This window comes from Hibiscus syriacus, unplaced genomic scaffold (assembly GCF_006381635.1).
Source record: "Hibiscus syriacus cultivar Baekdansim isolate YM2019G1 unplaced genomic scaffold, ASM638163v2 tig00110392_pilon, whole genome shotgun sequence".
Classification (NCBI taxonomy): Eukaryota; Viridiplantae; Streptophyta; class Magnoliopsida; order Malvales; family Malvaceae; genus Hibiscus; species Hibiscus syriacus.
In genome coordinates, this window is record NW_024062720.1 from 806124 (window position 1) to 947016 (window position 140893).

The window sequence follows — 140893 nt, forward strand, 5'->3', positions numbered from 1 at the left end:
TGGCTTGGCATATCATTTCAGAGTCACAGTTGGGATGATCTTTGTTGACCCCTCCAGCACAATATGTGCGAGGACCGTTGTATACTGTTAGTTCTCATATGTTGTTTTTCCTCTTCATTTTTTATATACGAACCATCCATTGTATCCGTTTTCACTTCGGCCACAGTAGCGTACATATTTTTCGGTCGTGGATCGGTTGACTCTGGACTGAACAAAATTACATATATTGTAATTTTTTATAGCCATCACCGCTTCTTCTTTGCTTGAAAACTCCATGCCTAAAGATAACTCACCATTATTTATTGATGAGTAATATCCATAGTCACCGAGATGAGACATATCCGTAAATTCTGGCTCGTACATTGCACCATAATCAACTTCATACATGTGTGCATGAGGGTCAGTTTGTGCCACATTTCCTGGAACTTCATCATTATCGGAGTTGAATTGCGGTGATTCTGGGTGAATGAATAGTCCAGTCTCAGCACCATCTGCACCAGGCTCACGAAGTGGTTCTTCTGGTGGAGATGATGGTTCCTCCATGCGCTACACATTTAGGTAGAATAACCTACTACTTGCACGCCTTCCCCTTGAACTAGAAGACATATCGACATTGAGATCGAAAAAGCTCGCAGTCGAATGCCTCCCCCTGGAGCTTGAAGCCATCGTATCAAATGGAAACTGCACAGATGGTTGCGTCGATGACATCTCCATATGGTCAAAGAAATTTGCAGATGAATGTCTTCCCCTTGAACCGGACGCGGTGTTGCCATACTGATTGTTCGTGGACCCACCTCCGTACATATCGTAAGGAGTTGCGGATGAATGTCTCCCCGTTATGGCATTAAAATCATTACACATTACTGTAGTCGGGCTGTCAACTTGATCAACTTGTTTAGGCAGTCCATAGTGGGAGCTTAATGATTGACCCCGAACAACACGCAATTGAACAAAATATGCATACATCTCAATATAGGCGTCTGAATAATTACTTTGAGCTTCAACCATCATTGTTCGAAAGTTCGAACGTTGTATAAGTTAATGGCAACAATGACGTTGGAAATTTGTACTACAACGACGACATTCTTTTCCTCGAAATCTTCGTTATCAGCTCCTCAAGAGTTATGTTTCTCTTGAATGATATTTTAACACGCTCATTTGATACGAAAACAACGCCGATTTCATCTTCTCGAATTTCACCATCATAATAAACAATAGATGAAAGTCGCGTCATTCTTTGAGTTTAAAAGTGTGGCAATATTATATCTGCAAAAAAATAACTAAAACAAACCTGATTAAATAAATAATATATGAACGAAAATATAACACAATAAAATTTTTACACATCAACGTAAATAATTTAAATAATATAATTTTATATTATTACCTGCACCGCAAAACTATTTCGATGTATGTTCCCGCTTTCCAATTTTACAAACACAAAAAATACTTGAAAATAATTAGTATAATATTTTTTTCAAATAATCATAATAAACAATAAGTATAATAAAAAAATTTATAACAAAATTACCTTATAACGAAAAATCACACGAACTTCTAAATTAAACATGAGAAGATTGCCAGAATTATTGACTCGTTGACGGAATTTTTGTATTAATTTATAAGTTGAGAGGAGAGATGTGAGGAACTTAACAAGGGAGAAGGTTATTTATAGCCGAAGTCGTTATACAAGGCGCGGTACCAGCACCGCGCCTTATATAATTATATAAAGGTCTGGCGCGGCCCCTGCCTCGCGCTATACCTCTACGTGGCGTAAAACGCGCCTCAGGGACCGCGCTATACCCACGTGTATCTATGTCAGCATAAGGCGCGCTTCAGGGGGCACGCCTTACCCCACGTGGCGCCAAATCAGCATATAGCACGGTGCATGGGGCACACTTTACTACTAAGAGTGCTAAATCGAAAAATATAGTATGACCGGTGTTAGATCGGTAAACATACCAATCACCGGTGATTTTTTGAGAAAAATGCCTAAAAATTGATAATACATCATAAAATTTTTAATCATTTTCTCAGATACGAAAGCAAAACCCTACATCATAAAATTATTTTTAATGCTATGTTTAATAATACAATTATTTTTAATATATTTTATTAATTTAAAAATTATTCTTTATTAATTTATTTCAATTAATTTTAAATATCCGTCTTTCTCTGCCTTTTCAAAATAAAATTTTTATGATAGATTAATTCAAAAGAATAAAAAAATATTCATCCACATAATTAATTATTATGATTAGTATCAAATTATTCAGCATTGGAAGTATTTAATGTAATCGACGGTCCATTAAATCAAAATAGGAGATGTCATCAATTTCATAATTTGCATTAGAAGAATCCAACAATTTGAGTACTAAATAAATAAGAAATAGTGATTTTGCAGTATCAACTCCAAAATTAAATAATAAAAAATTCCTAATTTTGTTTTGTCTTTATATAAAAAACTTTCCATCCAAACAACCGAAAGAAACCAAAACATTCAAGATAATACGAAGAAAATGAAAACATAAACAAATTACAATTTAAAAAAAAAAAAAGAAAGAAAATCTCGTTCTTTTTCTGAGAGAAAGTTCTGATTGTGTTTCTATTCTCGTTACCAAAGTCTCTCTCTCTCTTTCTTTCTGTCGATCTAAGTTTCCAAATTCGCTTCAGCAATTACCTTCCAGGTTTCAAGGTCAGTTTTTCTTTTCCATCTCTCAAACTACCCATAATTTAATAAAGTTCTTTTCTTTTTCTGGTTTGTTTATTTGCATCGATTTTGTTTTGTTTCGAAAGCTTTGTCTTTTGGCTCCATTTTGTGTTAATCCTTGTGAAACTAATCCGTCTCTGCGACGATTTTTTACCTTTTCGTTTAGTGTTAATGTTTCCTTTCTTCGGTTTAATTATAGTTATGACCATGTTTCCGGAAGGATTGCACTGGCCAATTCAGCTGTGAAAGGTGGAGACTTGGTAAGTTAATTTCTTTTACTAATTCAGAAATTAGGGTTTTTCTCCTAATCAACTTTTGGTTCGTAAACTACATTTTTGATGCATTGTTTCACTGGTGACATATATTTAATTTTGATTTTTGTTGTTGTTGCATTTGCAGGAGCAGGACTCATGTGGCATGATTTTATGTAGTTAACTATTATCAATTTGGATGAGAATTGTGTTCTGCTATAGTGTGTGTGTTTGATTGTGTTGTAAAGCTACAAATTACGGTTTTAGATTCTACGTGATTGTTTGTTCATAATGCTTGGTGATTTTTAGTAAACCAGATAACCAAATCAAATGTGTAGTAATTTTGGTTGGTTCTGGTTCTTGAGAATTTGAAAAATAATCAAATATCGACTTGAAAAAAAGGAGCACGATTTGCTGGATAGCGGAATACAGTTTTGTATTTTTTAATGGGTAATAAATTGGGAAGGCGGAGACAAGCTGTCGATGAGAAGTATACGCGCCCACAAGGGCTGTATGTTCATAAAGATGTGGATATTAAGAAGCTAAGAAAGCTGATACTTGAATCAAAGCTTGCGCCTTGCTATCCTGGTGATGAAGAATGCTGTTCCAATCTTGAAGAATGCCCAATTTGCTTCTTGGTTTGTGCTTATTTCATTCGCTTTCTTGTTATGCTTACTGTCCGATTGCTAATTCCTTGCTTTTTAATCATTTTGCTTTATCAGTCGATGCTTGCTCTGTGCTCTTCTTTGCCGGTCTTTTATTGAATGAAATTCATTTTTAATTGTCTTTTAAAAGTGGTTGTGGTTGAATGTAATACCTTCTGATTACATGAATATGATTTTCTTTTTCTACTTTTGCATTTTAGTATTATCCAAGTCTCAACAGATCGAGGTGCTGCATGAAAAGCATTTGCACGGGTAAACTATATCTGATTTTTTTCGAATGATGATGAACTACTGATACTGCTAGTTATATGAAATATTGACACAACTTATTTGCACCAGAGTGTTTTTTGCAAATGAAGAATCCTAATTCAACCCGTCCTACACAGTATCCTTCCAATTAGTGAATAGAAATTTTCAAATTGATTAGTTGTGTGTATACTTGTATTCCAATGTTTGCATTCCTTGACAATTTGAGGTGTCCTTTTTGCAAAACCTCTAACTATGCTGTCGAGTATCGAGGTGTGAAAACAAAAGAGGAAAAAGGGATAGAGCAAATTGTAAGTTCCCACCTCCTTGTGAATGAGAATAAAAGAAGGGTGTAATTCCTGTGATTTTCACGAGATAAAAAATAAGTTTGATACTCCCTTTGCTATTTAAATTTTGCAGGAAGAACAACGTGTCATAGAAGCACAAATTAGAATGAGGCAACAGGAACTTCAGGACGACGAAGAGAGAATGAACAAGAGACAAGAATTGGGTTCTTCAAGCACCGCAGTTGCAGCAGGAGATGTTCAGTACAATTCAGTTGGAGGTCTGAATTTATTGTTATTCTATTTTTTCCTATATTTGGTACTTGCTTCGATATTGTTCTGTCTTGAGATTTTTTTCATTACTTTTTTCTTGTTATTTGCAGATGGATCCTCTGGTGAGGAGGAGATATTTTCATCTGCCTCTTTGATCAGACAACCTTCACATCCAAGGGCTAACAGGTAGGCAAAGTTATAGGTAGCTTTGCGTCCATTTGTAGGATAAAGTGATTAACTGTTCATATGTTAAGAGGAAATTGGAATATTGCATAGTACATGGTTTTCGGTTCGTATAAGTGTTGATTTTTCTGTTTGATTTTGAAATCTCTAAACTCATGTTGTATGATAGTTCTTTGTGTTTACTCAAGTTTTGTTGTGTGAGAGTAAAAGGTATGTTTTATGCTAGATTTGTTCAAATGAGTTTCACGCAAATGGTATTGGAGTTACAGCTGCGATTCTGTTATTTATTCTGGAGTTGAAATGGCATTGGTAAAAGTAGGCTGAAGGAGTAATCTGAAAATGGATTTGGAGATGACTTTTATAGTTGAAAGTTACACTGTGATGATTTGTCAGTATGCTAATTCAGCACCAAAGCTTTCTCTTGTTTAATTCATGTGCGAGGAAAAATGAAAAATATTTCACCATTCACAAGTATTTTTGAGAACAAATTATTTCGTTAGATTTGTTGCATACGAGTAAAGATGAGATAACGGATGAGTGCCTAAAGTAACAAGGGACACCTGTCATAGACAGGATGATGGAGATGGAAAGTGACTTTAATATGTAAATAGTTGACCTACAAATTCCTTCTTGAGAACATGTTATTTAATGGATAATGGTCCTGTGAATAGACAATGTTTGAAGAGGATATGGATGCAAACTATAAAAGCAGATCTTTATTTAATAATTAGGGTATTTGCGAGTAACCTTTATTCTGTTTACTTTTGAATGATAAAGAAAAAAAAGCATGTTTAGCTGATGCTCAAAAAGTTCCTATTGGTGTAAAGATGATGCCAACCATTCCAGGTGTTATGGCAAAAAAGAAAAGGAAAAAAGATCGGAAGGTCTCGGTCATTGCATTTCATTTTGGTTAACTTAAAGTGTTATTTGCTTTTGAATGAAAAAGATGATAGAATATTTAGTTTTCGACAGCACTAGTTACATACTACTCTGTCAGGCTTAAACCTGGCTAGCTAGACTTTGTTCTAGAATGAATCTTCTTTGACTATCAAATGCTTAAATTGCAGGAATGATGAGTTTGACATAGACCTTGAGGAGATAATGGTCATGGAAGCGGTTTGGCAGTCGATTCAGGTTCATTTTTTTAAAATTAGATGAGATTGTGTACGAAACTAATTGCAGAATTTAAGTATTTAGCTGCTGTAATGAACTCATGCTTGTCAGTTTAAACAAAGGGTTTTCCCTATAGCTCTTTTGGTTAGGAAACTGGTTTCGGTTTAAGTTGCTGAACGGTGAACTTTGTTATTTATTTAATCAGGTAAAAAAATAAATGAAGAAATCTTGTAACTTGTAATCTTAAAATGTTTCTAATGCTCTCTTGTTATTTGTGTAGGATCTCCATTTCTACTTGACTATATTACGCCCAACTTCGATTGATTCTTTAAATTTGAACTGGTACAGGAGAACAGCAGACACAGAAATTCCAACCATGTAGATGCTGCTGCTTCAGTGCATTATGTTTCCAGAGACCGCTATATCTCACCAGCCATGACCACAGTTGCAGGTTCATCATCATCTCCTTCCGGTGGACTTGCGTGTGCAATAGCTGCCCTTGCTGAGCGTCAGCAGACAGGTGGAGAGTCTTCTTCTCATAACCATGATGGAAATATGCTTCCCGGAAGCAGCAGCAGGTTTTATAACAGGTCGGAATTGGACCCAGTTGCCGGGAACTATCCTCCTGCAGATAGTGCAGTCGGTGATGGTGTGATGACACCAGCAAGAGATGAAGGGAAATGGGGTTTAGATCATGGATCAGAGGGGGCTGAAGCTGGGACTAGCTCTTCAAGCTCTGATGTGACACAAGATGCCGGTGGGATCCCGGAAATACCCCAAGAACACGAAGTTAGGGGCAGCTTTCAGAATGCTCCTGGGCCTGGGCCCATTATTCCCGAAAGTTACGAGGAGCAAATGATGCTGGCAATGGCTGTATCTCTGGCTGAAGCTAGAGCGGTGACAAGTGGCCCTGGAATTTCATGGCAATAGTTTTATGGACTGGCTTCCTGTTATCGCGTTTCTCGAATGGATGATGCTGGTCATTGCTGTTAACTTGCCGAGTCCCGACCCTCAGCTTGGATACAAGTAGTTGAAAAGTCAAGGTAGGTTGTTTGATCCTATTCATAATGTTCTGAATCCATAAATAGATAGATATTAGGAAAGTAAACAGATTATTGTAGCAGATGAAAAAGGTAGGTTGTTTGATCCTATTCATAATGTTCTGAATCCAGGTTGCCTGATTGATTTAATTTGTTGGCATGTTCATATCCTGCAAACAAAATCACATTATGATGCACTCTTTATTAATGCTATTTAGCTTGGCTCGTGTCAATGAAAAACAAAAGCCATTATTGGCGGCAATGGTCGAACCGTCTGTCAAACATGGTTTCAACGGTTTGATTTCTCAAAAACAAGAGAGCAATTTGTTTTTGGGTCGTAGCAATAGAATTATCATTTCTTGTAAATATAAAAATACAATGAAATAAGAAATGATTGGGACGTGGAGCTGCACGTGATATATATGTTTGTTGGAGCAAAGTAGAGCTTAAAACGGGCCGACTACATCGTGTCGTTGGATTACCCATTCAAAACTTGCTCTCTCTCTATATATAAATGAATGTTCAAAACATGCGTAAATGCGTAACGGTAGTTTTACACATCAAGTAAAAGCATCGCCAGGCTTTTAACACCAATCACTCTTGTTTCCCCTTTTCAGTTGGGCCTATGGAAAGTGCCTGCTTATTCCTTTACAAAATTCAGTGGTCCCAAAATAATAACAAAATTAAAATTCAAGGGCCCAAGTTTTCATTTTCCAACATTTATTCCATCAATCAATTCGTTTATAAATAAATGTTCAACGTGACAAATAAATAAATATGTATTAAGCAATCCAATGATAATGTGTTGAAGTAATTAGAACCAAATTGTTATTTCTTCAATTATATTTTGTTATTTTTAGGTTTAAACTTTGATATTTTATGCTAACATACAAGTTTATTCCCTCTAATTATAACTTTATTAATGACTCAATTTGTTATTTGATACTTGATTAGTTCAATGTGCTCCTAGTTTCAAGTAATTAGAACGAATGAATCACAAGTTTTCAACTAAATCTAAAGTTAAAATCATTTTAAATAAATTCTAATATGTTTCTGGGAATGATGTTATGAAGATGGGGACTTAACTCTAATCTTGATTCTTGGTAATACTAACATTAACATACAACAATTATAGGTGAAAGTACTTTTCAGGTCCTTCCATTATAAGGACTGTATCAATTAGTATCTCGGTTATTTTCTTTTGTATAGAAGCCGATAATCTTATTAAAAAGTGAACATGTCCAAAATTGAAACTAAAATGTTAAAAACTCAACCAAAAGACTTGAACGAAAAATAGATATGAATAAGTTTGATTGCATCGACAAACGAATCATAAAAGGGGATTAATTTATTGAAAGACGCACCGAGAATCGCAAATCAAAGTCGAGCGTCGTGAGAAATTATCCACAAATACAAAGTCACGTATCCAGATTCAATTCGAGAGTCTGTATTAAGGAAGATCAACATGATTATAAATAAACATCATCTTGAGCGTCATCAAATCCAACCTTAAGAAAACATAAAATAAAAAGAACGCCAAACGATCGAGAAAGAAGACGGAAAATATGTCACAAAAACAGAAAAAACATACCACAAATACATAATTATTCTTATTAAAATCAATGACTGGCAATCAATATCACAATATACTAAATAAAATTGAAAGAAAATTAACCTGATATATAGAAAGCAGGAGAGAGCAACTAGGGTTTCTAAACCATATATATTATTAGTATCTCTGTTATTAAATAAACCAATTTGATCATTTTATTATTGAAATAAGGTCAAACCAGTCCATATAATATAAAAAATGACGTATTTAATTACAATATTGTGGTAGATACTCTTACTAATACTAATTTTATCACTACCAACGTGATTACGTCACTTCCGAAAATTATTTTAATCTTGTATTTATTTACAACCCCTATTGTTTTCACTTAATAAATCCTTGACTTTCCCCATCTTAAGTTAGGGACTCGAGGAATAATTTGCACGTAAAGTTCGAATATTTTAATCCTCCAATGTCCGGTACGAAGAAAAAAATGAACAGACTCGACAAATGGACATGTTTGTATGTCATATCAGATAATTTATTGTTTATTATTGAAGTTGAAATTGACGGTGTATTAAAAAATTAGTTGGGTTGTATTATTTCTTGTTTATTACTTCATTTATGAAAGTGGTTGATGATAACGATGGAAATGAAAATTGTACTATATTAAGAAAGACAGTTACATTCAGTAAAAACAAACCCAGAAAGAAAGAAAAAAACAACTAAATTACACGGTTTCTTTTCCCTGCTACAGGAAAAGTTTGATACTAAAAGCTTTCTACTTGTATTTCTTTTTTCTTCTCTAAGTATACTGAAAAGCTACTTTATAAAATGAAGAAGATGAAATCATGAGGCGGCTATTTTCTCAAAGTGCATGAGCCTGTTATGGGCCAATCGAGAAGCGTAAGCTGATCTTTTGTACTCGAACCATGTAAATTCTTTGTACAAGCTCTGTTGATCACCCCTCATCAAGCATGGCAACGGCGCTATTTTCTCACTCAATGGTGGTCCACAGAAATATATCATCGACAGCCTTGATTTCACACTGTTGGCCATCACCCTATGCTTCACACTATTGAACCTTCCATTCGTCATTACCTGAAACATTTTGGATGAATTAGACTTGTTTTTCATGCGTTTGGGGGAAAAGAAAAGAAAAGGTCTTTTTTTTTTTACCTGTAACGAATCACCAACATTGATGAAGAATGAGTACTGGTCGGGTGGGACTGAAATCCAAGAGCCATCTCTAAGAGAGATTTGGAGGCCAGCAGTGTTGTTGGATCTTAGAACCGAAATGATTTGTGGGTCGGTGTGTTCGCCGAATCCAATCACATTTCCATTCAAAGATTGAAGGGCATCCGGGCATGGAGGGTAATGGTTAAGCCTGAAAACAGAGTCACTCTGCTCGTCCATCATCAGCTTACTCAACGAATTCCTCGGTTGAATCTTTAGCCCATCTGCCACCATTTCAAGTATCTCGCATGCCATTTTCTTCACCGCCGCCATATAATTATTCAAAGCAACCCTGAGAAATAACAACACAGATTCAAAAGCTGTTAAAAAAGAAAAACATGGCAGATATCCCGTCTCCCGTAAGAAAAAGAAAAAGTACCCGAAACTTTCTGGGTTTTCAGTAGCGAGGTTTGGGTCTTGGTTGGTCGTAAGGAGGAGATATTCGACCCAACCAACATCACCATTGGGACCGATCCTTTTATTTCCATATCCATAAGGTTTGGGCTGCCCTGTTTTCTCTTTCTCGCAAAGAGGTAAAGAGAAGAACTCGGTGGCCTCAGATTCCAGCCTGGAAATGAGTTCCATGGGAACCCCATGGTTGATCACCTTGAAGAATCCGAATTCTTCGCAGGCCTTGATTATCTGGTGTTTGGAGTCAGGTTTCGAGAGGTCCACCATGGGGATAAGAGGAGGGAACAATGCGGCAGATGGCTGCTTGTTTCTTATATACGAAAACTGTTCAATTACCGGTTTTGACAATATCACCATTGTTTTTTCTCCTTTACTGCTTTCTCTGTCCGTTATCTTAAAGACGAAAGAAAAAAAAAAGCAGATAAACAAGATTCAATCTTTTAAAAATTTCGGGGATGAAAATGGGTGGTTTTTGAGTTTGAAATATATTTGTATACACGGGGGGCAGATGAACAAATGGCTTTGGGTTTTGCTTGGCTATTTATAGGATGAGAACAGGAGAGAGAAACATTTTTAAATATATAAAAATAAAAAATAAAAAAACCTTAATTTATTTATTTCGCATAAGAGAATCAATAATAATAGAGGCGATATGTAATTTTTAATCCCAACAGGTTGAGGTCGGCCGTCAGAACATTTCAGAAGAACAACAATCCACCATCATTATTAATTTATTATTACTATTTTATTTAGGACAAACTAAGTTTAGCGCCTGGACTATTACCTTTATTTCATTTTGGTACTTAAACTTTATATTTTCAAAAATATACCTCATGTTTATTTAGGTTTCAATTTGATATATTGTCGTTAAAAAATCAGCATAATTGTTGATCTGACATTTTTTTTGATAACGTGACACCATCTTATGAAAATATTAGGTGTGGTTGACGAAAAATTAAATTTAAGTATCAAAATGAAACAAAAGTAATATTTTAAGTACTGAATATATGGTTTACCTTTATTTATTACCAGATTTTTATCCTAGTACATGAGACATGACGAAGTCATATCAAACAAAACCAAGTTTCGAAACTTATCCATTCATTTTTTTTCCTTCACAACTTTATTTTGTTATTAATTATAAAATATTTCATTTTTATTATCACTGGTTTAGTTCATCAAGGAGAAGAAGAAGAAGCTTCTTTCATTTTGAATTGTCTTCTTAGAATAAAATTAGAAAAATCTTATCTCCTTTCAATATCATATTCAACTACTAAAAATAATGAATTCACTGTAATTTTATGAGTTCACTTCTAAAAATAATTTGACGTATTTTTTATATTTTATTAATTATCTTTTATAATTATTACTAACATATTATCATTTTAAAAAATGGAATTGACAAATTTGGGTGAGTTACATAATTGAGAGAGTAGGGTTAGAGAGAGTGAAAGTTAATTAAAAAAACAAAGCTTGATAAAGAAACAAGGTATGACAGTTGAGAAGGCAAACCTATAACTTTCATAAAACATATTGAATACCCATAGATTTTGACTACCAACAAGCGTTTTACATTTTGACTTTTTTGTTTAGTTCAATGTCCAGAGCCTTCTCAGCTTTGGTGTTCTCAAGGAATTCTTTTTTCCATTTTATAATATTATATTAGTTACTAAAACCTTCAATTATATGCCATATTTTCTATTCCATCTATTGTAAGTAATAGACCATAATGGGACTTTGTAAAACTCAACCCATATTAGTTAATCAATAGATCAAATACCGATTGTTGAAAGACTGAGGAAATTATAAGGTAATACTTGATCGAGAGGCTCTCAATCATTTAACAATAAATGTTTAAACACCCTTACAAACGACATGCTTGAACCCAGTAACCTCTAAGAATAGATATAATCTATTTAACCATTAAAATCGCTTAATTGTGTTATTAAATATTATTTTAAGCCCACTTTGTCAATAAAATTATGGTCTAACAACAAAAAGAATGGGTAAATCAAGAATTGATTACTTTATTCATATCCACATTGCATAATTGGATCATGTACACATTATACGAGGCAAATTGAAGTGAATCAAAGTAATGGGTTTTATGAGGTGCCCATTGCCTAGCCACATGTACATGCAACAATTATGTTAAGAACTGTTGATCACACATGCTCTGAATTTTTTAAAGGTAAAATCTGTACTCCTTGAACCCTTTAGTTCATACATATCCTGACAAGCCATGACCAATTTGATCTTTTGATTAATTGCATGTCCAAAATATATATAATATAGTAAATATGTGCATCATTTATCATGTAGAAACAACAAAATGTTCGGAATAAAAATGTAAACAGAGAAAGATAGTCAACGACTACGGTTGACCACTGTATCACGCTCAATAGATTTTTTTTTGGTTAATTTATTATTAAAATGAAAATCCCAGGTGGTAGATAAGGAAAAGCCCACCTCAGTTCATTTCTAAAAGATGAAAGATTCCTTTTTATATTTTTGGCATTCCCGAGTCAGCCTTTTATTTTATTTTATTTATGGCAAAAGCCTTTTAACTTAATTAAAATTGTGAGTTCGAAATTCGAGACAAATTAACACGTGGAAGAAGGGCAGCCCCCACTTGAACAGAACAGCTCCAACGCGTAGGAAAGCTTCGTTCCTTATCAGATTACGTGGCTTTATGTCTTTCGTATAGGAATGACAACGGGTCGAATTCGGGGCGGGTTTTGCTCGTCCCGTCCCCGAACCCGAAATGAATTCACATCTCTGATCTCGACGTGATCCTCGACGGATTTTTTATTGGGGCGTCCCGTTGGAGATTTTTTTTGTCCCTTCTCCGAATCCGACCCGAAATATTATACTCGAACCCGAATCCGAAAATATTATATATATAATTAATATAAAAAATATAAAATATTATATATATATATATATATATAATCGGGGCAGGGATATCTTACCCGAACCCGAACCCTACCCGAAAAAATCCACGATACTCGACCCGACACGATATCAATCAACTCGACCCGATCTGAACTTGACCAGATTTCGAGTTATACTGCCATCCCTACTTTCGTAGCTCTCGCTCAAATTATTTGTTCACATCATTTTCTTCTAAATTCTCTAATTCATAATTTTAAGAATCATATTGTTTTTAATATGATTGATATTAAATTAATATATAAATATTTAACAAAAATTTAGTTATGTCATCAATCAATTTAGTTCAAAGGTGGGTCAAACGGAACATGGTTCCTCTTCAATTTTGATACCTCAATCCTCAACCAACACATGAACCGTATTAATTATACTAAAATGTTCGACCTTTTCTAAATATTTTATTCATGTATAAATTATCTATGGGAGTTAATTATTTAACGATTTAATAAGTGTATTAATTGATTTTGATATATATATTATAATTATTAAGTTATCTATGAGTTATTTTTAAAGCACAAATGTTGTGTGCATGCACCGCCATCAATTATTATTTTTCATTCTCTTTTAACCTGTTGAGATTTAAGATCAAATGAATAACATCTGATATTACTATTATGCTTCACGTGCAACTACATCACAACCAGCTTGTATAGCAGCTATGACTTCAAACTTACTCAATCTCTTAACTTCCTATAACAACATTCATAATAGAATCCAAAACGTCCCTATCCTTAACAACCATAACAACTCACACACACACACACACTCAATGCACACATTAACAGTGCATGCACACATTACACGTTAACAATGCATATTCTAGAATGCAAATGTATATTCCAGAATGTATATTCCAGAATGCATATTCCAATATTCTCCCTACTCTTTTCCTTCTCCTTGAGTAAATGAGAAAATCTGCACTTTGGGTCAAAATTGCTAAAACAAATATTTGGACAATGATTTAGTAAATCATCCGTTCTAGTTGAATCGAAAGTGCGATGCTTCCTTCCGTTCGAATTGAATCGAAAGTGCGATGCTTCCTTCCGTTCTTCTTGAATCGAAAGTGCGATGCCTCCCTTCGTTCTACTATAGACGAGAATCAAAAGTGTGATGCTTCCCTTCGTTCTACTTTATTCACCTTTATTTTCTTCCTTCATCCTTTTACCCAATGTGCCTTTAGATTTTCTGTGAAGCTTTCAAGTCCCATGATTTCTTTGGAGAAAAAGTAACAAATGATGAAAAGATACCACAACAATAAGTTGTTTTTAAACAGAACATGACTATTGAAGAGATCACCAAAACAATACCATTGTTCTCAACCAAATTAACTCGCTTATACCAATGAACAAGTATTCAGCCAACCATCAGCAGTAACCAATTCAGTAAAAGTCAATAGAACAAGACTCAGAAGGAGGAGTATGCACGTCTATGCAACAACTAAATCACTACATCAGAATTCTCACATGTGACATGTTGCTACTCTGCTCAAATTCACGCTAACTTTGATTTCTTACTTGAATAATGTCCCAAATGCAAGAATCCAATCACCAAACCAAATTTGATTAACCATTGTGAATCACCAACACAAAACTAATCTCAATAAACCATAAGCAGTGGACAGACAACAACTGATATTCCAAAATCAATTACCATCTAAAACTAAGAAATGATAGTGACTGAGACATGAATCAGTAATCAAACACGAATGATAGAGGAGGCAGCATGCATTTAGATAGAACCTGAAAAACAAACTCAACATATCTCATTGTAGAATTGCAACAGTCGCCAGAAAACATGAAGCGATGACGATGAAACTCTGACGTAGCAAACCATCAAATTTGTAACACTGCCAATGAACAACCAACTGGCGTCAAGAAACCAGATTCAGATATGAGATTCTGATATGAAATAGAGGAAGTTCGACTGGTGAATCGACGAAGATAACAAACAACTAGAGATCCGATGAACCCGAAAAACAGACAAGATATTTGAGAACAATTTTGCAGCAGTGATGACAAAGGCATCATCAACAAGAGCGGCAAGAGAATAGCAGGTGGATACGATCATTAACAATGCTGGAAACAGTCACGATAGCACCAACGAATTCCAAGCAGCGGGAGAAAACATTGTCACTACCGAACTCTCACAAACAAAACGTCGAACATGTAGTAGATGATTCCAAATAAGATCATAAATGATAAATGCACGACAGAGCCATCATTGTTTAACTCAAAATTCTTCAATACTGATGTTAAAGAAAAACTGGTGATAAAAGAGACAATCACCTCATGATGCGATACTTGCGGCAGAAAAAGAAGAAGAAACAGGTGGTGCTAGCGATGACAGCAACATCATTCAATGAAGAGCAGAAGATGAAGAAAAACACGGATGAAGAAAAACAACTTGAAAAAAAGGTAATGGAGATAACAGTGGAGAAAGAAAGGTGCGGCGGAAGAAAGGCTTCAGGATCTTTAGCAACTGATACCATGTTGAGAATTAAGATCAAATGAATAACATCTGATATTACTATTATGCTTCACGTGCAACTACATCACAACCAGCTTATATAGCAGCTATGACTTCAAGCTTACTCAATCTCTTAGTTTCCTATAACAACATTCATAACAGAATCCAAAACGTCCCTATCCTTAACAACCATAACAACTCTCTCACACACACTCAATGCACACATTAACAGTGCATGCACAGATTACACGTTAGCAATGCATATTCTAGAATGCAAATATATATTCCAGAATGCATATTCCAATATAACCTACACGATGCAAATCAGCTGAATGTGGCAAGATTGATTCCTCATGCAATACCATAAACGTGGAAAAATCCACCTAAAAGGAGACAAAAATCGAACCATAAGACAATCCTTTATTATCTATGAGATTTCATTTCATGGGGCATATCCAATTCATAATAACCCATAAAGTAGACCTGCTGTTTCTTATTTGCTCCACATTATATATCACATTGTGTATGGAATTGAGCATGTATTTCACCTAAGATACTTTGAAAAAAAAGAGAATACACTCAAAGTGGTTCAAAATCTATTGCTATTAATTATTTTGTATATACTTGGTTAGATACAACTTTATTTTATCTCGAATTAATAAAATTTTAATATAAAATGAATTTATAATATTTTAAAAATAAAAATAAATTTCAATAAAAACATAAAATATCTAAAACATATATGAAAATTTAAAAGTTTTAAAAAGACCACCACCTTCCACGGTAGATTCATCTTATGTAATATGATATGACCCCACAAAAGATAAAATGATTACAAAGTACAATTAATAACTTTGTTGATATCAAACCAATTTTTTTTTTGGTAAGTTACGTATTTAATATATAAATTATCAATTTTTATTTGTTTTAATATCTAAACTTTTAATTTTGTTTAAAATTATTTTTAACATTTAGTTTTTGTTTCATTTTAGTATCCCGCCATTAAAACTTTAATGTGTTTAATACTTAAACTATCAATTTTGATCCGTTTTAGAACCTAAACTTTCAAATTTTTTAAAAGTTTAACGTTAAATTTTGAATGGGATAATAAAATAAAACAAAAACTAAATTTTATGTATGATTTAAAAAAATTGAAAGTTTAGATATTAAAATAGACCAAAACTGATAGTTTAGGTACTAAACTCAAAATTAACCCATTTTTTACACAGATTAAAAAAATAACTTAATGGTTGTAGGAATGACAGAACGACTTGAACCCGACGGGGAAACCCAAAACCCGACTAAGTTCGGGTCAGGTCGAGTTTGAATAATATCAGGTCGGGTATCAAGGTAAAATTCAAGGATTTTTTCGGGTTTGGGTTCGGGGCAAGATATCCCCACCCCGCCCCGCCCCGATTATATATATATATATATATATATATATATATATATTTTATATTTTTTATATATACATATGATTTTTTCTATAATTTGGTTGATTTATTGATAAATTTCTCAATGTAGGAAGCTACCAAAGAAAGTGACAAAAGTGGCACGACGATTTTGGATGACTTTATTTAACTTAATATTACGTATGCATCTTCGTTGTATGATTTGAATATCGTAACAAATTTGTATTTAATTATGTATGTGTTTTATTTTGGAGTTTAGACAATTATTTAGAATTGAGTTTGAATTTGTGACTATAGTTTGAATTGTAAATCATGTAAACTAATTTTCTAATTTTTTGTAATCATTTTTTCTATTTTTTATGAAAACTACGACTGCTCGGTTTTTCTCGGGATCTGGTCAGGTTTGGGTTCAGGTATAACATTTCGGGTCAGATTCAGGGACGGGATAAAAAAAATCTCCGAACCCGCCTCGTTGCCATTCCTAAATGATTGTACGTAAAAGAAAATAGAGATGCATGGCACCCGCTCACAATAAATTGGGACACCCAAAACAGCTCATCAACAGGCATGCATGATTGCCTTTGAAATTTGACGCGACAAATGAAGCCAGGAAACTTATCTTAGATCCTATGTTACCCTATCTATTCCTTCCTTCAATTCAATTATTTCGAGATTTAATGTCTCTGGAATTCGAATATTACTATTTATAACATTCTTTTCTTCTAATCATGTTAATAATGGGTTCATAATTTGATGGGGGGAATTATGCAGGCCTATAAAGTTTTTACCCCCTCCACCCCCATGGTCACATCCTATAGGCCAAATCTTTCTTCTTTTATTGTTGCTTTACATAATCAAATAGCATCCAACCTTTTTTAGGAAGATAGGGATGAATGATTGTATATCATCATGTCCTAATCTAGAGCCTTGCCATTTTTCTCATGATTATATAACTAAACTATTCGATGCACAATAATTAGGAGTTGAGTTTAATGATTATATCTATGATATTTTTATAATATTTTAAACTTGATTCGAAATATGTAAAAAATTTAAGATGATGTATCCAATTAATCTAAATTAAAATTTATATTCTAAAAAGGACATACTTAAAATACTTCATTGATGGCGTCCTTCTGACTTGAATACAAATTTATTGGTCAATGCATGAAAACATTTTGCAAAGCGAGCTTTACAAACTTAATGGTACATATATGTTGAAGATGGCAGTTTGGAGTTCTAGCGCATCACGTTTCTTGCCAATAATAAACTTGGATTTGTTGATGGCGAGTGTTGTAAAGAATATTTTGATGCGGCGTTGCATCCTCAATAGGATTTGAGTGTTTTGTCTCTAAACATTTGCACTTTCAAAATTTAAATCAAGGTGTAATAAAAACTTAAGAGCTCGATTAAAACAAACTTGAATAGTGTTTTTGTATCATTCAACGCTTAATCATTCTGAAGTAAACAAACAACTTCTTAGTGAAATTCTTCTCTTCTGCCCGTGCTTTTTCCCTTTTAGGTTTTCCACGTAAATGTTAGTTTTCTTTATTTTCATTTTTCCAATAGTGTTTATTTGTTTTCCGATAATCGTTACGATATTATAATAATTATCTATATATTAAATGCATTTCAGCTCAATATTATCACCCGGATAAACTATTAGCACACTCAGAACACTTTATGAAGGATCCATTATGCTTTTGGGATCAGGTTCAGTATTACTAACTAGCCATAAAATCTGAAGCCTTTATCAAATTTTCTTGCCACTTATATTATTACATTATTCCAGGATCACTATAATAGAAGCAAAGAATTTTTAAGAACACTGCAAGAACAATTTATAAAGCTCAAACGTTTAGGCCTTTATCAAAATTTATAAAAATTTAAAGCTCAATAGTTCGAAAACTCGCGAGCTTAAAATTATCAAGCTCAACTCGAACTCGAAATATAATATTGAAACTCGAATCGAACTCGAAAAAGCTCGAACTCAAAAAAAATTTAAGAGCTCGATTAAAACTCGAGACTCGAGCTCGATTCTGAGCTTGATTCAAGCTCGACATTGCCCCAAGCGCAAAGATGCTTAAACCTATTCTTCCCCATCTTCTTTTATATAAGTTACCAACCCCGAGCTGCTTGTTTGTTACTGATGTGGGATTGCATAACGTTCCTCCACTTTCTTTCTTCCTCTCTCCTTCAACAACAGTCGAGATGAACATAGATTGTGTTTCATGTGATTGCCGACCTTAATCCTTGGGGATCAAACAAACATGTCCTTAGCTTCGTGCTATGTAGAAGTTGGAAATTGGGAGATGAGAGAAGTAGGTTGGTTTATTGTTCACACCAACTCATACATCAAAAACCATTCTTTCTCGGCTGGCTAATCTTCCAACAAAATTTGTTTGATGAAACGCGTTAAAGAACTTCTCAACCTATGGAATAAGGCCTCACCATTATTGGGTTCTTGAGTTCAAAGTAAGCTGGCTTGAGTTGTTGGTTGATCACTATTTACTTGTAAATTCGAATACTCCATTAAATATGAAAGAAAAGAAGATTATTTGAGTATAAGAAACGGTGCTTAATACTTAACATCCCTTCCGGAATCCATCACCTTTGGACTTGGTTTCGAAAGCAACCGGTTTCTGGGACTCCACTTTGCTCATCGGATAACCAGTTGGTGGCGCAGTCACATAGGGTTCCGGCGCAGTGGATGTTGACGGTGCTGGGTATGCAGCTTATGGATCGTTCAAAAAGAACTAAACCATGTTAATATTGTTAGGTTTTCCAAATAAAATTGGGTTAATTATGGAGTTGGTCATCAGAATATCAGATTAATTAATATTTTTTAAGATACTTACAAATTGGTCACCAAAATTGATTTAAGAAGATTATGTTAAACATAAATGAATAAACATAACCAAACGAACATAAACGAACGAACATAAATGAACGAACGAGACTTATGTTCATGTTCGTTCATTTGAACACAAAATCTTGTTCATGTTCGTTTATTTAATATATATAAACGCACATAAACGAACTTCCCGCCGCACGGTTCATGAACGGTTCGCTGAACGTTCAGTTCATTTACAGGCCTAATACAAGTCAGAAGCAGTGGAGTGTAAGTAAATCTAAAAAGCGAATGAGGCGTCTAAGCAAGAAAACCAGCAAGGAAGCTGATGAAGTTGCAGTTATGAGGGATATAGATTTAGTGATATATAAACAATGTGGTCTTGCAATATATCATTTGCGAATCTTTCCTGAGGAATCTAGCTAGCAGAACAGTCGTTTCCAATAGAGAAGACACCAGAAAATAATTGTTCCACCAATTTTCCTAGATGAAGCTGAATAAATGGCATTACATTAATTGTCTTCTCTTGATGCATAATGGTTAGCACTAGAGCAAAGGACCAATTTTGATTATGCATTATTTAATAAAACACCATTCCAAGAGACATGGTCATATTGGTTCGTTAGAACTTGCACAAGATTAGTATTTAGTACAGCAGCTCAGCACCTATGGAAACTGTTTTCAGAATAGCTAAGTATGATGATCTTAATACTGTAGTAATCAAAGCAAAACTAAACCTAGCTCATGTATGAATTGCATTAGGTCCAGAAAACCCATATCTCATAAAAAATGAGAGGGATTTTTTTTATAATTAATTTGGTTAAATATAAGGTAATATTTGTTCAAAGATAACTCTCAACCTCGGGACCTCAAGGAATAACAACGATTCCTTTACTACTGAGGTCGTTCGATTCGTGCCAAAAATGAGAGGGACGAAAGGCAAACACTCGAAGACCATAACAGAGGAAGTGAGAGAGGAGAACCTGTGTATTTGTGTGAGTGAGAAGAGATTCTCAATCTCTATCCTTATCCACTGTAATTAATCTAGACAGCATTATGATGGAAGGGTAATGGATTCTCCCATAGAATGCAAGCAATAGTAAAAAAAATTGTGCAGACCCCCCTCCCATGATACTTGCAGTTTTGGAAGCATTATAACATAGTTCAGTAAAAATAAAATAAGTGATTATACTCTGTTGTAATTTTAACCACGAAGTGATTTGTTTGTAATGATATTTATTTGAGTGACATGTTCACAACTTTTAGAAAAAAAACCGACTCGTTTATTATAAAATATATAACTAAACGATTTAAATTGTATTTTACCCGTATGATAATGGGTGGAAATGTCAGTTTCAAATCGGAAAACAGAATGTTAGTTTGAATCGAGAGTTGGAATACATTTGCTAAAGAATTCGAGGTTGTTTTTTATATTAAAGCGTAGGGTAAACTACATGGATAGTCAATCAGCTTCAGTACGTTTGTATTTTGGTCCAAAAAAAGTTTGTTAGTCATTGTTGCTCATTTTAGTCTCTCCATCACTAGAACTCCAACAATAGGATGGCGTGGAGCTTTTTAAAAGTAGAATAATGAAGTATTTAGTTTTTAACTTGTACATATTCTTACAATGTAGTCCTTAAATTATATAAAAAAAATGCTTGAAGACCAATGAGACAAGCATAAGATTTCCATGATAATCATCATCATCAACTCCTCAGCTCACCGTTTATCTAAGTATTGTTTTTGAACACCAATTTTCAAGCAGCAAATCACAGCATAAATGTCCTGACCGAGCACAAATAAATTGTACACAATCAATGACATAAACCAGAAAATTTTAATGTATATAGCAACCATCCGTGCATCCTATTAATTCCTCTTGTTTCAGCTGTTTGCTCTTCACAATGAAAAAAATAGGTTTAGGGTGGAGAGGCTTAGCTTCGAGGTAAAATCTCCATACAAGCTATATGCTTCTTCCACAGTTACTCCAGGAGAGGTTCAATCCCAATTAGTTTATCAAAATCTATGTTCATTCAGGCTTCTCGTAAGCACCGTATCAACACTTCAATGTTCTGATTTGCAACTGTGATGCTAGAAGCAGAGAGCTTTTGAGAGAGGTGCAATGGAGTTAGGGTAAATATACTTGCATGAGTAGTCGTTGTTTCAGCCTTCTATGATCCTCACATAGAAAAGTAAGCTGGCTTCTCCAGCTAAGACATCCTTCTCTGAAACACTACGTACTTGAGAATCTGAAATGCAGAACCACTTGTTTGCAGCAGGATCGGGGCATTCGGCAGAACATTCCTCATCAGATTTAGTTCTCATACTTCTGTAAACAGTATAATGACCACCTCCAGATTTCCCAAAGTGCTCCACAACAGAGACGAGCTGTAACACCTCAACCCGTACTCGACCCGGATACGAGTCCGAGATATCACATTGACCTTTTAAAACGATGTTCTTCCAAAATAACCAAATATTTGAACTCATTTTAAGAAAATAAGATGATATATTATTGAATTATGTTTCATTATAAAAATTTAAGGCAAAAACGTATCTATAAACGTATCGATGCACTGCCACTGCTACAGTGACTTTCGTAAAATGTACATAAAACTCGTAAAAATTTAACCGTTCATTACTATGCATCTATATTTACATAAATACATTTAAAACACTACAAAACTCGATCAGAACATAAATACTTAATTTACCGACTTTGTTTACACGCCAACCTATTTTCACATAATAAGATATACTATTTAATCTGCTTCTGATCTGACCTTCAAGTGGAGTTATGTTGTTCTGCTTTTCGGTACCTACGTGTAAAACACTTACACGCTAAGTCATAGACTTAGTGATGCATAATTATAATAACAATGAAATGTAATAATGATGACATAATAAGATGAAATGTAATGAAATCGGCTATGCAATCCATGTAATATGCATAACAATGTATCTTACCAATAATCCCGTCAAATTAACCATCATGAATTCATGTAATAAGTTAAATATGTTCAACAGCCCATGATACAATACTGAGAACCTGAGGTATATGAGTACTATGAGGTTGCGCACTATGCTGTCACCACAACTCGTATAAATTTGCACCGAAGTGCCACGTAGAATTGCACCGTAGTGCCATATAATATGTCCATAAGAACCACGTAGAAATTCCTTAAGAATCATATACATATATCAAGGATCAAATAGATGTCTCAAAAGACCTCATACATGTTCCAAAGAATACATATATGTCCCGAAGGACCACGTAGAATTTTGTCCCGAAGGACCGCATCTTGGCATGCCAACTATACCTATAGTTCTCATCTACATAACATGGGCTTTCACAGGTCACATAGTTCATATCGCGGAGACATATTATTTCCATACCTTTATCACATAGACATATCATTTCCATACCTTTATCACATAGCTCATATAACTTTTCCTTCATATTCATGTCACATAATACATATAATATAAATTCATGTCATGTATCATAATATGGAATGTGATCATGTGTCAAAATATTGAATCTAGACTTATCACAAGTCTAGAACTGAATATAATACTATATTCATGCTATGCATATGCACTCACCTATATTTCTTTGCCTTTTCCTCGATCGATCTTACTTGTCCCTTGCTCTGGAACTCGTTTTGGCTCGATATCTACATAATTATAATTTTCAAGACAATTATAAGAAGCCTAAACCTTATAATTCGATACTAATAACTTAAACGAATTTAATAAACTAATATTTATAATTTCCTTTAGAAGTGTACCGATGCACTATGGGTGCATCGATACCCAAATTAGGTTCGAAATTCCAATGCATCGATGCACCCCTTAATGCATCGATGCACATTCAAATTTGGTCTTAGTGCATCGGTGCCCATTCATAGTGCATCGATGCACATGTCAATAATAAACTGATTTTATCCGAAAATTCCATAACTTTTCATTAAATTTCCTCATATAAAACTCCTTTCATATCATTAAACTCAACTACAACCATTTTAACTAACTCTTATCATTCCAACACTTTAGAATTTCCCATATCTCCTTTAAATTCTTAAAACTAAGAATTATACCAAAATTTCCATGAAATCCAAACTTATTTCTTACACTTATAACTTATTATTCACACCTATGACAAGTCAAATTCAACTTCTAAATCCATTTATACATCCTTATTCAAAATTTTACTAATCACTTCCTATCTTTAATCATTCATAACTTACAAATCTTTGAGTTTCTATGATCTTTTTCATATCCATCATCTTTCCTAAAGCTTCATGAATCAAACTCATACTTTAATTTGAAGGATTAACCAAAAGAAATCAAACTTACCTTAGGCTTGGATGCTTCACGTTTGGGAGAAGAAGATGAAGAAGATAAGTCTGGAAACTTATCTCTTCAAAGCATATTCCACATGGGTATTATAATACCCACAATTATTATTTTATTTGCTCAAAGACTCTTTTACCCTTTTACTTCTCCTTCACTTATTAATTCATCATACACCATCTTTTAATTAATTCTTTCACTTTTCAATTTATCTAATTTGGTCATTGAATTTTAAAATTTTACACTTTTGTCACTAACCCAATATTGAGGATGTTACACAAGCCGATATAATTTAGTGTCTGAAGGAGGTAACTTGCCAGCCAAACTTACTTGCATCAAGAAATTAGATGCACATCCTATATAGACAGCTGTCAGCCCTCAATCCATTAAAAAACCATGCATGTCGTGCCCAAATTATGAATCCCAAATTTACAGTGTCGTATATATCAAGTTGGTAAAACAAAGTTCCAAAATTTAATCAAGTTTTTTTAACCAAGTTAAGAAACAGATGCATATATCCAAAGAATGAGTCATGATTTTTCAAAAAACAGGTTTAGAGTGCTAGAATGGGAATCTCGGTCCATGTAAATGTTAATAAATTTCCATTCATGATCACAAGCAGCAAAAGATCTCTGAGAAATTGTTCTCTTTGCACTTCATGCACCAATAATCAAATTTGATAACATTTTCACAGTTTTTCAATGATGAAAGGGCAAAACCTGCACAAAAATAGCACAGCTAGCAATGCCAAAAAGGAAAACACAAGAAAACAACTAGTTTAGTATTCATCGCACAAATGCCAAACTGCGAAAGGCACAAAAGAACCAAGGCAAGAAGCTTCTAAAGCTCTGCCACCTTAACACAATTCACAAGACGTGCTCTAAAAACGTTAAAACTAACCTCTTAGTGAACTAACAAAAATAGTTATTAATATATTTTGCTCAAAATTACGTTTACAGCCTACATATGTTCAGATTAGTAATATGGAACCAACCTTGTCATCATGTTGCTCAAGCGTGTTGGAGGCCTTTGAACTGCAATCAGTTGGGTACAACTTACTCTTCCATTGGCTTTCTAATGTTTCCGAAGAAACCTGTTCTCCCATTGGTTTTCTAATGTGATTGAAAATGGTTTCATATTGCACATTGATAAGGTCGAGACGAGGCCTTGGCTTTTTTGACTTTGCAGCTTCAGTTGCCCTTTACGGACCCCTTCCCAGTTTGTTATTTCCACCTCAGTAGTCATGAATGGTGACAGGTCTAAAATCAATGGAAAAGAAATACGACCCTGCATCCATTAACGCATAGTTTACTATTATGACAACCATTCACATATAACTTCCAGCAAAGAAGACGTACAAGCAAGAAATACTTTACTTAGGAAACAATGATGTGAGAGTAATTAACAAGCCGGGAAACTACCTGAAGCTTGACCAGTTTCCCAAATTCATTCATTGAAGCACGTTGTAGATGAAGGCATAGAATCAACAAGTGTACAATTGAAAAATAAGCATCACATGAAAAAAAATACCCGTGCAGACTGCCTACAAGAATAGTCTTCAGTATGACCCTAAACAACATATGTGTAAACACCCATTTTCTTAAAAGATAGAATTAGTAAAAGTTCATCTCCTAAGAGGACTCTTCCACCACCATATCTTTTAAAACAACAACCACACCAATAAACGTGCAACAATCGAAGAAGGAGTCTATTTGCATTAGGATTCTATTGTTAATAGGATCCTAAAAATAATTAGTTTTTTTTCACTATAAAATACATGTAATCCTCTTCATTTGTAACAGACAATTTACATACAAGATACAGAGGAAAGCACGAAAAAAATACAAAGGCAAAGCTATTGTAAACGATTCCAAAATGAAATAAAAGGTAGCATTTTTTTTACATTGAATCGTTCATTTCTAACATGTGCATATTATTTTTCTTGAGATTTGGTTCCAATAACCCAAAGCGTGGGTTGCGCCGATGACTAAAAAAGGATGGGGTTTCGAAGTTTCAAACCTAGATCTACTCCCGAGGCATGTTCATTTTTTTAAAAGTATTTAATATTCCCCCTAAGTCAATCTTAATCTTTAATTTACCTTGAAATTTACCCTTTAATTTTACTTTTATATTAATTTCGTTTCCTATATATATATTTTTAATTATATATTTTTTATTTATTTACTATATTCCTCTTTTTTTATTTTATTATTATATTATTTTTATTATATATATCTTATATCATTATATATATATATGTATAGATGTATTAATTTTTCTTCATTTGCTATGTATATATATTTTTTCTTAATATTATACTTTATACGTTTTTATATATATTTTTTCTTAATATTTTATTTTTGTTTTTATTTATTTATATATATTATATTTTTACTTTATTTTATTTTTTCTATTTTTTCTTAATATCATGTATATCTTTATTTTTTTACTTGTTTTACTTAATATTATATATTTATTATTTTTATTTGTTTTAGTAAATACTACTTTATAGTACACATTATTTTTATTCTTTTTTAATTTCTTTTACCTTTTTTTTACTCCATGAATTTTTTTTCCTTTATCTGTGTCCTTTTTTAACATTTTATTCATTTTGTTTTTTTTATTATTATTTTTACGTGTTTTGTTATTTTCTATTTTTTTTTTGTTTTATTTATTATTCTCACGTTTGCACACTTGCTATCCTAATTCGATTTTATACTTCGCTACGAATCTAACGTTTTTATCTTTTAAGGGTATTCAAATCAATCAATTGTAAGTAATTTGAATCGGGTCTGTTAAATTTAAATTTAAATTTCGAATTTTCGCAACTAAGACAACCGGCAAATTAATTAGTATCGAAAGGGCGGTTCAAGGGTGCTAATCCTTCCTTGACCGTAACCGACTCCCGAACCCGACACATTTCTGGTAAAAATGCAGATCAGGTAAGATGGTGTCCGACCCACCTAAATTCATTTTAAAATGGTCGGTGGCGACTGCAATCCACATTTTTTCAAGTAGAAGCCCAATTCCAAGGCCCAACCGAAAGACGGTTACGACAGCTTGTCGACTCCGCTGGGGACAGGTAAGTGAGTCAGGCCGAAATTAATTTTCAGTTGTCTTTTTTTTAGCGAAAATTAAAAGTTTAAATTTTAATTTATTTATTTGATTCCAATTATTTATCTTTGATTATTTTTTTCAAGTAAATAGTTGTATTGACGTTTTTTCAATGATTTCAGATTTTTGAAAAAGTTTTCATCTCTAGCTCTATACCCGAGCTCCGAACCCTTTTAAGTGGGGGTGAAAGCGATGCCTTCTTGTGAATTTATTCACTGTGCGGGCATAAGAGAATGTTTCCTCTCGAGTGTAACTTAGTCCACATAAGCTTGTAATGGGCTTAGGACTAAGGGTGTGGTAAGCCCAAGGGGGCACCGGCAAGGAGAACTCGGGTCCCGTTTTTTAGAACCTAAACAGGGAGGCTATGGAGAATTAGAGCCTACCCCAAAACCTCATTCCAAACCCTAAGTTGCTTTGTTTCATGCTTTACTTTCTGTTCAAAGCATGCGAACTAGACAAATATGCGGTTAGGATTTGTATGGAATTAGCATGCGGGATAGATATCATGTCCGGGTAGGAATTAAAGTATGTGGGGTAGATATCATGTGGGGTAGGACCTTTTATTTTCATTATTATTATCTTTACCTTACTAACTCTTTTCAATTTTTCTCTCTTTTATTTTATTTCCATCATCTGCATCATTCAAAAGAGGTATTGATCCACATAAAAAACGTGTTCGTTAACCATAAATAATTTGCATTAATGGACGAAGGGGTTGTAATACAAGAGATGAAAAACGCAGGGGTTTGGCTATGGTCAGAAAAGACTCAGAAAGAAAATGAGGACAATTTGCAAGACAACTATATGTCACGTTCGATCAAGAAGACATGGTGCCCACAATCAAGTACATCAAAAGTTAACTTTTCAAAAATGGGTTGACAAAGGTGGCAGGGGCAAGACGAGAAAAAGGTTACTGACCTCGAGAGTCCATTCAAATACAACAAGAACAAGATGGCAAGTCACTGTCGACAAATTCAAGAAACAAGCAAATGAACTTCGGATAATCCCTTTGATGGAGGATTTCAATGGAATTTCCGATTCAGCAAAGGATGAAAGCCAGAGATGAAGTCATTCGACACTTTTTGGGAACCAGTAAAAAAAATAACTCAACATTTTCACGGTTCATCCAGAGAGGCCGGAGTGGTTCAACAGGTTATTCAACCGGTGAAAGACGAAGGCAAATGACTAGTCAACCTGTTCCGGGTCTAGAGGATTTAGTCCGGATGTACCTTTAAATATGTTTATTGTCTCTTAAAAGATAAAACACTTTTGTCCCAATAAAGGTTATTTACAATAACAGACATGTTTTTGGATCAATGCCTCGAACATTTCATGCATTTTTGCATTTTGCATCTACATTTCATTTTTAAGCATTTTCATAAACATGAAATTTCTTCATGGAGAACATGACACCACATGGAAGCAAGATTGTAACATCAAAAGAAAAAAACTGAAATCATAATGAATGAGCTCGATCAGCTGGTTGTACGACTAAGCCTTCCAAGATGATCTGAGAAAATAGTCCACATATCCTAAGGGCTACGATGTTGAAGCTATTTTCAGTTTCCACATAGGATGCTCCAAACATTTCTTTGAGAACTATAAGGCGTTGAAGCGCGAGATCCAAAACCTGATGGGTTCAGGGGACGGACAGCCGAAGAAGGGACATTGCATATATTATTTGCACTTAGAGGATTGTTTTGTTTGAACACGTCTTTGATCTTTCATGTTCGCTTAATCTTTTAAACGATTGAATTTATGCTACTTTCTAAGGTGGAGCAATTGAACAAATCTTAATCTTTAGTTTTTCGAATATTAAATGAACTAAGGATTCTTTTAATTCTTCAAGAATTATGGATTTTTGAGACATGACAAGGTTAGACCTTTCTTATCCTGTCTCAAACCCCAAAATAAAAAACCTTAATTCTTTACCCAAAATAACTCATGGTCATTACCCAAAAGACCAAATTTTGACATTACATTCCTTTGAAATTTTTTAACAATGCATTTATCTTTTTGATACACCCATACCTTTCTTTGAGTCAATAAAGTCACATCATTGTCTTTTTAGACTCAAAATTAACATTTTTATACTATTAAAACCCAAGGCATTGAGTTGTTCATTTGAACATAAGCATTCTTCTAAGACACAACTTGGGGCATCCCGCAGGGAGCCTAAACATTGAGACATGTTGGGGGAAAGAAGCAGAAAGAAGAATTCACTCGAAATAATTATACCATGCATTAATTACACTGTTTTCATGTGAATAAAATTAATCCTGAAAATCTATCCCCCTAGGGATATCTCTTTTGTGAGGGCTTCCATGTATGAAATGATGAACGACTTTCTTTCTTCATCCCTTCACAACAGGAGAAAATATATATCCCTTGTGTCCCCTTTTGAGCCTATAGTATTTTTCTTCTGATTCAACCCTAACAAATGATCACCCTCCACACTAGAGGCAAGGTGGAGAAAATCTGCTCGCATGAGTGAAGACATTGATTCAGATGAGATACCGAAAGGTGAACCAAATGCCAAGTGCGAAGATTCAATCAGAACAAAAGGAGAAAAAAATAAAAATAAAAAATAAAAAGAAAAAAGAAAAAGAAAAAAACAAAGGAAAATTGAAAAAAAAGACAATATACATATGCAAAGATTCTCTCGATTCAAACGATGCATCGAGATTCAAACTATGAGATTGATCAAATCACTGAACCACTTCACTCGAAGATCATACAGCACCAAATGAGATTGATCAAGCACAATCGTTTCTGAATAACTGAATCACTCTACTCGAAGATCATAGAGCATCAAGAGAGACACACATACGAGTAGATTCAAATTGAGCAAGATATGATTGAAGACATCAGAATGAATTGATCCTTGGTTCAATGACCCTTAAAAACTTGTTTGATACTTTTATCCATTTCTTTCATAACCATGAACCATGACCTATGTTATATGCCTTAAAAGTCCCTTCTAATCATACATGGCTTTCTAAACAGAAGAGACTATCTTCAGATTTCATCCCGTCCATCAGGACTAATCGTTATTTGTAAGAAACAGTGTAATTAATGTATGATAGAGAAAAATAACACAGGGGTTCAAGACGTAAATTAAGAATGACGTCTTGAAACCAAAGGAGGATTCGAGTTGAAAACCTGAAAAGGCGACTCGAATACGAAAATTGGGCAGCTGAGGTGATCACACAAATTCCTTGATAAGGCATCGCACAATCCGAGCATGACCATGAAAGTTGGGAGTCGGAGAACACTTCCAGTAGAGGAGCATACAAGGTGCCCCATCAAACCTTTGAGCATCAAATAAACAAAAAAATGCCAAACCTTTGACCAAACACAATAACCTGAGACTTTTTATCCTTTCCTTACTTAACCATTTCCCAAAAATAGCTTTGATCTTGGCACGTGTCAAATATCTATAATTTATTGAAAGATTAACATTGTAATTAATTCTTTGATATCCAATGAACTCTAGTTTTATGATTCGTCTCAATTGTAAAACCGTGAAAGGGGCAATATTTTCAAAACTTCTGATTAAACATTTTTCGAAACTCTTTTAATTGATATTTTCAGAACTTTGAAAATAAAAAAGAAACATTTTTTCAAACAAGACAATCTCTCTAGAGTGGATCTTGGTAAATGACATGTGGCTCTCAGACAGTAATCTCATACTTAGAATTAATGTTGAAGCAAGAAATGAGGAACAATAGGGGCACTTTTAATGTTGGGGCATTTTTGGAGATTCAACATTGAATATTGGGGCATCTCCGGGGATTCAAAATCCTGATGCGAACGATCAGATCTTCCGAAGGCTTTTCCTCCACATATAGGAACCAGCAGGCAAAAAATGAGATTCTGTCCAAGGAAAAAAACAATAACTCATTCATTATGCATACATTTTAGAGCATCATATTTATCATTTTTTCACATACATAAGTTTTGCAGCTTTAGAGTCAAGTTTCAACTACAAGGTGAAAGATACTTGATTCAAAAGAGTTTGTAAAAATCGATGGTGGTTGCTTAACTCAGCAGCAAGAAGTCACACTTCAACCAACTCGACAGATTAAAAGATCGACATTCATCTTCAGATTCAACATTTCCAATATAAATTTTATCTCGCTTGAGACAGTCTCATTTAATGCAGATGATTATCTCACTTGAGATTGCTTTTCTTAAAACAAACTTTGTCTCACTTGAGGTTGTTTTACTAGAAAGAATGCAATTCATTTCACTCAAGACTGTTTTTAAAAAGAAGATTTTATCTCGCTTGAGATAGTTTCCCTTGAAACAAAATATTGTCTCCCTTGAGACAGTTTCTCTTGAAACATAAACATTGAAAACATTTCCCTTTAAACGAATTTTGTCTCTCTTGAGATTGTTTCCCTTGAAACAAAATTTTGTCTCCCTTGAGACAGTTTCTCTTGAAACATAAACATTGAAATCATTTCCCTTGAAATAAATTTTGTCTCTCTTGAGATAGTTTCCCTTGAAACAAATTTTGTCTCTCTTGAGACAGTTTCCCTTGAAACAAATTATTTGAATATGTTTTATTTGAAACAAATTTCATCTCCCTTGAGACAGTTTCTTTTGGAACTAAGTTTTGTCTCTCTTGAGACAGTTTCTCTTAAAACAAATTTCGTCTCTCTTGAGACAGTTTCCCTTGAAACCAAATCTTTGAATTTATTTCCCCTAAAACAAATTTTGTCTCCCTTGAGACAGTTTCTCTTGAAACAACAGATATCTTTGAGATCGTTTCCCTTGAAACAATTCTATCTCTTTCGAGACAACTTCTCTTGAATCATCATCTGAACCGTTAAACTCAGCTCAGACACATACTTGAGATGGTCGAGAAGCATTTCTCAAATCAAAAATAGAATGTGCACATCAGATTTGAACATTTGAAGAATTCAAGATCATGGATCAGAACTTGAAGATTCAAGAATCAAGATTCCAAACAGGCAACCGAAGATCGAGATTTCTCTCTAGAGCCCCAAGATAACATATGTTGCATATGCATTTTAGGCACACCTAAGAGCATTGCATCCATAGCATCACATATATGCATAACTTTTTCAGGTTTTAGCTATAGTCAATTTCAACTTCACGACGAAGGATATTAAACTCAAAGTGACACAATTTGCTCGAGAGTAAATTTCAACTTCACGACGGAGAATATCTAACTCGAAGCCAAACTTCACAATAAAGGGGTCATCCACGGTTTCAACTTCACGGCGAAGGGAATCGTGTTCACTCGCAACATACAATACTTGGATTTTAACTTCACGGCGACGAATGATATTCAAGTCAAGGCTCAACTTCACGACGAATGAGCCATCCGCGATTTCAACTCTACGACAGAGGATATCGTACCCGCACATCCACGATTTCAACTCCACGACGGAGGATATCGTGCTATTTGAGGCTCAACTTCACGACGAAGGGGCTTCCTAGTTTCAGAGCCAATTTCAACTTCACAGCAAGGGATATTGGACTCAAGACAACACAAGCTCAACTTCACAACGAATGGGAGACTGATTGTCAACAAACAACTTTTCAGTTTCATTCAGAGTCAATTTCAACTTCACAACGAAGGATATTGAACTCGAGACAACACGAGCTCAACTTCACAGTGAAGGGGCGGCTGGCTGTCAACAAACAATTTCCAATTCCAGAGCCAATTTCAACTTCACGACGGAGGATATTGGACTCGGAACAATACTACCCACTTGGATTTCAACTTCACGATGAAGGATATCCAATTACCAGGCTCAACTTCACGACGAAGGGGTCACCCGCGGTTTCAACTTCACGACGAAGGGGAATTGTGCACACAAGCAACATCCATCTCTAGATTGGATTTCAACTTCATGACGAAGGATATCCAACTCAAAGAAGGGTTATCTATCACCAAAGACCTTCAAGTTCGATTACATTCAACTCAGAGGTAAATCAAATTTACGGCATAACTTAGGCAAGAAGGGCTATCTGTCAACGAAAATTGTCGAGTTCGATTCCATTCAGCTCGATGACACCTCAATCACACTATTGTTCGGCTACAATCGAGGTTTTCAAGCCGATAAGAAGATCTGGGTTAGCCGTGCCTTAGTAGCAAGAAGCCTTTTTCCCGTCAGCATAGCTTAAGTCGAGAAAAGTTATCTGTCAACGAAGACTTTTCGAGTTCGGTTTCATTCAGCTCGAGAGCATATCAACCACATTGTGGAGTTAAGGGATTACTTTCCAGTCGAATTTTTAGTCAATGTCTTTAAACCGAGAAGAAGACCAAAGTGAACTACGACGAGAAGCCACATTCTGATTCAAATCATTTCAAGATGGACTCGACTTCGCGACGGAGGAGCCATCCGCAACTCAATTCGACAGGGAGTTATTCTTCAACTCCACTGAACGAAAATTTGTGTCTTTTTATCTTTGTCCTATTTTTCGTTCCACGAAAAAGGACAAAGAGGGGCAGTTATAGACACCCATTTTCTTAAAAGATAGAACTAGCAAAAGTTCATATCCTAAGAGGACTCTTCCATCACCATATCTTTTAAAGCAACAATCACACCAACAAACGTGCAACAACCGAACAAGGAGTCTAGTTGCATTAGGATTCTATTGTTAATAGGATTCTAAAAATAGTTAGTTTTTTTCACTATAAATACATGTAATCCTCCCCATTTGTAACAGACGATTTACATACAAGATACAGAGGAAAGCACGAAAAAATACAAAGGCAAAACTATTGTAAACGATTCGAAAAGAAAATAAAAGGTAGCATTTTTTTACATTTAATCGTTCATTTCTCGCATGTGCATATTATTTTTCTTGAGATTCGGTTCAAATAACCCAAAGCGTGGGTTGCGCTGATGACCAAAAAATGGTGGGGTTTCGAAGTTTCAAACCTATATCTACTCCCAAGGCATGTTCATTTTTTTAAAAGTATTTAATATTTCCCCCCTAAGTTAATCTAAATATTTAATTTACCTTGAAATTTACCCTTTAATTTTACTTTTATATTAATTTTGTCTCCTATATATATATTTAATTATATTTAATTTATTTATTTACTATATTCCTCTTTTATTTATTTATTTATATTATATTATTTTTATTATATATATCTTATATCATTATATATATATATAGATGTATTAATTTTTCTCTATTTGCTATGTATATATATTTTTTCTTAATATTATATTTTATATGTTTTTATATATATTTTTTCTTAATATTATATTTTTATTTTTATTTATTTATATATATATTATATTTTTATTTTATTTTTTTTTCTATTTTTTTAATATCATGTATATCTTTATTTTTTACTTGTTTTACTTAGTATTATATATTTATTATTTTTATTTGTTTTAGTAAGAACTACTTTATAGTACATATTATTTTTATTCCTTTTTAATTTCTTTTACTTTTTTTACTCTATTATTTTTTTCCTTTATCTGTGTATTTTTTTAACATTTTATTCATTTTGTTTATTTTTATTATTTTTTACGTGTTTTGTTATTTTTCATTTTTTCTTGTTTTATTTATTATTCTCACGTTTGCACACTTGCTGTCCTAATTCGATTTTATACTCCGCTACGAATCTAACGTTTTTATCCTTTAAGGGTATTTAAATCAATCAATTGTAAGTAATTTGAATTGGGTATGTTAAATTTTAATTTAAATTTCGAATTTTCGCAACTAAGATAACCGGCAAATTAATTGGTACCGAAAGGGCGGTTCAAGGGTGCTAATCCTTCCTTGACCGTAACCGACTCCCGAACCCGACACATTTCTGGTAAAAATGCAGATCAGGTAAGATGGTGTCCGACCCACCTAAATTCGTTTTAAAATGGTCGGTGGTGACTCCAATACACATTTTTTAAGTCGAAACCGAATTCCGGGACCCAACCGAAAGACAGTTACGACAATATGGATACTCTAAAAGCAAATCAGACTTTGCTACAAGTAATTGATACATCAAAATTAATACCATTGAACAACGAGCAATACGTAGCTGCTTTAGAGTATTGGAAAAGTTATTTGACCAGGGTAGACTTTCTAAACAATGTAAATTTCGACAATCACAGGAGTCTTCTGCACTGCATCTCCTCAACTTTTCAATCTCAATCTGAGACAAAGTTTATAACATTTTTGTCATCAAGTAAATAAAACAAGCTAATTTTTACATTATAGTACTAAAAAAGACACTACCTCGTTTGCTCCTTTACAAGATAAATATTTTATTGCAGCACTGTGCCAACAATGGCTGCAGTAGTAATTCTCGAGTTTTTCAGTAAGGACAAACTGCCATAAGCAATCCTCCAAGGTACATCCAGCCATCTAATATTGTATTGAACAAATTTGCACCAGAGTTAAAAGGAGGATCCACAATTTATAAAATAAAACTTCAAAGAAGTTACAAGCTTAAACACCCATAATAGGCAAAACCTTTAGTTAACATACAATGGTAGAAACACCATAAAGCACCGGGAAAAGGGGCAAGCTGTGAAAAAATTGAAAATCCAAAGAACTCTTGAGTGGGAAACACCAAAATGAAAATGAGAGGTTAGATAAAAATTTCATTAATGATTTTTAAACTCCAGATTATCAAATGAGGTTATGTCATAATGAATCATAATCATATATTTAAAGATGTTCAAACATAGCTGACCAATGGGTTTTCTTACATGAACAAAAGAAAAGGAAGATAAATTATTAAGATGCGTTATACAAGGGAATAAGAACCTGATATGAACAACTCTGACATGTTAAAATGCTACCAATAATGCCATCAAATGGTCCAAGATAGTGTTGCTGCCATCTTTTCTGCTCATTCCTATCCTCCTTCCTTTCTGGAGTCAGAATCCTACAAATTTGAGAAGCAAAAATATCCGCTAAAGTGCTTTGACTGGAAAGATAGACAATAGAAAATTCTTCTCTTAAAGAAGACAAAAGATGGAGAAATGCTTCAGCTGCATCCTGCATGTAGAAGCAACATAAGAGATAAATTACACTCTAGATGGTGTTAAGTTTATGGATAAAATATCAAAAACACAAATGCACCTGCTGATTTGTTAAATCAAAATTTTGAATATAAAGCGCCAATGCACACATGACTTTATGCGGGCTTAATGCAACTCTCCTTTCTCCAGCCATGCCTAATTCTGCAAAATTGGAATATATATAGCTCATGCTGCGATGACCACATCGAATACAGTCTCTAAGGAGGTTGACAAGGTCAAACATGTATTTCTGATCCTCAACCAAACTAATCATCGGAGACACAGCTGAGGTACCATATTATATGCCATGGTCATTGGGGAAATTTAAAAAAACTTACAGTCAACATTCGAGTGGATTAAAATACCCATGATATAGAAAATTTAGAGAAAGCAAAACACTTCACAAAGTGCTGATGTTACCTTCTAAGAGATCAGATAAAGTAACTGTAAGTGGCAAGCTTTCACACTGCCCCTCAACTAGTGTAGACTCACATTCTTCCAGTATCTTCTGAAGAAAAGGCTGAAAATATGAGCAGCTAGCCATAGCCTGAAATATTGCAGATTCAAGAACCCAAAATGAACAAAATTTCCCATAATTTTCCTTAATGAAAAATTAGCACCAACCGACTAACAAAAGCAAAAAGAAACAAGACTCGAGATGTAACTAATTTTCATTTCCTATTTCCTATTTCGTCTCTCTTTTTGTTAGCAGCCACAGAGCCTGAACAAAAACAAAACTACCTACTTGCTTAAAGGAACCAAACCAGCAAAATAACATTCAAGAAGCAGTTGTTGCCAAGATTTTGCAACCCAGGAACCAAGTGTTTCTTTCTCTTCTCCCTCAATTTATCGTCTCTTATTACAGCCAATATGATGTCAACAACTCCCACTAAACCAACCACTGATAAATGGAACCCGAAAGCAGCGGTCCATCTCATATGCAATAAAGCTCTATAACAATGTTTCCAATTGCGGATTGTTGCCCTTATACTTGTTTCTTGTTCCTTGTTCCATTTCCATTATGCTACTGACAATAAAGCCTACAAGAAAAGGATGAATAAATGGATGGAAAACAAATTTCAAATTTCAACAAGAATTGCTCCATAAACTCCAAGAATAAGATTCTAAGCTACGCATAATTGAGTAAACAATTTTAGAATAATCATTGGGATCTGAATTCATACACAAAATATATACATAAAAGAAACCTGCAAAACACGGATCGATTGCAACTTTGCTAGTTACATCAAGAACTAAAGAACCTGCAAACTTGGTTAAACAAATCTTGCACAGCTCAACTTAAATGCTCAAATTCAACAATAAAAAGAAACAAATTTGTTTAACCAAGTACAGCTAAATCCCTTACTTTACTCCACTTCCCTACAAGTATTCAGTATCACCTCAATCAATAAACTAATAGCAAAGAAACAAACCCTTTTGCAAAATAAAAGGAAAGAATGATAAAGAAGAAGAGCCAAAAGAATTCCATCAAATCAGTTTTAAGTCAAAACCACCAAAACTATAATAAAGTAGAAGATTTTTCTTGCATTTAATGAGGAAAAGTTCAATCAAACAGGAAAGAGACTGTACCAAGGGTTCATCAATCACCAAATTGGATGCTTTGGGATTTGAGTTCTTGTAACGAGTAAAAAACAGAGCTTTGAAATGAGTTTGGGGCAGCGATTACAAAACAAAAAATGAATCAAACAAGAAGAAAAAAGTAAAGCTAAATAAAGTAGTTATAGAAGCTTTGGTAATGGCGGCCGAAACGAAAACATCGGGTCTCGATTGCGTTGTTGAGGCTGGAAGTAAGACCGGCGGGAAGCAACGAGTTTTGGCTGTTGGGTAAACAGTAGGGTGAAAATAATTTACTTTTAGGTTAAAGTACCTATAGATCCCTATATTATAGTGACATGATCAAATTAGTTCCTTTGTTATTAAATGGGTCACATTACTCCTACTATTATATGGATCGATTCCATTTAGTCCTTCTATTATATGGGATATAGGGGTGTAAATGAACAGAGATTTCAACGAATTGGTTGTATATGGTCATTTATTAAGTTAAATAAATGAATATGAACAAATTTTTATGTTCATTTATGTTCACAAACAAACTCGTTTATTAAGCTCGTTTAATCGATTCTCCTTTTTCTTTTATACTTCTACATTTTAAATATGGCGAAGGTAATGACTAAATTGAAAATAAAGTGAATTTTGGAATTCAAACTATATGATATAAAGAAATTAAGAACTAATGATGTAGTTTCACCATGTTTCTTTGGTTTGCGAATAAAGATTAAAAGAGTTTTAATTATTCGGCATTGACGAATATATTCGTAAACGTTAAATGAATATGTCATGAATATTAGACCTACAAACGCCTAAAAATTTAAATAAATAGGAACGAATATGTAAATTTTTAAAAATAAACAAATGAACATAAACACAATTTCATTTATTTAAACTCGTTTCATTTATTTAAACTCGTTTCATTTACAACTCTAACAAAATAATTTAATTTTTTAATTAATTAAAAAATACTATATTTTAAAATAAATATCAATATTTGAAATTAGATAATGTGAACATCTTCACTACTCAACGAATTAATGAATATTCCATTTATTTCATATGAAGTAATCAACCGACTTAATTTTTAAATTTGACAAATAAAAGCTTATCCACTTTCGCACGTAAATATTTTAAAAGATAAAAAAGTCAATTTTTTATAATAAAAGATCAAAAAAGAAAAAAGTCTTAATGATTTTAGTTGTGAAGTGAAGATGACAAACTGGTAGCTAGGCCGAGGCAGCTTCCTCAATCTGATCCCACCACTCATAAAAACCAAAAATCTTAACATCAAGGTAATCATTCTCCCTTTTTCTAGCTGATCCATAAGCATATCCAAAAAGGAAAAAAAAATGAGCGGTGACGAGAAAAACACAGCTGTAGTTGTAGATCACCAGCATAATCAATATGGAACTTTCCAAGGAGTGGCCAACTACCCTCCTCCTCAACACCATGGCCCCCCTGCTATTGGGTTTCCCCAGCCTGTTCCGCCGCCTGGCCTCCATCAGCTCTCTGCTCCTCCTCCTCAGTATTATTCTCAAGGTTATCAAACCGTTCCAGGTAGTCTTTGTCTACAAATAACAGAAAAGACTTTGTTCTTTCGGTGATTAGTTAATCAAAGGATGGATTTTGAGATTTGGGTTTTTGTTGGTTTGAATGATTAACACGTTTTTGAAGATGTAAGATCCAATTTTGTTTTAATGTTTTAGAAGAAGATAGGTGTGTTTATAAAGCAGCAAGGGTTTTATGACTATAGCGGAGAAGATGTGGAAATGACTGCCTAGATATACAAGCTGCTTTGTTATGTTTTTTATGCAATAGAAAGACTTTCCGATTTTTGAGGATGAGCATGGGTTTTAATCCATGTTTTGCTATTGTGGTTGACATATTTTACTATAAATTTCATAATAGTTTCAAGAAGAAATTAGAATGTTTTGATTCATGGATATGTATCGCAAGATCAGTAATATTTTGGTATTCTTTTAATTCAAGTCGGTGCGTCCGAGTTTCTTTTCTCGTATATAATTCTGTTGAAAACAAAATTTTCAACAAATGAGATTTGTGTTCCTCACGTACGGCAAATCCTGCATTGTTTTAATGAAATATTTATGTTCTAGATATGCTTTGTCCTTGACACCTTTGATGTATAGGTTATGCTGTTGCTGAAGGAAGACCTGTAAGAGAGCGTCGCCTACCATGCTGTGGCTGTGGCCTTGGATGGTTCCTGTAAGTCACGCATTGTTTTGTTGTTCTAAGATTTTCTAAAACATAATGTCAAGCAAATAACAACTTAATGAATATGTTCTCTACTCCTATTGTTGTGGGTTAATAAAAAATCTCAAAATTTTTATAGCTTGTAAGAAAGCTATGACTTGTAGCATTGAGCTTTGGGGGACTATAAGGAAACATTTTAATAATGAGATTGGTACGGTGGATGCTTGTAATTTCAAGAAACTTACAGGATAAGAAATGCAATGCACAGCCTGCATCTATTGAGCCTTACTTGAGGATCACTTCTTGGATGATTTTTTTCATGTGCAGCTATATTCTGTTAAGACATTTTAACTATAAGATGTTCACATGAATGCTTGAATGGACCAAATTTGATAACGGTCCCTTTTATCAGCCTAGTGCTATCATGAGATGTATAGCTCTTTGTCTCCTTAAAGTCCCTGTTTCTGTGAAACAACATCGTTAAACTCATTTACTTGGATTCAGGGGATAGTATAGTTTCTAACACAGGCATGCTAGCATTTTCCCATTATTTTGATATATATGGTATTATGGTGCATCAGAACTCCATACCCATGTCATGGAAAATGAAGAACCAGAGCAATAAATGTCATGACATGGTCTGCTAAAATATATTCTAAAATGAATTTGACCGACACTTGAATGTGTACCCAAAACCCAAATCTGGAGCATAATCCACATAATATTTATTATTGTACTGGTTATTGTTTTTTTCAATCATAGCTACCAGTTAAGTAGTCTATGGTTCTTGATCTCTTCTTTGAAGGTTCATCATTGGTTTTTTCCTTGGGGCCATCCCCTGGTACATTGGATTGCTGATGCTACTCTGTGCGAGGGAGAGGATGGACCACCGAGAGAAACCGGGATATATTGCTTGCACAATTGCTGTGAGTATCCTTTATATCTGCTTTTCCAATTTTATGAAAGCCGTGGTGCATTGGAACCCTTTTGCCCCTCTCTTCCTCGAGACAGGTTCTTAGAGACCCGTTTAATGGGGCTGTTACTTGTGCAGGCTGTTCTTGCTACAATTGCAATTGTCCTCGGTGTAACAAAGGGAATCGACGACTGATAAGTTATTCCGAGCAGTGTATATGCCTTTTCTTGTAAGCTATCATTGTGAGAATGTGTTAGAAGAATCCGTGTGAACTACACATATAGTGATGTTTGTTTATCATCATTGCTCTTATCGCAATGCAGATTGTTAAACTATAACTTTCACATAGATTTATATTTAGCCAAATAGAAAGTGCACATTGTGTTGTGATTGTGTTACATGGTTTGCAACAACTACTCTTATATGCTGTTGGTGGGTCAGTCCGCCAGTCGGATTGATTGAACTTGATATAAAATTTGACCAACACACCTATCAGCAACATCATTTAAATTAGGGTAAATTATAAATTTACCAACTGAACTTTACTCTCTCTCCCCTATGTAATTCACTTATATTTTATTTACTGTACTTTAAAAGTTTTTAATTTACTTATTGAACTTTATACATAGGATTTTTTTGTCACTCTATGTTAAATAATTAGCGGCTATGAAATAAAAACTTATATTAAGACATATTAAGATGGTGTACTTTTGGATCTCTATAAAAATTAAATTTGGACCAAAACAACATCGTTTTGGTCTAAATAAAAAATTATATTAGTTTTTTTCCTTTATTTTTTTCTTTTCCCCTCTTTATTCTTCTTCCTCATACTCCCATTTCTCTACTGTAAAAGCTGAGGAGAAACATGTAATGGCCTTGACTTGTACCGGTGCCAACGAAGAAGAAGACAAGACAACATACGAGAAAAATCAAGCAAAGAGGGGAAATCAACATAAAAATCAAAGTATTGTTAACATCAAGCTCAAAGAGACCAAATCTCTCTTTCTTCACAACCCATTGCTCTTTCAACCTCAACAAGAACATCAAACTCCTTTCGTTTTCACCTTCTGCATATAGATCTTTACCAAGCATCTTTTGTCGTTTTTGTTGTTTTACATATTTCATAATCAAATCTCTCTTTATTTTGGTTCAAAAAATACAATAAAAAATAGATGCTTTATTATATATATAAAGGGAGAATAGATAGTGAAAGGATATATTCTTTTTCCATCTATGTACATATGAAAGACTGCTTTATTGTGATTTTTTGGAACAAGTTTATAAGATCTCCATTAGAGATTAGAACTGTTTGTGGACTTTCATGGTCGTCTAATTAATTTGCATTTACATAAATCTTTAGCCAAAGAATTTGGGGTTAGAATTTGATATAGGGTTTTGGGTGTAAATTTTAATTAGTAATTTTTAAAAAATTATTTCTATTTTATTAAGTATAAATCTTATGTGGCTGAGTTTTAATATTAAAATAAGTCATGTTATACCACCATTATAAAATTAACATTCGAGTTACTAAAAAACCCAATATATAAAATTCAGTGAGTAAATTGAAAACTTTTAAAGTACAATGAGTGAAATAGGAGAGAAAGAAAAATTCAATGAGTAAATATGTAATTTACCCTTTAAAATAAGCACCAGGTAATATCAGAATAAAGAATAAAAGGTTTATTTCTTCATTTGTCGGTCGAGCGTTGTCGCATGTCTGTATCTTAAAAGCATGAACAGCCAACTCTATACCTTGATTGCATGCTCTCATTGACCAAAAAAACCAAAGCTGCTAGGTGGCCATACCTAAAGAACACGACGTTAGAACCCAACTCTAAGTAATTTCCAAATTTTGACCAATAATAAGAAACATAAAATAAATAGAATTGGAAATCATAAACCATTGGAGCAACAATTTTAAATGGTGACGTGCCAAATATAGCAATACTAATGCCAGTGTTCAGAGATCGAGCATGTTGATCCAGCATAACCTTTCATTATTGCATGCATGCCCATTTTCTAAACCTCTTCACATGCACGACTATCGAGCCTTAAAAACCATATGCACCTTATTTTCATCTCTTTCGGCAATTCAGTGAAGTTTATAAGTGAAAGGTCTTAACATTTTGTAAATCGAAAAAATGTTTCTTTGGAGACAAGTTAGTGTCGCCAAGGGCACAAGGTGCAAAAAATGCGCTAGAATCCTTATAATGCCTTAGGCATAGTCAAGTAAAATGCAATATGTAGCGTGCGAGATTTTGCACGTGTGTGTATACATATATAAAAACTAAAGTGTGTTCTAGTTTATCTACAAAGCCTGTAATTCTTTTGCTGCTCAATATGCATGATTTCTTTACGGTCAATGTTTGATGTTCTCAAATAATAAGTAGAGTTCCGTATCATACTTTCTTACTATTAAAGGTATATGATATGTAAAATGAGAGAGTGAAAACAAAATGAAAACTAAGAGATTTCCAATCGGCAGTTATTTTATGCCTATTATTGACTTGCAAAAACGTTGCACATCAGGCGTGCACCTGATCAAATGGCCCTCACTTGACTGGGTCTGAGGTGCTTTTGTTGTACAATGCTAAGGTGCAAGGCACAGGCACACGTAGGTTTACACCTTTACAACACTAAGTTGTATCCCAATCTAATAAAGGTAGGCTTAAGAACTAGTATTCAAACCAAAGCTACCAAGAAGACCATGTTTACTATTTTAACCTGAATTTAATTTGCTTGTTTCAAGACATTAACAGCAAAAGGTTCCACCAAACTAGTTCAAGTCTCAACCAAAAAAATTCTAAATCATTTAAAACCGGCTAAGTCCACAAATAAGACAAGTAAAATCAACTGATTAGAGTCAGTCAAGCATGCTCTTTGCTTATTAAGCATTAAAAGTGACTCGGAATGGATTACTGGCAAAAGCATAAATGTAAGATGCCAAAGAGATCGTAAATCAAATGATGTTTATCACATGACCTATACTACTAATTCCGACAAATAAGTTCAACTCATTCTGGGGAACAAATCCAAAAACAATAGATTTAGCATTGCTTACCCTCATAAACACTTTTCCTTCAATAAGCCCATAAGGAAGAGGACCAAATTGTCGCGAATCCCGCGAAACATACAAGTTATCCCCTTGAATCCAAACATGCCCCTTTGGCACCTATCCATTTAAACCCAAAGAAAAATATCAGGAAAATGATCATTCAAGAATCTAAATTATATACTACATGTTTCTTCAAGGATCCAAGCTTTTACTTTTTTACCCAACCGATCCAAAGCTCCATTAAATTGTTACTTTCACTAATTTCTTTAGTTATGAACAATCATAAAATTCAAATAGAAAAAAAGCCAAAATTCTCATCATTCAGCTGAATCTAAGCCAACAACTTCAATTAAACTGAAATACTCAACAATATGAAAAAAATGTTTAAGGAAGACCCAATTAGAAAGAATGGTACCACAAGAGAACGAGAGCTGTGGCTCCGAGAGGGGTCTAACGAGAAGGTAACTTTATCTCCTTCCATAGCTACGATGCGCTTAGTCAAGGACTTTTTAGGATCGAGCGGCGACCGAACCAGGACCAAATCACCCGAACCCAGTTTCCCTAACCGATGAGAAATGTGTTCGACAAGTACGACGTCGCCGGTTACGCTTAACGTCGGGAGCATACTGGGACCCAGAACCTGCATAAATTCAATTAATTCCTCAAAAACAGTAAAAGGAGAAAGAAAGAAGAAGAGGGAGAGATGATAAAGTTACAGACATGGTTGGATGATAGTACGTAGGAGTTGGTGACGTGTAGTACGCAAAGGAATTTAGTGATAATGGAAGCTCGAGCCATGGCCTCCTTTGCTATGATTTTCCATTGTCTCATTTTTTTCTCTTCCCTTTCCTCTAGGGGTTTGCTGGGTTTAATTAAGTTCGTAAATTAATATAACATTCCTAATTTAGTAGTTATTTACCAATCTGACTCAGAAGTTTTGGTTTTCTCCAAATTGGTACCTTTAAATTAAGGGTATAAATGAACAAAGCGTTCAACTAACTATTCGTGAATGTTCATATAACATTTGTATATATTCATTTATTAAACTAAATAAATGAGTATGAATAGAACAAAAGTTTCATGTTCATTTAATAAACGAACAAACATAAATAAATGTGTTTGATTTGTTTATGTTCAGTAACAAACTCTTTTATAAGCTCACTTATCCACTTATTTATTCAATTCTCTTTTTCTTTTTTTATATTTTAAATATTCGTGAAGATAGAAATTAAATTAAAAATAAGGTAAGCTTTAGAGTTCAAATTGTGAAACCTAAAGAACTTAAGGACCAGTGATGTAATTTCACTATTTTTGTTAAACAAACATGTTCATGAACATTAAACAAACATGTTCACGATTGCTAAAAGAATTAGTGAAAATTTTAGTGAACACTAGTCTATCATGAACACCTTAAAAAACAAACAAACAAATAAGAACGCAACTTTATTTGCTCAAACTCGTTTTATTTACATCCCTACTTTAAATCCAAACGTCAAACACTTCAGAAATAAGTTACATAAACATATACTTGGAAATGAAAGTTTATTAGCTTACTATTGATGAGCGCAAATGCTTCATTGTTCAATAATTTGATTTAACAGAGAATCATTTTTTGGTTTCTCAGACAAATGTATAATTTGGAGAAACTGATACTTGGAGCTCAAGTCAAAGCTCGAAGCCTTGTATGAATATACAACCAGTTAGAGTCCTAAGAAAAGCTGTTCTATATGGGCACAGGCTTCAACTTCATGCCTTGTTTTCTGTCATGTCCGAGGCTGTTTGTTTTGGATTATATAAACTAATCAATCCTTTCAAGATTAAACACCACCATATCTTGAAGAGCGAACCGGAAATTGCTTTGAGGAAGACATTGGAGATTCTTGATTGCGAGGTCGGCTTTCTCTTTCGCTAACTCTTGTGCCCTTTCAATTCCCCCGCACTGCTTTACCAGTTCGATTGCTTCGTCCAGGGAACCGGTCTCGCAGAACTCGGATTCGATGATTTCTCTAAGTTTTGGCTCTTCTTCGAGAGCGAAGATTACGGGTGCTGTGAGGTTGCCTTTTGCTAGATCACTACCAGCTGGTTTCCCCAGCTGCTCTGCTGATTGTGTAAAATCCAATATGTCATCAACAACTTGGAATGATAGGCCAAGATTCTTTCCAAACTCGTACATTTGCTCGGTTACGCTACGATCCGCCCCACTGAAAATAGCGGCTCCTTTGGTACTAGCTGCAATCAGTGAAGCTGTTTTGTAGTAACTCTTTAGCAAATACTCCTCGAGTTCGACATCACAGTCGAACAAACTTGATGCCTGCTTAATCTCACCACTTGCAAAATCTTTAATAACCTGCAATATCATGCAAGGATAAGATTCAGACTAATTTAGCTGAAACTATCTCCATAGACAGAGCACATTTCCAATCCTACAGGTGGAAACTTTAAGTCAAATATCATGTTACTTGGGTTTAGATCCGAACAAGAAGGTACGTTAGGCATAGGTCATACATACCTGGCTGATAAGCTTGATGACTTCAAGGTTTTCAAGATTTGCAAGGTACCATGACGACTGAGCAAACATGAAGTCCCCGGCCAGAATGGCTACTCTCGTGCCGTACAGTTGGTGAACAGTCTCTTTTCCTGCAATTAGGTTAACATACAGTTTCAACTTTCAAATCAGCAGTCTCCTAAGAGATGAAAGACTAGGAGGAAAAGGATATCGAAGAAATTCAAGCTCCCCATGATTCCTTTTTTCTATTATTATTACTATCACAAGTACCACTGCAAGTTAGAACCGAGCAGTCCCGACCATTCTATGGAATGGTAGATGGCTAGATGCAGTAGTTCCTCTCCCCAACATTCCCAAACAAGAAAACTGGCCAGTGTTTGGCCTCTCAACCACCCCACAACTACCAAAATTTGTTATATGCATGTATACGTAGATGCACACAAGACGTATGTGATTGTTGTATATTCTGAAATAGAAACTTTTTCTCTGCCCTTAGACAAGGGTATTGAAGACTCGAATTGTAGCCTCTTTTCATGTGAAGAATATGTAGTTTTACCTGACTTTTTAATAGCTAAGAAATAATAAAGATTAAAGAATCTCAAACTCGTAAACCACAAAAAAGCATAGTATTTTTTTAAAAAAAAAACTCTGGCAATTTCATTCTTAAAACTTTTCTTTTCCCTTTTTCTGCTGCAGAATCTCGCCTTCAACAATGATACAGAGTTAACCTAGAGTAACTCGTGCACCAAGATGATCCATCGACTGGAATGATCAATGTCATGATAAGAACAAAACCAAGGCCACTCATTTCTTATTCACTTGAATAGAAGAACTAATACCTCTTCTGATTTTAGATTGTTGCTATTTAACTTGGGAGAGTTGAAAATAAGAACAACACATTGAACACATGAAGAAAATATTTTAATTTACAGGCTAACCTCTTCGCGTATCACTTTCATCTAATACATCATCATGTATCAAGCTTGCAGTATGAATCATCTCAATGATCACAGCCAAACATCGATGCTCTGTTGTAAGGTCACTGGAAAGGAAGCAATACAAAATGGAGGTTAGCCTAATATTATAACTAAAATGTTATGAATATGTTAGAGTCCCGAAATATTACTTCAATCCGGCTAACTCTGCCGTAGCTCTTGAAACTAAGAACACCAGGGCAGGTCTCATTCTCTTACCACCAGCACCAAAGATCTGCTCGGCTGTGGACATTAGAACAGGGTTCTCTGCACCAACAATCTAGCAGACCATCATCAAATACATACTAACATCAACAACTTAAAAAAAAACTAAACCAATCAGAATCAGATAAAAAATTCAATCCTAAGCAGACAAATTAAATGAGCTATACATAATTTATCAAGGAAACATTATATATACTGTAAGTCAATTCATCTGGACTCGAAAGGCGAACCAAAACGTGCAAAACCTTAGGAGCAACTATAGAATTTGAAACAAAATCATTTCAAACATGGGGAAATTTTTTATATATGACAACAGAACTATTAAGGATGGATAAGAATTAAACTCTCAATAAGCACTCACTGACTGGAGATTTTGATTTAGAGTCTGGAGGTCATCAGCAACCACTTCAAACAACTTCGCCAGTGAAATGGGAATTTTAGCCTCTTTCTTCAAATCCAACACTGGTGCAGTTCGTTCACCAACTCCTACATTTAATGTCAAAATGAGACCAAATTAATTTCAAATACTGAACTCAAATCTATAACAGCAAGTCCAAAAACCAAAACATAATATGAAATTTGAACTACTATTCTTTCCTATTAAACAAGGTACCAACAAGTAAAATCTCAAGAAACCGAAAGAATGGCTCCATGTATATGAATCCAATAGTAACAACAAAAGTATAAAACCAATTACTTAGATATAGCCAGATTAAAGATAATATGCCAAAGCAAATTTTTAAAACAACCAATTATAAAATTGAATTAAAAAAAAATGAATTTGAATAACTTACAACCAAAAGCAAGGTTAAAACTTGAATAGTATTTAGATAGCAAAAAATTACCATCAAACAGAGCCTGAGAAGTATTTCTGGAGAACACACGAGTTCTACTAATGTTCTGCCTGCTACAAACCATTCTTCTAGCTCCATAGACTTTACTAGTAAATGTTTTCCCGTGACTCTTCACCGAGTGCCTTTCAATTGAAGCATTTGAAGACGAGCCAACAGCAACCAAATCAAGCACTCTTGCTCCAAAATCAAGATTATGGCATGTCATTGACATCATTCTTAATACCAACACTCAACAGAAGGGGAAAAAAGAGCAAAAATGTCAAGTTTCACTCTTTATTACAAAAACCCAGAAATAAAGACTCCACCTTTCTTGTCAAATTCCCGTAAAACAATCACCAAAATGAAGAAAACAAGCTGAAACGAAAACTTGATATTCAACAAAAAGCTAGTAAAAACAAGTTCAAAAGAGCTCGAAAGGTGTGTTGAAATTAGCTAAGGCTTCCATTTCTCTTGCAAGAAAAATAAATGGACAATGATGCTCTTACTAAGTATTCAGAAATTTTGGGTGGATGAAAAAATCCCACACAGAACTTTCTTGCAGTTTTGTCCAAGCTGCTTATCAAGTTCTGTGAGTGTTGAAAGGCTCTTGATGTTTTCTGGACCCCGAAGAAAAAAAAAGGAGATTCGTTTCGAACACAAGTATAAAAGGTCAAATTTTTATAGAAAATAAAAAGAAATTTATGGAAATTAAAGAAAGGCCTTATCTTTGGGTCAAAAATCAAGAGGCCTTGTTGCAAAATCGGCTGTTGCTTGTCGAAACAAGGGCCACGTGCCGTCTTCTTTATATATCTTACAATTGAGTGATCGATACAAAATGGCCACGTGTTTGATTCTTCTTCGATATTGACATCCAAATCGACTATTTGATGATTTATTTTTGTAAAAAGAAATAAAATTGACAATTTGTTTGAGAGCTCAAGCAGGGGCGAATTCTACATGTAGTCACGTGTTTAACTTGAATCCAATCGATTTAAACATACAATTATTGATTTGTTAAAATATTAATTAATATGTTATATAAAAGTAAATTAATTTATTTTAATAATAAATAAATCATTTATAAAGAATAATATTTCATATATTATATAATTAAAACATATATTAGTATATCAAATACTGTTGGTCAAAAATAGTTTATTTTCTAAAAATTAATCCTGCCAAATCGAGAGGCCTTATCTTTGTTAAAATCTACCCCAATTACCGTACTCTTGCACCTATTCATGTTTTTTCAGTCTAATGCTCGGTGTTTGTTTCGTTTAAGTTTGGTATTTAATATTTCATTTCGTAATTTAAAATGAGTTCAATCGTGATATATCGTTAAATTTGGCCACTAACACATTAAAAATTTTAATGACACATTACATATTTTTAATATTATAAAATGATTTATAGAAATAAGAAATTAATTTCCCTATTTTCCCCTTCACTCTCTTCCCCTCTTTTCCATCAAACTAATTTCACTCCCAATAACCCATTTGCTGACACCAACCCCCTTTTAATTTTTTACCTGTTAACCTTAAATCAAGTTTCCTCTCTTCCCCTTCACTCTCTTTCCCTTTTGGGTAATCTGAAAAATAAAAGGAACCCTAATAATTCTCGTTTATCAATGCAATTGAGGAAGCGAAATTTATTACTGCCCTAAATCGATTATTTTTTTTTTGTTTTTCAATCAAACTCATTAGAGTTAAGGAAGATAGCATTGGTGCTGGAGGATGTGGGGGAAGTCGGCGTTGAGATTAGAGAAAGTTACAGTTCAAGATGGGAGTTGTTTGTGAGAGAATCCTGTTTATGAAACTATGAAAATGATAAGGGAGATGACAACAGGAAAATTGAGTGAAAAAATTTACCATTTCGTTGTTTCGAATGTATGCATTTTCAGAAATATGCTAAGCCTTTGTCCCTCCATTGCTTTAGGTTTCCCCTAGTCACTGGTTTTTGCTGAATTTTTGTTCTAGGTTTGTTGCAAGGATTTTCAAAAGCAGGGTTTCTTGGTGAAGTTTCTATCTATTTCGTTGATTTAGGGTTTTTCAATTAATATATTTTAATTAATTTCTTATTTTTATAAATCATTTTTAGTATTAAAAATGCCACTCGACATTTTTTAATGGGTTAACGACTAAACTTAACGGTTTGTTACAATTGGACTCATTTTGAATCACGGAATGAAACGTTAGACATAAAACTATAACGAAATAAACTTTAGACATTAAACTAAAAAAACGGACATAAATTTGACATTTGTTATATATTTAAACCTTTAGAATTCAATCTCCCATCTTTTAATTTGAAAATGCTAATCTTTTTTATTTATTTAAAGCTACAAATTTCTTTTCCCAAAGAAATCAAACAGGCTTGTCAATAAGAAAGGCAGCTTCCAACCTGCATACCATAGATTTTAGAGCATTTAACACATCACATCACATGACGGTCCAGTAGAGCATAAATACTTAACACTGAAAATCAAAGTACAGAGAAGTTAAACTGTGAAAGTTGACAAGGCCAACATTTTGTTTACTCCAATGAATCCATAACTAAAGTTGCTGAAAGTACTTTTTGACAACTCAAAGCTAAACGATGAGATGGTAGCAGTTTGATTGAGGAAAACAAAGAAAAGTTGAGACCTTTTGAACGAGTCAAAGTGTAAAGGGCCTACTAGTTGGTTCATTCTTAAATGTTGCAACTTTTTAATAATCTCCTTTCAATCTACTGTTTTTATACTGCTTTAACAACTTAATCATGATTATTATAGATAATTGATCTGATCAAGCTTGAATTTAAGACGATAATTATAAGCTGTCTTAGCTGCCTAATGCTTTCAGGGTTTAGGGAGAAAGTCTTTGCCATCATTGGTGTTAAGTTTTATGGTGCTGGACTATGTCGATCAAGCCCTCCTAAGTACATCAGGTGCCTGGAAGGGACGATCTCACGATCAGCTACTCAGCTTCGAGATGACATGTCCTCGTTTAACTCGATTTTCGAGGGTAATAATGAAAATCATGAATTTTGATCAATGTTACCTGTACATAGGAAGAGTATCGGTCCATCGGATGCGAATACGTGATCGATATGTGGCCTAATGTTTCGGCAACCGTAGACAGTGAACTGCCGTCACGGGGTTGCTCTTCATCCAAATCCATGTCCAATGAAATATCTCCTGAAGCTTTTTGTTTGTGCAAAAACTGGCCGATCAGCTTTGATGGTGGATCTTCCATGGCGGCTTGTTTGCTGTGCATGAATTCGAACTCCTCGCTTTCCCTATTACCAACACCTCCGGTACAACCGCTGGTACCATTGAAGTTGGCATTCTCTTTTTTCTCATTACTGTTGATTTTCTCTCTGTCATTCCAGAAATCATATTTTGATTCGCCCCAAATCTTCCCCCCGTTGCCGGCAGTTGCTCCAGAGGCCGGAGTAGAAAGAATACCGTTGTCGTTGCTTTTATCATCAATCTTCAAGATGAATTCTTTCCTGTCAGCCGGATCAACTGCCATGGCACTTTTGCTCAATCTTAAAACCAATATGCCCAGACAAAGAGACGTGCAATGTGAACCAAGAAAAGAAGGGTTGGAAGGAATTTGAATGATGAAGATGGTTAGAGTAAAAAAGATGTAAACTTTTCCTTGGGGTGGTGGAAAGATGAGAATAACGCAGAGTTTGGTTCCTAAGAAAGTGTGAGAAAAACAAATCTTCTGTTGACGCCTGTAATGAGGATGTGAATGAGTGGCAAAGATTGCAAAATTTTAAAACTCTGAACAGAGTGAAGAAGACTAATGAAGGAAATAGACTTGAAATAGAAAAGAAGATACAGACCAAGTGGCGCAGTCAAAAGCTTCAGTTGCAGCTTGCAGGGTTTAAAGTTTAGGATAAATTACGCGTTGAGTACTTAAATTATCAGTTTAATTTATATAGTATAAATTTTTATTTTTCTTCAAAATTATATCTAAAGTTTAATTTTTGTTTCATTTCAATACCTATGTTCAAAATTTAACATTAAATATTTATTAAAAAAAGTTTAAAACTTAGATATTAAAACGAATAAAATCTTATAGTTTAGATACTAAATGGATAATTTACCCTAAAGTTTAAAATATTCAATAATTTGCGCCTAATTTTATGGTATTTTTACCGAAATATCACCCTTAGACCCTTAGTTACCTGTCAGGCACCCTCTATCCTAATATTTCTAATCTAGCACCCTTTCTGACAAAACACATATCACCATCCGCGTCTTCGCGGGGTTTTGTTCGAGAAGGCGCAGATCGTCATTCACGCCTTTGTTGAACCTATGACATATACGAAAGCACGGTTCATGAAACGCACATTCCATGGGAAATGTTAACATGGCACCACATGAGAAGACTCGTTTTAAGGGGCACACCTTTCAAATCCACATCATCCCTCAAAGCATTTAAAAAAAATACACTTTAAAAAATTAAAAAAAATAAGGACTAATATAATAATTTAATACATATTAGTTTCATGAGTTGAAGAGCTTAGTAAGTTAGTTTATATAAGCATATTGAATATTTAAGTTATGTTTCTTGACAATGTGAGATAAAAGTTAAAAGGTGTATTCCTTAATTTTTTTATCTTTATATCTAATGAATCTACTTGTACACTATTGTTAAATTACATTAGGTTAATATTTATTATTAAAGTTTATATTATTTAAGATTAGATATTTTTTATATGTTAATATATTTAAATAATTACATTAGGTTAATATTTATTATTAATGTTTATATTAAATTAAACTTTGAAGCTGATATATATTAAAGGGGAAACGATATACTCATGTAAGATTGAATATAAGATTAATTATATTCAGGCGACTCAAACGCATTAAAATATTGTATATTCTTTTGTTTTAAATCTAGATTATGAGATAAGGAGTAATTTTCAAGTAATTTATATAATTATATGTTTTTGTTGTAGTAATTTGAGATTGAATAAACTACAAGTTGTTATTCATTATGAAATTGGTGACCTTAAGAGTCTAACAGATATGAAGAAGCACCTGAAAGTATTTGTTTTCACATTATGATAATCAAGATTGTTGCTTTCTACTAACCAAAAATTGATTAGGTATATGAGTTTCAACAATTTTAAAAGGGAGATCCCGAATGAGTTAATAATAGTATATAAGTAGATTCATTAAATATAGAGATAAAAAAGTTAAGAGTACACTTTTAACTTTTATCCCACATTGTTAAGAAACATAACCTAAACACTCTAATATGTCTATATAAGCTAACCCATTAAGCTCTTCAAACTATTATGTATTAAATTATGATGTTAGTATGTATAGTTTTATTTTTTAAAATTTTTAAAAATATTTTTTAAAATGCTTTAAGAGGTGATGTGATCTCGGAAGGCATACTCCTTCAAACGTGCCTTCTCACGTGGTGCCTCGCTTTATTGCTACTTTATTAGAAAGAGTACGAGATCGGTAATATTAAGAGAAAGAGAGTTCACAGATAATTAATGGGTATGAGGGTGATATTTCGATAAAATGCCTAATTCTCTTCTATACTTGCTATTTTTCCCAAACCTTCTTTTGTTTCTGTTCACAAGAACTATCTAGATTCTCCATTTGTGAGCCAGTGCTACATGATTCACTATTAGGAATCACTTTGTGTTAGTTGGATTTGGTTCACAATTTGGATTTTTATTTTTTTACCTTTTTAACTCTTCTATGGGTTACGACTTATAATTTAAAAAATAACACGAACACGATACGAAAACATGGATTGTAGCATCCTATGGAGTCAATGGCATGGCACACGAGACTGAACCATACATACATGATATGTATGATGAATATTTATATATACATATAAATGCATATGGTAGGGCAATAATGGAAAACAGCGAAAAACATCATTGGCCTAATATTGACAAAAAATGTGTGTTGGGTTGGGGGGGATGTGTCTTACAAAGAAATTACCGGTGATTGAGCCTTAAAGGCCACAAAACAAGCAGACAAGTTGCCTAGGTAACCATGTTTCAAATCCCCACAACAGTTACTGTAACCAGCAAAAGCCATTTTCCTCAATCTGATTTACTACAAAAAGCATCGAGATAATGCATCCTGTTCAACACTAAAACCATGTTGTGGAACCGATGTATTTGCCTAACAGGGTTACCTTGTCTTCATTTGAGAGATATAGACCTTGGCCTGTATAACAGTTTTACCAATCCTGAATCCCGGAACAACGGTGAAAGTCACCCGCGGTTCCGGTGAAAGGAACGCTTCCTCATCGACACTTTCCATGTATACTTCAGAGAATCTACACCCTTTGCTTATCTGAAAGATTGAGGCCCTGGCTGGAAAGCAAAGGCTAAGCAGTGCAGAAGCCAGATCTCTTTGCCATTTCGGCGAATAAGGCGAAAAATGTAGTGTCTGGAATCTGATAGGAGCTCACCATGTCCCTACTGCTCAAATTGTTGAAAAATGATGATTCCATCTTAGGATGAACGACTTGCAAGTACTTGGCACGACAGAATTTCGCGAATGTTGACTTTGGCTTCATGGCCAGATATTCCTTGCATTTCAAGGAATTCAGTTCCATGAATCTATCGAAGAAGACTTGTGGGTGTTTCTTCCCCTCCGGTATGGAGTTGCCGTAAAGAGAGAAGTAAGGGTGGTGGAAGGCCTTGAACATTTCCCTGCAAATGAAGGACTCAAATGCAAAACATTTGTCATCTTCTTTCCGATACACCACACCTTGTTCGATCGAACTAGCCGCCGCATCGATATCCCAGTCAGCGGACTTCATTTCATCTATCATCAGCCTGACAAAACTTCTAAAGGACTTAACAGTTTGTCCAAGAATGGTAATGAAATGGCTAGGATTCAAGCTTGATAAGTGAAGATTGTCGAGCACAAATAACGGACCACTTTGACTCAATCTCTTCTCCAGCAACCTGTTTTGCTTATTGGATTCGTCCAACTTTTCGCGAAGAAAAATGATCTCAGACTCTTGGAGTTTCAGCTGAGATTCCAATTTCTTTCCCATAATCTCGAATGTCTTGGAAAGACCTTTCTGCTCCTGAAGGTCAGATAAAACCATTGCATGTTCTGGGGAAGGATCATACTGCTTCTTCAGGAAAGACTGCTTCAATTCTGACAATTTCTTCAAGTCTGAAACTATGGATTGATCAGCAGCTTGAATCCTCTCGGCATCATAAGGTGACTGAGCATACTGCAGCTGAGCATATTCCGCCTTAATAGCAGAAAAGGTAGCAAATATTTTTGCAGTAAGAGCTTCCATGGCAACCCTTCTTTCAAGCTCTTCATCATGTTGTAAGCTGTCGTCCCATTCTTCGGTTTCTTTTGGCTTAACCTTATGAACCCCATCATCAGGGACAATCCCAGCCGTAGCAGCATGAAAGTGAATAACTTTCGATAACGTTCGAACCCATTTACCCTTTGATGGAGTAACAGCCGATGGCTTCACCGCTTCCATCTGCAAAATATCACAAATTACAACACCACTAATTAAAAGTGAACAAAAGAATAAATAAGGGAGAAATGCAGAGGTGATAATAAGCGTGTTGACTGAAAAGAATAAAAAGCAAAACGCTTTACCACAGACCAAGATCTTTAATGTAGAATGGAATTTGCTTCTTGTTAGTTGTTTTCACCTTTTTGAGCTTCTAATTAGCCTTCTTTCGACAGAGTACAAAAAAAAATGAAAACTTTTCTACAACTCGGGAAAAGAAGGTGAAGACAAATACGGTGGAGCATGAAGATTGAAGAACAAGTAAAGGAAAATGGAAAAGAAATATCATTCAATAACACGCTCTGAAGACATGTTTTTCAACATTCACAAAGTTCAAAAAGCTTGTCTTTCCAACACTATGAACCTTCATTCGGGGCAAAACATTCAATGCAAGGGACGAAATAAAGCGGTGGAGATAGACCAATAAGTATTTCCACTAGCTAGTTGTTGCGCACAGTTATGAATTTTGCCTACAACTTACATGTATCTTTCTTGGAAGTTTACATTGAAGAATCGAGAGCTGCATTTTTAATATAAAACATGTCAGAAAAGGCATTAATTAAAGTATTAAAAGCTTTTCCGGCATTAAGAAATTAGGGGATGTGATCTAAACATACCACAAAACTGTACTGATAAGATGGTAAAGAAGGCTTGAAATTTGAGCACAAATCTAAATCAATATATGCTGTATTTTTACAGGATACAAGAGACAACCCATACAAAATATTATAGTTACATATGAGCAAAGTTGACAACAGGACCCCCCCTTCTCCAAAAAAAAAATGTGGTCCATGAACCACTTGAAATTTCCACCAAAGTGGCACCTAATTTTTAACAATTGGCTATATTTTACCCCCATGGAATTCATAAGGGTATATGCATTCACAGTTCACAGCCTAAAAGAACTCTAAATAAAGTAAGCTGAGTTAATTGGGGGGTCCTTGGGGGACCACCAAAGTGAAAAATCTAATATGAAACAGTTGCAGCATATTCATATGACAATTATACTCATATGGTAATCTTACATAAGATGCACTTATACTCATATGATATAACTGAAGCATAAAACAAAGTCTGTAGAAAACAAACAATCATGCTAAAATTCATATGACAATCTTTCTAATTTATCATTATATACTGCTATGTATGAACATTCAGATTTTGAAACCATACAACAGTTGTATAATAATTAATAATAGTAAAAAAAACAATGCATTGCAAAGTTGCTTTCTTTCTGCAGTGCAACAGCCTTAAACATCCGTTGGATTTATGTAACATCTTTTTATATTACCGAGATTTGTGCCTATTTTGTCTTGTAAGCAGAAGCCTTTTGCAGAATTTGTCCTACACCAACTAGCCTAAATACAAATCTAGTTTTAAGTTTTCGGTGGGAATTACACGTGCATGTATTAGATTAAAGATTTACATGTTTAACAGATTAGGAGCTTAACCCTTTTCTATTCGGTCTAAAAAGTCGTGATATTTGAGAGACATCAATTAACAGGACAGGTTCTTGTTTCGTGTTTTAAACAGAGTTTGAATTTTCAATTTATGGTTTCTGTTTGCTTGAGATTTACGTGATCAAAACAAAAAAGAATCACACGGTTACCCAGAAACTGAATGCCGAGAAACAAACAGAGAGTAGAGCCACTAAAAGAAAAGCGAATTAAGGAGAAAAATCAACTGGAACCCAGAAAAAAAAAGCGAAGTTATTCTAATGAGAAACTGTTAGAAGAACACTTACCTTTACCTCCCCCAATGAAATTAAGATGAAAAACGCTGAAAAAAAGGGAAAATAAGATCACTACCGATACAGAGAACTATATATATATATGAACAGGCCAATCTCGAGCCCTCCTTTTCCTAAATTTATTTGGAAAAAAGAATCAAACAATAAATGGTAAAAGTAATGCTTCTTAAGATTTCTTACCTTAAAAAGAAGTATCGTTTATCATACGATTACCGAGCTGGGAAGAAAATCAATAAACTATTGTTTAGACTTTAGCTTCAAATATCAAAATCCCAACTACTATAACTTCTCCAATGCAAACGATTTTTTCTTTAAAAAATTGCAATAAATTTGTTTCCTTTTTGAGATGATGTCTGCAGGAGGAGGAGACAATGGTGTCAGGGTGTTTCAAAATTGATCATATAGTAATTACAAATGCTACAGAAACAAACGTAAATATGAGATTTCCAACGGTAAAACTTATATCTGAAAAAAAAATGAACCTTGGATTCAATATGCTAAAACAAACAATAGAAACCTTCACCTATGCGATATGCATACCTTAACCGAGGAGAGAATCCGAGGAGGTGACAGCTTTGAAGGATCTTTCGGTTTTTGTTGAGGTTTTCGTTAGGTATTTGTTTTCAAAAGGGTATTTTGACAAAGCTAATTTCTTGGAGGACAACAAGTTGGATTTTGGGCACTTTGATAATAATTATGCTAGAGGTTTTATCAAGTTTGCTGGTTACGAGTTTGCTAAAGATCATCAAGAGATTGCAAAGTAAGAACATGTTTTTCCCTTTGTCCTTTTTCATTTTGGATTTGATATTGTTACATGTATGTTGGCTGATTGATGTTCTTCATGTTACGTTCGGTTGTTATTAAGAGCAAAAACACTTGATTATTTCACATATTTGGGGGAATCTTTACTAAATGACATAAACGTTGTATTTTCAGATGGCTGTCGGGCACACGCTTGAAGAAAGTAGCGGCCTTTGGCTGCCCTTCTCTTGATAAAACTAATGTCTTTGCAGCTAAGAGATCGAGAAAAATCTTTAAAATTCGAGAAGACAACGTAAGGCATTGTTTCAGTACTTAAAACAAGAGAAACCTTCATTATATCTATTATATGTTAGAAATCAAACTCAACTTTGCAACCATAAGTCGGCAAGAAGAATGTAGAAGCATTGAATTACTTAGCAACAAAAGACTTTGAAAAGTCAAAGACGGTAGAATGGTGATAACTAGTAATATGGAAACATGACAGCAACAATACTTTGAAATACTTAATTATTAAACAAAGGTTAAGGTGGCAAAAGCTAGAAGATTATTGATTAATGAAGCATGATCTTGAATTACTTAAGAACTAAGCATGGCATGTGACAATTGATGATGGAAGGGAATTTCATTAAAAAATGAATTCCATGTGGCAATACAAGAAGAATTTGGAAATACCTAGATCTTTCATTAAGGAGGTTTAATTATCCTTATAAATATATGCAATGTATGAGAGGAATACAAGTGAGAAAAAAATAAAGGCTTAGAAAAGCCAGAATAAAAAAAGCTTAGCAAAGCTAGAATGAGAATAGCTTAGCAAACATATGAGAGAAAGGGTAGAACTTAACAAAGCTTAGAATAACGAGGTAGCCGCAGCCAGTGTTGTATTGTTGTAATATTGTAATATTGAGGTAATGTCGTTGTAACGTATTGTCTCGTATCAATAAAAGTTTGCGCGTTATAAAATATCGAGAGCCCACCTATGCTTCCAATAGTATAAATATTGTGATCTCTTTTCTTCAGGTTTGCAGTCAATGCGTGTTAAAGGATTCGTGCAGGTACGCTAATGAGGATGTGTGGGGAATTACAACAAAGGTTTGCTTCTGGTCGATGTTATGAAGGTTATTACTTTATATGCCTTAGACCAAGAGCATCCGAAGCTCAGAGTTCCGGAGGAAGTACGGGATTCAACCAACAAATTGCTGGAGGAGGTTATAAAGCTAAGTCAAACCACATGACAGAGGCTACAGGTACTTGGGGGTGAACTCAGCTGTAACTTATTCACTATCATTTTGGCCGTTTACCTCGATTTGTTTCGGATCACGTCTTACAGGTTATGGATATGATTGCAAGGAATGCGGATAAAGTTTTGCTGGTGGCATCGATGATCTCTCTGTCACAGCTGGTTTTGCATTCAGATATGCATCCCACCGATGATTTTCATTTCACCGGTACAGTAATCAAGCTCATTGCTGCCGCTGTTTTTAATCTCACCACCCACCGAACGAACCCTAAATCAAATTTGGATTGCTGATGCATACATATGATTCGATTCGATGTAGGTTATCTAGAGATAGAGAACTAGAAGTTGTAGAGTATGAAATGCAAATAGTGAAGCAACTGGGAACTAGAATTTTACCTGTAAACTGATTGCTACCTAGATCAAGCCGTGTGAAACTTCCAAGATTAGCTGCTTGAATGTTCTCAGAAACTGAGTTATAACTCGACTACAAAATATTCAGGTTTCTGAAGGTTGTGAATTGGATGGAACTTGGAGGAAGACTAGCAAGATAACTAATGAATGTGGTGAGGTGAATTTCCTGAATCCGAATGTCTCAGCAGAACTACCCAGAAGTTCCTTTCCTCAAATTTAATCCATAAGGCATAAACCAATCTAATTGATCAATCGACCAATTAGTTAATTGAGTCAACCAAAAACAAAAAAAAATTAGTTGATTAAATGGATTTAAATGTCTAATAAAAATTAGTTGATTAAATGGATTTAAATGTCTAATTGATAATCGAGTTTACCAAAAAAGTAAGGAACATTAATGGACTTCAATATTTTTATTAGTTATTAACGATCTGAGTTTGTAATTAAGGAAACATTAATGAATTTCACTTTTTTTAATGTAAATTACTATTTAAACTATAAGTTTTAATATCTAAACTTTTAATTTTTTTCAAAATATATCTAACGTTTAGTTTTTTTTCATTTTAGTACACGTAGTTAAAAATATTAGATTTTATTTCATTTTAGTACCTCGTTTAAAATTTAACGTTAAATTTTGAAAAATTTAAAAGTTTTTGCACTAAAATGGGTAAAAACTGATAGTTTAGATACTAAAAACTTTATTTTTAACGACGAGTACTAAAATGAAATGAAAATAAAATTAGATATGGTTTTAAAAGAATTAAAAGTTTAAGTACTAAAACAGATTACAATCATAGTTTAGGTACTAAATTCGTAATTTACCCTTTTTTATTGTCATTATTTTTCTTAAATATTTTTTAATTTTTAAGTTCAAAAAACATCATTAAGCGTATCACAAATTCTAGTTATAGTAGTTGACTAAAAGTTGGTTTGAATTTAATTAAAATATTTGATTAATATTCCCATTAGGGTATATATATATATATATATAAAGAGACGAAAAACTTTAACGCCGTATCAAATTGGAGCCGAAAATTCTCCATTAATCCAATGAAAAAAGAAAACAAGGGTTTTTCAAAGCAGCTTTCAGGGAAGAGTAATACGGGAGGGGTTCAAAGGATTTACTCTGCGAATCCTGCCGATTACAAGCTTCTGGAAGAGATCGGTAATGGCGCCAGCGCTACCGTTTACCGAGCGATCTACCTCCCTCTAAACGCCGTCCTGGCCATCAAGTGTTTGGATCTCGATCGCTGCAACAATGGCAATCTCGATTGCGTGCGTCGTGAAACTCAAACGATGGCGTTGGTCGATTATCCGAATCTCGTCAAAGCGTATTGTTCGTTCGTTGTTGATCGCAGCCTTTGGGTCGTCATGCCGTTCATGTCGGCGGGTTCCTGTTTTGAGTCGATGAAAAGGGCTCATCCCAACGGATTAGAAGAGATCGAGATTTGTTTTATATTGAAAGAAACACTCAAGGCGTTGGATTACCTTCACCGACAAGGACACATCCATCGTGATGTAAAGGCCGGGAATATATTGCTCGATTACAATGGCGATGTTAAGCTTTCTGATTTCGGGGTTTCGGCTTGTATGTTTGATTCCGGTTATAGACAACGGTGCAGAAATACCTTTACGGGGACGCCTTGTTGGATGGCGCCGGAAGTTATGCAAGCGGGGACTGGGTACGATTCCAAGGCTGATATATGGTCGTTTGGGATAACGGCGTTGGAACTTGCGCATGGTCATCCGCCATTGTCGCAATATCCGCCGTTGAAGGTTCTTCTGATGACGGTGCAGAATGCTCCTCCGAGACTCGGTGATAAGAAATTCTCCAAGTCGTTTAAAGACATGGTCGCTATGTGTTTGGTGAAAGATCCGAAGAAGAGACCTACTGCAGGGAAATTGTTGAAGCATTCGTTTTTCAAGCATGCCAAGCCTCCTGAGCTTTCTCTGAAGAAATTATTAGCTGAGCTCCGATCAGTACCATTGAATCATGTGAAAGCCCTTCAGAATGATGAATCTGAACAACAACTACCTTCAAAGACGGCATCATCATCTTCAACACCAGAAGAACCAGAAGCAACGTCAATGAGTGTGTACCAGAAGGGGATTAGTACCTGGAATTTTGATATTGAAGATTTGAAAGCGAAAGCGGGAGCGCTTACACTTGATGATGATGATAATGACGAAACCATGGAATCTAGACCTGTTGATAACTGCAAGGATGGATTTACATCAATGGAACAACGCAAGCGAGTGCTCCCATTGAAATGCTAAACTCCTTTAGCTTCACATTTAATGTAATATTATCAGGTTGGTAAAGTTTTAACCTTTACAATTTGCATTATCATATTCGTTTTACTATATGATATTCTTTATAATTTTTTTTGCATGTTCTTATATCTCTCATCGTTTTAGTTATTTTCTCAAATGCTATAACTATTAAAAGGGAACGTCCAGAAAAGTTCAAAAATCAGTTCAGTAAAATCAACTATGAAGTACCATAAGAATGCAAAGTTGGTAGTCTGCCAGACCAAGCAAAAAATAAAAATGGACTAAATACAATGTTACTTGGAGGGTCGAATATTCAATTCGAATTGTGTTTTGATATACAAGTTAATACTTTAAATATAAGTGTTGTCAATAGTCAATATCAGTTTTATTTCCAACACATTCGTGAACATTAGATTTTCCAGTAAACACTTGCACTTCTTAGTCAAGGTATCTCGCTTGGCAGCATCAGGGATGTCCACCAGCAGAGGTCAGATTTCTTGTTTGACGTCGGATATCGATGTTTGTGCATCGAGTCGGAATAAGGTTAAATATATTACATGCAATATGCGGATCATGTGTATTATTTGCACAGGTTCATGTGTCATAGCAGAGTATGTTTTGAACAAAAACGAAAATTCAATTATAAGTCAGGATCCGTAGTTTATTTTATTTTCCCCTTAAAACAATAATGTGGATGATTCAGCTTTGACGTGCAAAAAAATCGAATGTATACCCTGAAAATACAATACTTATTTTGCTCACAAAACAAGAACAGTTATCGACGACAGCAGTCTATATCCGGTACTTGATGTCAGAATGCAGGAGCATTCAGGATTGTTGATGGTTCAAGAGCATTCAACATCATATGGTTATTTTTCGGATAAGAAGTACCTTATTCAGACGCTGAGAGGTTATGAAAGTCGTGCATTTGATTTAAGAAACCTCTTTATAATCCCCATCATCTCTCCACCAGGGAACCGTCCAAGAGATCCCCTGGCCGCAGCAATCTCGTTAAACTCAAAAACCGAATCTCCGGAAAATGATTGAATTTGCTTGCATTTCCCCCCCTTTTCTGAAGCAATGTCTTCATCAGCCTTAACAGTCGGAAGAGGAAATGGATCCAGAGAAGTTTCCAAAACAACGGACGCCCCCCCAACGGCACCCACTAAATCTTTCAACTGGCATATTGTAAATGGAACTGGTTCAAAACTGTGATCTCCATATTCGACGGGTGTAGAGTGATCACCGGTGACACAAATGAAATATTGAAAATTTCCAGTCGATTCGGTTTGCCACAGGAGCTTGGCCAGCTGTCCTATAGCTTGATCCACAGCTTCCAATCCTTTTACTTTGAAAACAGTTGCTTTATCATGACCTGCATCATCTATTGCCTGCAATTTAGGAATATCAAGTAAATCACATTGCTTAAATGCATGGAGAATGATGCCATAGATTTCAGGCCTCCATAAACATCAGACCTTGTTAGCGTCCATAACAAGGACAGTAGACGCATATAAAGCCAAAATGGAATAAATAAATCAATCTCTGTGATATCAGAATGTCAAAAAAGAATTCACCATTGACCATACCCGGCTGCTGCCACTTATAAAGAAGATATTTTTCCAGGCAATATTGCAAAAAAGAATATTCTCGAACTTGGGATTGATAAATTGGGATAACGTTTGGCATAGATAATCGGCAAATTCCAAAACAAGATTATCTTATGTGGGATTGAACATCAGAGGTTGCAAACTCAGGGAAGCAGAAAAAGGGGACTTGAACAAAAAACAGTGATTTTGGCCCAAAAGGCAGTTATTTACAAGTATCTATTAAGCAAAAGAAAACACCAAAAAATAACAATAAATGATGCATTCATATGGTCATTACCTTAATATGGAGAAATCCAAAATCATAGCCATCTGATCTGCCAGGCTTGTGTTCATCCTCCCCTGGTACGAAAACACTAGGACAAGTTTGTGAAGGAGCAGAGAGTGCCTTAGCTATGGCAATTGCTTTTGAAGTCAAAAGTGTTCGATAGTCTCCGGTTGCTCCAGGAGCTTCTAGGATATCGAAATCAAGTGATTGACCCAATCCTGCAATAATTTTTGTGGGAGCCACCATGCAAGGCCACAAGCCGTGTTTCTTTTCAAATGGAGGAACCTACATACATAATTAGAAAAGATAGAGGATGTTTTTCTCCGCATAATGCATACACATTTTGGAAAATTCTAGGACATAATACCTCAATTCGAATACCACAGCCTCTTAGAAGGACAACATTGGCAACATTCTTCCCTTCTGCTAATCTCTTTGTGTTCAACGGGTGAGACACCAGTATCTTCGATATCTCCCTGGATAATTCGTTAACAACTGCAGCTGTGTGTCTTGCTTCATCTGTGTCATCTAAAGCTTTGGCTTCCAGAAGTAAGCGATTGTCCTTCAATGGGTCAGTTCCTGATATATTTCCACTGAGTCTTGGCCCTTTAACAACAACTCCGCATCGGTGTTCTGTAGCATACCTATATGAGGTTGATTATGATGACTTAGCATTAAATAGTTGTTAAACCAATCCTTAATGGAGTTCATATAGAAAAAAGCATTCTCATAACCATCTAGCTTAACCATCATAACCATTTACTAGACGTTTTCAAGGTTAAAAATTGTTAATCATAGGAAAGCCGATAACTAAAATGGCCATGTAAAAATGAAACCTTGTCGAGTAAGCTATATGTCCTTCAGAACTAAGAAAAAGAATATCACAGCATAAACTCAAATTTACAACAATGAATCACAATGTACCTGACTCTTACTTCATACTCAGGAAAAGATGGGAGCTTCATTCTTTCCAGGGCACTACAAAGGATAGGCCCCTCTTCTTCAAAATGCCTGTCAGCTCTCCTACTCGTAACTATGCCAGTTTTCTCATCCAGAGTTGCAAAATTTGACTGGAGATAGATAAGTGGAATGGGTAATCATGTATAAGAACACTATGGACATTCTCAAAAGAAAATATATAGAACTATTATATATTAACTTGCTGATAAAATGAATAAGGAAAATGTTAAAGGAGCTAAGTGAATTCAGAAGCTTGAACATATCTGGCAGGAGATTAAACATGTAAGATTTGCAAGTAAAAGATCATATACGGTCATCTCAGGAAACAATTAATGATCTATGTTTTAATATTGAATCTGAAACTAAGATGCAGCCTATGACAAAACAGTCCATTCAAATAAAGTATATTAAACTTGACTATGAAGTTGAAATTCTAGAATCAGAAATCAAATTAACAGTACTACAATAGTACCATAAATTCATAGTATTTATCACATTGACGGACGTTCCGTGAATGTTCCAAAACAAAAAAAGTATTATCAAATAATCTACAGAGACATGCAAGAAAAAAAGGGAAAGGTAGAGCAGGTTACACACCTTGAATGCAATATCTCCAGGTGACATTGCCAACCCAGCTCCCATGGACTCAAAAGCACCACGCCCTCGGTAATATACTCTGGGATCATAGCCCAACAGAGACAGGTGAGCAGTGTCACTCCCACAACCCAAACCTACTTCCACGGGATCCATGAGACCATTCACTCCAGCTGATGCTATAGCATCCAAGTTTGGAACATTGGCTGCCTGCAGGGGAGTCTTACACCCAAGCTTTGGTATTGATACGTCTCCAAGTCCGTCAATCAACACGAATGCCACCCTTCTCTTTGGCTCAGCAGGACTACCCATATTTCTCGGTATCTATTTATGCCTTGTTCTGTTTAAAAGCAGTCGCGGAGATGATCGGAAATGAACTGAAAATAGATCACTTCAGTATGGTGAGTCGTATACCAAAGTCAGCAAAGCAACCAGTTCCTACAGTAAGCAAAGCTGATACAAAATGTTTTTGAGCACACTAAAACCTCTGAGCCAAGCACAAGCTCAGTGTCTTTTGTGATGCTATAGATTTACAGATTGCAATCGATCCGTGATTGGATTCCAAAATCGTATGAGAGTTGAGAGGTTGGTAACCATAAAAGCAACCAACTTGATCAAAGCGATACTTATATCAGTCTGCCATTAAATTATCTAAAATGTAGTATAAATTTCAATCAGAATATCAACAAAATATGAAATGAAAAATATTTACCATAAACAACATACAAGCTTAATTCATAAAATTGAAGCCAAAATACAAGATGGGTACCGCCTACATTATAAGCTAAATCAAATAGATAATAAAAGCTAAAAAGAAAATATAAGAAAAAGAAAACCCCATTAAAAGGTGAATTGAATCAAAATCCAATAAGCAAAAATAAAATTAAAGAGATATAGAACTTATTACCTGAGCAAAATAGACTTCAAGGATGATTAATGGAAAACTTTTCTTGAGCTGAAAATTAGAATAAGAGAAAGAAGAAGATATGGGTTTACCTAGAAAGGAATCGTTTAAAGCAAATGCAACTTTGTTCTATTCATCCATGGAAAGCAAAATGGACCCAAAATTCCATACAAAAAGATGGTTTCTCCCCCTTTTTTTCCTATGAGAATCTGAAATCTTCTTTTGAAAGTGGCAGAGAAATCCGTGTTAGGTATTTGTATGCTTCTTTGTGTGGCTTAAGGTTTTCCGTATCCAATTTATCATAAATCTTTGTCCAAGCTCTAAATTAGTGAAATTTTCATTATTTTTTCCTTTAATTTTTGGATTTAATTGGTTTTTTCACTAATCATTAATGAAACTTCGTAAGTCGTGTATCTATAATATATATAATTAACAATAGTAGTATTATTAAAATAGTTAGTGTATATAATATATTTAATGTGTGAAGATTTCAAACTTCTATAATATTAATGTATTATGTTAATAAATTTATAAAAATATATTATACAATTATATTAATTTTCTTGTATAAACCATTTATGAATGTTATTAAATCGTGTATATAAAATATATTTAAAGTAAGTATTAAAGACAAATGCATTATTTTATATTTGAGGAATGTTTAAGGGGAGACAAATATATAAAATTTAAAATTTAAAATTTTTAAGGGATAATGCTTTTACTTGTCTAGGTCTATTTATGGTCAGTACTATATAAAAATAACCAGTGTATATGATATATTTAATGTATGATATCCTAAAATTAATATAATATCAACTTATTACGTGATTTTAATGGTTAAAAGAAAATGTTAGTAGGTTGTAAATTAAGCAATTACATTTGTGAGTGTGCGCGTGTTATCAATAATTAGGAAATATTATGATTGTCACCTTATGTATAATATGTACTAATATTTTTTATTAATTAATATGTTAAGATTTATACTAAATATAATTACAAAACAAACATTAAATTTATGAATAATAGATATTAAATATTTTAATATTTTAAAATGATTATAGAATAATATCTATTCGATCAATAATTTTTAAAGCAAATGATTAAAAGTTCTCGATTAATGTCTCTCCTCTCTTTTTGTGAGTTAAATGTTGTTAAGAGCAAAATTATCATTTCGTGTATCATGGATAAAAATTGTTTAAAAATAATATATATTTAATTTTGTAATATTAATAACATATTATACTTACAAATATAATTCTATGAATCTACTTTTTTTAATATTTTATTATTATAATAATTTGATGACGTCAAATAAATATCAACCTTCAATTGTTTGTGTGCTCATTAATATTTAAAAAAAAAGAAAATAAGGAAAAAAAACTATATCTCATGAGCCACACGTTTGTCTTCATCAACATGGAAGCATAGCAAATCTCAAAAGCTTTGAGTTTATTACATTCAAGAAAATAAGGCGTTTACTTTTTGAACAAGATTCATGAGAGGGAGGGGATGCATGCAATCTAGTCTACATCTGGTTGGCTGCCATAATTTTCTTTGACAATCCCTTCGAGTTGAAAACCAGACCTGCAGCTTTCTGCCATGGACCAACCTAATGGAAATGCCCTACAAATCGCTATCTCATACTTACATAATTGATATAAATAGCAGGAACCAAACATCTCAATGGATAAAACAACAAATGTTATCCCTCTTGAGGATTTGAGTACGAACATGTTATCATCTACAAGAGTGTTTGAACATTCATTGTCACCCAAACTAATAAAAAATATTAATTATCGAAAACTAATTACGATAATAAGATTGTATATTATGAGAACTCTTGTTTAGGACTCAAAAAGAGATTAAACTTATAATCTGCAAATAAACTATTTTCACCCTGAGTGAGGTGCTTTCCCTCCTAACCAGTGAGAACTCAAACAAAACATCAATATAAAAACAGTGAATGGATTTTATATTCATGAGGAGAAAACCAATGAAGCTATGAAACATAAAGATTTCGCATTTATAGCTACAAAGCCCATGACCTGATCTGCTCAACCAATCATAATATGGAATTTTCGCATTTATGAATAATAAACTATCTAATAAATACATTAAACTTTAAATATAAAATATCAAGAAATTTTATTAAACACTCAACTACTCACACAACAAGCATGAACATGTTAGATTTTAACATTCTTGGTCTTTTCAAAAAATAATAAAATAATAATTAAGTGAAAAGTGAAAGAAAAAAATAAAATTGCCACATCAACATTGCCGTTAATTTTTGAATGGTAGGTAACAAAAAAAAAAGAAACAAAATGTAACGTTAAGTATGATTTTGAAAAAGTTAATAATTAAATGACCAAAACATAAATAAAATAACATATGACCGACTAAATAGATAATTTATCTTTTTTAATTATATGTGAATTTATAATTTTGGATATTGGATAAGAGGGGGTCTGGATAGTACAGACCTGAATACGAGTATGATTTGGGCAGCAATGGTGATATTACGTATGAATATAAATTATAGTATTTGTTAAGAATTTTTTTAATTATTAACAACATTAATATATTTACAGATATAATTATTAAAATATATTTTTTTAAAAAATAATATTCTTTTTAATCGTCGAGATACATGTAAATTTTACATGATGCAAGACATTGATACCCCTTTAAGACACAAATGTTTACGTTATTCTACATCATCCTATTGTGATGTATGAGGATCATAAATTCTATGCTTAATCCTAACATTGAGGAGGATATCTGACAGGCTACAATACTATCTTTCTGACAGGTTGTGGAGGCACAAGTTCGTCCTTTTCAGTGCCCCTAGTATCACCGTGTATGATAGAATGATGGGTAAATTATGTGTTTAGTGCCTCAACTATTAGTTAAGTCCATTTTAGTACTTAAATTTTATTTTTTAAATCATACTTAAAGTTTAATTTTTGTTTCCTTTTAGTAACTATCCTTAAAAACTTTATTTTTTATTTTATTTTAGTACCCCATTCAAAATTTAATGTTAAAATTTTTTTAAAAAATGAGAGTTTAAGTATTAAAACAGATCAAAATTGATAGTTTAAGTACTAAAAGTATTAAAATTTTAACAGAGATACTAAAATAAAATAAAAATAAAAAAACTACGTGTGATTTTGAAAGAAAAATTTAAAAGTTTAAATATTAAAACGGACCCCGAACGTCAACGTGACATTTTCCTTAACCGGGTTCCCGCGGTTCGCGCCCCAAACCCAGCGGTACAGGGATTCGGATTTCATAAGCCCCATAGTCAATGCAAGGGTTTATGGATTTTTAGATTTTAGGTTAGGCAATTTCAGATAATAATGGTAAAAGTTATAGTTTTGTTATGACAAATATTTTAGATTGTTATATTATATATAATGGAATCCTGATGTATATATGAAGATTTTCTTAAAAAAAGAATTTAATTAAGAAAATATTGCTATAAAAGAATATTATAAATGAGAAGGAAACATCAAGGTATTGGATTGCCTATGATCTCAAAATCCTAAAATAATTAGCAAATTCAACCCATCTGGCTCTCCAAAATAAAGATAAATTATGGTTTAGGGTATAAACAAATTGAATCTTGTTTTATTCGATTTGAAAATTTTAAAATCAAGCTCGATTCGATTTTAAAATTTAAAGTCCATTTCACTGTTAAAAAAAAGTCTATCTTTATGGTGCTCCACTGCTTTACAATAGATATTCCTGAAGGTTGTGTATTCATAAAGATACAGAAACATATATCGATCACGAATCTATTTATCCGCCGGTGGTTCAATGGCATATCGATATGTTTTATTCGAGAGGACGTCAGTGTAAAATTTACCTTCGCGACAAGTGTGATGGAAGGTGAGAGACCAATTACGACTTCTCAAACACCAGATATCAACTTATGTAATTTATCTAAAATAAATTAAATATATTTTTTATTAAATTAAAGTAATAAATGAAATAAATGTAATTTATTCATAATGAATGCTCAATCAATTCGTTGATGCTGGAAACCATTATCTTGTACAACGAAATTTTCTTTAATAGGAAAAAATAAAAATAAAGGGAAGACTTTGTTAGGAAGAAAAGCATAATTTTGGAGCTCCGTTTTTTCTCTGTTTTCTCTTTGGCAATTCAACCTTTTTCTTTCCTTTCCCCAAAAAAGCAAAACTCACAGTCACTTCTCACTCTCAAATCCCTGAAAAGCAAAGGTAAATTCCCAAAAAAATGTCTCTCTCGACTAGACAGAGGCGAGCGACGGTGTCGGATCTTCCGTCATCGTCGTCGGAAGCACAGTCATCGAAACCAGAATCATACACGAAAGAAGACAAGCCGGGACGATCATCATCGGACGCAGCGGGCGAAGACCGCGGATTGGGGTGGTTCACGGTGTTGTTTGCTTTGGGAATGTTACGGTACATGAGCGCAACATCGAATATAATACACGACTGCGATGAAGTCTTCAATTACTGGGAGCCTCTTCATTATCTTCTCTATAAATCCGGCTTCCAAGCATGGGAGTATAGGTAAACGCCTCTTCAAACGAATCCACTCCTATTTTATGCGCACTTGTCCATAAAATTATATTTGGTTGTACATAAAAAAACAATGTAAGCGGATCTAAAAAAATGAATTCTGGATTAAAAAGAAAAATAATGAATACACATTTGAAGTATGAAAAATGAACTTTTTGCGAGTCAATTTTGGTTATTTATTGGAGTATTTGTTCCTTTTTCAACTAAAATGTGACTTTAGAGGTGAAAAACATATACTTATTTAGTACATATACTTATTTAGTAGTAAGAGTAACTATTAAAGGGAGCCTTGAGTTTTTATGTTGATTTAGAGGTTTTTAAAGATTTATTTAGTCAGTGCGAACTGGAAAGTTAGAAATTGGAATGGAATTCTTTGGAGATATTATGCTGTTATTATCTGTAAGCTTAATTGAAGTGAGAAATTGAGTCAGCTATTGCTAGGTGATGCATAAATTTCATGCTTATGGTCTATATATCAATGCATGTTTTTGAGTGTGTTAGACCATAGATGGTGCTTGGTTGGTATTGTTTGTGTGCCGGTATGCATGTATTTTGAAATGGATTTTGGTTGAAGTTTTCGGTTAGTGTCTAAATTTATGATGGGTTGGAAATAGGGTTGTAACTTGCAAGTAAACAGAAGAGGTTTATTTCTTATTTCAAAGTAGTTACATGTGGTTGTTATGTTGCATTTGATTTATTTCCTCTTATCTTTTGATGATTCTTGTATTTTCTGGGAGCATGAATCTATTTTAGTTATAAAAACTTCTTTGGCTAAAAATCCTGATCTTACATTCTTACTGCTACTTGGAAAATAATTTGTCACGGTGAGCAGATTTTTCTCATTTTTCAGTAACTGTTTTACTGAGGCAGTTATCTCATTTATATGTCCATTGCAGTTCCGAGTTTGCACTCCGGTCATATTTGTACATTATTTTTCATGAATTAGTTGGCCGACCTGCTTCCTGGCTGTTCGCTGAAGAAAAAGTAAGTTTTGAGCATAAAAATGTTAATTTTTTTTTGTTAACATGCCTTATAATTTATCTTTTTTATCTTACAGGTGAGAGTTTTCTATGCGGTGAGACTCTTTCTTGGTCTTCTATCTGTTATTTCAGATGCTACTCTGGTGGTAGCAGTTTCCAGAAAATATGGAAAACGTCTTGCTTCGTATGCACTTGCAATGCTTTGCTTGGCTAGTGGTTGTTTCTTTGCCAGCACAAGTGAGTGGATTTTCCCATCTATCTTTTTCAATTTCCGGAATACCGATAGAAGTTTTGTGCTCATGCTTTTCCATGTAGTTACCGACTTTCTGCTACTTCTAACAAAGTAATCATTAAATACAGATTTAAGCTGCATGAGAATGCCTAGAAAATTTGGTTTCCCTCTTGGATTGCTATTCTTTTATTACCGTGATTTTCCTCCCCAGGTTTCCTTCCTAGTTCATTCTCTATGTATACCTTGAGCCTCTCATCAGGGTTATTTCTACTTGAGAAACCTGCATGGGCTGTTGCGGTTGCAGCTGTGGGGGTAATCCTAGGTTGGCCATTTTCAATTTTGGCATTTCTTCCAGTCACATTGTACTCTTTGACTAAACAATTCAAACGAGTATTTCTTTCTGGTGCTGTCACCTCTATAGCTCTTCTTGTAAGTAAATTTAATCATTAAATATGTTTATTACCTGGTGCTGTCACCTCTATAGCTTTCTGGATATATGATTTTATTATCTTAACTTGGTGATTGACGTTAACATATTTGTGATTGTTTAGTATTTAGTTTTTCCTTTTGTTCAATTGTGAATACTTGAAGTTCTTTCTCCAGGCACTCTCTGTACTCGTCGATTACTGCTATTACCAGCGCTGGACATCATCTGTTTTTAATCTCTTAGTGTATAATGTATTAGGAGGTGGTGAGAGCCATTTGTATGGGACTGAGGGGCCACTTTTTTATTTAAGGAATGGTTTTAACAACTTCAACTTCTGTTTCATCCTTGCCTTGCTTTTCCTGGGAATTCTGCCAATTGCAAGGAAAAATTATGCTCCTGACCTTCTTATTATAATCTCTCCTCTTTATATATGGCTGGCATTTATGTCTCTGCAGCCACACAAAGAAGAAAGGTATGCTTATATTTTTCTTAAACGTCCATGCCTAATATTGTTTAGATCTTCATTTCTTGTTTCTTTTCCCTTACATAAAATAGATAAATGGGTGAAGAATATTCTGACATATAACTTTTAGAAGTTTCAAGGAGGGTTTGGAATTGCTTTGGTCTAAAGCTTTAGGCTAACCTTGCATGACATTTTCTGCTAGGAAACAAAACAGAGAAGACTTGTTATTGTCTCTTTACATGTCCTGAACAATCTTGAATATCCACTTTGCCTGCCTTGAGTTGTAACAGCCCATTATATTTAATTGTCATGCAGATTCCTTTATCCCATATACCCGCTTGTTTGTGTTGCTGCTTCAGCAGTCATTGAGAGCTTTCCTGATATTTTCCGGGACAAATATAATCCCTACGATAATTCTATTATAGTCATGGTGGGCATTTTCTACAACTCTTTAATTCTCCATATGCACAACACTATGCTCTCGTTTAAATGTTCTCAACATGTTTTTGCAGATGGCCAAATTTCTTAGACCTGTGGCCCTCAGCCTCATATTATGTGCCTCACATGCACGTACATTTTCATTGATCAATGGTTATGCTGCTCCGTTGGAGGTTTACAAGATCTTGGAGCACCATGATGATGCTGGAACTGGTAATGAATAATCTCTTATATGATGCACTGATATTGTACCTTGTTTCTTTTTTTATTATTGGATCTACCAAGAAGAATGAACTTTCCTTTTGACAGTTATGTTGCATTGACGTTTATTTTTATGGGAAATTTATCAAGAATGCATTACATAATTTTCCTTGTATGTAACCTTTTTTTTTTGTTTCTAATGGTTATAGCCTTCCTTTACAATTGCCTTGTAGTTTTGGTAAAAGTTTCGAAGATGCATTCTTTTGCTAGATTTTCTTAATTGTTTATGCTTGGCAATTTATGCTGAAGAATGCTGTTACCAACAAGAACGAATGCTTCATTGCAGGTTCTGTACTTTGTGTTGGAAGTGAGTGGCACCGTTACCCATCATCATTTTTTGTGCCTTCTTATATTGGTGAAGTGAGATGGATTGATGACGGATTCCGAGGTCTTCTTCCATTCCCTTTCAATGATACTCTGGGAGGGACTGCGGCGGCACCACCATACTTTAACAATAAAAATAAGGCATCGGATGAGCAATACGTAAATAACCCTTTCTATGACCTAGTTCATATTAGAATAACTTTGATCTTTATGCTTTTCTGTTATTATATATTATTTCAGTTTATATATTGACCCACTATAAATTGCAGCTCCAAGATATTCAAGCTTGTACATTCCTGATTGAGCTGCAGCTGAACCGACCTTACCGTTATCGTGGAAATGACCTATCAACATGGGAGGTAAAGCAGACATTTTATGTATATTTGCCCTTTATTCTAGCATATTGTTCTCGAATAATTTAATGAAATTGTGCCTGTTTCAGCCTATTGCAGCACTACCATACTTGGACAGGGAGCTCTCACCTGCCAAATATCGGTCATTTTTCATCCCGTACTTGTGGCAGGAGAAGAATGTCTTTGGCATGTACAAACTTCTGAAGAGAGTATCAAAACAAGAATGATGAATGACATGTTAGTTTAAACCTTATTTCCTTGAGTTTTTTCTTTCAGAAGTATCGTGCCCATTGACTTCTTAGAACGGTATCTTTTCTGCATTTTTTATGTTATTCCAAGCGGAAAAAAAGGAAAAGGAAAATTCATGACACTGACATACATTGATCCCGGTGATTTTGTAGCTGTAGCGGTGTTTGTCAGTTTGTGCTGATTAAGTTCTCTTGTTTCTTGGGTCAGTAGTTAATGGTTCATAGCACTTTCATTTCCCTTTTTTGGGTTCTAAGTTTGGAAATCAGCACTGATGTAGTGTCTAGACTCGCCATTATTTTCCTGGTTTGGATGTGGCAAGTGATGTGATTCTTTATAGCGCTATTAGTACGATGAAAAAAACTCCTTATTGTTACCGTGACCTAAACCCGAGTGAGCAGCCTGGTCTCACCTTGGCAAATTCCATCCAGAAAAATAGGACTAACTCCACAATACTGAGGTTAAATCAGGAATAAGAAGTAGAGTTTCTATTAACATCACATTATTATCATTTTACAAAGCTGCATTTGTTGCAATAAGGATGGTCTCACCTTGGCAAATCCATCCTTTATTCTTGAGTACTTGTAGAGTTTAGGTTTTTTCATCGGCTAGTAACTGTCCACACAGCTGTGGGATTTGAAGGAAATGAGTAAATTTGGCTGTAATGGTTGCATGATTTGAGATGTAAGAAGCTATACTCGAAAGGGCAATGGTGGCAGTGTTGATCTTTCAGTATCAGCTCCTAGATTTAGAAGTTTGAATCTATGTTATCGTATCCTCGTTCAATGTGTTAAATTTTATGGAACTTTTACAACCAATCCTGCTAATATAAAGTGAAGCTCCACCTCTCAAGTCCCTTGCAATAACACGAGAGCCACACAATGAACCGCCAAAAGGAACCCCACACCTTCCTTTGCCTTTACCGAAAACTATGGCATTGCTCCAGCTGTTCCCTTACTATCCAAGATGATGCTTATTACTGATTTCATGGAAGAAGGAAGCAATCATGCAATGAGCTACGTCAGGAAATCAACAATGCTCAAGAGAACTATGAGCATCATGCAACATTGTCTCCTTTGGCAGCTGCTGCTGCTTAGATTATAAAATTAAAGAGAAAAATCAATGCTCCATTGATGACATTATGAGTCGGTTATACAAACCTTTGACTAATACGGTTGTCAAGGATGGACTCGTCTTGATACCAAAGCCTTTCAAATCATAACCAAAATTCAGTATTATAATTGAAATATTGAAAATTTAATATAAACACTTCCTAAAGCTTATTATAGTATCTAATATATTTTTAAGTTTATGTGTCAATTATCTGTATCCATTTTATTTATGTAAAAAGTAAAATTAAATTAATTAAAAATAGGGTAAACTATGCATTTAGTACCTAAACTATAAGTTTTTGTATGCTTTAATATCTAAATTTTTAATTTTTTCAAAATCATAGTTAACGTTTAGTTTTTATTTCATTTTAGTACATGTCATTAAAAACTTAGCTCATTTAGTATCTAAATTAACAATTTTGGTCATTTTTAATACCTTTAACTTTCATTTTTTCTCTCAAAACTTACCGTTAAATTTTGAGCGTGATATTAAAATGAAATAAAAACTAAACTTTATGTATGGTTTTGAAAATTTTAAAAAGTTTAGTATTAAAACGTACTAAAATTTATAATTTAGATATTAAATACGCAATTTACCCTTAAAAATATTAGTATTATCAAGATAAATTGTTAACTAGTTTTAATTGGAAAAATATTTAAAATTATTCCACATGACAAAAAATTATTTTGGTTCTTGTAGTATTACCAAAAAATTATTATCACAAGATAATTTCAACAAAAATTTAATCCTTTTACTTTTCTTTTGATTTTCCTGTTCGGTCCTTTTCGATTTTTCCCATTTTTTGTTTCCCGAGAAGCTTCAACAAAATTTAAATCCTTTTACTTTTCTATTTTCATGATCTGCTGTTCTTTTCTGGGTATCTAGAATTTAGTTGGATAGCTGAAAATTTTAAATTTTATGAACCAAAAGCCTCAGCTAATCACTTTAAGATCGTATCCTTCGATTGAAGAGTTTCCCTTTTTTGTTTGAATTTTTAAATATTTTTATTGATGTAACTTCGCTTTATTTATCTTTGATCTAAACAGGAAACTCAGCGTCTCCTCAGTGAACATGGTGAGTACTTTGCTTTTGCTTTTCCTTTTTTTTTTTTGGAAAAGTTCTTGTTGAATTTTGTTTCCTGACAGTGGTTTTGTTTACTCTTTCAAATGATGCGTGCAGAGAAAATATTGCTTTTTGATCTTTTTTTCCCACCTTTTTCCTGTTAAATAAAATAGTTTAATGGGCATTTTCGGATACAACTCCAGGAATTAGTGCTTCACCATCGGAGGATAATATGCGATACTTCAATTTGATGATCCTTGGCCCCACACAGTCTCCATATGAAGGTAGTTGATATTTTCATCAAATGGTTGCTAATAGTAATGCAATGTGTTAAAAATGAATCATGTACTAATTGAGTCTGGGCTGATGTATGTCATAAAGAGCTTAAGATTGCTGATTTTCAGTCTTTAAGATGATTTCAATATGTTTAAACTTGTTAACTTTTAAAGCAAATGGTCGTGCAGTGCTTATTTTGCTTCATTCTCCACTCTTTCCCCCTCCCCCCTTTTTCCCCAGCTTTGAAGAGAGGAACATGCAGCCATCTTTAAATGCTTTTGTCTTGAAATTTAGGTCCAATTAGCATGCCTGTAAGGCTTTTGCAGTGTTTAGTCTGGTTATGGAGTTTTATTCTTGTTAATATCTCATTACACTCTTCTTTTTGATTTCATTATGTACTTAATATTGCTCTTTTGCATCAGACATGATACATTTTCTTGTGTTGAATATTTATTCAGGTGGGGTATTCAAGTTGGAACTATTTTTGCCTGAAGAATATCCCATGACTGCTCCCAATGTAAACAACTTTGAGTCATTTTTAATGACTAGCGTGACTTTCCTGTTTCTCTATGGCATATGGTAAACAACAACTCCGTGTCTTACGATCTTTGTAATTCAAAGTTGGTTTGCATTCGTAGTTTTGGAAACTTCAGTTTCTAGCAGAATTTGTTGTCTTCTTTTTTATTGGGTAGGGTATAATTAAATGTCTATCATGCATCCTTCTCCATTTGCTTTGATGAACAGTTTATTCTCAAGGATGACTTTGCATCTTATTAGTTGTGAAGAACAAACTTTGGTTGATAGTAAATATCTAATTTATGTGTCATCTACAGTATGGATGATATGATGGATGGCATCTGAGACTTTGTTGTCATTTTGTGATTGAGAGCTATTAGGTTCTCGTAGATTTGCTAATTGACAAGAGTTGGCATTTCAGCATCATTTTATTGTTCGTCTCTATTCTCTCGGCATAGTTTCATTGCCATTAATGTTCTTCTTTTGCTATGTTTTGTGTTTTTATCCACCTTAACCAATTTGGTGTAACAGGTTCGATTTCTAACAAAGATATATCATCCCAACATTGATAAGGTTTGCACCTGTTTCTTCTTTTGTCCTTCATTTTATGGTGTGGAAAGGTGTGTTTTCTTTGTTCTTAAGTGTTTGATCTATCTTTCAGCTTGTAAGAATATGCCTTGATAATCTCAAAGACAAATGGAGTCCAGCTCTAAGATCCGAACCGTACTTTTAAGGTATTACAAGATATTCTGAGATGTAAATTGATTTGTTGTAAATCAGTAGCGATAAATATCTGGTGTATATGTATAAATCTTGGCTTCCCAAAAGAGACTTTAAAAGTATATTGCTAGAGCATTTGGATGTTGAAGCTGTTACTATCTTTAGTTATGGTAGCACTTCACTTACAAGTTAATACCGACATTATTATGTTTATTCCAGTATTCAAGCACTTTTGAGTGCACCAAATCCCGATGATCCACTCTCCGAAAACATTGCCAAGCACCGGAAAACAAACGAGGCCGAAGCTGTTGAGACAGGTAAAATCTGTGGTTTCCTTGGATTAGGATTTGGTTGCTTAAATGCCTACTACAATCAAAAGATGCTAAGCTGCCCTTCATATAATCAACCATTCTTGTCATCCCTTAACTTTTTGCAGCAAAGGAATGGTCACGTTTATATGCAAGCGGTGCATGAAGACTGGTCAGAATCATTCACCCTCTTAAAAGAACATCTTATGCAATGAAAGCTAATCGATGTTGAATTAATATGGAAATTTGGAAGAATTGATGTTTGAAAAGAGTTTGATATTTTTCACAAAAGGGTTTCAGTTGCTACCTGCTTATCCGTTTTCCGGTTGAAAGCAGTCTCTGAAGTTGTATGCTAATATCCATTGTTGTCTAGAATTCTCAAATGCAGCTATTTTTCTGATTTTGATTATTTATCAGACAAAGAAGTTCAATGCATTTAGAGATTAATAGTCATGCAAAGAACTTTATGGTTTGTAAATTTGGTAATGACAGTGGAAGTGGAAGTTTACGGTGTGAAACCAAAAGAAAGAAGCAACGAACTATTTAAGGCAAAAGCAGAGCCACCTTGATACTAAACCAGATCGAACCCGGGAATATCTAGGATAGGCGGCCAATCTCCAGGAGAGAGCGATGTGAATGGACCAGGTGAGTAGGGATGCAGTTCCGTGGTGGGCCTTTTAAAGTTTCAAAAAATGGTTCAAAGACGGCTTTTGCCATCTATGTACACATCATTTTCGCCCCTCAAAAGCCACGATTAATAATCGGAAGAAGTAGCAGAGAGGAACAACCAAGAGGGTTGGGAAGATGATGTCTGCATATATGGCATAACCGTAATTGCCCCTTCATTTGCCATGGATGCCGCTTTGAAGAGTGAATGTATGAGTTGAGAAGATTGAGAAATGTAGGTGTGAGTTGCAAACGGTGTTGGGAGGGAGTATATATAGGGGGAAATCTGATAAAATCTCAGCTTCCCGCGTAGCAGCCTGCATGGCTCTCATATGTCAATATTTTGAGCATGCGAGGTGCGTCAATGGCAGATTTGACGTGTTGCAGGTTTCTTTTTATGTCTTCTGATATTGACTTCATTTTTCTTTGGATAAACTATAATGATCAATAATGTTAGAGTAAGTTTTTGTTTTTTTCAACTAAAATTTTAAAATTAATAAATTGGCCATTAATGTTATCGTGGCTTGTTAATTGTTGACCTGGCACCTTTGACCATTATTTTGACCAATCTCTCTCTTCCATCTTAACACTTTCGTTGTTTCTTGCTTTCTTGCTTCTCTTCGGCTTGGGTTTCAATCCTCCTTCCCATTCTCCATCATCTTCTTTGAACGTATGTTTCTGTTTCATCCTCGTGTTCTAATTGAAGTTTAACCTTACTTTAAATCCACCTTTTCTTGCATTCAAAGAGAATGAGCTTGACGTGAATTGTAAAGAAAACCCTTCAAATAATTTTGGTCATGGCTTTTTCAATGATGGCGACGAATTCCTTAAAGAACCCGATTCTTTCAATTTCAGATTCGCCAGCAGACAAGGAAGAAGAAAAAGAAAGGCTTCTCAAAAGAGATGATAGGCTTTTCAGAGGATCTGCCATGACCAAAAGAGGAGCCTATGGCACCGTCTATTACATGACTTTGGGCTGGTTCGTTCCCTTTCCTTTCTTGTTTGTTCCTCATTTTTTCTCCAATTTTTAGTTACCTAATCGCTTTGTTTCAACAAAGAAACGCAACCCTCGAATTTGGCACTAATTTGAGGTATTTTTACTGCAGGGCTTCTGAATTCTGATACAAAGCAGCTTTATTTCTTATGATTTCTCCTGTACCAATGTAATTACATTCTTTCCGGTTTGGAAGTTTTTTCCTCTAAATTCATGTGACAGAATGAATCAAGTTTCAATTGGAGAAAAAGAAAGAGAAATCACACTCCCATCTAGTCCTTGCCTCCTTGGTGTTAGGCCCTTCCAGACCAGTAATTGATGAATAAATCTTAGGCTCTAGAGAGAAGTTAGATGAAGCTAGTGATAAAATTAGTTATATCACACACATACATATATATAATATATATACACATACATATATATATATATATATACACAGTAAAAGGATGTAGAACTAAGAGAGTTGGAGACTCATGGTTCATGTTTAAGGAATCATGTCTTGCAGAAGTCCATGGTCTGGAGCCTAGTGGTGGAGGTACCGCTGAAAAAGGGCTGACGTTTTGTGCAAACAGTCAACAAACAGTGGCTTGGTTATTCATCTGAGGGTGATAATTATTAGAGAAAATCGCCTCAGTGACCAAAAAAAAGTTATAATATACGATTTTAACCAATTTTTTTTGGATTTGCCAAAATGACCAACAAATTCGCAACGCGAAATAAAAATCGCAACGCGATCCCCAGAATCGCAAATCAGTTTCCAAAATCGCAACGCGATTCTTGAAAATCGCGATGCGATAGTACAAATTCGCATTGCGATTTTCCATAATCGCAACGCGAATATGAAAATCGCAACGCGAACACATAAATCGCAACGCGTATCCGTAAATCGCAACGTGTATCCGTAAATCGCAACGCGTATGGGTAAATCGCAATGCGTATCCGTATATCGCAACGCGTATCCGTAAATCGCAACGCGTATCCGTAAACCGCAACGTGTATCCGTAAATCGCAACGCGTATCCGTAAATCGCAATGCGTATCCGTAAATCGCAACGCGTATCCGTAAATCGCAACGATAATCCGTAAATCGCAACGCGTATCCGTAAATCGCAACGATAATCCGTAAATCGCAACGAGAATCTGTAAATCGCAACGATAATCCGTAAATCGCAACGAGAATCTGTAAATCACAACACTGAAATTTTGGGTATATAACACTGAAATCATAAACTAAATCCCTAAATCGCAACTCATTCCATCTCCATCTATCACTCTCTCCGGCGACATCCGTTCCTATATCCAACGACATCCTTCCCAATCCGGCAACAGGTTTTAGTTTCGCAGCTCGTCTGTTTAGTAAATTAATTTACAACCATGAAATCATCTAATGTTGATCATGTTTGGATAGATTTGTGTTTTGGAGGGTCATGGGATAATGTTCATGGTGTTTTACAATATATGCCTTTACCCATGAATCTTCAACTAAAATTGTCTTTACAAAAGTTAACTTATGAAACTCTAATGCTACGTGTTTCAAATAAATTGAATTTAGAGCCCCTAAGTGGATTTAGGCTATCTTATCAGAGAAATGGTAAAGTTTAATTGTTAACCGACAATGAAGATGTTGAACGATTCATTGCTTACATTAGTGTTTCACAAGATGATGTTACATTGTATGTTGTTGAACCTAGAAGTAGTATTGTTGGGTCAGTAGCGGGTAGTAATCAACTAAGTTTTTCTCAAAACCCACAACCTTTCTCTAATCCAAATCCCAATCAACTTTCAGCACCAAATCCCAATCACGATTGGCTTCACCTTTTGAGACTGTTAACTTAGGTGATTTTTAAATGCAAACGTTGTATTATGTGGATTTTATGTGTGAACTTTTAACATTTTCAGTTGAATTAATGACTCAGGCCAACCATTTTGACTTAACCAACTCTTGTTATTCAGTTGTTATCACTATTAGGCATGCATTTGACTATCGCAACACGGAAAATACAATCGCAACGCGAAATGAAAATCCCAACATGAAAATCGCAATGCGGAAATGAAAATCGCAACGAGAGAATCGCAATGCGAAATGAAAATCGCAATGCGAAATGAAAATCGCAACGAGAGAATCGCAATGCGAAATGAAAATCGCAATGCGAAATGAAAATCGCAATGCGAAATGAAAATCGCAACGACAGAATCGCAATGCGAAATTAAAATCGCAATGCGAAATGAAAATCGCAACGAAAGAATCGCAATGCGAAATGAAAATCGCAACGAAAGAATCGCGTTGCGATTTACGGATACGCGTTGCGATTTTATGTATTATCGTTGCGATTTACGGATACGCGTTGCGATATACGGATACGCATTGCGATTTACCCATACGCGTTGCGATTTACGGATACACGTTGCGATTTACGGATACGCGTTGCGATTTATGTGTTCGCGTTGCGATTTTCATATTCGCGTTGCGATTATGGAAAATCGCAATGCGAATTTGTACTATCGCATCGCGATTTTCAAGAATCGCGTTGCGATTTTGGAAACTGATTTGCGATTCTGGAAACTGATTTGCGATTCTGGGGATCGCGTTGCGATTTTTATTTCGCGTTGCGATTTTGTTGGTCATTTTGGCAAATCCAAAAAAAGTTGGTTAAAATCGTATATTATAACTTTTTTTTGGTCACTGAGGCGATTTTCTCTAATTATTAATTAGGCATCTGCATGAGCAATTCGTGTGGGAGGCTCTAATTTCTTTTAAAAAAATGCATGTAATTACTATCCATGCAAATATTATAATTAATAAAGCCAAACGTCATTGGCTATTGATGCAATTATGGTGACATCTATTATCGATTCCAAACATTTCGTGGTATGGATGCCGAAACAGTTGAATTCTTGGCTCTTAGCATGCTTCGCCATGACCAGAGGTGTAATAAAGTAGGGACTTATGCGTATTGAATTCACAAAAGATCCTTGCTTGACATATAAGGCTGCATCAATTTCTTCAAGGGTGACCGGTTTTCCTTAAAGGATCTGTCCAACTTCTCTATAAGAGAAACCAAAATCATGACCGATTTCCGAAATTTACTATTTTATTGCTACTTAAAACATCAAGATCCAGTCTTTCTTCTACAGAAACACAAAATGTCTCAAAACACTACAAACTGGTGCCCAAAAATTCTGGCTCTCTGAAAATTGTTCCTGCAAGCTACTACTTCTTGCCGCTCAAGTCAACTACTGTCTATACTCTGCTTTCTACTTGCCTGTTTTCTACTCACTGCTGCTCAGACTCCGCTTTCAGTTTGGTACCAGCTTCATTGTCGCCGTAAGAGCGGTCCAATTGAGTTTCTTGACATGTCCCAACTCTAAACCTGTCTTCCAGCTCGGTCGAGCAATGATTATGGGTATCGACCGGCTCTACCATTGCATGGATACGTAATCTAGTAGTTTCTGTAACACTCAAGGCTGTTTTTTCACAAGGATCCTCTCCATCAGCATAAGTGATTTTGATTTTCCTCATACCATCAATTCCCGATTCTTGCAGATTCTTGTCTCTGACAATTTCAGTTTCTGTTTTGGCATTGGCTTCATGAACGGATAGATCTCCTACAGGGTGAATGACTACATCAGTTGATTCTTGATACAAGGGCTTCTTAAGCAATATGGTTCCAGGAAACACCATCAAGTTGATCTTTGCTAGCATTTTTCTTTCATCCTCCTCCACCACCGTGAAGCCAAAAGAATTGGTCCATGTTTCCACTAAATTCGGAACAGCAGTTATGACCAGCTTTTCAACCTTGAATGAGATAAGCAACTAGAGGTGGCATCGATCCAGATGGTGAACAACAAAGAAAATTGTCACACAAAAAAAACATTAATGATGATCTCAATCCACTATTAGGAATTCACGAATTTAAAAAGTCAAATTCAAGAAACAATTTGTTAATAAAGTACCTCTTCAATGACATTCATGAGGAGTCGACACATTCCTTGCCGACGGTAGTTAGCACAAGTTGCTGTAAGAGGCATCTCTGCTAATGTTACCCCATGAATCCTAGACCACATGGCAGATAAAGGCTTAGCATAAACAAATATGTTCACCAAATAGATCCCAAACTGATTAAAATGTTAAAATAGGAGAATGTAAATTTGATTTTCTAAAGTTAACTTGCTAAATAAGTGAGCACTTTCACCTCAAACCATCTTAATATCCTATGTTACTTCCACCTCAAACCATCTTAATACCCTATGTTAATTCCACCTCAAAACTATCTTAATACCCTATATACTCGGAGATGGGTGTACCCTCGTACACAAAATGCATCCAATTTCTTACAACATCACAGTAAAAGCTAAAAAGGGAGATGCTAACTATTCTCCCACCAAGAAATATATATATATATATATATATATAAGGGATAACACAACATACTGAGTTGTTTTGAGTTGTTAAAGAAAGTATTAAAATATCGAACAACTATGTACAATGTCCATACTACCTGATGCATGCTACAGATATCAACATGTCATCCTTCTCCAAGACAAGAGTATAAAATCCAAAAAAATTAAGCCGTGCGAAATCCGACCTGATCATTTAAACAAAAAAGGATCACGAACCATAAGCAGCCTTGCAAGCAGGAAATAAAAAATTACAAACAGTGTAAAATACATGTCTAAGCACTGGATGACACTGAAAAGTAAGACTGCAAAAGGAGGAAATGTTGAGTAGAAATGTAAAAGCCAAGTCCATAATGTTGAAGATAATAGATGAAAAGGAAGTTTATCAAACGAAAAAAAAAGACTGGGTAACTCACCCCCAACTGTACAAGAGTTGGGGTATCATATCTACCCCCGTTCTTGGATCAACCATGGATTGAAAGCATTCTTCCATGATAGACAAAGCGACAGCCAATTTCGAGTTGCATTCTGCCTTCAGGGCAAGCCTTTGAGGGGAGTAAACTTTTTGATCTTCGTGAATGCATTTAAGAAGTGTCCAAGAAAAGCCATCAAAGAGGTGATTAATCATCCCAAGACGAGATGTAAGACCTGAGTATAGCTGCAAAATACCAGTGAATCTGGCATCAGAACTTAAGAAAGATAATGTGGAAAATGACATGCCACATAAGACAAGGCACAAAGCAACCAATTAACAGTTGTAGCTAAATAATCATAGTCAATATCTATGCATAAACTGTTTTCCTTTCTAGGTTAAAGAAATGGCTATGAAGTGAGAATTAAAGTATAATAGATCATTCAAAGCCGATTGTAATGGCAGGATGGCACACTTCAGTTGACATGGATTGCAGACATTGTCAAGTCTAAAAGCTGAGATGCAGCCTAGCTAAAAATGCAACATTTTTTCAATTGGAAATAAGTATAACTAAACGAGTAAAGTGTTAAACTCATGTAAAGAATACTGAAGGCATTTTGTATATGTTCATTTGACAGATTCTTTGCAACACAATCTGAGTCAAGAAGTTTTGAGTCTCAAAAATACCTCCTCACAGCTTTCCCCACAAAGCCAAGTATTAGAAACCTTTGCTTTAGACCGGCTTTCATCATTCAAGCATTCTTTATGATCTATTTACAAACATAAACTAGAAAATCAGAATTGGCAATCACCAAAGTAGCATCATAAACGCACACACAATGACAATAAAATAAATGGTAAATATGTATAATGTCCATAGCGATTTAATGAAACTACTCATTAGGTCTGGAAGTAGATTTACAATTTCTAATGATTTTATGAAACAAAATAGACTAACATTTTCTTTGAACGGAATTTCTTTGTTTTGCTCCCTGAGAAAACTAAATCAAGAAACAAAGAAAAAAAATTCTCTCAATAGCCTGCCTCACATCTAAAATAAGACTATTTGCCCAAATTATATGTCAAGAAGTGTATACTGTCTGTGGTTTGAGAAAAAAAAACTCAATGATCTTTAATCCTTGGGGAAGGGTTCCTATATATACATGTACTGTTTCCCTAAATAGCAGAATTAATAAATAAAAGAAATTAGGGAAGAAATCAGAGAAATAAAACTCCTAAAATGGCCCCTAGACAATTTTCCTAAAGTAACTTCTAACTCCTGTTTTCTCTCAGTCTTCACAAATAGTTTAACCTTTTAATAGGAAATGGCATGCTGAAGGTGGGAAATTACATTTGTGTTCACACTGGGAACATTTAAATGCACCAAACAAACTTGAAGCCTCTTCATCAGTAACAAAATCCCCACATATCCAACAAGTGCAATTTGAGCAATACCAATCACCCTTAGGTAATTCCTGGACGCAACAAATTGAAGCAAATGAAATAATTAGAGGCTAAATAACAAAAATATACTAAAGCAACATTCTTTGAAAGAAAGAGGGAAAAAATAAAGTCATAGTAATCTATATTCACTCCATAATAGAGAAGCAAAAGCATGTCATAAGCACTGAGAGAAAATATTACAGAACCTAATAAGGGAAAAATAATCATTGTTCACTAGTAGTTATGAGCTAGGTGTAGGTCAGTGCCCCCCCCCAAAAAAAAAGAACATTGACCCAAAGACAAACCTGCACAGACAAGCAGGCTAGATGAAAAGTAGAAGGGCAATTGTCACAACAAATTAGTTCACCACCATCTCCACATACACCGCAGGAATCATCATTCCGATCATTTTCATCAGCTTCCACCTTCTGGATCCCATATTTTTTGGTCTTGAACTCAGCAGACCATGCTTGTAGCTGACATAAAGTGAAAGGCTTACCAGATTCCATGTAAAGATTCAAGCAGGGACGGTTGAACTTGAATCCAGCATGAATCTTAAACTCAGAAACTGATAGCACATTGTTGCAACAATTGCAGGTTATTCCATCCCAGGAAACAAAACCATCTTTAATGATAACATCATCCTTAGGGTTCCGATATTGAATAACTTCATTAAGTGAAATGACCCCAGCTAGGATCAACCATGAGAGCACTGTTTTAGATCCAACATTATACAAATTCATTTCAGTAATATGCTTCCCTCCTTTAACCTTTCCTCGAGGCAGCAACCTCAGATGGCCCCTCTTTCTCTTGAGCTTGGTCTGAGCTCTAATTCTTGGGGCCTTCAGTCCATATCTGGTAGCACCCAAGCTTAGGTCTTTGTTTCTTATAATTGCAGAAACCAGCAGGTCACCATCTTGGATTTGGCATTTAGTTGATTTCTTCTTTCTACTTTCAGAACCATCACGCTTACCGCAAACCCTTTTAAACTTGGAGCTTTTTTTCTCCACATGATGTAAGAAAGACCCAAGAGATGAGGACTTTTCTAAGCTTCCCTCGGTTTCAAGCAATTCTTGGACCTCTTTTGAATTTAATTCAGCCTGGCATGAGCCAATATCTTGTTCACTCATATCATCAGTATAAGAACATAGAACATCACTTTGATATGCTGTGGTCAATCTAATTTCAGATATATTTCGACATCTCCTGTGTTCCTTGTTTTCCAAAATAGCATCTTGTGCACAATTTTTATGATTTGTTTCAAACTTCAAAGCTTCAGCAGACTTCTTGAATTGATCTTTACCATCCCCAGACTGAATCACGCTGTCAGTAGGGTAGTTTGGATGGTCATCCAGTAAATGCTGTGGAAGATTTCCAACATTGCCAGCATCTAGAGCTCCAGATTTTTTATCTTTTTCCTCTAGAGATTCAACTGATACATCTCCTGGAACCTCATTAGGAATTTCGACATTGCACAAAGACATTTGTTTACCTGAGCTTGGAGAAATTGTGTTGCTATCTTGGTGAGGAGAAGCAGATTCAAAACCCTGAAGCATGTTGATAACATCGCTAGAAGCAACACGATCAGTACATTTAAAACTACCTAGCTGGTCATAGATGCTATCTGATCCACAAGCATGGGATGAAGCCATATGCAAACCTTGGACCTCGCAACCAAAAGTTTCTAACCTTTTAGTAGTATCTACCAAAAATGTACCTTCTTGGTCAGCCATATTAGATACATCTTTCAGACCTTTTTCAGCCCCACTACTCATTTTACCATAGAATTTTGACAAACTTCCATTGCCAGAGAGCTCATCAATGGAATCAAAACTGCTCTTGGCAGCTGTCAATGAACTTTTAGCAGCCAGAGAAGAATCACAATACTGAGTTGGCATCTTTCCCTGAGAACAGAACTTTCTCATAGAACCTTTTTTTCTCTGTGTCAGAACAGTATTTGTTTTCTTGTTATTTTCAATAATTAAACTTCTTCCTGCTTTAACCTCATCTCCCTTTCTTAATGAACCAATCTTCCTATTAATAAGTACAACAGTTACAAAGGGGTCTAATAGTGTCCAATGTCGAGCCAATGCAGTAGAAAGGTTGGTTTGGTTATCTTCTTTCTCGATATTCAACAATGTCTCTAATAGATCTGACCAGAATTGGATCATATCAGTCCATTTCTTTACATCATTTTCCGGCATGCAGTAGTATCCATTAGCCAACAAAACCTGACCGCAAAATCTCCAAACTTTAGGGAATTCATAAAATAGCCTCCCATCAGGAGATCTATAAACTGTATCCCAATAACTCCTACTGGGCCTTTTATGCCTCTCAATAAACCAGCCTGCTCCTTTTAGTACGCGAAAAACATGGCACCGCAGAAGAGGACGAGGATCCTTCTTAGACAGTGTTGCCCCAGACATAACAGAACTGTCCTCTCCAAACGATTGACATAAATTACGTCTTTCCTCAGCACAAAAAGGAGACTCAAACTTCTCCTCAGCAGTTGCTGGATTTGAAACAACAAGCTTCGATGCAAAGCTCTCCTGAGAGACAGGTGAAGCTATAACTTTACCTACTACCACTTCTTTCCTTTCACCTGCGTCTGAATTTTGTAATCTGGACTTGGTAACATTTATATCTTCCATTTCAGCATCTCTGTCCATTTCTACAGAAGATGATTCAACCAAATGGAGTGCGACTCGCTGACCAACAGAATTTGTAGGTGTCGAGGGCAAGCCGCTAACTATTTCCTTCTTCTGCAAAGGTGTGCTCAAAGCCTTCTTCTTTTGTGCTTCACCCCTGGAAACTTCACTAGTGGAAAACTTCATTCGCCTGAAACTCGCATTCTGGTCCTCTCTCTCTGCCAGAGCAAATTTCTTAGGAAAGCTCCCTGATGCAGAAACCCAACCACAACTCTCATTTGTTGTATTGGTGTCCTCCTGGCATAACTTTTTTGAGAAAGACCGACTTATTACAGCTGAGTTTGCGCTGTTAGAACACGGTGATGCCTCTGGATTCTTGCTACTCTCAAAATTAACACCTCCAGTAACAAGCCACCTTTTACTTGTGCTGCCAGTATCATTTCCAACAAAAACTTCCGTAAAATTACTGTGCTCATATTGTAACCCCTCAACACCATCATCATGCAAATTTTCAAAATCTTTACTGAACATCTCTGCTAAATGCAGTCTCACTTTGTCCTATCTATATGCCAGCAATAAGATCAGGCATTAGATATTTTCCGCCATAACAATTGTTTAAATAATCGTAAAGCCTAAATAAGCTTAAAACCTTCAAAAAGTAATATTAATTGTGGGGTATGTCGAGATTCACTAATTCTGCGATAAAGTGGTAGCATAAATGAACATTAAAGTCAATGAAGACAACCATAAATACGGATTAAAGCAAGCCATAAGTAACCAAATAGAAAAATCATAAAGAAATGTAAAACAGACGAACAACCTGAATGCATGTTATCCTTTAGATGTTTACGTTCTACATGAAGGAACCATATGAGACAATAGCAAAGAAAACTACCAAAAGTTCCCTCCATTGAGACTCAAAATGCACTATAATCTATTGAATGATGATCACTAAACAGAATGTCTTTGATGAACCAGTGCAAAGAAATATATTTTTCTTGCTTTTATAATGTGTTCGTCGCATATCACCATCATCAACTAACCTTTAACACAAGACCAAGAAAATTGGGATCCCATCCACTTCCAGTGGTATGCAAAGACTCCAGTTATAGAATTGTCTTTTGCTGATGAGTCCATTTAACCACAAATAAGGAAAACATATGAGCTCAAATAGACATGCAGTAAGGATACAGCTATGCTCAAGGAATGTTTGCATACCAACAGGCAGCATAGGGAACAAAAAACCATCTTAGTATACATCAATAATGATTAGCCATGACCTAATTATTCCTTGACCTTATTACTTAATGCTACTTTCCAAAACCAGGTTAGCCTTTTATTAAATTTATTCTCCTTGTCAAATGCACGAGATTAAAGCAGAAGAAGTGGCAAATGTTTTTACTAGATAAAAATGACTGGTTCTGAAATGTTAACAGGCATCGCCCTCCTCTCTCTTTGGAGAAGCCAATGTGAGGATCATGCTGGCTATAACAGTTTGATGCAAATGTAGCCACATTTTCAAAGACAACATGCACAAATATAACCGCCATGTGATATTATTGACTTACAAAGAAAAAGTCATAAATGCACCCACCATTCCACTTGTCTCATACCAATTGATGTGTACATATATACATGGATACCATGATAGTTAATTTTCTATAGTTCTGATTATCTCCAAATTTGGAATGTGGCAACACCGCATTGGTTATCAATGCGAGATGCATAAATATTTCAGATGACTTCTAAAATATGTGAACCAATCCATAGAAGGATTCTTAAAGCTTTTCCCAGTATCATACGTGAGTTCTTGATAGTTTCTTCCATACATAAAGATCGCAAAAGTTTAACTATATCATTAACTTAACATACAATTCAAGCTATACAAACTTTTCGTGAAGCTTCTAAAGAATTTCCCAATCCCCACTTCTTTCACGCCAAAAATGCCAAAAAACAAATTCAATTTGACACAAAGTTCAACACCAAACCTTTGTACCTGGATGTCGTTTCCTCCTTTTTGCAGTAGATATAACAGAAATATTCTATCATTATAATTTTTTCGGATAAGTAATAGATTCATTCAAATATCAAAAAAGATACAGCACCTAGCTGCAACAAGTACAGCCAGACAGGAATCAACAAGGATTCCCCAGACCATACAGCAACAGCAAAACCAAACTAGAATCAACAAAGAATTCCCCAGGCAGACCAACAACAACAAAAACATCCAAACAGGAACCAACAGGGATTCCCCAGACAAACCAGCAACAACAGATCAACCAAACAGAATCAACAAAGGATTCCTCAATCATTACAAAGCTGCAAATTCACTCTATCCTGCATGTTAATGCAACAACCATGCAATTTAGAGCAAACAATTTCTCTAATATTCTATCAGTATTGCCATTATTATGCATGCCTACATTTCGAAACTAACAACTAGCCTCCTATTTTCAGCTTATGAGAAAAGAAGCATTATATCACAAAAGAAATAGAAAATACAGAAAATCGAAATACTCATACTCTCACTGCAACAAGAATCCAAATTCGGAACACAATCAATACAGAGAAGTACTTTCACCCGTAAAGTAGAAAATCAAAATGCTCATTCTCAGCAGCTTCAGCAAGCTTTACTAAAAATTGATAAAGTCTATCATAAACGAAAATCATTGAACCCTTCCTAATTTCACCCCGCCTCAAATGGAAATGGACGAAAATTATACACACACATGTATATAAACATGTATTCAATTTATGCCATTACCAAGAATTGTAGAACCAAGTAATGCATCAGCCAAAATAAACGACAGTTGCAATTTTGAATTTCTTTTACGTATTAGTCAAAATTCTTAATTTTTCATTACAATTTATCATGCATCAAACATATATAACCTGTTTTTTTATAAAAAAAAAACCTCATCAGAATTGCTAAATGAAATGAAAATACGAAATACTCAAGGACCCAGAAAAGCAAATGAGATTCAGATCAAAACCCAGAACCCAAAATCAGAAGAAAAAAGATCACATGCATTAATCCAGTATCAATGTTTCAAAATTTTATCCAAAACAAAACAAAAAAGAGCTCACCTCTATAATGCATGTTCTGATCAACATGCAAAAGTAGAACAAACTTTTAATTTAGCGTTGAAGAGCTAAGAAACTGAAATATTTTCATCTGAAAAAACCACCAAAAAACAAAAAGGAGAATCTTAACGTAAAGATATTCAAAGAAGTAGAAATTTGGGCTTTTGTTTTTTTCCTTTTCCTTCGGCTTCATCAGCTTAAAATATTAAGGAATCCCCAAGTTTTAAAACTGACGAGGCTTTCAAAAACCCGAATAGTGCTCCACTCTGTAACTGATGGCAATGGCAGGAAAAAAAAATATTAAAAGAAAAATCCTCAAGTTGAGTTTATATATCTTGTAAGTTGTACACTGTACTTCTCCCTTTCCACCTTACTTTCGTCATTGCCATTTTTATTATTATTATATATTTATATTTCAGTTACCATTTTAGTTATATAAATAAATAAACCGTTAAATAAATATAGTATAGATATGAATAATGCTTCCAGTTACAATTAAATATATCATCTTTGGGTGATAACGGTAATGCGTTATTGCAATATTTCTCCTTCATATTCATTTATCGTAAAAACACTCAAATGGATACTCAAACAAACTGCAATAATACATGAGAAACTCGGTAATGGCTGAGTTCCCCATGGCGAGTTGGGGAAGACGGCAGTGAAACATGGCACAAAAGAATTATACCCTGAATCCCTATAGTCTATGGCTGGAATAATGAGAATTTGCTTAACTAAAATGATACGAATCAATGGAATTTGTTTACAAGCTACTGCGTAATTACATCACAAAAGAGTAGAACAGTATTGAAGAATATCCAACAGGTTTTCGTGTGATTTTTTACATATACATGTAACAATACATTGAGGTCCGTAATGACACAGTTTTCTTTAGACACATTCCATTGTACTCGAGATCTTTGATCGAGGAACTATATCTTGTCTCATGAGTATTCATGAGAGCTATAACAACCATTTACCTGAGCCTCCTCACTTGATCTTTGTATTTGTTTCGACTTTATACTATCTTTCGACCAACAACAGTTGCAAAACATGAATCTTTCCCCTGCACCCATGGAAGTTTTCAAGACCCTAACTGGTTGAAGGCTCGAGGTGTTAGATTAAAATCTATATTTGTAGGCACATGTATAATGTACAATGTTATCATAAAGTATGACACAAAATTAAGTGACCAATTATATTACATGTGTTATATGTATTAAAGTGTCATGGAATCAAAGTGTAGATACCATAAGTTGTATTTATAATTTGATGAGGGGCAAAATTATAAATACTTAAAAGATTGACATAATATTCAATCTATATAAAGAGGCAGTGGTCCCAGGGATTTAATTAGCTGTCGTGGTCGCGTTTTCGATTGCGTCGCATTTATCGCGGTTGTGGACATAACGGATACCATCGCGGTCACTGCGGGTGTCACGGTCGTAATTTTTTTTAAATTTCGCACAACTTATCCTAAAACATAATAATTATAATTATAAAGATTCATTTTTAATAATTTTTAAAATGTTTTTGTAAGTGAAAATGACACACACACATATATATATATAATATAGTTTAATCAAAATAATATCATATATTTCATTACTTGAAAATTTTTACTGTAAAAGCTTTAGATATACTTCATTTTATATATCAAGGCTTGATGCCTTTTCAAATTAAATATAATCTGTGCTGAGAACCTGTAGGTTATAAAATGGAACTTCTGTGTTGTTTCTCCATGAAATGAAATTTCTTGGGTGCCTGAACTTTTAATTGGCTATGCAAATTTTTTTATCAGTTGTTACTTGATGGAATCATGATGTTAAGTTTTGCCTATCATAAGAAACTTATGCCTTGGCTTGAAAGGCATTAAAACAAGGTCGTGTTCGAAGTGTATTTGGTTTTAAAATGGAATTTAACTGATTTTGTACCATCATTTCATCTATGAATAGCCAAATCATGCTTTCTTTTATAACCTTTTTTTAGGTGTTTTGTAAGCTTTTCGAGAGTTGATTTCTTGTTATTTTCTTTTCACAGATACAGGGCGATTACAAGTGCATACTACCGTGGAGCTGTTGGTGCATTGCTTGTATGTGATGTCACTCGACATGTCACATTTGAGAATGTCGAGAGATGGTTGAAGGAACTACGAGGTCACACAGATTCCAATATCATGATTATGCTTGTTGGCAACAAGTCACACCTGCGACACTTGGGTGCAGTTTCCACTGATGATGCGAAGGCCTTTGCCGAGAGAGAAAATACCTTCTTTATGGAGACATCTGCCCTCGAGTCTACGAATGTTGATAACGCATTCACCGAAGTACTTACACAAATACATCATGTTGCCAGTCGAAAAGCGCTTGAAGTAGGGGATGATCACGCAGCATTGCCGAAGGGACAAACCATCAAATTCAGAGGCAAGGATGATGTTTCAGCCGTCAAGAACGCTGGCTGCTGTTCTGCTTAGATGTTGTATGTTGTACCCTCCATTTTTCATCTCTTTGAGCTCAAGATTTGAGGTTGAAGTCAAATGAGAACAAAGCGGCTTCCAAATTTCCTTCATTTGGTTTCAGTTCCATCTTCGTGGTTCTTTTATGGTATTGTGCTTCCTCATGTAATGTTCCATTTTATAGTTTTGTTGTGTTTGATTGTTTTAGATTACATGGCAAACAGATCTAGTTTGGGATTTTTAATAAAATATTAATTATGTATGATAATACATGTTAAATTCCGTGGTAGGTACCTTTGAATTTATTTAAAGCGTCTGCCGGATACACTATACAACTTGAAATGGTAAAATTTCGCTACTAGTCCATGTATTATGTTAAGTTATAGATTTAATCCTTGAAAAAGAGGGATGGGAAAAAGATGGGCAACAAAAGTGAAATGGACTTCAATGGCTGAAGTTCTCGAAGAAGATTAGAACATTTGACATGCAAAATATAAGGGAAATGTAACACATACAACATAGTATTATAGAAAAAATAAGAAAAATTATGAAGAACACAGTTGAAGTTTAACATTACAGCATGAAACTGCATAATGATTTGTCTGTACAATTGTTTGATAATTACAAAGCCAACAAATAATGGATTGACTGTCTGTTATAGATGTCTGCAAGTTCATGTACAAAATACTTGACCAAATATCAATATAGATAGAAACATCTAGGAGTGCTTTCCAAGATCTTGATTCTACCAACACCATCCATTTTATATAATTTATTGTTTTATCCTCAATTATGCCACCTCCATTATACATTCTTGGACTCTTTGGTTAATGCCTCGGATTTGCAGATGGGGCATGCATTCTTCACGAACAGCCACTTCTTCAAGCAATCTGTGTGATAATTGTGTCCACAATCAAGAGTTCCGATCTTCTCTTCGTTCTTATAATCCTCCTGCAAAAATCCAAGAGAAATAGCAAATACCATCCATTAGGAATCAATGGTGTCGTGCAATGATGTTTGCTTTGAGCTTGAAAAGAGAAAGAGATGTGCAGTGTTCAAGCTTATCGGTAAAGAACAAAGCTAGCTCTAAGCACAGTCTTCATTACCTGGCAAATAATGCACGAATCGGGTTCCTGGTCAATAGGTGCTGCTTCTTCCAGATTAATATTTGTAGCAAATGTTGAATAAGTTATTGTTTTCAATTTACTTGTGATGGTTTCCTCAGACAAACCGGTATTCACATTTCCAATCCGCTCACCCAGAGCCAACAGTTCCTATTGATCATTTGGAGATTTTTCGAATAGACTGTCAGTAAAAGTAAAATTAAACCATAAGACAAAACATCATATATGAACTTACCTCGTACGACATGTCCTCTATATCCAATTGCATATCTCTGTGATGATCGACATAATTTCCTACTTCATCAAATTCTGGGAGCTCCAATATAGCAACTCCCTGCACCAAATCAATTCAAAGATATCACCATATTACAAACAAAAAATTAACAACAAAAATCCATTGTATATGAATTCCTTTTTCCGGATTGCAGAAAAGAAAATGAAGTAATAAACAGAAAGTTAACAGATAAATAACATTGCAGAGATGGTGGTGTACTAACATCTGGTGGAAGAACTCTCAAGTGAGGAAGATTATGGTGTCTCACAGTGGTCTCAGATACAACACCACTCTCTTGGCGAGAATGATATATCCTAAAGCCGGTAGGAGGCATTGGTCCCAAATGCCTACGCCCCACCTCCCACCCATCATGTGAAGGATTCATGACGCCTGGTGAGGTGTAACTTGCTAGGGAGCGATGAGGAACCGGTGCTACTTGTGGATGAATGTTAATGCTATGACTTCTTACTCCTTCAATAGGTGGTGCAGGGTGATGGAAGTTATGGTTCCGAACATCAAGGGGAGAAGATTGAGAAAAGTTTGCAGAACTTCTAAGACTAGTCTCCATAAGTGCAACCACATTGCTACCTGCACAGACAATCAGTCATAAGACAGTGAAGAGTCCACAGCAATCAATTTCAAGGAAAAACAGATTCCTATATCACCTCATTTACATGGAAGCTGTTTTAAATAAAAGAAATATTTCTACAGAAAGTAGCTTATTTAAAATTGAAAGTCCTTAAACAAAACAAGGAAAGAATAGAGGAACGTTGAAACCACCATGCATATAAGGAACCCCAGGAGCCTGGGTCCAAACTGGGGCACCTCCATCTGTTATTGTTGGCTGAAAAGGCTGGCCAATGTAATTTCCCTGAAAAACATGGTTAGCACTATGCATCAAAACGGGATCCACTGCAGTTGCCCCTAATCTGTTCATAACACTTCTTTGGGATCCAGCTTCTCTAATCGGTGGAGGGCCATTCCCCCTTAACTGAGGAATGGTGAAGGGTGCCACATCGATTGTGCCAACTCCATCAGGATGTCTAGCATTTAATGGTGTGCCCGAGGAACTAGAGCTTGGTGAGGCATTAAAATGCTGAAAATTTGCTGGGATTACTTCAGAATTCTTTCTCTTATATGAGCCTCTAACATTATCCATGAAGTGGCAACTCCTAGCATATTCATCTGCTGAAACTCCTAGGAAGGCATAGTTGCTTGAAGGTGGCATCTGGTCCGTGGGTCCATGATTTACAGGAGCACCCAACATAAGGTTAGCCATATAGGGAATGTAATAGTTGGATGCACTTCCAATACCAAGATCAAGATTTGGGGAATGATTATGATGCTGAACACTGGGGTACTGGGGAATCCCATAGAACATACTGTTGCTATAATGCTCCGGTAAGGGATGAGTATCAAGAGTAGTTGTGCTCCCTGGCGCTCTGACTCTCATCTGCAAATCAGGTGGTGGGTAATTAGGTCTGCCACCCAAAATGATGCAGGGCTCGTGATGGGGATATCCCTGGCCATGCTGATCCATTTCTAAATCTATCATTTGGTTAGGGCATAGCATATTTCTGTGACCCATGGTGTTCCAATAAATTGTTGTTACAACTTGTCACTGCTTCGAAGTCCGAAAAAGAAACTTTAGCACATATTCAACCTAAAGCCAAAAACGATGGAATGAAACTTTAGCACATACTCAACCTAAATCCAAAAACGGGACAAACATCTTCTTTATCCATCTTAAATCTGAAATACATGACATGCAAAGTATCACTTGATAATCAAAGGTTCTCATCTATTTATTTGGAATTTTATAACATGCATCTATTTCACTAGAAACATAATCTTCAACACATATTTGACCTAAAACCAAAATCGGGACAAGTTTCTTCTTTATCCATCTTAAGAGCTGAAATACAGACATGCAAAGTATTATTTGCTCATAAAACCTTCTCATCAATTTATTTAGAATTTATGATATGCCCTATTTCACAAGAAACGTAAATCAATTGCTTCCACAAATGGAAAATAAGCAAACATACAAAGAGCATTTAACACATCCACATTTCAAATTGCAGCATTGGCAAACCAAGAAAGGGTTGACACGAGAAATAGAATCCAGGACAAATGCAGGGATCCTCAAAAATATACGTATGATTGTGCTCTCTTAACCTAAAATGGATCGCCAAGAGGAAGTAAGAACTAATTTTTCCACTACTAAAATATATCTCAAATAGATAGGTTCTTGTAGAAACAAGCATTCCCATAAAGCAAAAAGCCTCTTTCGAGTTCTGGCATATCTTCCCAATTCTCAAAAGTTCAAAACGCTAATCATCCCAAAGATACTTTCATACATCTTCCTCACATCATCAAAACCTTAAATTTTCCCCTAAAGAATTATTCACCGCCAAAATATGCATTCAAAATAACAACTCATCACCAAAAGCATGCAATCAACAAAATCACCCTATCAAACTCTGGAAAGCAGAAATTGCCAGTATTTACCCTCTTGTATAACTACATCAAGCTGTTGATATGAAAAATATAATTATTTGATAATCTTTAAATATATATATATATACTTCAACTTTTTTTTGTAATAATATTTCCAATCCTAAAGAGCGTCCCAAAAGTTCTCCTACCAAGCCCCTGTGGTTAAAATTTCGAATAAACACAAAAAAATAAAAACGAAAAATCATAATTTCAATGAATTGTTAAATGTCCGTTATCTATCAAGCAATTAAAAATCCAAATTAGTTAACAACATGCAAGTTCAAATTAAGCAGGAGAATAAAAGAAAAACGATGGGTGCTTTTTCTTTGCCGTACCTTATGATCATATGACCAAAATCACATCCCAAAAACAGAAAATCCTGGGGGAAAATATCAAAAACCCAAATCAAACCAAAAAGGCTTAAACTTTCGTTACTTTTTCGTGCATTAATCAAAATCCACGGAATATAAAAATCCTGGAAAAAAAATAAATGAAAGACAAACCGTGTCGTAGCGAAATTAAGGAAATAAATAGAACGAGAAATTGAGAGATCTGAGGAAATGTGATTCAGAACAGAAAATAGAAAGAAAAAATATTTAGAAGATCGAGAAAATGAGAGGAAGAGGCAGACAGGGACAGAATGACTGGCATTTCTACCTTTAAAAACAGGGTCCTTCGTTGATGTTTGTTTTTCATTTAATTTTAGATAAATTATTGTTATTTAGATTTTAGATTTTTTTAACTACAATATAAATTGGGTATATTAAAAATAAATATACAGCTTCATTTTTTTTAATGAAATGGTAGGAATTGCTTATGATAAATTTATAATATGTTAATTTTTTTAAAAGTTATTTGTAATTAGATTTGAATGTAATTATTTATAATACTTAATGAACCGGTTAGTGAAGTAATTGTTATAATGGATGGATCTGTTGAATTGGGTTAACAAATGAAAAAAATACACGTGTAATTGTTTATAATGGTTTTTTAAAATTATTTTTAATCAGTGAATTTCATTATATATATTATTAATTAAACATATAATTTAAATACAATAATGTATTTGCAAATTTATTGTGTAATTAGGATGGTGTATAATTATATGACTGAATCTGTCATGTTTGACGAGTATCCACGAATATTATTAATTTAATTTATAAAATTTTAAAATTACAAAGAATTTTAAAGATATTGTGACGTGTTTAGGGTTTTATTCTGCACTTATTGCAGCTTCTCTTATAATTCACGATATTTAATTCTTACTATTTGGTGATCGACTGCTCATACTTATCTGAAACATTTATAGTACCCAAACAGCTAAAGATAGTGAGTTTGCGTTGCATCTTTCTCACCCAACCCTATTGGAATGTGAGCATGAACCAAATTTACCGATGGAGTACAATGATACAATCTACTCATGAATTTTGGCGTTGGTTCTCGCGGAGGGTGATCGGAGAGGCGGTGACATCAGGGGCGGACCTCTATGGAGTCCGGGGTATCACGGGCAACCCTCATCCAGGGGTGGACCTCCATGGTGTCCGGGGTATCCCAAACAACCCCTCCACAAGTGCCACCCCTAATCCAAGTGTCACCCCTCAAAATACCACCCCTGAGACTCTTGCAACCCCTGAAGAAGACTCTTAGGTCCGCTTCTGGGTGACATGACAGTGAAACTAAAGATAATGATTGAAGTTTTTAAGAGTTGTCGTTAAAATATTACAGAAAATACTAAATTAATATTTGAACTTTTATCTGCGGCAAAAACTAGTTGTAACAGAAGGATGGGTTAATTATATCATTTATATTTGTATTTTGTTCAATTTTTCTTATTAATTACAAAAAAAATATGATATTTATTCAATTTCATTTTTATCTAATTAAGACGTGATCATTGTGAGTTAATTATAGTTGACAGATTAGGTGATGTGATATTTTGGTATAAGAATATATTTGATCATTGTTATTTACATATTCTATCAATTTAATCATATTTTTAATAAATCAAAATAAATTTAATCATCGAATCGGTTGGAGGACTAACTTTATTTTAATTTAATATACATCAACTTTAAAAAACATTGTTTATTTTAAAATAAAAAAATAAATATATTAAATTAAAGTTACTCTTCCAACCGAATAATAATATGTGGTACAACACGTGACACCACTTATGTGATATTATTCGATTGGATGATTAAATTTATTTTAAATTATTAAAAGTATGACTGAATTGAGAAAAAATGTAAATAATATTAACTAAATGTGTAGTAATATCAAAATATTTAACTATTATTAATGATAATTAATTCATGATGAATATGTTTTAATTAAATAAAAACTAAAATAACAATATAGTATATCTTTTAAAATTAATAAATAAATTAAATAAATTAAAACATAAACCATGATTGTACCTTTTTAAGGCCATTTTGAAGTTCACAGGCAGTACGGATGGAACTGAAAGCATCAGGCGCGAAAGTTTGCTGCCAAAAGTCGAGGTGATCGATGAAGCGAAGATGATTTTCACGACAGAATTGGAAAGCTCAAATCCCATATTTGATGCCGCTGAATGATTAAGGGATTATTTTTTATTTCAGAATGATTAAACGTTGAATGATTCAAATGTTGAATGATTTAGAGACTCTATATGAATTAATTTTAAATGTGACATGTTGTTTGATAATAACTCTAAATCATTCAGAATGTACTTTGTACTAAATTATTCAGTATTATTTTACTGAATCAATAACACTAAATTATTTAGAGGTACGAAATAAACGTGTTAAATATTGAACTGTGAAGGAATGAACGGCTCCTATTACTAATCTTCTTCTTTAAAACTCGTGTCTCTCCCTCTCTCCTTTTATGTGTCCTTGGCTCTCTTTGCAAGCTCTCAGTTCATAGAAAAAGTGTATTTTTTAGAATTGAAAAGCATAGAGAACGGAACCGTGAACCGTGAAATGGAAACAGCTTCAACAATCACAATCAAAGGCATACTGAGTCTGTTAATGCAAAACGTTGATGGAAACAATAGCAAGAGGTTGATTTCTCTGGGTATGGGTGACCCAAATGTTTCATACAACTCATGTTGCCGGAGAAGCTGTTGTTGAAGCTCTGCAATCTCATAAGTTCAATGGCTATTCACCCACTGTTGGCCTTCCCCAAACCAGAAAGTTACTGATTTCCAAATCCTAATTCCATGCTATTTTGCTATGCTTCATGCATGAATTTGAGAGTTTCTTCAGTTTTTTTGGGTGGTTTAGTCAAATTTTAGTACCAATTTGTTCTGTTTCGTCTGATTGTGCTTCATATTCAAGTTGACAAAGACAAGTTTTCATTTGTTACTCAAAATAATTAAATAAAATCTGTGGTTCCTCCATCCTTCATGTCTAAGTTCTTTGTCTTGGATATAAGCTTAATAAACTCTAGCTTTAGTTTTAATTTCATACTTGTCTTGGATTTAATGCAATCTTGAGCAATTTCTTTGGTCAATTCCCTTGTATTTTCCTGTTTTTCTTAAGAATGATGCATTAAAAAGCAAAAAAGAAAACTTATTGAATATGTTGAATTCTTTTGATTTTATTATCTATTTGTATGATCAACATAGATTTTTTATACTCATTTTTTCATGTGATCTTCCCTACAAACTATCATCTGATGATGTTTTCATCACATCCGGTTGCACACAAGCTATTGACGTTGCGTTGGCGATGCTTGCTCGACCAGGTGCAAACATCTTGATTCCAAGGCCAGGCTTCCCAATCTATGAACTTTGTGCTACCTTAGACGTATCGAAATTCGGTATTTCGATCTTCTCCCCGAGAGAGGCTGGGAAGTTGATCTTGATTTGGTTGAAGCACTAGCAGATCAGAATACGTCGGTCTCGTTATCATAAACCCCGGTAATCCTTGTGGCAAAGTTTACTCCCGTCAACACTTGAAAAAGGTTGCTATGCATAAGGAGAATGGAACTTCTTATGTGACCACATCCGTGTCATGCTCTGGGACAGTGCACGGACCGTGAGATGCAGTGGTTTAATGGGAAACTTGGAGTAATCTAATTGCTTGTTTAATGTAATCAGATAGCAGAAACGGCAGATAAGCTTAAGATTCCTGTTATTGCTGATGAAGTCTATGGTCACCTTGTTTTTGGGGATAACCCATTTGTACCAAGGGAGTCTTCGGATCAATAGTTCCGGTCCTAACTCTAGGATCTCTATCGAAGAGATGGATCGTGCCCGGATGGCAACTCGGTTGGTTCGTCATAAATGACCCCCGTGTACTTCAAGTTTCAACAATAATGATGCACATGAAGTTTCCAAGCATTATCTCTTTGTTATGATCTTTATTTGATCTCTTTGACGCTCTTATTTCGTGTCAGATTATCGAGCGTATCAAAAAGTATTTCGATATTTTAGGAGGACCTGCAACTTTTATTCAGGTATGTATATAAGGTATGGACTAACCAAATGTGAGCACCCTATTGTTATTCAAAGTATAGGATCTAGTCTTTATGCCATTACCATAGGTATTCACTATATTTGTCTCATGGCTTTCCGGTGGGTGTCATAGGCGGCAGTTCTCCGTATAGTCGAGCAAACCGACGAAAGTTTCTTCCAGAAAACCATAAACACACTGAAGCAGACATCAGATATTTGTTGGGATTTGGTAAAGGACTTACCTTGCATTACTTGTCCCCGTAAGCCTCAGGGGTCAATGTCTATCATGGTAATGGACTATCATAATTTGCAATCTCTGTTTGTAACTCCAAGGATTAGTAAACAAGTTCAAGCCAATTTTGTTCAAGAATTCCACAGATTAAACTAAATGTTTCTGGTCTGAAAGATATCCGAGACCACATCGACTTCTGTTTCAGGCTGGCCAAAGAAGAATCCGTCATCATTCTTCCTGGTAAGAAACAAATCAAATTGAACATTTATGAACAATAATGTTGCCATCAGCATAGTTCCTTCTACCTCTGTGGTTTTCAAACGAAATCAGTGAGTCTGTCAAGAGTCCTGTTCGTAATCGGAACAATGACGAGCAAATTCGAACCCGGATTTCGCCTAGTAGCAAGGTGATTCTGCAAAAACTTTGTGATGCAGGTACTGCAGTGGGACTAAAGAATTGGATTCGAATAACTTTCGCTGCAGATCCACACTTTGTGAAAGAAGCATTGGGGAGGTAAAAACTTTCTGCAAGAGGCACGGCAAGCTGATGCTTCAGCCGTATTAGAACAGTTGGTGCTATTCAAACATGGCGTCAAGCCTCATACACTATACCAGCAACCTTTAATTGCTGCTGCCACTTCTTAGGTGCATGGCCATTTATTGTGAACAATACTTAAAACAGAAGTTAGATATGGTTTGCTTTATGGAAAATGAAATGTTTATAGATGCCCATCGGCAACTATATGTAATAAAATTGTACGACATGAATAATTTTTTTAAGTTATAGTGGTTAATACAATTAAGATTAATTGAGTTTCAATCATAATTGTTTTGTATTTATTGAAACAGAAGAAGAAAAAATAAGGAATCGCCATTGTTATTCACTTGTACTGTATAGCTATAGTTGTTATTCACTTGTTCATCAAATTTACATGGATTTGCAAAGGGCCAATCTAGAAGAAGAATAGGATATTATGGTTTTGCATTTGGAAGAAGATGAGATCAGAGATGGAGACGTGAACGGCAAAAGCTACCTACCTACTATCTAGGGGCCGCTGACCTCCCAAAGTGCGGTTAATGGACTGATTCTATTAATTTAAACATAATTAAAAGAGGGTAATGTACACAAATGATCCCTCGAATATATAATAATGTTTTATTGAGTCTCTTTACTATTAAAAGTTATAAAATGGTCTTTTTAACTATAAGGAGTTATTTTATTGAGTCACTCGACTATTAAAATTTATAAAATGATCACTTTCTATTCATTATGTTATAAAATTATCATTTTCTGTTAAATAAACAATAAAGTTTGAGTTTGACGTTAATATTTTGACTGAGATATAATAGTATTTTAAGATTATAAGATTATATTTTATCATATCTCATTCATCAACTCTCTGTAACATCAAATGGTGAAGAGACTCAACAAAGTAACTATCTATAATCAGAATATCGTTTTATAACTTTTAATAGTCGAAAAACTTAATAAAACATTATCTAATAGTCAGAGGACTATTTATTTACTTTACCCATTAACAAATTTCATCAACAAAATGAAAGAAATCACCCGATTTTAGAGAGAGAAAGGAAGTTATGAGGATGGCCAAAAATGGGAGAAGAGGAGCATTTCGCGTATTGCTTTTATGGGTTAGAGGAACCTACAAAAAGAAAGCTTGCAAGTTGGGTACATCACCTGAGCATGTAAGTTGCAGGTTGATGATATGATTTGATATAATCTCAAACTCCCAGACATGACGCGTCAACAACATCAAAATGGTGATGGATGGATGGATGGAGTGGCTTGAATTGATGCATGCATCTTCTTAATCATCAAATTCAATCTTTAAAATCCACAAATAATAACTTTTAATTACAAATAATGCATATTTAAATTATTAGCATCACAATTAGCCATTATAAAAGAAGATAAATTAATTAAGATCGCTATTAAGTCGATGCCTCAGACCAACTGTTTGAGAATAGTTGAATAAGTGATTAAATAAAGATCATAATGTTGTAAGTGAACCCAAACAAGAAGCCTGTCCCTATATGAAATGTTCTAGCTGTAGTATCAAGTCTAGTTCAGCACGAATCGAGTCACCATAGTGATAAATAAATTATTTTTAATTTTGTAGGTTTCGAATTCGAGCATTAAGAACATCAGAGGTGTGTACGTTCCATGTCAAATGATTGAAAGTTTTTTTTAAACAAATACTACATTGTACTTATTTCATATTAATAAAAAAAAGTCTAGTCTCAAATTCCCTTTGATCTCTCTCGACAATGGAGCATCTGTTTTCAATTCTCAATGGTGGGAAGATAGAAAAAGACAGAGAAATTATATATTTATTTCATTATGAAGCGATGAAATTAAATTTTTACGTCTCATAGACTAAAACAAAAAATAATTTAAAAGTGAAGTGATAAAATTAATTTTTAAAATAGAAATGAGCTTAAAATTGAGTGATGAAATTTGTAATTTACTTGAAACTTAATTTTGTTTGATTCTGGGATATTCTGTGAGCGGTGGTTGATACTATTCATTTTATAAGTTACTTTATCCTTGTAAATGAATCATATAAATGCGAACGATTATGAACAATTAAACGAACATGCTTTTTTTATCAGTGTTTATTCGTTAAAGATTATAACTTATTCATGTTCATTTATGTTTGTTCGTTAAAATAATAATTGAATGCAAACAAACACAATCAATATAAATTTAAATGATTTAGGTTTTTTTTTTCAATTTATCGTAAAACAAAAGAGATAGTGAGTTGCTAGTTGGGAAATACATATGTGAATAAATTTAAACGGACATAAACATATTATGAACGTTCACGAACATAAATGAACGAACAAGTCATTTATTCGTGTTTGTTTATTTAATCAAACAAAAAAAATTATTCATATTCATTTGTTTAATAAATAAACGAACATAAACAATTTTTTCGTTAAACGATTGGTTCAACGTTTGATTCGTTTATATCTCTAAGTAAATTAAACCGTGGGACGATAAAAAATGGTTGATTAACTAAATATAATAATATTATAAAAATATTTCATTGTAATTAACTGTTTTTGTTACAAAGGAAAGGAAGTGAGAGGGCTTAGGTAATTACAAAGTCACCGTCAAGTGCTGACGATGAAGATATGAAATGAAACAGCTTTATCGATTCATGGTGAAAAATCTCGTCTTTCTTTCCCTCTTTTCCTCCTATCTCCTCTCAAAGCACTTTACTCTCATAAAAGCTTCTTTCTGTTTCCCCCCTTCTTCTTCTTCACTGACACTCAAAAAACCTGCCACTGCACCCTTTTCTCACACACGCACGCATACTCCAAACCCCATTTTTCCTTCACACACAAGGGAAAGAGCAAACCGAGAGGTTTCAGAATCAGGTCAGAAATCCCAGATAAAACACTCACACACAGTCAGAGAGAGATTTTATATAAACCCTTTTCTCTTCACTCCATTTCATCAACTTTGTCTTTGAAGCTTAGGGTTTTCACTTTTCAGTAGCTTTGGTTAAGGGTTTTTGAGCAAATGGATAGTTACCAAACATATTTACCACCTGGTTTTCGTTTCCACCCAACCGATGAAGAGCTCATTACATGCTACCTGTTGAAGAAAGTTCTTGATAGTGGTTTTACTGGTAGAGCCATAGCTGAGGTTGACCTCAACAAGTGTGAGCCTTGGGAACTTCCAGGTTAGCAATCATTTTTTTTGTTACACATAAATCGTTGTAAATAATGATGATGATGTTATTAACTCTTTTGTTTTTGTGCTGTTTTTTCATGGATTGTTGCAGAGAAGGCGAAAATGGGAGAGAAAGAGTGGTACTTTTTTAGCTTAAGGGACAGGAAGTACCCGACTGGGTTGAGAACTAACCGGGCAACTGAAGCTGGATATTGGAAAGCTACAGGGAAAGATCGGGAGATTTATAGTTCAAAGACTTGTGCACTCGTTGGGATGAAGAAGACGCTGGTTTTTTATAGGGGAAGAGCTCCTAAAGGAGAGAAAAGCAACTGGGTTATGCATGAATATCGTCTGGAAGGCAAACTTGCTTACCATTATCTCTGTACAAGCTCCAAGGTCTATATCCTTCTCTTTGATCGTAAACTTCATGTCTCTTTGCACTTATTCCAATGGGAAAACCTTTAATTTTATTGATGAAAATGGAAGTTTTTACACAGTAACATTGCATGTTAAAAGCAACTGGTTGTTTCTTTGAACAATGAATTGAAACTCATTAATCTGTGTTATAACTCTTGTTACTGTGGTTTTTACCTATACTTTTCAGATTAACACTGTGATCTAACAGTTATATGATCTCTTTAGAAAGAGCTTTTTGCATTTGGACTTTTGGCCAATGAATGTACGTTAAAAGCAAATGGTATCTTTCCATTCATGTATGTACACCTGTTAAAGATTACTATTTTACATGCAAGATCTGATCAGCACTATGAGGTTTAACAGCTTCACTCTTCTGTTAACTCGAAGTCCAATGAAAAGACGCCTGAAATCTCATTTATGAAGTATTTTTTTTATTATCTTCCATTTTCAAGGTGGTTTGGAACCTCTGGTTGTTGTTTCAAGTATTCACTGTTTGCTAAGATTTGCATGTGTTTTATTTGATTATTCCAGGATGAATGGGTGATATCCAGGGCCTTCCAGAAGAGTGGCACCGGCAATGGCGGCGGAGGAGCCAAGAGAACCACCATGAACTCCGCCTCCATGCTGCTCTGCCAAGAACCAAGCTCTCCTTCCTCGGTCTCCCTTCCACCGCTCCTGGATCCCACGGCTGCAACCTGCGGCGTTTCCCTCACTGATCGTGACAGCTGCTCTTACGACAGCTATAACCAATCCGAGCACGTGTCCTGTTTCTCCACCAATGCTGCCACCCTTCCAACCTGCCACGGCGGATTCAACCTTGCGTTGCCACCGGTACCTCTCCACCCCAAATGCTCAACAACAGCTTTGATTCCATTGCAAGGTATACAAGAAATGTGGGTGTTCCAGAGTTTCCAAGCTTGAGGTCCCTTGATGAGAGTTCGCAGCTCCCCTTCTTTCTCTACCAACCGGCGGTGCCACCATTTCACGGTGGATCATCTGTCAACTGGGGTGCTGTATCTGAGGAAGGCAACACCGGGTCTGCTGCTGATGGCAGGATGTCCCACACTGAGCTTGATTGCATGTGGACTTACTAATTAGATTTAGGAACTTTAAGAAGTTTCCATTTATGTGCTTGAAATGACTACTAATTAATGTTGTTGCCCTGCTTACATTTCACTTGCATTACTGTACCATCGTGCATTATTAGTTGTTATCCTTAATTAATCTTAATATTTGTTGCGTAATCCATAATGTTTTACATATTTTTGGGTAAATTATGCTTTAGTACCTAAACTATCAGTTTTGGTCTAGTTTATACTAAACTTTCATTTTTTTCAAAACCATACCTAAAGTTAGTTTTTATTTCATTTTAATACCCAACTTTAGTTTTTGTTTCATTTTAGTACCCTCATTCAAAATTTAATGTTAAGTTTTGATTTTTTTTTTTAAATTTAGGTACTAAAACAGAAAAAATGATAGTTTAAGTATTAAACGGGTTAAGATTTTAACGACGGTGTATTAAAACGAAATGAAACCTAAAAGTTATGTATGGTTTGAAAAAAAGTAAAAGTTTAGGTATTAATTTAGGTCCTAAAACATATTAAAATTGATAGTTTAGGTACTAAATGTATAATTTACCCTATTTTTTGGGTAAATTGCATGTTTAGACCTAAACTATCAATTTTAGTCCGTTTTAGTGCCTAACTTTCAATTTTTCAGAATTATACTTAAAGTTTAGTTTTGTTTCATTTTAGTATCACTGTTCAAAATTTAATGTTAAGTTTTGAAAAAATTGAAAGTTTAGGTACTAGAACGAACCAAAAATGATAGTTTAGGTACTAAATGCATTAAGTTTTTAACAGCGGAGTACTAAAATGAAACAAAAACTAAGGAGCATGATTTTGAAAATATTGAAAGTTTAAGTACTAAAATAGATAGTTTAGGTACTAAATACATAATTTATCCTTTTTTTAACTTTCTATATACTTTAGTTTCTACATACATAAATATATCACGTGTGGCGTGTGAAAAATCTGCCATTGTATAAAAATAAAATATATATCACGTGTTTGTAAAAAATAATTAAATATAACATGAGACTTGAAATATAATATATATCAAACTTTGTTTAAATATAATATTTAATTACATTTATAAAAAATCAATATGATATGTATTATAAAATAAAAAGAACCAAATAATAAAAAAATAAGAAGAGAAATCTTGTTTTACAATTTTAATCTAAATTGTGTACGATGCTTTCTCTAAACTTTATATTTATGTACATAAGGAGTAAATATAATATATAATTTTGATCTTAATAAATATGAAAGCCCTAATAATAAATTACATATAATTCTTATTTAATAAAGTACATAAAAAATAATTAGTTGGTCTAGTAGGATGAGGCACTAGATTCCTTAAACAAGGTCAGGGGTTCGAATCCTGGCGTTTGCGAATAGAGCAAATTGGGTTGGGAGGTTGCACTCGCCTCTGTAGTACCCGATCTATATTTGTCGGTCAATATATCAGGTAATAATGATTAATTTAAAAAATATAATATTCTAATAGACATCTACATAAACAAATATTTTTTTAATTGATTAAACCAATTGATCCATTAATTATTATTTATGTCGTAAAATTTTAAAAGAATGTACCATTTTTTGGATCATCGAATCAAATGAATTTAATAATTTAAATTAATTTTATTAAGTTAAGGTGATTACAAAGTAGTATATGTTCTAAATACTCTCAACCATTTGATAATGACCGCTCAATCACCCACCGTGACCTCTAGGAACAACAATGATTCCCTTAACCACTGAGGTAAGTTGATTCGTGCTGAAATTAAAAGTTTTAGATCGAGAACAATTCAATTCTTTTTTTTCCATAAAAAATTCTTTTTATAACTACATTCTCAACCATCAATTTTCACCAAAATATTTTTTGTAAAATATATAAAACTTATAAAATTAAATCTTCGGATGTTATCTTAATTATATAGGGAAAAAATAGTACAAAATGATGGAGGGATTGAAGCAATACGAAGGAGAGGAGCAAAGCATGCAGAAAATGTTTGGGTGATGATGAAAGAGTGTGGGGGCAGGTTTGGTTATATTAAGTTTGGAATTGAGCACGTGATTGCTGAAATGATTGGCTTTGCAATCAAATTAGGTAATTTGGATGGAATGGCAAAGTACCTGTTTGCTTGCTTTCAGGCCAAGTCTGTCCCATTAATTCAGCCCCACTCACATGTGATGTCCCCATCCCCATCCCCAACTCCCTTATTCTTTCTACCCTTTCTTTCTTCCGTAAACATTTTAGGTAAACTACATAAATGATCACATAATTATGGGCCGTGTCCCGAAATGACCATCATGTTAAGTTTGTGTCAATATGACGATTGAATTATTTAAATAGTTCTAATATAGCAACCTACCGTTAACATTTAACGGAAGTGTTTGCGTGACAGTTAATACAATTGATAATTAGGGCCCGATTCCTTGTAAAATTACATATTCGTGATGCTGACACCTTGTTTTGTTTCTTCCATTTTAGTCACTACTTGTATATGATTTGTTTCCTTGGATTTTCATTTAATGCATTTGATCATGATTTTGTTTTTAATATGTATAATGTCTTAATTTGAGCATTAGCTTTAAAATCTTTTATTTAGTAATGTATTAAATTTATAGATTAAATCCTAGATTTTAGAATTAATCGTTGAGTTAATTATCACATTTGTTATCCAGATAATACATATGTTATTTAACTTGTTCAGGTTTAGGCAAAAAAATAAAACTAAAATAACTTAATTGCATTTAAACCCAAGATCAGTTAGTAACCAAGCAAAACCTTAACCAATAGACTAGATCTAATATTATAGTTAATGATAGAAATAAAAATAGATAAGTGAGGACTAAATCTAGGCCAATTAGAATATGATAACACTTAAATTGCTAAAAAATCTAATATATTATTTATAATTAATTTTAGATTTTAATATTTTAAATTAAATTAAATTAAAAATTTATTCAACATACCGAACTCACGAAAACAATTTAAAATCAAAAGATAAATTTATGATTTGAATCTTAAACTTTTTTCTTATGATCCTAATTTGAATATTAAATTATTTTTAATGATTTCATATATATAATCATTAAAAAAATAAATATGAAAACAATTTCACCGTGATAACAAAACTACTGATATTACCTGAGGTGGATTTTCTCGGGGTATTATAAAAAGAACTTTCATAGGGTGAAGGTCCGCCAATGGAGGTTCTCCTTTGGCCATTCCAATCACAGTTATTCCCAAAGACCATATATCTGCCTGTAACAGAAAATAATTGGAGCGATGGAAAGCCCATTATTCGACAAGGTTTAGCAGACAAAGATATGGATGGCTGCGCATATGTGCTTAATAGATAGAGAGAGCACAAATAGATGGGAGGTGAAAGAAGCAAAACATGTTAGAAAACTCAAGAAATATAAGCACAGCTGTAGAAGTACCTTTTCATTGTATCCATCTGAATTCTGAACCACTTCTGGTGCCATCCAGAATGGTGTTCCTACAAGAGTCTGATGTTGTCAAATGTCAACCATGTTAGTTCATTGCTGATTATACGACTATCACACCATTAATACACAGAGAGAGGGGCAGACCAGACAGAGCAGCCAGAAATTAGGGTGTCACTAAAGGCATTCACGCTTACTGGAAAAATGACGTTAACAAAAGAAAGAGTTAATGTGCGATTAACTCTACTGGTTAAAAAATTGTAAAATGTTCTTGAAGCTCTTGGGATTTGAACCTGTGTGCTTCTAAAAAATATATTAGAATTTTTAATTATCAGGACCTTCAAAAACTTTTAGAGTTAACGACAAGTTAACGTAAAGATCAAAATGGAATGTATAAATAGTCTGAGGACTAATATATAATGTTTTAAAGTTTAGGGACTAATTTAGAATGTGAGTCATAGTTTGGCTGGACATAATGTGTTAAAGTTTAGGGAACAATTTAGGATGGGGTCATAGTTTTACATCTTGTGCAATTAACTCCAAAAAGAAAATGTATTGTACCTTTCTCCGTGACATCGCCCATGTTAGTTGTGCTGAAACACCAAAATCTGCAACCTGTGTCATGGGCACAGACTTAAATGCCAACAGCAGAATGCATATACCTATACCAACTGTATACTTGTATGCATAGCAACTCTAAAGAAATAATTCATGCTAAATTTGAGTCCATTTGAGAGGAAGAAAAGTACCTTAACATCACCATTCTCAGCCAATAAAATGTTTGCCGATGCCAAAAGTGATAGCAGAAAATGTTGGCAGTAGGAATGTAAGTTGATATATATGAACAACAGTTAAAAATCAAATGGCTCAAAAAAACGAGAAGAACAATTTGAAGCAGGCATATACCTATACAAATCTCTAAACCGAATGTTCAAGTGGGTAAAGTGAGTGAATAAAAAAAACCTTTGATATCTCTGTGAATCTTTCCTTCATTATGTAGGTATTCAATTGCATGCAGCAAATCCCTTGTGATACTGGCAATGGACATTTCATCTAGTGGATGACCAGGTTGGAGCTGTTCAGAAAGAGTCGCCATTAAATTTCCAGAAATAAAAAGGAAAGAACGTTATTTGAGAATTATAGTGCAAGAAGAACAGATAACAAACAAGTTCATTGACACAAATATAAGCGGACAAAGGTTAGTTCATATGCAAACCAGAGAGAGAGATGATGAAATTGGCAGTTGTATTATACCCTCCAAAAAAATAAAACGGAGATTGTGTGCTGCATTAGAACAGGGAAAGAAAAGAAAAAAAGACCACCGATGTCTACTAAGAAAACTGCCTTGAAATTGGAGCTAAAAGCACTACCATAGGAAAGGCAGTAGCAATACCTTCAAAGTTTTGTAATTATCTTTACCTACTTTAGATGAAATTTAGCAATGAAAATAGTTCTATAGAAACTTTATCATGAGGTTAATACTTTTGAAATTACACAATCACTATCAGCAACTCTCTCCCTTTGCCACTGCCCCCTACCCCCAACCCCAACAACCCCCTAAAAGAGAGAGAGAGAGAGAGAGAGAGAGAAATCAAGGTCAATGCCCTCTGATTTATGAGGGAAATATTATTAGAAAAGTAACAAGGAAAAAGCTAGGCAAGAATAGTCTTAAGCAATAATACTTGATGAACCAAACACGCAGAAGCAAGTCATAGAAGTAACATACTAGGTCAGCAACTGAACCACCAGCCATGTATTCCATTATTATCGACAGTTTAGTTTGGTGAAGATAGGAGCCATAATACTCTGTGATGTATGGACAGCGGCATTGTGACAAAACAGAAATTTCCTGGAACAAAAACAGAACATATGAAAAACCTAGTAACCTACTCATTGAAAACTTAGGGTACTAGCTCCCAGGTAAGTAAGGCAATACATTCTGGATGTCCTCAATTTCATCCTCGCCGCAAAATGCAAAACAACACGACCATAAGAAACAGCTAAAAACCAAAATTAAAACAAAAACAAAGTGAAATGAAAGAAGATTTATATGCCCCAGCTACTTGTTTGTAAGTAGAGGCTTCTTCAACTCACATGCAAGTTGATCAATTATAATGCTTCTAAGGATGATATTGATAAAGCGAAGATGAATTTACTATGCTGAACACTTGTACAAGCAATTGATGCAATTAATTAACAGCCATATAGCTTTTGGAACAGTCATTCTCATTTCTCAAAGCCTATTTTAGTATATGCACATTCGTAGAGCAATATCATGATATCATCCAACTGCTACAAACATTACAAAACGAAATAATAAAGTAAAAAACACAATTGAACAAAGTAATTATAATACTCATGAAGTTCAGATGTCTCCATATATTCCTATTTAAAGTGTGTATGATTTGATAGACTATCAGCACCCAACAGCCATTTAAGCTTCTTTTACCCCAACTGACAGGAAGACAGATTCTTTCTTTATATTTCAAATCTTAGGGACATGGTATATAGACAACTTAAGACTTGAGGCATTGGTATCGATAATCTAAGCCCACAAACACAAAGCAACTCTAAATTAAGCACTGGTAAAAAAGTTTTATAATGTGCAACATAATTAACATTTGATCACAATTAGCAAGTATAATTACACATTTGATCATCAATATTTATACATTATATAAATTTAATCTTAATTTTAATTAATTAAATAAATTTAATCTCTAATTAAGTGACGACATTAGATTAAAAGATATTTTTTTAGTTTTAATTAATTGAAGAGAAAATATGCAGCATGGGATCAAAGTTCAAACCCAGGACCCAGGGAAACTCTGGGCATGGCTGAACCATGGGGTAAAAGTAATGGTTTACAATATTTTCTATATAACATATTCTAACTAATGAAAAAAATGCTCATGATGGGTCTCAAATCTAAGAATTTTACAATATTTCATGTATATGATCATTAAATTAAAATAAAATTGTACGAACCAATTTAATTAAGTGGTTAAGGAAATTATTGTTATTCCTAGAGGTCACGGATTTGAGCACCAACGACTACAGCAGGGTGATTAAGCGTTAATTGTCAAGTGATTGAGAGTACTTATAATAGATACTACTTTGTAATCACCTTAGCTTAATCAAAAATAAAATAAAATAACATTACGACTAAATTAATAGAATATATATATATTAAAGACCAAACATGTAATTATAAATATTAATGGCAAATAGTTTGATTGTACACTTAAATAATTAAATGGTTTGATTGAAAAATAAAATAAAATCAATAGTCAAAATAAAAATAGACAATAATCAAATGGTCATGTGAATATTTTACCCTGTATTTTAAACAATTCTGAATTTTATCCTTTCCTTTATGGAAATTGAAAACTTTCCCCTCTATTTTAATATTTTGTAATTTAATATTTATAATTTATCAAAACTGAAAAATTAGTCCATTTGTTAATAAAAGATTAAACTCTTATTTTTTTTTATCGATTTACTGATATAATTTAATTGCAATCCCTCACGACCGCTAAAATCAAAATTCAAGTCACTCGATGTCTCGACTTAAACCAATTCCATGTTATTTTGCCTTAAAAGCCTTGGAAAAAAAACATCACGTAGTAGACACTCCTACGTTATATATGACCTTTTGCAGCGTTTGTATCTAAAATCGCAGTTATATATCTAATATTTTGCGGCGTTTATTCCGAAAACGCTATTATAGATCTGACCTTTTGTGGCATTTCCCTCCCAAAAATGTTGTTATATATCTCGACAATTTGCAGTGTTTGTTCCAAAAACGCCGCTATAGATATCGACCTTTTTCGGCGTTTGTTCTAAAAATATCGCTATAGATATCGACCTTTTGCGACGTTTGTTCCAAAAACACCGCAATAGATATCGACCTTTTGCGACATTGTTCTAAAAACACCAAGATAGATCTTGACCTATTTCGGTGTTTTTTGTTCTCAAACGCCGCTAACTTTAGCGGTACTGGTATGGCCGATGCTTCTTGTGGCATTTTTCCTATCGCCGCAAGTGCTTTTAGCGGCGTTTAAAAACGCCGCTATAGGACTAAAAACACCGCTAAAACTCTATTTTGCTGTAGTGTACCCATTTCATTTCTTAAAATGATGATACTTTTAACAATATAGGCTCAATTCCACACGTTTTTTATGTTCTTAATTAAAATCCCAGACTCTGTCAATTTCTAAAATTGAAAGTTTTGGGTTTGAAGAGGTTTCTTTAGAGCTTCATTTGTTGTATCTCTATATATAGAGTCATATTCATAACACGAAGAGCAAACTGAACTTTTGAGCCAAAAAAAAAAAAGAAGAACAGTCTTCAAATTATGAAATTTCTTTCACTTTTCTTAGTTTTATTAGCTTGATTTGTTTGTTCTATGTTGGTGGGAAAGAAGGCTGGGTTTTGCACCCAAAAGAGAAGTACAATGAGTGGGCTGGTAAACGGAGGTTCCGAGTCAATGATTCACTGAGTAAGTTCTTTAAGTGTTTTGATTGCTTTTTGTTGTTGTTGGATTGTTTATGTTTTCTGTTTTTTTTTTACAGTTTTCAAATATGAGAAAGGAGCAGACTCTGTTTTGTTGGTGAAGAAAGATGAATACTACAAGTGTGAAAGAAATCATCCTTTGATGGAAATGAGCAATGGAAGTTCTAAGTTTAAGTTTGCTCATTCGAGTCCCTTTTTCTTTATTAGTGGGAAAGAGGGTCATTGTTCAAAGGGTCAAAAAATAATCATTGCTGTCATGACTGTGAGTCACGGGACTCTATCGGCTCACTCGCCCGGGCACCATGGCCCATCCCCTTCACCGACTCACTCTTCCGGGCACCATGGCTCAGCTCATTCCCCGACTCACTCTCCCGGGCACCTTGGTTTATCTCCTTCTCCAAGTCATTCTCCCGGACACCATGGCTCATCCCCTTCACCGACTCACTCTCTCGGGCACCATGGCTCATCCCCTTCACCGACTCACTCTCTCGGGCACCATGGCTCAGCTCATTCCCTGACTCACTCTCCCGGGCACCATGGCTCATCCCCTTCACCGACTCTCTCTCCCGAGCACCATGACTCATCCCCTTCCCTGAGTCACTCTCCTAGGCACCATGGCTTTCCCCGAGTCACTCCCCTGGGCACCATGGCTTTCCGCGAGTCACTCTCCCGGGCACCATGGCTCATCTCCTTCCCCGAGTCATTCTCCCATGAATCATGGCTCGTCCCCTTCACCGACTCACTCTCTCGGGAACCATGACTCAACTTCTTCCCCGAGTCACTCTCCCGGGAACCATGGCCATGTTGCCAAGCCACCTACATGTTCAACTATAGGTCCAACACATTCTCCTGATCACCATGGCCCTATTTCAAGTCCTCCATCTTTGGTTCCAAATGGCTCACCCATGGCTCATGGTCCGACTCATTCACTGGCGTCATCTACTCATCATACTCCACAGTACGATCCTCTGCAGTCTCCGGTGGCTCATGGCCCTACAACATCTCCTTCACCACAAGCGTCAACTCCCTCTAGTTCTTCACCAAAATTGTCTACCGATTTAAGTCCATCGGCACCGTCTACCAGTTCAAGTCTGTAACACCCCCAACCCGTACCTGACTCGGATACGAGTTCGAGGTATCACATTGACTAGTCAAAGCATATACTTTTATAAAAAAACCATAGAAAATTTAAAAGTTTTATTCTATAAAGTAATTCTTTTACATAAACCTGTTTAAACCTTAACAGACTCTATCAGAGCATTCATATATATAATGACTTAGTTACATGCCAACATACTAAATTATATGACAAGACATACTTTACAAAATATTTCTGATCTGAACTTTGCGCGGAGATATGCTACTTTACGGATCCGAAGCTTGATCTTCTTACTTATCCACACCTATGTGTAAGACTCTTACACGCTAAGTCATAGGCTTAGTGAAACATGTAAATATATAAGGTAAACTAACAATTGCATGAACATCTTATGTAATACACATTAAACTTATACACCTATTGAACTCATCACTAACATGTTTATCCTTACTTATTTCCTTGTCATTAATTTCATTCCATTATATGAGCATATATTGAACATAAACATATAATATAACTTCAACACACAACAATACATGAGTAAGTACTATGATCATATCATGCATAACCATATAACATCTCATATCACCATTACACATATGCACTTGTTACCATTACTATCATATGATCCTAACTTATTACTTATACATATCACATATCACATATACTTTTTCATGAGAAACACACGTATCATTATATCAAATTATATTTCTTTTCAAAGCCCGTGCACACTATTGAGAACTTAAGGTATGTGAGTACATAGAGGTTGTGCACAATGTTGTCACCACAACTCATATAAATCCCACTAGGGGCGCGTAGAATTTGTCCCGTAGGACCACTGTGTCCCGAAGGACCATTATGTCCCGAAGGATCACTATGTCCCGAAGGACCATTATTTCCCGAAGGACCACTATGCCCCAAAAGACCACGTAGACCCTCGACTCTTGGCATGCCAACTATACCTATAGCTATCTTATTATATAACATGAGCATTATTATTCTTCTTTTTACATATTCACGTAGGCATATAGTTCACTTTCACATAACATATTTCCATGTAATTCACATTCACTTATCACATAGCTTTTCACTTTTTCTTGTATTCCTTTTCACATAGTTCATAACCATAATTCTTATCTCACAACACATGTTCGCATATACATGTTATCATACAACCCCTTCATTCAATTATAACATCTAATCTATCTTATTATACTAACATGTATTCATATCATTCATTTCACATACATAACATATCATATAACCTTTTAATAGAGACACATATGAGTCATATTATTTTCACATATATTTTATCATATATCTCATGATCACATTACCTATTATCATACACACACATGCATTTACATAGTTCACACATAAAGATGCATTCAACAATTAGACATATGCATTTACTCATATACCATACATCTAACACCATATCACTACATGTTTATACTTTAGTACTTATATCATATAATATCGGAATTAGGCTCATCGCAAGTCTTAATTCCTTAACATAACATATACTTACTATCATGTACTCACCTGGTCTCAATGAACACTCTTAAGCTCTTGTTTTCTTTGCGTATCTTGCTCTGCAGACCTATCCGAACTTTGCTTTCGATCGATGTCTACACAATCATATATTTATACTATCAATATTCCATTGATATACTATAATCTATAATTTCTTAGACTAAAAGAAAGATTTATTTCATTTCCTATTTAAGTGCATCGGTACATTATACCATGCATCGATGCATCCCTTAACATGTGCATCGATGCACTACCCATGCATCGGTACACCAATCACCTTCGATGTTTTCATTTTAGGGGGGTACATCGATGCACTCCTTATGCATCAATGCACTAAGGGCATTCGATGTTTATTTAATTGAGAGTGCATCGATGCACACAACCCATAAATTACATCTTGAGCACGAAAATATCTTGTTTTGACCCCAAATTCTACTTATTAATCATTCCTTGTACCTTAAAACTTATCTATACATATATAAACCTTCTTATAACACTATAACACTTTACCATCTCCCATCATCCACCATAATTCTTGAATTAAAGAATTTCATCAACTTTTCCATGTGTTTTAAATTCAATCCTATCACGTTTAACTTCTCAATTAACCCATTGACAAGTCAAATCCATCCTTAGAACTTCAAAAACCTTTATATAACAAAAGTTCATTTCTAAACTCTTAATAGAAATTCCTTTCTAATTCTTTCCTCTTGGTGTTTTAGGCTTATATAAGCTTTCTTTAAGCTTATATAACACTCAAAGAATAAAACACAACTCTAATATTCAAGAATTAACCATCAAAATTAAAACTCACCTTTGAGGCTTGAGCATGAACACACGGGAAGAAGAAAGAAAGAAGAAAAAGAAGAGTTCCAGATAACTCTCCAAATCCAAGTGTTTCATTCTTATAAAAGGGGGGAAATATCTTTTAAGCTAAAATTACCATAATGCCCTTATAATCATTTCATATTTACCCTTTCATCTAATAATGAAATATTCCTATTAAAATTCTTGAACTTTCAATTTTTCCTAAATTGATCCCCAAATTTTAAAAATTCTCATTTTGTCACTAACCCTGATTTCAAGATATTACAAAGTCCACCAACACCTCCGCAGGGTGTATCTCATTCTCTCATTGCTTCTTCGTCGTCCGGTTCTCATGCTCCGTCTGGAAGTCAAACCATTTCTCAGAGCAACCATTCATCTCCTGTGCCATCGAGTTCATTTGCTATAGTGACGTATTCGAGTGTAGTGGTGCTTGTTGCTAGCGTTTTGTTTAGTATGATCGTTGTCTGTCTTGAAGGTGGGTTTTAGAAATGTTTAATAATTCTTAATGTTTCTTATTTAGGGAATTATTATAGTTGATTTTTTTAATTATGGTTATTCGATATTCTATATTACTTTATTGTTGATTAATGTTGTGATGTTAAATGATTTTTGGACTAGGTTATGAAATAGAGAATTATTCTACATGAAATTCTCTATCAGTTGGTATAAATATTTATTGGTAAAGATGCTTGTGTGTTGAGATTTGGGTGATTAGGGTTTATGTAGGGTTGGTGGTTTTGAAGAATTGATCAAAGATGTTTATGTTTTTAAGGTTTGAGATTAATTCTAAAGCATATATGATGATTAAAATTATTTGTACAAGCTTATACAAGGTTTGGCCATACTTAGGGTTTTAGAAGATTGTTTGATTTTGGTTTATTTTGATGTTGTGATGATTGTAAATACATGAATTTAATTATAGGAGGTTAAATTCATGCTTGGAATTGAACAAAAAGTCACCATGGGAAACTTGGAGCATTCGACCATAGGGGATTAATTAGGGGGAAAATGCTGAAAATTTTTCCTATGGTCTAGAATGAATATTAGAAGTATTTTATGTGACTTGGAGATCAATTTGGAAGCTTGAATAAAGAAAAGGGCTAATATACAAGCTTTGAGAATTGTGGGGCATTATTGAAAGAATGTGATATTGGAGGGTTCAATGTTAATTTTCAATAATTGTAATGCTGGAAATTTAAGTTAGAAAGTTGACTGGAACTAAATTGCAAGCTTGGTAAAGTTAGAGGTGGAATTCGAAAAGTCTCAATATTATAGGGACTTGAATTCAAATGTGGAAGTATCATTTTAGAAAATTAGAACAATTCTGGAAATTTTAGAAGTATGCTGATTTTTTAGTTTAATTATTAAGTTGTGATTAAATTATAAGTTTATAAAGTTGGTGGTTGAATTTGAAAAGTCTGAGAAAGTTTAGGATGAAATTACAAGTTTTGAATGTCAAAGTGTTAATTTGAGTATTTTAATAAGGTACTGGAAATTTGAGTAATTAATGTGCAATAATCATAATGATGAAGATCATTATGAATTTAATGGAAAAGTTAAGGTGAATTTTAGAAAGAATTCAAAATTTGTGGCTTGATTTTGCAAATAGTAAAAGTTGAAGGGCTGATCATGAACAATAAATATTTATGGAATCTAATGAATAATTTGAGAAGTTTGAAATTATGAAGGAAGTATGATTTAATTTTATATCAATTTAAGTATTAATTTTATTTATATCGAATTTTATATTTAATCATTTTATGTATTATATGATGTTGTTCGACCACGGTAAATCTAGTTATCAAAGTAGCTCAAAAGGTAAGGTAGAAGTATGAGATCGAGAATATTTATCGTGGAGAAGGTTTGATAGCGAGACAAATGAGAGTACATTTAATTTGTATTTATATTATTGAATAAACATTGACTTGTGATGAGCCAGTGTCGGAGTTACTACATTAAGAAGTAACTCCTAATGTTATGTGAATTATGATTCAAGCCTATATATGCTCATCAGATAATTAATAGAAGCATGGAATGAGATAAGGAAGCTAATTAAGGAAAAATGCCTAGAATTCAAGATTTTAATAATAAGTTTAGAAAATCACCATAAATTATACATAAAATATTAGACGATGAAATTTATACCGTTGGATTTGTAAATCAGTCTAGTTTACTATAAAACAAATTCCTACTGATTTTGAGGTATATATAAAAAGATACAAAACTTTAATCGAGGGTAGGTTAGAAAACAGGGCAACAAAATCTGCTCAAAACAACTTCTATTAGTCAACTTTGAAAATTTGTTATAAATTGTACAAATTGAACTAGAAAAAGTGCCTTATATGGTTAGATTCATATTTGAGTCTAGTTTCTATTTGTATAAATGGAATAAATTTTAAATATTTATATTAATACATAATAATATTTATTTAAAGGTAGTACAAACTGTCGAAATATGAAATTGTGATAAATCGTGAAGAAGTGAATCGAAAGCAAAGAATTAAGCTTAAAACTTAGTGAGAATTATGTTTTGACTTGTATATAAAGTATTAATGTGACTGCAATTTATTTATTTAATTATTTTGATTGAGGAAGACTTGCGATAAGTCAACCTCATGTGTTTTAATTTTAAAAATATGATTTAATTCTGATCATGGAACATTTCTATAATGTTTATACAAATGTTTTATAGATGATTTAGTGTATGAACTGTCCATGTTCGTTTTTGAAAATGATGAAGTAAAAATGATTTTAAATTTAAAATAATGATTATGAACGAATAAGATATTATCTGAAAGCCTATTGTATGTTGCATTGAGAGTCGCAAGTACAAGTGACATGCCATGAGGTGGAGTGATTATGATATATTATGGTGTTATCTGAAGGTACATTAGTATATTTTCGATGTGATTGTATCTTTTATGCATATATTGATTCTGATGTGATTGCACTTTGTGTGTATATTACGATTTTGATGTGATAGCACTGTGTGTGCTCATTGCCGATGTGATTTGTGCTTATATGTTTTGATTCTGTGATAGCACCATTGGTGCGAATGATATGATTGAACTGAAGTGCATAACATGATTCTGATAAAAGCACTGAAGTGCTTATTGATCACACTCATCTGACTCACGTACGTTACATTCTCATAAATGTACATTGGACTATGAAAATGAAACAAGGAAAGTTATGAAAATGGCTGAAAGGAAAAGAATATGAATATGGAATATGAAAGTTCTTAAATGTGTCTGAATGAAAAATATATGCAAAGTATGCTATTTCTGTTGTTGATTATCGTGATTTTGATAAAATTATGAGATCATTATTTTCAGGTTTCCTAGTTAAGGAATAACAACTTGGAAAATCCGGTTTGATAGTTTAAAAGATTTTATTTACATTTATTTTTATGTTTTGAATTATTTACAATATTCTACCGATATAACTCACTATGATTTATTTATTTATTTGCATCACTAAGTTGCATTTAGCACGTAATTATATTTTTATGCGTAGGTTCGAATCAAGAAATGGGAGTGTAGTGAGGAGCTTGCTAGCATCTTATGGAAATCAATCCTACTGACAATATCAGTAAGACACCTTAACTTTGACTTATTAGTGGCATGCACATTATATATGTTGGATTGCATTATCAGATTTATTTTAAACAAGGGCCTGTAATAGTAATTTAAGAATGTTCTAAATTTAGTTAATTTTATCTATAATCGTACTTATGAATATATATTATGAACGATTTTAAATGGTTTTAAATCAATCAATGTTAGGCAGTTGAATATAGATATGAAACAATATGAAACTGCCTAATGGCTATATAAAATCAGTTTTGTTTGTAACGAAAAATTATTAAGTTATGACTATATATGCTAATGATATAAATATAAAATTTACAAAGAGATGTTTTAAATTGAATTTTAAAAAAAAATTAACAATTATTTGTCAATGAATGATTTTGTAAAGTTGATGTGGTATCTTTAGCTCGTATTTCAAGATGTATACGGGCTAAGGGTGTTACAGTTATGAATATCTATAAGAAATTATGTTGCGCCCAAGAATATTTTCGGTTGCTAAGAAAGTAGGTTACGATATGGAATGTTAATTTTATGTGTAATAAATTTGGTTGAGCCTAAAATGTTACCAGAGTTTAAGCTGATGAGGCCATAGACAATATCACGATAACAAAATAAGTTAACATCTAAAAATGTTATGAATATCTATAAGAAATTAGATTGTGTCCAATAATGTTATCGATCGCAAAATAGGTTGCGATCTGAAATGCTAATTTTATGTGTAATAAATAATAAATTTGATTGTACTAAAATGTTACCATAGTTTAAGTTGAGCGACCTTAGACAATCTCATGATAACAAAATAAATTAAAATCTAAAAATGTTATGAATATCTATTAAAAATTAGGTTGCACCCAATAATATTATTAGTCGCTAAGAAAGTAAGTTACAATTTGAAATGTTAATTTGATGTGTAATAAATTCAATTGAGTCTAAAATGTTACCATAATTTTAAGCTGACGAGACCTTAGATATTCTCATGGAAACTAAATATGTTAAAAGCTAAAAATGTTATAAATATATATAATTAATTTGGTTACGACCAAGTATCTTATCAGTGAAGAAGTATTAATATTTATTATGAGTAAATTGAAACCTAGTTTGAAATTTTAAATATTTATATTTAATTTATGATGACTGATACTTTTAAATATTGAAAAAATTGAAGATAAAATCAAAAATTAAAATAATAATACCTATATGCTGGTGATCGATACTTTTATATATTTAAGTATTACTCAACTTAGTACAAATTGTATCCTTTATGTGATCAACAATTACATCACTCAAGCGAGCAACACCCGTAAACTATTTAAAGTTTCGTTCTTCCCACATGTTATACACAAAGTTAGTCCAATCCAACTTAAGAATACACACAATAAGTGAGTTACCTTTACAGTTCTCGAGCTTCAAGTCGAGTTTTAATTTTTTTATTTCGAGTTTGATCCTAGTTTGATAATTTTAAACTTACGAATTTTTGAGTTGAGTTGAACTTAATTTTAAATTTTTCGAGTAGAGTCGAGCTAAGCTCATTTACAACCCTAAGTCAAGAGTTTGAATCTTAACACTTACTAATGGAGCAAATTAAGTTGAGATAGTCGTCCCATAATAAATATTTACAAAACCCGATTTGAACTAGTCGGTCTATTAATAAAAAAAAGTTACCTCAATAAACTTAATCAGTAAATGTTTTTAAAAAATCTAGTTTAATTATCGATTAAAATTTTAATTGATACTTAACATTTGTATTTATTCTATTTATAACCTCTTAAATGTAAAATATTTACACAAAAACAAACAACATTTGTATTTATTCTATTTATAACCTCTTAAATGTAAAATATTTACACAAAGACAAACAAAGCCGACATTGAATAACATAATCCTTTCATAAACTCTATTTGAAAATAAATATTGGTCAATTATAATTAATAATTCCATAAATAAACTATATTTATTACTGCTAATATCTAACAAGCAAGATTAGTAATATAACATATTCATATTAAATATATTTTTAAAAATAAAATATGTGATAATTTCTTAGCTTTGTGTAAACAATATTTGAATTGGAAGAAGATAGCTCAGGGAAACAAAAGGAAGGGGAAGAGAGAGAGACGCTCTTTCTTCTTTAATTGAACATTTACTCAAATTCTCTGCTCTTTCTCTGTCCAACTAAGAACAAAAAAAACCATTTCTTTCCCTTGGAAGACTCGATCATTTGTTATCTTACCAGCATCAAACTCAGGTTTGTTTCTTAAGTTAGCTTCTTTCACCTTTACTCTTCGTTGAACTGTTTTCCATTTTTCAAAACTACATTTAGATTTTTTGTTACCAGCAGCTGCTTTTGGATTTGATTTCCAGATTTGGGTTTTGTTCCTTTCGTTCAAAGACGTGATCTTTACTGATTTCCCGTTTCTGGGTTTTGCCTATATTTTGACGGTAGCTATGAATCTTGAACCTGATTTAGATTTACAGGTTTGGCGATTAACAGGATTTTGATTTAGAGTTTCTCTTTTAAGCATCGTAAAAGTTGGAAATATCAACAAAAAATTCCTCGACAGCTTTTTCTAAAACAGTAGCTTAATCCCAATGTGTATTTAACAAATTGTTCGGTATTTTTAATGGTGTTTTAGCTAATTGTTTATTTGTGTCTGGTTCCTTTTCTTAGTATGCTGTCCATTTTTTTGTATTTTTCATGCTATATAACACTCTTTCTTTTTCATTTGCCAATTTGTTTATGTTTGATTCGTCGACCTGGTCTAGTTTCCATTACTTTATGTTCTGGGAATTAGATAACAGGTTAACATAGAATAAAATAGTTTTTCAATGATACAATAAACCAATATCGACGGTTGTTGTTCATTTAACATCTATTTTCAAAGGTATATCTTGGAATTATATGTTGCAGGAAAGGCCTTTGATCTGAAGATCGATGGTATTTGGGGTTTCGAATTATATCCGAATCGGTGATGATCGAAGGTGTTGCTGTTGAGATTGTCTGTTAGACTCTTAAGGTTCAAAAATGGTGTCGATGTTGAACATGGAGAAGAAATGGGTGTTTCCCCTTGTGATAAGTTCTCTCATATGCACGATCCTTGTTGTTACCTGTTTCGACATGGGGCTCGTTTCTTCGGTTCGCAAAATCAACTCCTTCTTCTCTAATTTCCCGGCTTATATTTCGATGAATCAAAGGAAGCCGGGCTATGCTGAGTTGATGATCGACGTAGGTCCTTTCCCGCCATCTCCTGGTCCGGCATTACCTCGTTTTGCATACTTGGTTTCTGGATCGAAAGGTGATCTGGAAAAGCTTTGGAGAACACTTCATGCCCTGTATCATCCTAGGAATCAGTACGTTGTTCATTTGGACCTCGAGGCACCGACCGAGGAGAGATTGACGCTTGCTTCCAGAATAAATAACCATACGGTGTTTTCGAAGGCAGGGAATGTTTATATGATTACCAAGGCTAATATGGTTACGTATCGAGGGCCGACCATGGTCGCCAATACGCTCCATGCTTGTGCCATTCATCTCAAGAGAAGTAAAGATTGGGATTGGTTTATCAATCTCAGTGCATCGGATTATCCCCTAGTGACTCAAGATGGTTAGTCTCCATCACATGCCTTATCTGAGAACCGAGTCGGTTGATATCGTTTCCTTTCCGGTGTTTGTTTATTCGGTTAGCACCAAAAGGTCATTGATCAATTTGTTCGTTATCTGCAGATCTTATTTATGCATTCTCAGATTTAGACCGGAACCTTAATTTTATTGAACACACAAGCCAGCTTGGTTGGAAAGCGTAGGTTTTCTCATTCTTTCGTCTTGATCTAAAACCGTTACATACGTCGAATGCCGACATATTTGCTGGTTCTTGTGCAGGGACGAACGAGCTATGCCTTTGATTATGGACCCGGGACTCTACATGTCAACCAAGTCTGATATATTTTGGACTTCACAGAATCGAAAATTACCTACCGCATTCAAATTATTTACCGGTTAGTACACCGTTGTATGCCGGAAACTTCAAGACGTTTTCATTTCTCTTAAGGATATGAGCATTGAAATGTGACTTATCCGAATCTATATGCCGTATGCATCGGTTTATTTATGCTGCTGGATGGATCTTTGATCTTAAAGCAGTGCCCTGGTTTTGTTCTGCATATGCTGGAACTGCAAATTATATTCATACATATAGATAGCATATATTGAAACCTTGCTTTCGGTTAACTGTTTCCGTACATCGTCTCTGGTTGCAGGTTCGGCATGGACGGTTATGTCGCATTCGTTTGTCGAGTTTTGCATTTGGGGTTGGGATAATCTACCGAGAACTCTTCTCATGTACTACACGAACTTCGTCTCCTCGCCTGAAGGCTACTTTCAGACTGTCGTATGCAATGCTCCGGAGTTTGCCAAGACTGTTGTCAACCATGATTTGCATTATATTTCATGGGACAATCCCCCTAAACAGCACCCCGCACATCCTTACCCTTAATGACTCGGACATGATGGTTCGAAGTAATGCCGCTTTTGCTCGGAAATTCAATCAAGACGACGCCGTGTTGGATAAGATCGACAAAGATTTGCTCGGCCGGGAAAAGGGTAGCTTCACACCGGGTGGTTGGTGCAGTGGCGAACCGAAATGTTCGGAAGTTGGAGACATGAACAAGATCAAGCCAGGTCCAGGAGCTCAAAGGCTTCATCAACTCATAGCTACGTCGTCTTCGAAAGCGATTCTCGATCGGGATCAATGTAAATAGGTTTCAAGGTGAGGGATGTTCGATCAATGAGGCTGATAAATTTGTATCTAACAGTTTTGCTGCAACCGACAGGTATTCAAACTCAGCCATGTTCAGGATTAAAAATGATACTCAATAATCAAAACTCAGCCAAATCCGAGCTTCCGATCTTCGTCTAACATGACCGGAACCCTTGGATTTGTTTCTTTAGAACTGAAGAATCACATCATCTGCATGAAAGTTCCAAAATAACTTGAGGGAATGAATCTTGCACAGTCTTAATATGGAATCTCCATCTCCCCAAGAGCACCGGCCTCCTGTTCTCGTTACTCGGAAACATACTTATAATCATTTATCGTAAGATAAACACCTTATCGACACAATTACCCGAATCTTCTAAAAATAATAATTTTCTCTTTTACGACTAAAATTAAATAAATTCTAACACCAGATAATATTTTGATCAATCATTATGATATGAAAGTACAACAATGTAAATTTGGAATAAAAGATTCACATCCTATCATTTAGAAAATGCATACATGGACAGGCTTACTAACAATCTAACATGCATGGATTATAAATTAAAATAGAAATAATTTAGTATATATATAATATTCATTTTACAATATTTCATACTTTGCGCATATATTTCATATTTGAACCAAAAGAATATATAATTTTTATCAAATAAGACAACATTAACTAAATTTATCATGTTATTCATAATTTATATTTAAAAATATAAAAAATATCCGTGTTATTTCTTGAGAATCCGTATTCGAGTAACATAAATATCAGGAGTGTGAGCATTCAATGTCGAAAGATTGAGGGTTTATTTTAACAAAAACTATCTTGTACTGCCATAGCCATGAATCGAAAAATCATCCCTAACCTAAACTTTAAGTGTAACAAAAAAATTATCCTATACTTATATTAATCAATATATATATATTCTAGTGTAAATGTTGGACCCATACAAAATATTTTGTATATTTTCTTATAATTTCAGACATTTTTTTTCTTTATCTAATAAACTAAGGTAAGAAAACTAAATTTATCATGTTTTATTTGCTTGAAGTTCTATTATTTTACAAAAAATGTAATTTTCATTTTTCTATCAAAACAGTCATCATCAAGAGAACGGAAATCAAAGCATTCAACAAAAAATTAAAGACTAAAAAAGGAACAAAAGATCTAAAGAGGGACCTGCATTTTTCTTAAAGGTAAGTGATCTCCCTCACATTTTTAGCAAAATTCCCCTGATTTCAGTTTGAATTTGAACACCTGGAAATAAAATGATTTCATTTAAACTGTGATTAGCATTTTGTTTCTGTTGTTTTGTTGCATTTTTTTGGGTTTGGGTCTTATCCCTTTCTCTCTGCTTCCATGGATAAAGGCCCAGTTTTGTTGAACCAGATCACAAAAAGTGAACGAAATTCTAAACTGGGTTTTAATTTCTAATGCCAAATTTATATTTTTGATGTTCCATTTGTTTGTTGGATTAATAGAATTAAATACCATTAGTTTCTTGATCAAGCTAAAGTGAATCATGAATTTTTTATGCTAGGATTTAGGTGGAAAACGTCTCCATTCTGCCACATTTAATGGCTTCTCATTCTTAGCAGATTACAATCACATTGGTTAAAGGAATAGTTCTATTACGATTTGTCATTGGCTTTTTGTATTTTCATGATCAAAGGTTTGATATTAGAGGTTTCAGCTCGCGGTATTGCTTTTTTTTCTTCCCATTATTATTCAGCTCGCGGTATTGCTTTTTTTTTTCTTCCCATTATTATTCAGCTCGCTGTATTGCTTTTTTATCCATTGTTTATCAATGCATTCATTAACACCATTAATATGTATATATTGTGAAGTCATCCTTACGAACGGTGACTAAAGTTGTAGTGGATAGTCATGGAGAGAAAAATAGTGGAAGGATGCTAAGTCCTAGCTCCAGGATAATCTAATTCGTGTTCATTGTAAAAAGATGTAGATTGGTTTTTTGTTTGACCTGAACTTCCAAAGTACATTTGCAAAAAATAAAGTTATGATTTCTGTCTAAGATGTTTTGAGGAAAGGAATTCCTGACTTCCTGCTTCTTTGGTCTGTTTGTTTTAACAGAAAACAATCACATTGGCTTTCGGGAACAAGTTCGAAAGTTAAATGCTTCAAAGAAATGTGTTACTGGTTTATCTATTGATATGTGTGATAGAGGTTTGATTATCCATACAATGTTTGCTGTATTTTTTTTTTATCTAAACTGTGAGTTGAGTGATTGGATTTGCTTCTAGCTTCCAGCTGAATAGTATAATTCTTCATTGTACGTCTTTTTGTTAGAATTTTTGTGGGGTTGTTGTGAGCGAATGATAGGGTGAAAGGAAATGAGTGAGCAACTAGGGGTTGGGTTTGAGATACAATGACTGGAGGGTCATTGGGTCTACGTACAGGGAGTTATGGGTCATTGCAGAGCATAAAAAATGTTATTGCTGGCGGAGGAAGATTGTTGCACTCTAAACCAGTTGTTAGTGCACGAAAGAACCCAATCCTGATGCTTTCAGGTTCTAGGGAAAAGGAGAGATCTCTCCCCTCCATTTGGTATCGGTGTTTGGGTCACCGGAAAGTTTCCATGCTGTTTCTGGTTGCCTTTTCCCTTTTGGTCTTCGTCTTGGGTTCTTTTCTTGTCAACAAAGGTCTGTTCCTTTTTCTGTTACTCTGGGTTCTTGAATTTTGATTTCTAGAGCACTAAGCATCGCCTGACATGTTTTTTCTGTACTTGGTCGTTTATATGCTCACTTACTGATGTACTTAGTCCTGACTTTTCATTCTTAGCACAGTAATTTAATCGAGACAATAACTTATTGATCTTTTTCTGGTTTGCATTCTGTATGATCGATGAGACAGAAAGCCGTAGTCCAACTGTTGATCAACGGATTGGAACTATGAGCATGACTCATTATCTGAACGGTGCCCATAGTGAAGCTTCACAGATACTTGGAAGGAAGGATCAGCATAAAGATAAAAAGTATTCTGCAGCAAATAGTGTGAATGGGGGTGATGGAAATAAATTTAAAGTATCTGATTCTAAAGGTGCAAACCATCCATGCATGAATTTCACATTTCCTCCTCCCCCTCCACCTCATCTTAGACGGATTGGGCCTCGGCGTAAGTTTAGGTTCATTATTCTTTTTTTTCTTTCTCATAATCAAAGTTGCATTAAATGGAATTGTATTAATATTTTTCACATGGATGCATAAAGCAATATTTTTAATTAGAAGCAACCACATTTGTTTAATAATAACATAATATATCAACATAAAGCCATTGGATTATTTATTATGTTCCTTTTTTGTAAATCATAATCACTTTTGCACCAAAAAGTTGATCCATGCATGAGCATAAGAATGAAATAACATTCTCATCTTATCTTGCTTGCTTCAATATATGCATATTTGGATTATGTTTCATTATCTTGCCACTAACTTTTTTTCCTGCTCATCCCTTTTCCAGCATGTCCAGTATGTTACCTCCCCGTGGATCAGGCCATAGCTAGCATGCCAAGCTCCCTATCAGAATCTCCAGTGCTTCATAAATTGGTGTATGTTCATGATGAAAATCCAATCAAAACTGAACCACATGGGGGCTCTGACTTTGGTGGATATCCATCTCTAAAGCAAAGAAATGATTCGTTTGATATAAAAGAGTCAATGACAGTCCACTGTGGGTAGGTTTCACTCTCCTATCAATATACTCATTGACAACAGTTCAGGTAGAGATTTCTGTGATTCTTTTGTTATTCACGTTGCATTTAAATGATTGAACGAATTATCTGTCTTCACAAATAGATACTGTTTTCCTTTTGCTTTTTAATATTGTAATTCCATGTACTTTCTGTCAGATTTGTCAAGGGAAGTAAACCTGGTCACCAGACTGGATTTGACTTTGACGAGTCTGATCTGGAAGAGTTGCAGCAGTTCCACGAGATCATTGTTGCATCGGCTATATTTGGTACTACTAGACATTCTGGATTCCACAATTTTCTTACATTTATGCATGCTTTATCCTCATCATTGCTTTATTTTTGCTCTCCAGGGAACTATGACGTGATACAACAGCCCAGGAACATCAGTGAACTAACAAAGAAAAATGTTCCTTTCTACATGTTTATTGATAAAGAAACAGAAGCATATATGAAGAAAAAAAGTGTGCTGGATGACATTAAAAAGGTGGGCTTGTGGAGAATTGTTGTGATTCACAATGTTCCTTACAGTGATGCAAGACGTAATGGCAAGGTTAGCATACTTCAATATTGATTGATTTGAGCTTCATTTTTTTGTCATTATTTGTACTTTTTGTAATCTGATTCACCTTTAAACATTTATCAAATACTGGTGTATATGGTCCTGCCCCGTGTCATAGAATTTATGATTAGTGCTAGTTAACCAAATTTGATGTGTAGTCTCTTCTATTTTAGCAACAATTATGAGCTTGTTGTAGGGTAGTTGGGTTTGTTGTCCGGTTCTGAAGCTACCAGTGCTTTCTTTTAAAGCATTTTCGAGGGTGAGAAGAGATAAGAGGTCATAAAGGGGAATTGGGTCGTTGATTATCATTGTTGTCTCTGTTTTTTCTCTTCGAAATGGACCTATAGTTATATACTTTAGTTTACAAAATAAGTGTAATGACTAGATCAATATTTGGTGAAAGATCAGGGAGATCTGATGCATTAATGCTTATCAGAAATTTCTTTAGGTTATTGCACTTATGCAACGTTTGGTAGGAGTGTTACCTTTTCCTTATGTTTTAGTACATGAGTTAGCAATAAGCTACCTTCACTAGGTAACTTTTAGCCATTCACATGGCTCAATTTGAACAAAGATAAGGAATATATATTGCTTATTTTGAATAGGTATTAGTTTTTCCATGACTTTTTACTATCTTTCCAACTGCAAATTTAAATTTATAATAATTCTTCTGTATATTAGACATACTATTTTAAAACTCATGTAATTATTACACTTTTTCCTTTTGTTATCACTTATGTACCAAACGTGACATAAGGAAGTTCTTTTTATATGGCGTGTTTTTATGACAGGTCCCAAAGCTTTTGTTACATAGAATCTTCCCAAATGTTCGCTACTCTTTATGGATTGACGGAAAGCTCCAGCTTGTTGTAGATCCTTATCAAGTTCTTGAGAGGTGCTCTGTCTCATGATTTTTAAAATGCTTATTAAACTTCTAGCTCATATGATTTCTATTGTGTCAGATGGACTACATCACCAAATTATAATGAAATATGAACTCTTTGTCGATCAAGAATAATAACCACATTATTGCTACATGACTATGACTTCGTAAATATAATTTTTGCTTTGGTTTAATATCTGATGTTGGCAAAAATGAGAGCTTCTGGCAATGTGCTATGATTCTCTAATAACTTGTGTTTGACACTCGCTTCTAAGTCTGAGTAACATAGATTTGAGTTTGACTATAGATTCAGTTGAATTTAATTGGTTCATTATCTTAATTCACCATTCTTCTTCTCAGATTCTTGTGGCGCCATAATGCTAATTTTGCTATCTCGAGACACTACAGACGATTTGATGTCTTTGTAGAGGCTGAAGCAAATAAAGCTGCAGGAAAATATGATAATTCATCGATTGATGCACAGGTGGATTTTTATAAAAAAGAGGGATTAACACCATATTCTGAGGCCAAGCTTCCTATAACTAGTGGTATGTACAATATTTTGTATAAATACAAATATATACATGCCTTATACAGTTTTTGTACCGTTGTCTACTAAAAATCTATCTTTTTGGTGTTCAACTGGTTTTGTGCAGATGTTCCTGAAGGTTGTGTACTCATAAAGGAACATATTCCAATCACAAATCTTTTTACCTGCCTGTGGTTCAATGAAGTTGATCGTTTTACGTCTCGGGACCAATTAAGCTTTGGTATGGTGAGGGATAAGATAATGGCGAAAGTTGATTGGCATATCAATATGTTTTTGGATTGTGAACGACGCAATTTTGTCATACAGGTACATATTCTGTATTTGCTATTAACTTCACGAGATTACTAATTTCGAGCTATAATATATATTAATTTTTGAATTCTTCTAATATGTTAACGCTAGGCCTCGAGAATAACATGTTATATGTTACAATGTAAGAAGTCACTTACATCAGTGCTTGATATGCTTGAGTAAGGAATTGTGTTTTTGCGGTAATTTTTTTGTTTAGAGGGATTTATTCGGATTTTATTGGATACAACCAGTAGCAGGAGCTTGTAGGTACGATAGGTGCATGTAATCAATTTCGGCTGCTTTTCTCATTTTTCACAGGCATATCATAGAGATCTACTGGAGCACATGCCTCCACCAGTTGTGATTCGACGCCCACCGGCTTTGCCAAATACAAATGTCCATGGAAGAAATCAAGGGAAGAGGACTCCAAGACGTGGTAGGGATAAGAGATCTGGTTCGAGACGTCACCGTAGGGCTTCTGCTGGTAATAGAGATGGCACTTTCTTTTAAATGCTTTTTGAACCAAAAAGAAGAGAAGAGAAGAGATCTCGTTCTCTTTCTTCATTGCCAACCATCTTCTTTTCTTTCGGCAAAAACAAATTTACTTCTTTTCTTCATCGTCTCGGAATAGGAGGACTAGTTAGCTAATTTTAGGATTATGGCACAAATTTGTCTGGAAAAATTTTTGCTATCTATTATTTTATTGTTGTACACCCTGAATGAGCTTCATAAATGCTCCGCCCTCATTGTCCTTGTATCTTGCTTTCAGTCATGTTTTTGTCACATGCATATATGAGAGAAAATTATGAATTCCGGGGCATAAACAAGAATACATAAAAGACAGAAGCTCAGCTACACATATTTCTTGTTGGCAGAGCTGTATCCACTTCGATCATCATGGTACTTTGACCAGTTTGCCGAACCTTTGATGTCCGGAAGTACTTGTGAAGTAAGATCCGACACCGGGATAAAGCCGCAACTGGCTGCCTAAGGTGATGCAGGAAGTCCTAAGAAAATCAAGGTTGCTGGAACATCTGTAGTCCATTGCTCCCATGCGTCTTCCAGGTTCTTAATATAAGCTTCTGCTTATTGGCATTGAGGGTTGCCGTAAATTGTAACCAAACATAGTGGAAAAGACCAGTTTTAAAGGCACAATCGATCCAAGCATTATGTTAACTCGTATGAATTCCTATAATTTTGTGTTTAATATATATTTTTATATATTTTTCACATATATTATATAAAATAAATTTTAAAAGGCAAATTCATAAAATGAATTCTTAAGAAAAAGGCCAGAGGGCCAAAACAAATTTCATAGAAATGGGCCAAAATAAAAAAAGTATATGTTGTTTGTAGTATAGATTAATCCAGCAAAATTGGTCCAATAGGACAAATGGAGAAAATAATTAGTCCAATAGGACATGTTAGAATTTATTTTGAGATCTACGACATTTGTTATAATGTCCAAAGAACTCGTTACGTTGATGTGATGAGTTTCAATGGAAAATATATTTTATTCGATCGATTTGTCTGGTTGAATATTTAATTATTTTCCTTGGAATTCATCATGACGAGTTTAATTAAAATAATATTTTTAATATTTTTCTATTATGGATTTTTTTTAAAGTGAAAAAATGAAACTCGTCATGTTGAGGGGGCGAGTTCCGTCTATCGTATTGAGGTTTTGTTTAGTTCAAAGTATTAAATGGTGTGATTTGGGCACTAAAATAAATTTTTGTTTATAAAAACATTAATTTAAGAGATAAAATCGATGAATCATAAACATTACATTAAGAAGATAAAAACAACAAACTAACATATTACATTAAGTACATAAATACAACAAACCTTACACACACCATAAACAATAAATAGAATCATAAACTTAACATATCATGGAGTTTTTATGATGTTTTAGTCCTCGTAATCAGTAAACTCGTCAGAAGTAATATTCAGTTCTTCAATTCTCCATGTTTTTTCTTATTTTTGTTCACATACAAATTGGAATCATGCTTTTGGGTCTCCATCATCTATCTCTATTTCTTCATCATTATTCTAAGTTTGTGGGATATTTGAGCTGGAAGTAGGATCCTCAACCATACGAGCAAGGTCGCCATCACCAAATTCTACAAACAAATCTACATTAGACATAGAATGATAGTAGTATGTCTCAATCATAGCAGCAAGGCCGACATCATCGCTTAGATGAAACCCCGTGCATGATGGTGGCAATTTATAATATAATGAAGATATTCTTCTATTGCTTTCGAGTTGAACACTTCTTTCTATTTTGAACTTCAACTCGTTTAGTTGATTTTTTTTTAAAGACATGGTTAAAGCTTTGCAATCATAAAAAATAAAAAACAATTGCAAAATTAATAGTCATGTTAGGAAAAAAAGTCAAGCTTTGGAAGTGAAAGACTCAAATTTTCTAAAATGTTTTTTGTTTTACCTCACACATATTTATAGGCCTTTAGGAAGCGCTTCATATAGGACGAGCTGACATAACAAAAAATAGGTTTATGAAAAACTACAAAAAATAAATAAAAACATTTAAAAAAAATAGGTTTATATCTGTCCTTGCTTGATATAACAGCGAAATTAAGTGATATATCACTGAAAAGTTTATGTGGTGAAGTGATTGGACACTAAAAAATTGTTGTCATTGTGTATTAATTGGTGTATGAAAAAATGACGTTTTTATGAAATAAAGTGATAAATCATTGAAAAATTTATGAAATAAAGTGATATATCAATGAAAAGTTTATGAAGTGAAGTAATTGGACACTGAAAAGTTATTGTCATTGTGTATTAAATGGTGTCTGAGAAAATTATTATTAAATGGTCATTGATGATAGCTCGTTTTTTAAAAGTTTTTGAAATGAAATGGTATATCATTGAAAAGTTTTTGAAATGAAGTGGTATATCGTTGGAAAGTTTTTATGAAATTAGTTGCCCTATTGGTCCAAAAACCGATTAATCCTCTTGTTACATGTTTTTTTAAGTGTCTATTAATAGTTGAAATGATTTTTATTTTTATTTTTTTGATAAGTTTGATTGCAGAAGTTGTTATTGGACCTTTTTTCCACTCATTTTTTTTAAGATAAAAGGATAATTATGAAATATCATTCGGTGAATGTGCAATTTGTTCTTTAGATTTAAAGAAGCATGTGGAAGTACGATCAATTGAATTGATTTATAAAAATAATATAATCTTATTTTATTAGAATTTAAGTTTTTTTCTTAAATAATCTCGAGTGATTATGAAGTAATGCATGTCTATGTATTTTTTAGATTATTGATAACGAATACATATCTCGTAAGTATAATTATTTAAATATACATTTTCTTAAAAGAACAATATCCTCTTTTACGACTAAAATCACTCGATAAATTTATGTTATAAGTAAAATTACGTAGACAACTTAACCTAACCTAAACTAAAATAATTATGAAAGGGTAAAATTCGAAAATTGACATTAAACCCTAAAACTTGAACGTGCTTCATTCGCATATATATATACATGTAAGATAGTATTTAAGAAAATTCATCACCCGATTCAAGATGCATAAGAATGGTTGAAAGTGATGAGCAGGCTAGAGGTGTAAAAGACGGCTGTGTTTAAGAATGGCGTTGCAGGCAAAACAAGTAGTCATGCAATCCATGCTTCCGGATTAAACGAACAAATCAAACAAAAACATTCATAACCCATTGGTTTGATTGAGGATCGAAAGAGAAGAAGGCACACAAAGCTGGTGTCGGTAACAAAACTTGCAGTCTTGAGTCTGTCGGTGTTTTTATCTTTAAGCTTCTGTTTGGGTCATAGGTTCCTCCTGGAACATCACAACAACGATGGCGACGACCACAACAAGAACATGGACGACCTTCTTCCTGATCACGTCCATGCAGCCAGCAAAAGTCATGAGATGAACGCCGATGATACAAGAACCGCTGTAATTGGTGAGCCCGGTCTTCTTGATAATCTTAATTCCGGATGTCAGGAGAGATGTAATAATCACCCTAGTTGTCCCACTCGACCACCTTGTGCACAAGTCCCGCAAATCCCACAGGTTCCATGTTAGAATACTGTAAAACTGCTGTAGGTACAGCACGTGTATGTAAGGGTGGTTAGGCTGTTAGGTTGTTAGTCAAGTTAGTTAGTTTGTTAAGCGGTTAATGACTAGCTAAACAATTGTTATAAAAACAATGTATCAGTTGATATGAATTCAAGCGATTCTTTACTGAGCATATTTTTTCTGTTGTTCACACTTCCTAACATGGTATCTTTCGCCAAACGCTCTGGGGATTTCTTGTAAGCCTCCGCTGCTGCTGCTCTCTCTTGGTAACGATCATGGAGTCGTCCAAGAACTTTGCACACAAGAAAGTGAGTGTTCTCCTTGATGAGATGAATTTTCTGTTGTGGAAGCAACAGATATTACTCACAGTCCGAAGTCATCGCCTCGAGCGGTTATTAACCGGAGTCTTGAAGCCACCACCGGAGACGGTACTTGATAGCAATGGCGAAGTGACTGTCAATGATGCCTTTGAAGAGTTCGTGGCACAGGACAGTGCACTAGCGTCGTGGCTCCTTTCCACCATCAGCCCGCACCTACTGCCGCAGTTTGTTGGAGCAGATTCGGCTGCCACAGTATGGAGCACGGTGCAACAATTGTTTTCCAACAGATCTACTACCGCTGCTATGGGACTTCACTGCAAGCTGCAGTCGCTAAGAAAAGGGAATGACACTATGCGGACCTATCTTTCCCGCGTCAAGGAGGTATGCGATGCACTCGCCTCCTGTGGAAGTACAGTACCACATGTTGGTCATATAGCCAGTATACTTAAGGGGTTACCCAGGGAATACCAGCCGTTCATGGCGGTTATCACTACGATGAAGGAAACGCTCTCCCTCGAAGAATTACACACAATGCTTCTAGATGCTGAAGCCCAGTTAGCTGGATTTGATGAGTCCATGGAATCATTGCCTATGAGTGCGAGTTTTGCTCAACATGAGGCAAAATACTCCGATGACAACCGAGGTTCCAGGTCCTCTCGTCCCTCCTCAAGCAATCGTTCTGCTGCTCGTGGTCGAGGAAGAACCAAAATTCAATGCCAATTATGTGGCAAGCTTGGTCATCTTGTTGACCGTTGTTGGCATCGGTTCGATGAGGATTTCATGTGTGTTACTGCTGAGCCACGGTCTCACAAAGGTCAGTCTGCTAGTGCTCATCACTCGACTGTTGAAACTAGAAAATCATCCTCATCGGTTCGATCGGCTTAATATCGCCCACAAATAATTTCGGGAAATGCGAGTATATTTGTCTTAATATTTCAAAACTTGGTTTACTAAGGATGATTTTCGCTTTAATTTTTATTTTTGAAAAATATTGAAAATAACATTTTGATTGAGATATTATAAGAATGAAAAATATGTAAAATCTAGAAAATAAAATATGTTTTAATTACTTTTATTAAAGTTGTTTCAAAAGATTGAAAAGCGAAAATAATAATTTTAAAATGATAAATCGATAATGATTCAAGTTTATATAAATTATTTTCCATATAAGCTCATTGTATTAGATTAGTAACATAGTTATTTTCCTTTTAAAAAGTAGTTTAATTATTTTGTTAAGTTCATCGTTGCTAGAATCTATTAAGTGGTCTCGGTGATTAAAAAGAATATTATTTTCCGTTGAGATTTTGAGTTCGAACAACTACAACTACAAGGGTGTGTGCGTATGTCTCAAAAGGACATTGACATAAACAATTATTCCCGGTTCATTACCAGAGAATCCAGCATTTTCCAGCTTACCACACTCGAAGGAGCTTTATTTGAGGGGTGTTAGTTGAAACTAATAAGATATGTCGCATGCATTCACACTAAAGTAGTGAAGTCATCCAGTATTTGAGCTATACTTCATTCCAAATTCAAAATCAGTAACATGGAAACACTAAAGTTTTATAAACCCGAACGATGTTTTCTGTTTCGGTTCTAGTATGAAACGATCTCAATTCATTCTTTTTCCCCCCAGCATCAGGAGGCCAATTCTAGACAGGGGAACCAAAGCTGTTGTGAAGTATTTGAAAGACAAGATTCCAGAGCGATAAGACAGCATGCCACTGCCATTTACGATTGCCTGAAAGCTCGATCTCAAGTAGTGAAGCTTTTGAGTTTCCTGATTTAGGTTGATGGTGGGGGGATGTAATATAACGAGTGATTGAATCATGACAAAAAAAAGGAGAG

General features: G+C 34.3%; 15 protein-coding genes, 1 long non-coding RNA gene and 6 pseudogenes across 21 annotated transcripts; 12 read left to right on the forward strand and 10 right to left on the reverse strand.

Annotated features, from left to right (window-relative positions):
• The first annotated feature begins 3252 nt into the window (after positions 1-3252).
• On the forward strand, positions 3253-6873 carry LOC120123254 (E3 ubiquitin-protein ligase DA2-like). The gene is made up of 8 exons (XM_039142171.1): positions 3253-3599; positions 3827-3878; positions 3966-4011; positions 4102-4183; positions 4293-4437; positions 4540-4615; positions 5680-5746; positions 6074-6873. The coding sequence occupies exons 1-8, from the start codon at positions 3408-3410 to the stop codon at positions 6653-6655; spliced, it is 1242 nt and encodes a 413-aa protein (XP_038998102.1). The 5' UTR covers positions 3253-3407; the 3' UTR covers positions 6656-6873.
• A 2278-nt stretch (positions 6874-9151) lies between these two features.
• On the reverse strand, positions 9152-14152 carry LOC120123255 (gibberellin 2-beta-dioxygenase 1-like). Its single transcript, XM_039142172.1, has 4 exons — positions 14147-14152; positions 9933-10357; positions 9497-9845; positions 9152-9418 (listed from the first exon to the last, which is right to left on the reverse strand). The coding sequence occupies exons 2-4, from the start codon at positions 10319-10321 to the stop codon at positions 9167-9169; spliced, it is 990 nt and encodes a 329-aa protein (XP_038998103.1). The 5' UTR covers positions 10322-10357; positions 14147-14152; the 3' UTR covers positions 9152-9166.
• Positions 14153-29257: 15105 nt separating this feature from the next.
• On the reverse strand, positions 29258-37846 carry LOC120123373 (ubiquitin carboxyl-terminal hydrolase 27-like). Its single transcript, XM_039142282.1, has 9 exons — positions 37732-37846; positions 36906-37181; positions 36562-36688; positions 36203-36303; positions 35885-36118; positions 35603-35671; positions 35351-35479; positions 35049-35267; positions 29258-29290 (listed from the first exon to the last, which is right to left on the reverse strand). Exons 2-9 carry the CDS (start codon positions 37077-37079, stop codon positions 29258-29260), a joined length of 1086 nt encoding a protein of 361 aa, XP_038998213.1. The 5' UTR covers positions 37080-37181; positions 37732-37846.
• Positions 37847-38906: 1060 nt separating this feature from the next.
• LOC120123258 (60S ribosomal protein L18a-like protein) lies at positions 38907-41250 on the forward strand. 2 transcript variants are annotated; one of them, XM_039142175.1, is made up of 4 exons: positions 38907-39273; positions 39864-39939; positions 40733-40853; positions 40979-41250. In XM_039142175.1, the coding sequence occupies exons 1-4, from the start codon at positions 39066-39068 to the stop codon at positions 41033-41035; spliced, it is 462 nt and encodes a 153-aa protein (XP_038998106.1). In that variant the 5' UTR covers positions 38907-39065; the 3' UTR covers positions 41036-41250. The 2 variants fall into 2 exon arrangements, with proteins under 2 accessions (XP_038998106.1, XP_038998107.1); XM_039142176.1 differs by having other exon boundaries at positions 38907-39255.
• Positions 41251-42535: 1285 nt separating this feature from the next.
• Positions 42536-44826, reverse strand: LOC120123257 (mitochondrial inner membrane protease subunit 1-like). Its single transcript, XM_039142174.1, has 4 exons — positions 44616-44826; positions 44311-44535; positions 43902-44012; positions 42536-42646 (listed from the first exon to the last, which is right to left on the reverse strand). Exons 1-4 carry the CDS (start codon positions 44724-44726, stop codon positions 42608-42610), a joined length of 486 nt encoding a protein of 161 aa, XP_038998105.1. The 5' UTR covers positions 44727-44826; the 3' UTR covers positions 42536-42607.
• Positions 44827-45503: 677 nt separating this feature from the next.
• On the reverse strand, positions 45504-48841 carry LOC120123256 (solanesyl diphosphate synthase 1, chloroplastic-like). The gene is made up of 6 exons (XM_039142173.1): positions 48446-48841; positions 47962-48086; positions 47528-47655; positions 47340-47443; positions 46405-46532; positions 45504-46242 (listed from the first exon to the last, which is right to left on the reverse strand). Exons 1-6 carry the CDS (start codon positions 48666-48668, stop codon positions 45694-45696), a joined length of 1257 nt encoding a protein of 418 aa, XP_038998104.1. The 5' UTR covers positions 48669-48841; the 3' UTR covers positions 45504-45693.
• A 5479-nt stretch (positions 48842-54320) lies between these two features.
• Positions 54321-57907, reverse strand: LOC120123347 (annotated as a pseudogene).
• Positions 57908-58123: 216 nt separating this feature from the next.
• On the forward strand, positions 58124-60266 carry LOC120123374 (annotated as a pseudogene).
• Positions 60267-61154: 888 nt separating this feature from the next.
• LOC120123355 (serine/threonine-protein kinase BLUS1-like) lies at positions 61155-62409 on the forward strand. Its single transcript, XM_039142271.1, has one exon. The coding sequence runs from the start codon at positions 61170-61172 to the stop codon at positions 62394-62396; it is 1227 nt and encodes a 408-aa protein (XP_038998202.1). The 5' UTR covers positions 61155-61169; the 3' UTR covers positions 62397-62409.
• A 622-nt stretch (positions 62410-63031) lies between these two features.
• LOC120123261 (probable 2,3-bisphosphoglycerate-independent phosphoglycerate mutase) lies at positions 63032-66981 on the reverse strand. Of its 2 annotated transcripts, XM_039142178.1 has the most exons (6): positions 66730-66981; positions 65826-66199; positions 65193-65338; positions 64636-64912; positions 64281-64553; positions 63032-63784 (listed from the first exon to the last, which is right to left on the reverse strand). In XM_039142178.1, the coding sequence occupies exons 2-6, from the start codon at positions 66132-66134 to the stop codon at positions 63305-63307; spliced, it is 1485 nt and encodes a 494-aa protein (XP_038998109.1). In that variant the 5' UTR covers positions 66135-66199; positions 66730-66981; the 3' UTR covers positions 63032-63304. The 2 variants fall into 2 exon arrangements, with proteins under 2 accessions (XP_038998109.1, XP_038998108.1); XM_039142177.1 differs by lacking the exon at positions 66730-66981 and having other exon boundaries at positions 65826-66330.
• Positions 66982-70237: 3256 nt separating this feature from the next.
• On the forward strand, positions 70238-79372 carry LOC120123263 (annotated as a pseudogene).
• Positions 70813-75313, forward strand: LOC120123262 (dol-P-Man:Man(6)GlcNAc(2)-PP-Dol alpha-1,2-mannosyltransferase-like). The gene is made up of 10 exons (XM_039142180.1): positions 70813-71285; positions 72191-72278; positions 72352-72511; positions 72718-72935; positions 73110-73405; positions 73712-73826; positions 73909-74047; positions 74382-74578; positions 74689-74778; positions 74862-75313. The coding sequence occupies exons 1-10, from the start codon at positions 70987-70989 to the stop codon at positions 74997-74999; spliced, it is 1740 nt and encodes a 579-aa protein (XP_038998111.1). The 5' UTR covers positions 70813-70986; the 3' UTR covers positions 75000-75313.
• Positions 79373-83924: 4552 nt separating the features above from the next.
• Positions 83925-93733, reverse strand: LOC120123375 (increased DNA methylation 1-like). The gene is made up of 9 exons (XM_039142283.1): positions 93638-93733; positions 91674-91751; positions 87231-90131; positions 86834-86957; positions 86170-86252; positions 85487-85728; positions 85172-85258; positions 84627-84726; positions 83925-84486 (listed from the first exon to the last, which is right to left on the reverse strand). The coding sequence occupies exons 1-9, from the start codon at positions 93731-93733 to the stop codon at positions 83947-83949; spliced, it is 4251 nt and encodes a 1416-aa protein (XP_038998214.1). The 3' UTR covers positions 83925-83946.
• A 908-nt stretch (positions 93734-94641) lies between these two features.
• LOC120123376 (ras-related protein RABA1f-like) lies at positions 94642-95218 on the forward strand (the record flags this gene model as incomplete). Its single annotated transcript, XM_039142284.1, has 1 exon — positions 94642-95218. A coding segment is annotated over one exon (489 nt), but the record flags the coding sequence as incomplete, so codon positions are not given.
• Positions 95219-95840: 622 nt separating this feature from the next.
• On the reverse strand, positions 95841-99598 carry LOC120123309 (probable E3 ubiquitin-protein ligase ZFP1). Of its 4 annotated transcripts, none has more exons than XM_039142231.1 (7): positions 99513-99598; positions 99345-99388; positions 97291-98217; positions 96734-97098; positions 96472-96570; positions 96219-96386; positions 95841-96063 (listed from the first exon to the last, which is right to left on the reverse strand). In XM_039142231.1, exons 3-7 carry the CDS (start codon positions 98096-98098, stop codon positions 95917-95919), a joined length of 1587 nt encoding a protein of 528 aa, XP_038998162.1. In that variant the 5' UTR covers positions 98099-98217; positions 99345-99388; positions 99513-99598; the 3' UTR covers positions 95841-95916. The 4 variants fall into 4 exon arrangements, with proteins under 4 accessions (XP_038998162.1, XP_038998163.1, XP_038998160.1 ...); XM_039142232.1 differs by having other exon boundaries at positions 96472-96552; positions 97291-98173; positions 99513-99597; XM_039142229.1 differs by having other exon boundaries at positions 97291-98173; positions 99513-99597.
• Positions 99599-101938: 2340 nt separating this feature from the next.
• LOC120123341 lies at positions 101939-104447 on the forward strand (annotated as a pseudogene).
• Positions 104448-107223: 2776 nt separating this feature from the next.
• LOC120123343 lies at positions 107224-108922 on the forward strand (annotated as a pseudogene).
• Positions 108923-111989: 3067 nt separating this feature from the next.
• LOC120123377 (serine/threonine-protein kinase 24-like) lies at positions 111990-115157 on the reverse strand. Its single transcript, XM_039142285.1, has 8 exons — positions 115132-115157; positions 114258-114321; positions 114048-114170; positions 113285-113396; positions 113071-113108; positions 112883-112936; positions 112316-112384; positions 111990-112136 (listed from the first exon to the last, which is right to left on the reverse strand). Exons 1-8 carry the CDS (start codon positions 115155-115157, stop codon positions 111990-111992), a joined length of 633 nt encoding a protein of 210 aa, XP_038998216.1.
• LOC120123353 lies at positions 112034-112897 on the reverse strand. The gene is made up of 3 exons (XR_005516184.1): positions 112883-112897; positions 112316-112384; positions 112034-112136 (listed from the first exon to the last, which is right to left on the reverse strand). It is a non-coding gene; the product is annotated as an uncharacterized LOC120123353 (long non-coding RNA).
• A 9-nt stretch (positions 115158-115166) lies between the features above and the next one.
• LOC120123378 (early nodulin-like protein 2) lies at positions 115167-120785 on the forward strand. Its single transcript, XM_039142286.1, has 5 exons — positions 115167-115171; positions 116704-116822; positions 116896-117336; positions 117446-117929; positions 120569-120785. The coding sequence occupies exons 1-5, from the start codon at positions 115167-115169 to the stop codon at positions 120783-120785; spliced, it is 1266 nt and encodes a 421-aa protein (XP_038998217.1).
• Positions 120786-126606: 5821 nt separating this feature from the next.
• On the forward strand, positions 126607-128833 carry LOC120123348 (annotated as a pseudogene).
• A 1906-nt stretch (positions 128834-130739) lies between these two features.
• LOC120123360 lies at positions 130740-135206 on the forward strand. Its single transcript, XM_039142274.1, has 10 exons — positions 130740-131316; positions 131528-131607; positions 131662-131788; positions 132134-132347; positions 132522-132631; positions 132716-132915; positions 133716-133819; positions 134168-134355; positions 134464-134663; positions 134967-135206. The coding sequence occupies exons 1-10, from the start codon at positions 131043-131045 to the stop codon at positions 135156-135158; spliced, it is 1689 nt and encodes a 562-aa protein (XP_038998205.1). The 5' UTR covers positions 130740-131042; the 3' UTR covers positions 135159-135206.
• The last annotated feature ends 5687 nt before the right edge of the window (positions 135207-140893 follow it).

What these genes read in the sequence shown, in the direction of transcription:
- LOC120123257 (XM_039142174.1), bottom strand. Translation starts at nt 44,726, where the DNA reads ATGAGACAATGGAAAATCATAGCAAAGGAGGCCATGGCTCGAGCTTCC. An exon ending in ACGTACTATCATCCAACCAT is followed by an intron (nt 44,536 to 44,615) that starts GTCTGTAACTTT and finishes GAATTTATGCAG; the next exon opens with GTTCTGGGTCCCAGTATGCT. An exon ending in ACAGCTCTCGTTCTCTTGTG is followed by an intron (nt 44,013 to 44,310) that starts GTACCATTCTTT and finishes TTAAATGGATAG; the next exon opens with GTGCCAAAGGGGCATGTTTG.
- LOC120123309 (XM_039142231.1), bottom strand. Translation starts at nt 98,098, where the DNA reads ATGGGTCACAGAAATATGCTATGCCCTAACCAAATGATAGATTTAGAA. An exon ending in TGAGAGTTCTTCCACCAGAT is followed by an intron (nt 96,571 to 96,733) that starts GTTAGTACACCA and finishes GATTTGGTGCAG; the next exon opens with GGAGTTGCTATATTGGAGCT. An exon ending in TAGAGGACATGTCGTACGAG is followed by an intron (nt 96,387 to 96,471) that starts GTAAGTTCATAT and finishes AATGATCAATAG; the next exon opens with GAACTGTTGGCTCTGGGTGA.
- LOC120123360 (XM_039142274.1), top strand. Translation starts at nt 131,043, where the DNA reads ATGACTGGAGGGTCATTGGGTCTACGTACAGGGAGTTATGGGTCATTG. An exon ending in TTCTTTTCTTGTCAACAAAG is followed by an intron (nt 131,317 to 131,527) that starts GTCTGTTCCTTT and finishes TCGATGAGACAG; the next exon opens with AAAGCCGTAGTCCAACTGTT. An exon ending in TGTTGCATCGGCTATATTTG is followed by an intron (nt 132,632 to 132,715) that starts GTACTACTAGAC and finishes TTTGCTCTCCAG; the next exon opens with GGAACTATGACGTGATACAA.
- LOC120123377 (XM_039142285.1), bottom strand. Translation starts at nt 115,157, where the DNA reads ATGCCCAGAGTTTCCCTGGGTCCTGG. An exon ending in AGAGTTTCCCTGGGTCCTGG is followed by an intron (nt 114,322 to 115,131) that starts GTTTGAACTTTG and finishes TTTGGTTTTTAG; the next exon opens with CTGTTTCTTATGGTCGTGTT. An exon ending in CTGAGAATGGTGATGTTAAG is followed by an intron (nt 112,937 to 113,070) that starts GTACTTTTCTTC and finishes CCCATGACACAG; the next exon opens with GTTGCAGATTTTGGTGTTTC.
- LOC120123254 (XM_039142171.1), top strand. Translation starts at nt 3,408, where the DNA reads ATGGGTAATAAATTGGGAAGGCGGAGACAAGCTGTCGATGAGAAGTAT. An exon ending in AATGCCCAATTTGCTTCTTG is followed by an intron (nt 3,600 to 3,826) that starts GTTTGTGCTTAT and finishes TTTGCATTTTAG; the next exon opens with TATTATCCAAGTCTCAACAG. An exon ending in AATTCAACCCGTCCTACACA is followed by an intron (nt 4,012 to 4,101) that starts GTATCCTTCCAA and finishes TGACAATTTGAG; the next exon opens with GTGTCCTTTTTGCAAAACCT.
- LOC120123258 (XM_039142175.1), top strand. Translation starts at nt 39,066, where the DNA reads ATGAGCGGTGACGAGAAAAACACAGCTGTAGTTGTAGATCACCAGCAT. An exon ending in AGGTTATCAAACCGTTCCAG is followed by an intron (nt 39,274 to 39,863) that starts GTAGTCTTTGTC and finishes TTTGATGTATAG; the next exon opens with GTTATGCTGTTGCTGAAGGA. An exon ending in TGTGGCCTTGGATGGTTCCT is followed by an intron (nt 39,940 to 40,732) that starts GTAAGTCACGCA and finishes TCTTCTTTGAAG; the next exon opens with GTTCATCATTGGTTTTTTCC.
- LOC120123256 (XM_039142173.1), bottom strand. Translation starts at nt 48,668, where the DNA reads ATGATGTCAATGACATGCCATAATCTTGATTTTGGAGCAAGAGTGCTT. An exon ending in TAAATCAAAATCTCCAGTCA is followed by an intron (nt 47,656 to 47,961) that starts GTGAGTGCTTAT and finishes ATGGTCTGCTAG; the next exon opens with ATTGTTGGTGCAGAGAACCC. An exon ending in TCATCAAGCTTATCAGCCAG is followed by an intron (nt 46,243 to 46,404) that starts GTATGTATGACC and finishes ATGATATTGCAG; the next exon opens with GTTATTAAAGATTTTGCAAG.
- LOC120123262 (XM_039142180.1), top strand. Translation starts at nt 70,987, where the DNA reads ATGTCTCTCTCGACTAGACAGAGGCGAGCGACGGTGTCGGATCTTCCG. An exon ending in ATAATTCTATTATAGTCATG is followed by an intron (nt 73,827 to 73,908) that starts GTGGGCATTTTC and finishes ATGTTTTTGCAG; the next exon opens with ATGGCCAAATTTCTTAGACC. An exon ending in ATGACCTATCAACATGGGAG is followed by an intron (nt 74,779 to 74,861) that starts GTAAAGCAGACA and finishes TGCCTGTTTCAG; the next exon opens with CCTATTGCAGCACTACCATA.
- LOC120123261 (XM_039142178.1), bottom strand. Translation starts at nt 66,134, where the DNA reads ATGGGTAGTCCTGCTGAGCCAAAGAGAAGGGTGGCATTCGTGTTGATT. An exon ending in CTGGAGATATTGCATTCAAG is followed by an intron (nt 65,339 to 65,825) that starts GTGTGTAACCTG and finishes ATCTATCTCCAG; the next exon opens with TCAAATTTTGCAACTCTGGA. An exon ending in GAGTATGAAGTAAGAGTCAG is followed by an intron (nt 64,913 to 65,192) that starts GTACATTGTGAT and finishes AACCTCATATAG; the next exon opens with GTATGCTACAGAACACCGAT.
- LOC120123373 (XM_039142282.1), bottom strand. Translation starts at nt 37,079, where the DNA reads ATGAGATGGACCGCTGCTTTCGGGTTCCATTTATCAGTGGTTGGTTTA. An exon ending in TTGATTTAACAAATCAGCAG is followed by an intron (nt 36,119 to 36,202) that starts GTGCATTTGTGT and finishes TTCTACATGCAG; the next exon opens with GATGCAGCTGAAGCATTTCT. An exon ending in CTTGTAAAGGAGCAAACGAG is followed by an intron (nt 35,268 to 35,350) that starts GTAGTGTCTTTT and finishes ACTTTGTCTCAG; the next exon opens with ATTGAGATTGAAAAGTTGAG.
- LOC120123378 (XM_039142286.1), top strand. An exon ending in TCACTCTCTCGGGCACCATG is followed by an intron (nt 117,337 to 117,445) that starts GCTCAGCTCATT and finishes TCACTCTCCTAG; the next exon opens with GCACCATGGCTTTCCCCGAG. An exon ending in CCGTCTACCAGTTCAAGTCT is followed by an intron (nt 117,930 to 120,568) that starts GTAACACCCCCA and finishes GATATTACAAAG; the next exon opens with TCCACCAACACCTCCGCAGG.
- LOC120123375 (XM_039142283.1), bottom strand. Translation starts at nt 93,733, where the DNA reads ATGGGTGCAGGGGAAAGATTCATGTTTTGCAACTGTTGTTGGTCGAAA. An exon ending in GTGGGGAAAGCTGTGAGGAG is followed by an intron (nt 85,729 to 86,169) that starts GTATTTTTGAGA and finishes GGTATTTTGCAG; the next exon opens with CTATACTCAGGTCTTACATC. An exon ending in CAACTCTTGTACAGTTGGGG is followed by an intron (nt 85,259 to 85,486) that starts GTGAGTTACCCA and finishes TTAAATGATCAG; the next exon opens with GTCGGATTTCGCACGGCTTA.
- LOC120123255 (XM_039142172.1), bottom strand. Translation starts at nt 10,321, where the DNA reads ATGGTGATATTGTCAAAACCGGTAATTGAACAGTTTTCGTATATAAGA. An exon ending in GAAAACCCAGAAAGTTTCGG is followed by an intron (nt 9,846 to 9,932) that starts GTACTTTTTCTT and finishes GTTATTTCTCAG; the next exon opens with GGTTGCTTTGAATAATTATA. An exon ending in ATGTTGGTGATTCGTTACAG is followed by an intron (nt 9,419 to 9,496) that starts GTAAAAAAAAAA and finishes AAAATGTTTCAG; the next exon opens with GTAATGACGAATGGAAGGTT.
- LOC120123355 (XM_039142271.1), top strand. Translation starts at nt 61,170, where the DNA reads ATGAAAAAAGAAAACAAGGGTTTTTCAAAGCAGCTTTCAGGGAAGAGT.